We start from the raw sequence: 121,896 nt of genomic DNA on the forward strand, positions 1-121,896 counted from the left end.
ACTTGGAGTCATGAGCTTGTACAAGGGATATGAAGGACCCGGGAGGGAAAGCCAGCACCGAAATCCCTGTAGACAGTTGCTGAAATAGGAGGGAACCTGACCACAAGGAAGGACGTCTGGGTGGAGAAAGAACTTTTCAGCCATTTACTAAATTCTTGCAGTCTTTTAATGTTCCATTCTATTTGAGAGTATTCTATGCATTTAGTATTTGAGCAACTGACTTAATTTTTTGAGTAATAAAATAAAATTTTCCCACATATGTTGTTTGATCTATTATTTATATATCTTACATCATTATTTTTATTTATCTTGAGCTGCACGTCCTCCCTCGACCTTTTTAGTTCATGTACAATGGGGTTTTTTTGTAGCAGACGGGTGGTGAAGAATTGGGATTCAGCTTATGTTGCTCTACCAAGAGTGTTTTCCTTCTCGTCCAACTGCAATGTATTTGAAGACTATTCCAGCAATACAAATAAAAAACATGTTTGTGTGTAATTTCATTTTGACTCCTTTCAGTAACTACCTCAACTGTTAGATAGGAAAAATATTTAAAAGGTGGGAACATGGTAAGTTTAAGGTAATCATAAAAAGGAGAAATTTAATCCACACACGTGAAAAGGCTTTGAATGGGGAGAAGGAGAACAGTACATTCAAAGTGCCATGAAGATTAAATTTCACTGGTCAGAAAATGGCTCTTGGTTTGAAAAGCTTTTGTATGTCCCCTTGTTTGTTTTGAGGGTCATTTCAAAAGCCACAGAGACACCTCTTGTCTTCTGCTCATCAGGATTTTGATTTATTTGCACTGGAACTCCACCACATACAGCAGCCTCATTTGATGAGACTGCTGAAGCCGTCCACGTCAGCCAGGATTTTTGCAAACTGCAGTTTAACAAGGGCTCTGTATGCGGATGCCAGAATACGGAAATAATTAATGATCTCTTGCAAAGGCTGCCTCAGCTTGGTTCTCACCTAAATTAAACATCCTTGTTAACTCTATCCATCTTTGCAACTTCAATACATCACCCGTACCTCTGTAGAGACAAATGGTGATGTACTTAAAATGTTTCATTAGAGATCATGCATGATGCTGGTGCATGGTGCTGGTGTTTTCTGGTGCTTCCAATAACAACAATGTCTTAATGTCTTGCAAGTTGCCAGTGGCTTTTGTTCCACATCTAGGAAAATTAAATTGAATAGGCACAGGGGGTGTCAAGGGAGCCATGGACTCAAAAAGGTTGAAAATCTCTGTCAAGGTTGAAATTCTGTGTCTACAACCGTACACTGTTTGCACGTATCTGGAATTGCATTACTGTCAGTAAAAGCAACTGACTCTTCTTAGAAGTGGCGTTTCTCTGGTCTTTTGCACTCTGCACATGCATCAACAACTATATGGAGATGCCAACAGGGTTGAACCCAGGATCTTCTGCCTGCAAAGCAGGGGCTCTGCCACTGAACTCACAACCCTTCCCCTTCCTAAAGTATACAGCAGATTCTGGGGGGAAACTCTTAACACATGCCGCATTTATTCAGTTCTTCCAACAGATTCATTATCCACTATAAATACCTTTAATAAATCTAATGAAGCCTATAGTGAGGCCGCCAGGCACCAAAGACTCTGCCCCCTGCCCCAGCCCAGCCACCCCCACATTTGGGCACACACTTTTGTCTCTTGAGACAGATGGATGCCAACATCATTTTATTATGGTATTTTTATTTTATTATTTTACTGTAAGTCGCTTCAAGATCTTCATAGTAGGAAGCAATGAACAATTCTGAAAAACCCAAACCTATTTTAGGGAGGAATCATGGCTTAGTGGAGACCATGTGTTTTGCATGCAAAATGTCCCAGGTTCAATCACCAGATAAAGAGAAAAATATAAAAGGATTAGGAAGAAGGACCTCTCCTGAGTTTCACTGGCAGACAAAGTCACCCCCATCGATCTACCCAGACACTGAGGTCCAGCTCCAAGGGCCTTCTGGCAGTTCCCTCACTGAGAGAAGCCAAGTTACAGGGAACCAGCCCAGGGCCTTCTCGGTAGTGGCACCTGCCCTGTGGAACGCCCTCCCAGCAGATGTCAAAGAGAAAAACAGCTACCAGACTTTTAGAAGACATCTGTTTAGGGAAGCTTTTAATGTTTGACACACTATTGTATTTTAATATTTTGTTGGAAGCTGCCCAGAGTGGCTGGGGAAACCCAGCCAGATGGGCGGGGTATAAATAATATTTTTTTATTATTATATAAAGTTGACAACGTTAGACTGTATAGACAAACAGTTTAACCTGATCTAAGGCAGCTTCATATGTACACAGTTTTGTTTAATAGAATGAGTTTTTCAGTACCTTTTCTTCCACAATGAACCTATTGTGGAAAAACTGAATTAGTCAAGTAATTCCCCCACCTGCAGCCTGAAGTGGTGCAGTCCAGGCATTTTGTGTAGATTCAGAGTTTCATCTATGGCAGCTGTTTCACATCTGCATGTCACTGTCATTATGATCTCGCAGTAAACGAGTGATGGGTATGCATGAACAAATTCACTGCTATTTTTAAAAATGTGGCTTTATTTTGACTTGCAGAATTGATACTTGATTTTATAACATTGCCCTCCCTTTCTCCATGTACCCAAGTTTGATCATATTTTAAGCACTACTCTCATTTAAACTGCTTGAGATTTAAGTCTCACCTTGCTTAATTTATGAAACATGAAAGTTCTCCCAATTTTTTTCTGCACCTCCTGAAACTTAATGTACACACTCAGATTTTTTTAACCCATAGTGTAATATTTCTGAAAATCAATACATAAAATAAGGCACTGCAAATAACCCAGGAGCTCACTAAACAATAAAGGAGTCTATAGCACCAAAGAGCCTTACTTCAAAAAATGATTAAATGGCCTATTCTGTAGTGGGGGGTTTTAATATAAAAAAGTATTTTCTTTTTCATGCTGCTCTCATAAAAAGATACCTTAGAGGTGCAATTCCATCTTTTACTAGAGGGATTTAATGTTTGTAATTTCAGACCAGAATAATTGAGATGATAGGAAAGGAACCGGAGACTGTTAAGAAAAGGACTTAGTGGGGCTTTTTAGTACGAACAATTATGGGGATGTATGCTTTCAATTTAAACAGTTATTTCCAGGCATTAACACAAAGAAAAAGAAAAATCCTGCTTTTACCATCAACAGAAATCCACAGTGCCATTTTGAGATTTTGCATACAGCAGCAGATTATCTGGTAAGCGCACCTGGCATCTCTTGGGATCTCATGGCGATTGGGATGGTGTGTTACCATATAAAGTGCTAAAGAAAATAAATCAATTAATCAAAATATCCCTGACCAATGTGGGAGCCTGTGAAAGACACTTTAGTCTTACATGAGTCTGGAGACTGGGAGGTATTTAGGACTGGAGACCCAATACACGCACAGCCATACTTCCAACTGGTTCCACAATGGCCACTACTATGTGCTTTTAAATACAAGGGTTCTTGGGCAGGAAAAATAGCATCTGCAGCAATGTTTGCAGCAGCAGGCGCAACTGTAAATGCCACTCATGCTTTATGCTTAGAACCCTTCTGTGAACCTGGATGGGGGGAAGGTGAGCTACTGTAGTTGCAAATTATTTTTCAAGTCCCTTGTGTTCAGGGAAGCTGCGTGTGAAGGAGCAGCACTGAGCTGGTTGCTCCAGGCTTAGACCGCATGGCTCTAACAAGCCTTTCTTGTGTTCCTATACCAATAATTTAGGAACTTTCAGCACTGCAACTAAATCAAGTTTCATTGCCTGATTTTTGTTTTGTTTTGGTTTTGTTTTTACTGCTATATGGAAAAGCACTCTTTGGAGAGTTTGTAAATAAACTGTTTTTAACTTCCCAAATGCAGTCTTTTTCTATGCTGGGGAAGAGGGAAACATTAGAAGGAACTTAGAAGGGGATATTTTAAAGGTCTATCAGCTTATATTCCCACGCTTTACTTTGCTGCACGTTTTGTGATTTTAAATCTTTGCTGGGTTTCTCTCACCAAAGAATCCTTACCCCAATCCTAGATCTTGGCATGTAGCTCAATAATATGCCAACAAGGTTTGGCCAGATGGGGAGTTCACACCAGCCTATCTCCAGCTGAGCTGGGATAAGGGAATTATGCAGGCCCAGCCTCAAGTAGCCCAAGTAGACCAACCTATTCCTAACTCACTCATTCCAGTGGATCTTGGATTTGGATTGTGCCATAGGATGTAGCACCCCTTCATGGATCACTGCCTTGCTGCGGCGAAGGGGCTTGAATAACTCAGAGAAACTATGAGCTATGCCGTGCAGGGCCACCCAAGATGGACAGGTCATAGTGGAGAGTTTTGACCAAACGTGATCCACCTGGAGCAGGAACCGGCAAGCCACTCCAGTATCCCTGCCAAGAAAACTCCATGGACAAAGACGTGGAAGACAGGAGTGCCTGGCGTGCTCTGGTCTATGTGGTCACGAAGAGTCGGACACAACTAAATGACTAAACAACAACATAGGATGTAGCAACACAACCTTTAGATCACAAGGACAATGCAGCCCATCAGCCAGGTTTCCTAGGTGCTTAGAATTGGGTTTGCAGCCTCCTTCAAAATGCGCTCAGTTTGAAATGGGACTCACATCTTTTCCCCACCTTTGTCTACTCCTCTCTTCTAGTCTCCCACAAGTAGAAAACTACAAGCTCCATGATGCCTGAGAGGCCTTGTGGAGCATCTACACAGGAGCTAATCTGGTCACGTTACCTCCTCCCTTCCCGAGAGTCAAGGTGTATTTGCTGCTGCTGCTAAGAAAGGGTGCCCTTAAAAGTATTTTATAAGCATACCATCCCAGAAAACAGAGTTTTCAACCTATCCAGCAAACCAATATGTTTAAACAATTTAGAGGACCTGTTTCAAACATGGTTATGGTCGTAGCTGTCCCTCAAGAGGCAAATTTAATTAGTTACGGTGTGGCCAGGAAGAGAGGATCCAACATGGCGGCGAAGGTAGTTTCCGGGTAATTTCGCTTACCCTTATCAAAGTTTTAAGTGGTTTTAAGCGGTTTTTATCCTCCCTTGTTTTTATCCGTGAGTTTTAATGATCTGCTGGCTGTGCTGGCTGTCTTTTAGTATCTTTTAGTATCCCGCTACTTGTGTTATCTTTGTTTTCTTTTTATCTGGGTTGCTCCGACGCCCGGACTTGCCGCCACGGCTGCCGCCGCCTCCCTAACTGGGAGAGATAAGTGAAAGGTTCTCCTGGGCATAAATCCTCTACCCTGTCGACCAGCTCTTTCCTTTAGCTTTTAGTTTATTGCATACTACGAAGTGAATTTTGCCCGACTGCTGGAACTGAGCTGTCTCGAAAACCCTAGGAACAAGGAAGAGGGGAAGGAAGAGGCTTGAACTGACTGCCTTACTGTGAGTAATTTTATGGCACCACTCTCCTGGAAGTGGTAGTATTCTTGTGAGGAAGACTAAAGGATTTAAGGAGCTCCCCAGCACAGTGCCCATGACAGTTCTCCTGCAAAATTGATTTATGGGTCATGGAAAACGTCCAAGAGACTCTGACGAGGCATTATCCTCTCCGAGGCCTAAGCAATTAAGAAAGGGTTCACCTAAAGGAGGGAGGGGCCCCGAGGAATGTACCTACTCAATAGCAACTCAAAATCGTTTTGATCCTCTAACTGCACTTCAAACAACATCAGAAGATGAGGCCCCTGAGACGTTACAAATTGGAAATGCTAATGGTAACACAAATGGGGATGGTCCCTATCCGAAGGAGGAGTTGGTAGCTGAATCGGACTGCACAGGATGCGAGCAACTCCATCTAATAATTAGAACTCTAAACTGTATATTTAAGAGAATTGACGGCCTATCCTCTCAGCTGCATAGCCTTCAGCAAAAACTGGATGACCTGCCGGCACAGACAGCCCAAGATGGGGCAGTAGATGTTCCATTGCGCCGGCAGAAAGCTCCACCAAACACTGATCGTATGAAGAACTGCAAATACAATCTCAACCCCGCACTGAATCGCCAATCCCTGATTCTACATCCAAGGAAGATTTCCCTAACCTTCCGGGAAAGGGACCTAAGTTGGACAATGCCACATGGGACTAAAGAGCACCTCAGATGGCTTCTAAAACTCGAGGCATCACAAATAGATCTTTGTGCTGTGCTTCCCTTAGTCCGCCAGAACAGATATCAGAGAATGATGCTGGCTTTCCACTCTGCAAAAATCCCCTCTCTTATTATTAAGCAAAAAGTTTTTTTGAATAATCTTGGTATTTTTCCAACGAGAGTTTTCATGGATTCCAAAATTAGACCCCTCCTATCGGAGGGATTAACCAAGGAGACGGTACAACCCTCCTGCCCTGAACCACAAAAGAGGGCTGAGCTGTACACCCCATGTCTGGGCCAGTCTCATAGTACCCCCACTCCTACAACTAAACACTACGAATGTGCCAGTAACTCTCTGACACCCCAGGAGGAAAGAGAGCTTATCGCCTCCTTTGGAGAGTTACCAGCGATGGAACAACAAGAAATTATAAATAGGCTGGATTTACTTAAACTTCAGCTCCTAAGGATCGCCTGCAATGGAGTTCCTACGAATGATACCCACTCTAATTTAGCAGTGCCATGCCCAATGGAGGTGGAAACAACAATTCCCCAATACCCAGCATATAAGGTGCCTTCTGCAGTGGATGGGAAGGTCCCACTGCTGGAGGCAGACTCTTCTCCTCCCCTTCACGCTGGTAACTCACCCCTGCTTTTAATAGACTTATCTGTTCCCTCTGTGAATAACCGATCCAAGAATGGAACTCAGGATAACACCCCCCTGGATAAATCGTTGTCCCTTCACCCCTCCATGCCGGACTTGGAATCAACCTACATCGAAGACCATCCATGTCCTGAGACGGCAGTGGCCACCTCAGGCCAGGCTTCTCCACCAAAAATCCAACAATCATGTGAGGAAGACACCACAGTGCCGAGAGTCACCACAGAGTGGACTGAAGACCCAGCAGGACATATAAACCAAATGATCACAAGTGGATTGGTTAGATCCCCAAAGAGGACGGATCCAGCGGACTTGGCAGGAGCCTCTTCAGGGCCTAGTTGGGCCCGACAGCTAAAAACGTCAAATATTATCTCTATTCACAATAGCTCAAGAGGCACACCTGCGCCAAAAGGAAAGAAGTCATCTACCATTAGTCAAAGGAAAATTACTGACTTCTTTAAATTTGACAACCCACCAAGATCAGCGTTCCCCCCTTCTCCATTGTGACTACCCAAACCTCAGTCAAATCTTCCCCCGTTCTCCCTTCTAAGCTGGAATATAGCAGGTTGGAAGGGGAAAAAATCTGACCCGGACTTTGTAAAACTAATAAACTCACACCAAGTAATTCTCTTGCAGGAAACATGGGAAGAGGGGAGGGTAGATATTAATGGTTTTGATGTTACATCATTACCGGCATGCCCGTCTACTAAAGGAGGCCGGCCTAGTGGAGGATTAGTTATAGCAATTTCCTTGAAAATACAGGCAAAACTCACGCTTGTAAATGCTTCCACCTTTGCAATTACAGCCCTGGTTACGGGGAAAAACTTTGAACTTGTTATAACAAATGTTTATCTTCCTCCTGGAGGCAACATTGCAGACTTATACAATAAATGGGGAATCTTGGAGGAACATCTTACTCTTTCTCACTCCAAATACCCCAATATACCCAATGTTATAGCAGGGGATTTCAATGCTCGCATTGCAACCAACTGGGAGTCTTTAATCAAAGCCAAATGGTGGATAAGCCCAGAATTCATTAATGACCTCTCCCTCCATAATCAAAGACTTTCCAAAGACAAAAGGGTAAATGAAGCAGGAACCCTTCTTTACCAATTGGTACTACGTCTAAACTTAGTGATTCTAAACGGGAACTGCCCGCCTGACATACCGGGTGAGTTCACACACATAAGCTCCTCTGCAAACAGTGTCCTGGATTATATGTTAGTATCTCATGACATATTCCCCAAATTTTCCCATTTTAAAGTTGAAAATATTCAATTGAGCGACCACCTACCGTTGGTCGCCATAATGACTATAGACTGGACCCCAGATGGAGACAGACACCCAACACATCTGATTACGGACTTAGTATTGCAAATCAAAAGTGTAAAATGGTCCAAACTACAGGCCCAAAAATACTCAGCATATTTCCAACAAGGACTAAAACAAGCATATTCAGGCTTAATCGAGGATTATTATGATTATGACCAAACTCTAAGACTATTCTCGAATTTGTCGGAAGATCTAACGTCTTTTTTCTCTGTCCCGACGCATAAAATAAACCGAACACAAAGGAAGATAGGTGCATTGTGGTTTAACAGTGCTTGTAAACAGGCTAGACAACTTCTTGGTAACATCTACAAAGAGTATAAAGCCTCCGGGGCAACGGTCTTGCCAAAAGAATATTTCCAAGCAAAATTGGCCTACAAGCAAATTCAAAAGGAAGCCAGACAGGAATGGCAAGCGAATCAATGGCGGGCAATCATAGAAGCCTCATCATCACGGAACTCCAGACAATTTTGGCTCCTGGTAAATAAAAGAACTAAAAGATACCCTTTGACTATTATTCCTGCCCCGGTTTGGGAATCTTACTTAAAAAATTACTTTGCCACAACTGACCGTACTGCTAATACAAGAGATGAATTCCAAGATCAGCTTCCCCTCTGGCCCCCCACCGATCCGGAAGACATCCATGATTTGATCGTTAAACTCAAAACAGGGAAAGCACCTGGGCCAGACCTGATCCCGGCAGAAGCTATAAAATACCACACGGACTGGTGGGCCAAAGTCCTGGCGACCATCTTCGATGCCGTTAACAACTCTGGAATGATCCCGAAAGTATGGAAGGACGCTGTTATAGTTCCAATCCACAAAAAAGGCTCACCAGATGACCCGGGGAATTACAGAAATATCAGTCTGCTCTCAATAGTGGGGAAACTGTATGCCCGCTTCCTGCTGAGCAGACTTATCCAGTGGTCCGAAGAGAAAAAATTAATTGGGCCCGAACAAGCTGGATTCCGCCCAAAACAGTCAACAATTAATCATATTCTAATTTTACAGCATCTTGCCTGGAAATATTCCACCCCAAAGGGTGGCCAACTCTGTGTGGCATTCATTGACCTAAGGGCAGCATTTGATAGTATCCCCAGGAGCATCCTCTGGGAAAAACTCACCCGCTGGGGCATCGACAGAAGGCTTCTCTGGCTAATAATCAAACTCCATGAGAACTCAGCGGCTAGAGTGAGATTCACCCCGGAGGGTGATCTCAGCAATTCAATTCCCATTAACAGAGGTGTCCGACAGGGTTGTATATTGGCTCCACTCCTGTTCAATTTGTTCATAAGCGACATGAGGACTCCCCTAATAGAGGCTCAAGAAAGGATTCATGCACCCCGCCTAGCACTTTATCGCTGCCCTTTGTTACTATATGCGGATGACGCAGTCATCCTTTCCTTTTCTAGAGTAGGTCTCAGAAGGGCCTTGAAAATTTTTGGATCATATTGTAACGCAAATTCCCTTACAATTAATTATGGGAAATCTAAGATACTAGAGAAACTCCATAATTGGAAAATTGATGGGAGAGCCATCGAACAAGTCTATAAATTCCAATATTTGGGAGTTTGGTTACAACATAACCTTAGATGGAAGGCCCATGTAGCCTATGTTACAAATAGAGCCAAAGCTATCTCCTTGGCGATCTTGCGATTCTTCTTCACCGATGGGGCCCTTCATATCCCATCGGCGTTGAAAGTCTTCAAGGCCAAGGTGATTCCGACAATTGCTTATGCCATCTCAATTTTGGGGACTTTTGTCAATCTATCTCACCTAGAGGTTATTCAAAATCAGTTTTTAAGAGGGATATTGAAACTGCCCAACTGTGTAAGTAATACAGCGTTACGCATGGAACTTAACACTGTATCCCTGGAAAACGCCCTGTGGAAGCACATACTTTGTCACTGGTTATCTCTATGGCACAATCTCCCAAACTTGTACTTGATACAATGTATGTGGAGAGATGATTTCCAGAGCCCATGAGTAAAAAATTTACAGCTGAAAATTACAGCAATGGGAATCTCCCCATCCAAATTACTAGAGCAGGACATAGTTCCAGCTAAAAGAACAGTAACCTGTAAACTAGAGGAGATGGACTTGCAGCAGAAAATGGTCTTGGGCAACGGTACCTGCTCACCTCTAAACCTTGGTTTATTACCCCTCTTAAGGCTCCCAAACTATTTGAATTCCTTAACTTCTTCGGCTCATAGATATGCCTTTGTAAAGGCAAGATTCAACACCTTCCCATCAAACGTGCTGAGAAATAGATTCTCCAATGGACAGATATCGCTCTTATGTGATTGTAATTGTGGGGCACCGGAATCGTTGCATCACATAATTCTTGATTGTGCTTTTCACTTATCGGCCAGGAGCAAGTTTCTTGCTCAATATCTTAAGGGAATTGCCGATGATACGACTGAAGCCAAACTGAGATATCTATTAAATGATGATGACCCCCTAAGATCACTCATGGTTGCCAGATTCTTGATCAGCGTCCTATCCCTAAAGAAGAGAAACGGACTCTTGTGTGGCTCGGATAATCCCTTTAAACCATGATCTATGTTTTAGGATGTAATTAGGTATTATCACCATTGATGTCTTCTATTAATTTATGAGCAGAGGGCGATGTTTATGTTACAAATTTATTGTAATGTATGATGTTGGTCTTTTGTTTTTGTTTTGCTTTGGTTCTTGTCTGTTTTTTGTAAGTTTTGGAGGTTTTAAATTTGGAGGTTCAAGTACATTATGGTGGTATGGGAAACTGTCGTGTGATGGGCCAATGGCCGTAATAAAGATCAATCCAATCCAATCCAATTAGTTACCTGCTGTGTCACAAGCTGTCAAGGAGATTAGTAGGCAGTTGAAGCATCATCTCAGATCAAGGCAGACTTTGATTTAACAGGATCTCCTCACCTGAGGCTGCTTCATCTAGGTCAGTTGGGACTAATAATATAAAAATCATCTAAGTTCTCAAGTGAGTCAGCAATACAGGGTGGAATGACAGAAAAGTTACCCCTGACAGTCAAAGATATGTCACATCAGGTGCCAATTCAGCCTACTTTCAAAAAAGTTATCTGTCTAACATGTGTATTAAAGAGTTCTGCTCTGTTTATTCTTATTTGGAATTCTGAAGACATGGACAGAATCTTTTCCAATGATCTGTGAACGTCACCCCGTGGTGATTTGGAATTGGCTCGGTTCCATATTTTCCTGCGTACTTCCACCCTTGCAAATTCTTACAGCTCCAAAGCTTTAACTAGTCTTGACACAAGCTGATCGTTGCATGTTTTATCAATGAATAAGTCCTATTCGTATTCAGTTTCATACGGGACTAATTTGGCAACTGATTCATAGAAAGCTTGGCTATGAGCGGTTTCTTCCTTGCCCCACTCCCTTCCCAGGGAAAACCTGTAATTTAGCATTAAATAAGAAGAAATGGAAATCTGCAGAAAACCCGTCTGCCATAATTCACTGCAATTAGGTGCTAAAGAGAGGCTTTCCCTGGTGGTGGGGGGAGAGAGCAGGACAAGAGGAAGCCCTAAGTGAGTACAGAATTGCATCCTAGGCTTTCGTTTAGGGCTGGAAAGCAGGGTTCTTGCCATCCTAACAGCTGTGTTATCATGCAAAATTTCAACAGGTTAACCTTTTCTAATATGGAAATACAATTATGGGAAAACCTTCACCTGCTCACAGTCTTTCTGTCAGATTTTTTGTTCTGTATGAGAACCCCTGTTTTACTTGGGGGTACTCCACTTCTCCTGCAAAGGAAGATGTATATATTTATATGGCACATGCAGCCCTCAGGTAGGTCAGGGGGCCCTGTTATGTACTGAAGTTCTCACCCTGGGCCAGCAGGGGAAACTGTAGATAGTTATGCAAATGAAGGATCGAAAGTGACATTCAGTGATTGGATAGTTTTAGAAAATGGCAACAGTTACATTGTTCTGGAGCTCTATATAAGCAGGCTGGCTGAGCTCCTCAGCCAGTTCTGTTCCAGCTTACAAATAAAGAGCTGCTTTGTAAGAATCGCTGTGTCGTCTGCTATGTCTACCCACAATCTAACAGGCCCAATGCACACAAAGTGAGCTGGGCCCAAAAGATTCTGTGGACGCCTTTGAGCAGCCGTGCCAGCCTGGGCCCCAGACTGTGTTTCATGTATTTCAGCCTACCTTCAAAGAACTTATAGGAATCCTCATTTCACCTTCACACCAGCTCTGTAACTTAGAACGAAGAAGAACTTTCTGCTGGTAAAAACCTTTCAACTGATACCTCAGAAGGTGGTAGGTTTTTAAGCAGAGGTTGGATGGCCATCTTCCACGAATGCTTTAAGTGAGATGAATCAGATGAAAGGTGCTTCTAATTCATAGAAGGTCTGTTCCCTCTCTGCAATTCTATGAATTCTGAGCGCCTTTCCTAGGCCTCAGGTGGGCTTTGGCACTACAGCCTCTTTCACCCGATGCTCAATCCATAGACTTGTGGTGGATTATTTGACTTGCTTAATGCTTCACAGCAAGTGCAAAATATCATCCATGGTACACACCGGCTTTCAGTCTATTTTCTTTACTTTTGTTACATCAAAATATAACTCTGATAAAAATAATCTTGATAAGAATTGCTCTTTTTTAATTCATCCCAATTAGTTACACTTCAGAAGTATGAGACGCACCTAACTTTTATCTTGTGTATTTTATCATCTACTCGGGAAAGTTCTAAACTCTGAAGTTATAACTTTAATAAATTAAACCTAATTATGGATTCCACTCAGAAAAACAAGTCACCTGCCAGGTTGACAAACGCACTGAGAAAAGGGAACAAAAATAACACCTTCCTTACTCTTCCCTTTGAATTCAAGCCATTTTACCTCCATGGCAGAGACAGTATCATTTTGCTGATAAACTCAACAGTACGCACGACACGATTCATGTGATACTTGCAATTATCCACTTGATTACCTAAAATTCTGAAGCTGATAGCATCACTCATCACAAGTTGAGTCATCATGGATGATTACTGCTTGTTGCCATAAGGGAAAAACTTGGGAGCTAAATTGGGAGGTGCCAGTGGGGAATGTCTGGGTGGTAACTCACCCCATGATGGTTAATGCCACTTTGAATGTATTAACGGTAACTCATGTTCAGAGTGAAGGCGCTTAAAACATAGATACAAGGTTATTTTATAACCACCCTGCAAAACTTTATTCAGCTTTGTGGGTCACAAGTTGTTCAGAAATACATTACTGTAATGTCATATAATGAAAATGGATCAGACACTGAACTATATCTATTGTTATACAATTGGTGGCCTCCAAGCCCAGTCCAGCCCAGCAGACACTTGCCGGGGCACTTGGCTGGCAGAGGGAACAGCAGAGCTGTTAGCATTACAGTAGAGAGCCATTGAGGTTGGTCCACAACTCCTTGTCCCAGGTGTGACCAGAGACTGGAGATTTGGAAGATTGCCAGGGTAACTGCTCTGGGCGAGGGCAAGGGGCCTCTGGGAAGAAGAACGAGGAAGAAAGGCCAAGATCCATCTTGGCGAGGGTGAAGGAGGACTGCCTGCAATGCTCTGAGCCACGGTGTAAGATCTGGACCCCCTCCATACAGACTGAGGGTGTAAATAGGTGAATAAACCTGTTATGTATTGAAGTTCTCACCCTGGCCACCAGGAGTATTGTGTATGTAGTTTTCACTCAGGTCCACGTCAGTTATTTTAGGCGGGAAACCCTGGGGTGTTGTTGCTACAATGTTGATAGCTGGCTGCCTATAAAAGCAGGCCGGCTGAGCTGTTTGCTGTTCAGTTTTCTGTTCCAGCTTACAAAATAAAGAGCTGCTTTGGAGAAATCGCTGTGTCATCTGCCATGTCTACCCACTATTTAACAAAACCCTCTTCCTTAAAGCACAGCAGCCTCCCCCATGTTTTCTTTTCTCCAAAGTGACACAGACCCTGTGTGGGCATCTGGGATCCCATGCGCTCTTGCTGCAGCTTGGCAGAGAGTGGGAGAGGCGCTTTTGTAACACTATTCTGGTCTCACAGGGGCCAGCCAGAGGCAGGACCCAAGTGCAGCAGCACTCTCCTCCCCTGTAATGGGCAGCAACTGGTATTCAGAGGAACGCTGCCTCTAGCAGGGGAGGGAAAATATAGCTGGCAGCCACTGTCCTCCATGAATTTGTCTAATCCTCTTTTTAAAGTCATGCAAGTTGAGGGCCATCACTATTGTGCTCCTTTTCCCTTATGGGGTATCCAAGAGCCCGTATAGAGTCCTTAAATAGGTTCCCTATCAGTAGGAGAAAATAACAGGCCAGCCAGAGAATATTGAGAAGCAAAGCAGCTAGTAAGCCTGATCTTTATTAAAGCTGTTGCAACAGGGACCTCACTCAACACGTGCCAGAGGGAGGAGGAACCCAGAACAATGGTGCACAAGCCCTTATATAGACTTCTAAAATTGCCCACCCCATAGCCAGATACCACCCCCAAAACATCATACATACATCACAGAAGGAGGCGGTCTACAGCAGAAATCCTATCTGACAGGATACCTGATAATGGTCATTGATTGCATTACCTAGGCAGCCTGGCCATTCTTTGGTGATGGCTAATCCTTTAATTCCTGGATCCAGGTCACAGGCTCACCCTATTCATACACAAAGACACCCTTAAGACAGGTAAGCAAAAGACAATGGAGAGGCTTTCGCATTTCCTTCCTCCTTGCAGAGAAACATTTGAGGCCAATTTGGGAGAGTCAAAATGGCTTCAGGATTGCTCTCCTGTCCTATTTCAGACACTTATGTATGTGTTTGCCTTGTATATTTATGAACATATGATTTATATATATATATGGAACCTTAGAATTCCTATAACAATATTATAGGAATTCTAAGATCTCATATACATACACACTCTGCAAGGAGGAAGGAAATGGGAAAGCCCCCACCTTGTCTTTTGCTTGCCTTTGTGGGAGCAAATTCTGCAGTTTGACTGTGAAGTACTTTCTTTTTTCTGTCCTGAATCTTCCAACATTTGGCTTCACTGGATGGACTCAACTTGTAGTGTTCTGAGGGATTATGCACCCGCTTCGCCACTCCAGGTGTAGCTTCATACACCTCTAGCCTGCCCCACTTCTACTCACTTTCAAACGCTCAGATGACCTCACCTTCATACAATTGTTTAGAATCATGTTGGGCAAAATAGATCCTTGCAGCATTCCACAGTGCATGCCATGGAATCAGGAAAAAAACCCTGAAATGCTACTTTCTGAAACTCACCTTCAGTTAGGAGAGGAACCATCTTTTCACTGTGGCCCCAACTCCCATTCCAGGGTTGAGCAGAAAGATTTCGTGGCCAATGGGATCAAACACAGCAGAAAAATCAAGGTGAGGAACCTGGCTTGTCCTCCGCCCCCCCCCCCTTCCTGGTCTCTGGGTCCAAAGCTAATCTGCTGCATCCAAAAGAAGCTGGACTTGCTTTTCATGCCTTTTGCTTTCTCTTCCTTCTCCCTTTGCTTGTGCAAACCTCTCTTACTGTCCCTTCACCCACTGCTGTGTCTGTGTGTTTCTTGCTGCTTACTCATTTCCAGTTGTTTTCCTCCTGGTTTTTTCTAGTTGTTTTCAAAGTTTCATCCTCCTCTCTTTAGTTTGCTCTTCTGGAAAAATCTCTGCACCTATTGTTCTGAAAATTGGCGTGAGCATCCCCTCAGAAAGCACAACCATGCAGACAAATTGCCTCCAACTCTGGCAGAAAATAATTAAATTAGAGGCTAACTTTTTTTAAAAAAAAAAAAAAACTTTCTCTGCATATAAAACCCACTGAGTTGATTTGCCTGCAGTTTGGCAGTCTTAGAGTGGCTGGGGAAACCCAGCCAGATGGGCAGGGTATAAATAATAAATTATTATTATATTATTATTATAGTCTGGAGGGGCTCCTGTGCTTGCCAAATTCCATCCAGCTTACCTGAAAAGGGGGGGGGGGAGTTATGATCTGTCAGCTGCGGGGGGCAGAGTTTTGGATTTAACATATCTGATTCATATCTGAATAATGTGGCACTGAGACATAACTTTAACTGTCAGCTTTCAGTTTTTGTCTGCTGTGCTTCTCTCTTGCTAACCTGTGAGCTTACTCCCAACTCGCCCCGTTCTCTTTCCTGGGGAATCTTGCCTTGCACTCCTCACCAGGCAGATTTTCCAGCTTGCCTAAGTATTGTGATAAAAAAACTGACCCTTTGCAATGGGCTCCCAAAATGGGTTTCACACTTTCCTTCTGACGCCATCATTTTTACCATAATTTTGTAGCTGAACAGTTTCTTTATATAGAATTCATTGCCAAGGCTTGATTGCAATGGTGAGTCATTAAACATAATGACAGTAAATGCATCCTATTTATTCCTGCTGCTTAATCCAGCTCTTGGCTTTAGAGAAAAGCTCATCTCTCGCCTTCTCAAAATCAACTAAATACAAAGACTTGTGCACGTGAAAAGAAAATAGCTCTCACATTTTGTACTAATGTTATTTTCTTCACCAACATTTGTGTATTGCCATATCATAATCAAGAAGGATGTAGTTATCGGACTTCTGGGGAGGATTCAGGGCTTGTTATATTCACATCTGCTGTTGACAGGGGGAATTAAGGGGTGATTAACAATAGCTTCCAGTGTGACATAAGGTATGGAAAACACAGACCTTGCCTGCCTGCTTTAATATTAGGATTGGGACTAAGAGAAGGGAAATTAATTTTTAAAATCTGTTTGTATGGGCTAAGGACTTCTATCCATCCTTCCATACAGTTGACCCTTCCGATTCATCCTGTTTTATTAGTATACGTGAGAATATATATTAAAATAAAAGATTGAAAATAGGGAAGAAACACCTCTTTTTTCTTACTCGTCAAAGCAATGGGGCCTTTCTGTCCCTGGGAAATCCAAGGCTAGTAGTGCCGCGGCTTCTGCGTTTGAGGGAAGGGGTCTATCAGGTAGGAGGCTTCTGATCTCCACATCTGTCAGACCAGTCCAGCCATGCAGGAGTCTATAGGGAGAGAAAAAGAAGACAAATCCAGCAGAAACCAAATACTGAAGTGAAAAGGGAAATTAAACAAATGAAGTGGAAGTTAATTAAATAAAACTTCTCAGTAAAATTGCTAGAGTTCAGATCAACGTTGTAAAGGAATGAATGCCAAAATATTCAATGCCACTAATTGAATTGTTCAATGCTATTAATGAGGTGCATAGATTTTTTTAAAAAGAACAGTGACAGAATGAATACGGTGGGGATGTTTGATGTTCATTATAATAAATTTGCTTTAATTCTCCTACTGGAGCACCATTACTTGATATATTAATTACAACTATAATTGGAAAGGTCATCACTTGCCAACAGCTTTCACATCTAAGAAGAAATATTACTGGTTAGAAAGTCATCTTTTGGCAGTCAGACAATTGTAGAGATGAAAAATTCCAGTGTGATCCATTGAAATAATTAGGCAGGACACATTGGCAAAATATTTTAGTATTATGTCCACCTCATGTCTCCAAGCTTGAGGCGTTCCAGGGGTCCAGCACTTAGCCAGGCCCAGTTTCCTCTGGTGGGAAGCCACAGGCGTCTTGTAATGTCTGAGTTCATTCTCCCATCTCGACTGGAGCATCGATGGAGGCCCTGCATAAACACTTCAAGGACTGGCCCAGGCAGAGTTCACTGCTTCCGCCTCTTATCTCTAGAGAGGAACAGCCTCGTGTTTTAAGCTCACAGAGCTTACAGAGTTTGCCATCTTTCATACTGTTGTAAGTTCAGTTCAGTTCAGTTCAATTTATTGTGTCTAGCAAACAGCCACTACACACGTAAAAATAATAATGACAAGAATACAACTATGAATAGTGGTTTAAAAGTTCTACTCCCTGACCTTGAGAGGATAAATTATTTCCCATTCCCCTTTTAAGCCTTATTACACAAATTTGTAAAGCCTTTGCAAGAAAATTGGGATTTCTATACCTCTCTACATCGGACAGCATAAAACAGGTCTTTTCAAAAGACGTCCTCCTCTTCTGCAGTCTTAACAATGGACAGTCGCAGAGGAAGGGGGTGCAGTGGGTCTGCCCTGGGTGTCATCCCGGGGGGGGGGTGACATTCAGTGCGCTGCGAATGGGTACGCTTGGGAGTTGCGGGCGGGCAGCGCGACAAATGTCCGCCATTGGGGGCTCACTCCACCCCTGAGCAGCTATCCCATGCTCCCCCCTCCCCCCTTGGGAGCACGTCTGCCCTGGGCAGTGCAGGCCTATGCTCCGCCGCTGACAATGGATGCATTGTTATAAACCCTATAAATTTATAAATGGTAGGGTTTTGATTATTTGGGATGTGAAGGGAGAAGTACGGCAGAGGAATTTCTGAGCTAGCCTATGTAAAAGAACCTGGCCAAGCCAGGGCCATCAAGAAGTGTCCACCCCAGGTGTGAACAGAGGCTGAGATCTCGAAGGTCACTGGGTATGAGGTGACGGGGGAAGACTGTCTTTAGCTAGGGTGCCATATTTCAAAATGTGATGACAGACAATATGGACTGGATTGACATTTGGAGAGTGAGAAACCCCTTGGGAAGGGAAGGAACATTTTTCTCTGAAGCCCAACTGACTTGGACAAGAATCGACCAGATATGGATAACTAGAGGTCTGGCACCTAAGATCAGAAAGGTGGAAATCTGCCCAAAGACATGCTCCGACCATAACGCACTGAGAATGGACATGACATTGATTCCAACCGGTTCCTTCAGATGGAAGATGAATGATGGCCTGTTTAGAGATCAGGAGATTACTAAGAAGGCCCAAAAAGCCCTAAAGGATTATTTTGAGATCAATATGAACACCACAGTGGAAAAAAGAACTATCTGGGACGCAAGTAAGGCCGTGATGAGGGGGTTCCTGATACAACAGAACACAGTAAAGAAAAGGAAACAAAACGAAAGGAAAGATAAAATTTTGGAAAAAATCAAGGAGTTGGAGAAGAAGTTAAGACTTAATCCGAAGTCCCAGCCGATTCTGAGAGAAATCAAACTTTATCAAGCACAATATTGTAAACTGATAAATCAGGAAATAGAATGGAAAATCAAACTAATGAAACAAAAAACTTTTGAGTCGGCTAATAAATGTGGAAAACTGCTAGCTTGGCAGTTGAAGAGGAGACAAAAGTTAAACACAGTGACAAACTTAGAGATTGAAGGAAGATGTATCCAGAACCCCGGAGAGATTAGAAAGTGTTTCCAGAGATATTTCAAAAAATTATACACTCAAGGGCCACAAGATGAAGCAGCGATTAAACAATTTTTAAAGACAAATGGACTGGCAAAGTTGTCAGAAGAAAATAGATCAATTCTGAATGGCAAAATAACACGACAAGAGATTGAGCAGGCCATCCAAAACATGAAACAGGGCAAATCACCAGGACCAGATGGGCTGACCTCCAAGTACTATAAGACATTGAAAGACTATTTGATACAACCACTGATGGAGGTCAGCAATGAAATTTTAGAGGGGAAGAAGGCGCCAGAATCGTGGAAAGAAGCTTTCATCACATTGATACCAAAATCGGAAACTGAAAAGACACAGCTTAAGAACTACCGTCCCATCTCCCTTTTAAATGTGGATTACAAAATATTTGCAGACGTTTTGGCAAGTAGATTCAAGAGGGTTTTAAACAAAGTAATCCATAAAGACCAGGCAGGCTTTCTCCCAGGTAGACATATGTCTGCCAATACAAGGAACATTATAGATATATTGGAGCTTTTACAAACAGACATAAATACTAAAGCTGTTTTAATTTTTATAGACGCGGAGAAGGCCTTTGATAACATATCCTGGAAGTTTATGAAAGGGAACTTAAAAGAAATGGGAGTGGGCCGGGGGTTTGAGAATGGGATTGATGCAATATATTCAGAACAAAAGGCTAAACTGATAGTTAACAATGTGGTTACAGAAGAGTTTAAAATTGAAAAAGGAACACGACAAGGCTGTCCGATTTCCCCGTTATTATTTATCTCGGTCCTGGAGGTGCTCTTGAACACGATTAGAGGGGACAGGTTGGTGGAAGGGATACAGGTCGGAGCGAAACAATACAAACTTAAAGCGTTTGCAGATGACTTAGTTCTGACATTACAGGAGCCAGAATCTAGTACGAAAAGAGTACTACAACTAATCCAAGATTTTGGTCGGGTGGCGGGATTTAAACTAAATAAGCAAAAAACCAAGGTGTTGGGAAAAAACTTGACAGATATTGAGTCGGAACGGTTTCAGAGAGAGACAGAGTTAACTGTGGTTAAGAAAGTTAAATACCTAGGGGTAAACATAACAGCAAAGAATTTGAGTCTGTTTAAAGATAATTATGAAAAATGTTGGTCTGAAATTAAGAGAGACTTGGATAGCTGGTCAAAATTGAAACTTTCATTGTTAGGTCGAATAGCTGCTATTAAGATGAATGTATTGCCAAAAATGTTATTTTTGTTTCAGACATTGCAGATTGTAGATAAAACGGAGTGCTTCCGGAAGTGGCAGAAAGATATCTCCAAATTTGTCTGGCAGGGCAAAAAGCCCAGAATTAAGTTTAAGATATTAACGGACGCAAAAGAAAGAGGGGGCTTTGCCCTGCCAGACTTAAAGTTGTATTATGAAGCCGCAGCTTTCTGCTGGCTAAAAGACTGGCTACTTCTGGAGGACACGGATGTGCTGGATTTGGAAGGTTTTAACAATGCATTTGGATGGCATGCATATTTATGGTACGACAAGGTTAAGATCAACAAGGTCTTTAAGAACCATATTGTCAGAAAAGCAATATTTAATGTCTGGACAAGATACAAAGACTTATTAGAAAACAAAACACCGAGGTGGCTGTCACCTTTGGAGGCTAAGGCCCGAAAAAGACCCAATATGGAGGCCAATTGGCCAAAATATTGGGAAATACTAGAAAGGGATGGAGACAATTGGAAACTGCAGAGTTTAGAGAAAATGAAAGATAAAGTGCGAGACTGGTTACACTATGCTCAGCTTAAGGAAGTGTTTAAGATTGATAAAAAGTTAGGATTCCAGGTGGAGAAATCGAAACTGGAGACAGAACTGCTAGAACCTAAGACCAAGGTACTTTCAAAAATGTATAACTTGCTGCTGAAATGGAACACACAAGACGAATTGGTTAAATCGGCTATGATAAAGTGGGCCCAGGATATTGGGCACAACATTATGTTTGAGGACTGGGAAAGGTTATGGACCACCGGGCTGAACTTCACAGCATGTAATGCTCTGAAGGAAAATGTAATGAAAATGATATATAGATGGTACATGACCCCAGTGAAACTGGCTAAAATATACCATTCGTCTGATAACAAATGTTGGAAATGTAAGGAAAATGAAGGAACATTCTTTCACCTCTGGTGGACCTGCCCTAAAGTGAAGGCCTTTTGGGAAATGATATACAATGAGTTAAAAAAGGTATTTAAGTATACCTTCACTAAGAAACCAGAGGCCTTCCTTCTGGGCATGGTCGGCCAGAACGTGTTAAAGAAGGACAGAACATTTTTTATGTACGCTACAACGGCGGCAAGGATACTTATTGCTAAGAGCTGGAAAACCCAAGATCTACCAACACTGGAAGAATGGCAGATGCAGCTGATGGACTATATGCAATTGGCTGAGATGACTGGCAGAATCCGCGACCTGGGAGAGGAGAGGGTTGAAGAAGACTGGAAGAAATTTAAGATTTATTTACAAAAGTACTGTAATTTGGTTGAAGCCTAACAAGGAAGCCAGAGCAGAAATAACTGTCTACCATTAAATTATAATTTTTTATTTGAGTTTAACCTAAATATTGTATTTAAGAGCATAAACAAGATGATAATTTGCTTGGAAAAATTCGTTTTTAATGATGAAAGTGGAAGCGGGAGACGTGAGGGAGTCCGCAATAGAATGAAAGGATGTTATGAAACTTATTCTGTTTGTTAAATATGTATCTGTAAAAAATCTTAATAAAAATTTTTATAAAAAAAAAAAAACATATTTCAAAATGTGAACATCCAGACAGAAAAGTTGTGGAGTTGACCATGCTGTGAAAGCTGGACTCCCTCCCTCTAAACTCAGGTGTCAATAAATCCTATTTCTCAAAGTTGTGACAGCCTCTGTCAGGTTTTCAATTCTCCAAAAGCAGCACAGATCCTGGCTGAGGGCTGCTCACAGCTTGGCTGGGACTGGGGTGGCAGGTAACAATCCTGTATCTCAAACCGCAGTCCCAGCTGGACTGCAATATCCTAAAGTGGGAGGGGGGATTCCTCCTCCTGCTCCCTTTCATTAGCGCTCTTTTGTCAAGATCAGTGCAGTTTGGTTTGCGTTACAGAGACCTGGCTGGGTGAAGCCTGGCTTAATCCCTCTCATCTCTGCAGCAGCAGGTGAGACCTAGTGGCGGAGGCAGGTGGGGGGTTGCTGCCTGCAGGGAGGGGGCATTGCAGGGATCTGTCCCTGTCCCACAGTCCACTGGCTTTGAGGGCAGGCTGGGTTTGAGCAGTTGCCCAGGAAAGATTCTGCTGCTGTGCCACCCAGCAGTTCAACTGTCCTCTTTATGTTGGAGAAGTAATAGGAGGAAGTTTGCTTTACAGTAGATCTTCTGCATCTGGAATGATGAAATGGAAACAACATACTCATTAGTTATTTCATTTGGCTATATTAAAGATTTGGTCTTGACATATAATTGAGAAATTGTCCTAAATTAATTAATTGCAGCTCATTTGACCATTTCTCATAAATGGAAAAATCTAAGAAATCCAGTACTCAATGATTGGATAATAAAAGTATGGAAGATAGTAAGTTTGATCAAATTAACATGGTCAGAGTCAGAGAATGAAGAGAGCTATATAATGATTTCATTGACAAATGGAAAATCTTTATAATGTATTAGAGAGAGAAAAATATATTTTTTAAAAAAAAACACTTTGAAGTATGATGAAGTCTGTGCATATGTATTTGTACTCTCTCTAGTTCAGTATACAATTACCGGTATGTGTTTATTCTATCCGTTTTCAAAACTAATAATACTAAGCATCAATAAATAAATAACATCAAAAGAATAATCAGTAGATAAATGTCAGAAAAGGGAGTCAATGGAAATTAACGAAAGTTGAATACCTGCACCAGTAAGGTGTTTTGAGGGGAAATATCTCTCCCTCTCTTCTGAAAAACAGGAAATAGGAGAACATTTGGTAGAGTTTCTAATCCTATTATACAATAAATGCACATCTTCAGCATGTGGCTGCAATCCTGAACACAGTTAGGTTGTTTAAGAAGGTCCATTGATGTCCAAGGGATTTGGGTAGCCTGTGCCTAAGATTGCAGGTAATGTTTAACTGTGCACCTGTTTTACGTTTTCATTTTTAAAGTGACAATTCAACATAAAAACGAGCCTGGCGGTTTCAGCTTCAACAAATAGGTTTTCTTAAATTTCTAACTGGCTTTCCTAATATAACAGAACCTTCTACACTCACACAGAATCCCCAGACGGCAGCTTGGACTGCATAGCAGATTAGAAGAACAGAAACATTTTCACGACTCAGTGAGCCTCCGTGCTGCTTTTGTGGCCTTTAAAGCTGGGCTTCACCTGCGAATACCCACCTCCCCTCCGTTGCTGGACTTGTATAGGCCTACAGTTGTGTAAAGAATCTGACACCCCCAGCTAGCATTTTGAATCAGCAGCATTATTTATTAGATATCATTTTAATTACTTGCCATAGGGACACAGGTGGCGCTGTGGGTTAAAGCCTCAGCGCCTAGGACTTGCTGATCGAAAGGTCGGCGGTTCGAATCCCTGCGGCGGGGTGCGCTCCCGCTGCTCGGTCCCAGCGCCTGCCAACCTAGCAGTTCGAAAGCACCTCTGGGTGCAAGTAGATAAATAGGGACCGCTTACCAGCGGGAAGGTAAACGGCGTTTCCGTGTGCGGCTCTGGCTCGCCAGAGCAGCGATGTCACGCTGGCCACGTGACCCGGAAGTGTCTCCGGACAGCGCTGGCCCCTGGCCTCTTGAGTGAGATGGGCGCACAACCCCAGAGTCTGTCAAGACTGGCCCGTACGGGCAGGGGTACCTTTACCTTTACCTTTAATTACGGTACTTGCCATTCATCTTTCTTTTAAACCAGTGCAATTTAACATAGTGAACTGAAAGAGAATTTGACTTGCTCCTTTGCCCATTAATAAAGGAAGCAGAAGGACCAGATAAAGTTGAGCTAAGCCTTCAAATCTGCTTCACTCTCCAAAGGATCATATGTGGTGTCGTGTAGCCTGGGGTGGGCTGGGGGCTTGGTCATCTGAGGGGCTCCAGGCTTTGAAAAAAGCCCGGTGAAGACTGGAGCACGAGTTGTGCAAGCCTCCCTGTGAAGTGACCAAGCACTGGCTGGAGCGCATAATCTTGCCCCCCATGTGGGCTGCAAAAAGGGCTCATTTTACAGCTTGCATTGCATCCCCTAGTAGCCGGCCAGCGGAGTTATTTCAGACAGTCCAGAGGTTCCTGCCTCCCACTGCAGGGAGTGACCTCTTGAGGCCCCCTGGGACCAACTAGAATAAAGTGGCTCAGCTTCGGAGATTCTGCACCTGCGGCCAGCGCCCACAGGGAGGATGTGCTGTGGGATCAGTTTCATTATGCGATCAGCTGGTGTGGACAAAGTACTGGCACCAATGCCACTTGCCCTCTCTTTTTATATATATATAATTTTTTATTGGTTTTTTCCACAATTTTATACATTTTAACATAACCATGTCAAACATTCAAGTACTGTACAAGGTTCTTTTGAACCTTCAGACCTCCTTCCCTCCCTCCCAGGATTCCATGTTTAAGATTAAATTTACTGCATCTTTTACCATTATCCATCTGTTAAATATCCATAATTAACATTTAAAAATTCCACATTGCAAGTGTCATTGCATCCCTGCCAGTGATTTTAACTGTCTTTTAAATAAATTACAAATTTACTCCAGTCTTTGGAAAATACTTGATCTTCCTGGTTTCGGATCTTCCCCATCGGTTTTGCCATCTCTGCCTACTCCATCAGATTCACCTGCCACTCTTCTTTGGTTGGTCCTTCTCCTTGCTTCCATCTCTGGGCTAGTAGCATTCTTGCTGCTGTTGTTGCATACATAAAAAGTCTTCTATCCTCTCTTGGTAATGCTTCACCTATTATACCTAATAAAAAGGCTTCTGGGTTTTTTTAACAAATGTATTTTTAAACATTTTCTTTAGTTCCTTATATATCATTTCCCAGAAAGCCTTTACCAATGTACATGTCCACCACATATGGTAAAAAGGACCCTCCCTCCCATTACATTTCCAACACAGATTTGAACTTGTTTTGTACATTTTTGAAATTTTTGCACCACCCTGACTCTCTCTCCCATAAGCTGAACTGAAGCTATTTTGGCCATGGATCGGCCGGGGTGTTGTGGGGGGGGGCATTTTGAGGAGACCTTTAGCAAAGATAGCACGCACTCTGTTTCTAATAATGAAATAATGTCCATATGTGTGTGTGGATCTTTTGAAGCTTTTCTCCTAATGAGAGTGGAACATCTTCCCCACATGCTCCCCCCACCCCCCGCCTGCACTGTGCATTAGGCCCCGTGCAGCAACTTGTTCTCTCAGCCTGTGCTGTGAAGCAGTAATCATCTTCAAAGTGAGAATATCATGTTCCTAAGCAGTGGGGTATGGCAGCCTTTGAGGTTTCTGCTTCTGTAACACCAGCCCTGGTTCTGGAGCAGCGTTTCCAATCACCTACCCAAAGAGAATCCACAGGAGAGCAGCAGCTGCCAGGATCTTGTGGAAAATGAAGGCTGGTAGCTGGAAAACAGCAAAGGCTGGATGGAACCAGGTACAAAAGCTGCGAAAATAAAAAATAAAAATAAAGCACAGCATTAATGTTGGCACCCTTATGGATATGCTATCAATTCAGCTGAATGCTGTTTCACTTTGTCATATAACACAGTCATATCCTAGAACAGTAAACACACCTAACTTCTCCAGAGTTCTTTCCTGGCTTCCGCTGGTAGCCCCAGGGCTTCCCCACACTTCCATTTGTTTTGTCCTAGACGGGTCTTGGTGGTTTTCCCCTTGACCCACATTTGTGTGCCGACGCACCTGAGCCACAAAGTTCCCAGGAGAACAATAAAGCACACGGACACAGAGTATTTTGGTTTATGGGTTCAAATAGGCCACAACCTTATTGGTTACAGATGTGAGTGGTTTGGCTTAGGCATTGGGGTGACGCCAGGCTATATATTGACTCCTGCCCGTCTGCAGGGAGTCCACGGAAGGGTAGACCACCCATAGGGGTGCCCTATGCCTTACATCAAATAGGGGCACCCCGAGGGGTCCCCACAGGGGCTGTGACACGGCCCATGCCCAGGCTTCGGACAGGATTCACACCCTGGATCCCTTTAACAGGATACCCTTACTGAGGAGGGGCAGGCGAAGGCTGCAGCCTCCCCTCCATCCAAACAATGGCTTACCCAATGCCTGACCTCACACAAAGTTGTGACATTTGCTATTAGGTAGGCGAAAACCAAATGGCCAGTGACAATTTGCCAAGTGGAAAAATTCCTCCCCATCCCAACAATATGGCGACCGGCAATTGTCCATAGCAAGGTCATATCTGAGCAAAGCATGAAAAGAGGGTGGGGTGGGGGGTCCGGCAATGGGTAGAGAGAGGGGGCCAGCTGGCCGCACAAGTGGCCACACCCACGCGGAGAGCTGATTGGCTGGGGCCACAAGCATGATGCAGGGAAGAGCTGGCAAATCATTGAACTATCCATTCTGACCCTAAGGTCACATTCCTGGTGAAGCCCTGCCAGTTCAGACTGTTATGTACTGAAGTTCTCACCCTGCCCACCAGGGGTATTGTGTATGTAGTTTTCACTCAGGTCCACATCAGTTACTTTAGGCAGGAAACCCTGGGTTGTTGTTGCTACAATGTTGATAGCCGGCTGTCTATAAAAGAGGCCAGCTGAGCTGTTTGCTGTTCTGTTCTGTTCCAGCTTACAAATAAAGTGCTGCTTTGAAGAAATTGCTGCGTCGTCTGCTATGTCTACCCACTATTTAACACACACCCCAATCGTATACATGTGAGATTAAAATTTTGGGTTCCAGTGTGCATCATTTTGCAATTGTTTACAGTGAATTAAACTTGCTATTTTACTGCTTGTTTCCCCAGCTTGAAGAGATGCTTCTGGAGTTCCTTGCAGACTATTTTTGTGTCCATCTAAGCTGGGCTGTGTTGAAAGGCATTTTGTGAGAATCTACTTACAAAAAAGTATCTTGCATGCAGGCAACTAGACTTCTCTCTCACTCACACACACACACACACACACTCTTATATAAACACACACTGATTTACTGAGTGATTCGTTTTGCAACAGAAGAAAAGTATTTTGTAAAACACTGCACAGAGGTGTACAAGATTACAATGACTCATAGAGCAATTTCCTCATACCTTAATTTACCATTCTTCTTCATAAAATTATGGATAAATTATAACATTTACTGTCAGATTAACAGGCCCTAAAAGGTCAAAGTAGAAATGTGTCCATTAATTAGTGAAAGGTTAATGCAATAATTTGATACAACATCAGTCAAAAGGCACTCTCTGACAATAATTTACATTATAATGTGCCCTTTTAAGCTCTAATATACAACTGTTCAGGGCGGGGAAGGAAGCTTTCTCAATAACAGTTTGGCTGTGATTTATTGCTGAATGGATGATTCAAGAGTGTGTGCCAAAGATGTTAGAAATAAAGACAAAGGCTGATTTTCTGGGTTACTCCAAAACATGCCTAAATTATTTATATGATTTTATGTCTGTATTTACAATCGCAAGCTACAACATATTGCTAACTGCACCAATTTCATTTCCCATTAAGAAGATCAAGGACAAGTGACATTTTAAGGCTCAAAAAATGTATCCAGCAAAATGACAGACTAGCAAGAGCGTATTGCAGAAAGGAAGATCCTGGAAATCCTATGAAATGAAGCGTAGTAAGTTAAGTGAAATGCAAGGATGGAGGAGAGACACAGAGAAACAGAACCAAAAGGAAAAGCATTCCACAGTCCTCTTACTAGTTTTGCTTGATAGTATAAATAAATAAAAGCTAATTCCCATCTATGAGTTAAACCTTTCTTCCTTAGCATTGTAGCAAAGAAGCTCCACTTTTTCTTTCATGTGGGTTTTTGGTGAAATATCTGGGGGAAACAGGAATTCATGGCCATCTGCCATTGCCAGCAGTTTCTGCCTCATCACTGACATCAACGTTTCCTTCTCCTAAATTGCAGTAGAATCCACTTTTAATTTATTCTTTGCCCTTTTTGAATTCTGCCTATCTGTGTGCTCCAGTTGTGCTGCTTTTGCCCCTCTCTTGCTTCTAACATTGCACCAAGCAGCTCTTCTGAAAGGGCTGCCAAACCTGGTGCTTCTTTCAGTCCTCTTATATTTATTCCCAAATCCACATCCCAAATTATCTCACATTCTTTTTTTCTAGGTCTGCTTCTTTCCATGTTCCCCTTGCTGCCTCTTCTTGTTTCACTGTCTTACAAAATTTGGGGGTCACTCCAGACTCTCTCTGCCGAGCAGTAGCAAGATCCGGGGGGGGGGTCCAGGCACTCACCCAGAGTCTGGGTTCCTTTGGAGAATGGAGTCTGGAGGAGACTGCTGTAGCTTTAAGAAATGTGGTTTATTCACTTATCTGCACCTTCAGTCTGCATAATATTTTGTACAAAAATCTCTGGCCATGCACGCCTTATACTTACAGTGAATTATAATTAGTTGGAAAGCACGGCAGGAAGGTAAACAGCGTTTCTGTGCGCTGCTCTGGTTCGCCAGAAGCGGCTTAGTCATGCTGGCCACATGACCCGGAAGCTGTACGCCAATAAAGCGAGATCATAGAATCATAGAATCCTAGAGTTGGAAGAGACGCCAAGGGCCATCGAGTCCAACCCCCTGCCAAGCAGGAAACACCATCAGAGCACTCCTGACATATGGTTGTCAAGCCTCTGCTTAAAGACCTCCAAAGAAGGAGACTCCACCACACTCCTTGGCAGCAAATTCCACTGTCGAACAGCTCTTACTGTCAGGAAGTTCTTCCTAATGTTTAGGTGGAATCTTCTTTCTTGTAGTTTGGATCCATTGCTCTGTGTCTGCTTCTCTGGAGCAGCAGAAAACAACCTTTCTCCCTCCTCTATGTGACATCCTTTTATATATTTGAACATGGCTATCATATCACCCCTGAACCTCCTCTTCTCCAGGCTAAACATGCCCAGCTCCCTTAGCCGTTCCTCATAAGGCATCGTTTCCAGGCCTTTGACCATTTTGGTTGCCCTCCTCTGGACACGTTCCAGTTTGTCAGTGTCCTTCTTGAACTGTGGTGCCCAGAACTGGACACAGTACTCCAGGTGAGGTCTGACCAGAGCAGAATACAGTGGCACTATTACTTCCCTTGATCTAGATGCTATGCTCCTATTGATGCAGCCCAGAATTGCATTGGCTTTTTTAGCTGCCGCGTCACACTGTTGGCTCATGTCAAGTTTGTGGTCAACCAAGACTCCTAGATCCTTTTCACGTGTACTGCTCTCAAACCAGGTGTCACCCATCTTGTATTTGTGCCTCTCATTTTTTATTATTTTTTTGCCCAAGTGCAATACTTTACATTTCTCCCTGTTAAAATTCATCTTGTTTGTTTTGGCCCAGTTCTCTAATCTGTCAAGGTCGTTTTGAAGTGTGATCCTGTCCTCTGGGGTGTTAGCCACCCCTCCCAGTTTGGTGTCATCTGCAAATTTGATCAGGATGCCCTTGAGTCCATCATCCAAGTCGTTGATAAAGATGTTGAATAAGACCGGGCCCAAGACAGAACCCTGTGGCACCCCACTAGTCACTCTTGTCCAGGATGAAGAGGAACCATTGATGAGCACCCTTTGGGTTCGGTCAGTCAGCCAGTTACAAATCCACTGAGTGGTAGCACTGAGATGAGCGCCGCAACCCCAGAGTCGGCAACGACTGGACCTAATGGTCAGTCCCTTTACCTTTTTATAGTTAGGGGGGTGGATGCACCCTGGCTCTTGAATTGCAAGGGGAGAGAATTGAAGAGGTTTATCATTTGCAATATATTTGCATTAAAAATGCTTAATTTTGGGCAGATAGTGCTCTAATCATTTATAAGCCAGATGGTTAATCATTTTTTTTAAAAAAATAAAAGGTTATAGTAGCACTATAGGCCTATAGAAGAAGTTTTCCTAGCTATTTTGAACAATAATAGTGTCCTCTTTGGCAAACAAAATGTTAATATTTTGTACAAAAATCTCTAGCCATCCACACCTCATATTTACCATGAAATATAAATAAGGGGATGGATGTTCCCTGGCTTTTGAACTGCAAAGGGATAGAATTGAAGAAGTTTAACATTTGCAGTATATCTGCATTCATAAACTGCCATACACACAAAATGTGAAAAGGAAAAGCAGCAAAATCCCTTTTCAGCTCATTGCTCCAGGATCTTTTCTCCTGAAAGGCATCTATTTCCTTCCTAGCCTGTCACTTTAGATTGTAAGGATCAGCAAGAAGCAAGCCTAACAAACTCTAAAGTGATATAACCATGCTCCAGACAGCTCAGTTATATAAATGAGATCTTCTTCCAGCCCTATTTCAGATAATTGGTGGGAGTCCTTGCCCTGTATGTAAAGCAGAGAATGAAGAAACAGAGTTTGAGCCATGGCAGTGAGCTCCTCGGCCACCATGGAGCAGTTAAGACAGAACTGGGCTGGTGAATCTAAGCCCGCTTTAACTGCGTGTTCAGACCCAGAGACCTCCCCCCTAAATAAATTCACACTTGATTCAAATTTTGGTTTTGGTTTTTGGCAGAATTTAGGCCATAGCTTTATTGATTACAGAAAGTGAATAGTTTCATAGGCTCTGGTTTGACTAGCTCCCTGCCATGTAGGTAGCGCTGACTCAGGGTTCCAGCATAGGTCAGCCAAGGGTGAACACCTGGATAAGCAAAAAGCCGGGAACAGGTTATCTCCACCACCCAAATGTTCCCCTGGACTCAGGCATGGGCACAACTCCCTCTCAAGGGTTGACCAAACTATCAAGGCCCTGGATTCCTTTACCGGAATACCCTTCACTTAGGGATGGCGAGAGCATTCTCCCATCCCTCTCACCTGAACCAGAGCCTATCTGCAACCTTACAAGTTGTGACGATTTGCTACGCGGCAGGCAAAACCCAAATGGCAACAGCCAATCAGCCAAGTGGGGGAAATTCCAGCCGTGCCCGTTTCTCATGGACAGACAACACACGACGGCATAGCAAGGTCAAGCACAAAGCCCTAAAAGTAGGGAGAGGTGGGTGGGTGTTCCGATGCATGCACCAAAAGAGAAAGCTCTGAGTCATGTGCATGGGTATAAATAGGTCCCTCAAACCATTTGGACTGTGTCCCATTGGCCAAATTGCACCCAGTTATGAGGGACCTACCAATCAGGTGTTGTGACTGACCAATCGTACCCACCCACAACACAGGGAGTCGGTTTTCCAGGTCTCACCTCTTTAAGGGAGGACCCGATTTTTTAAAGATTACTGCAGTCTCAGTTTTCATGCTATGTGTCTGAGACAAAAACCTTAAGAATAATTTATTTTATCCACACATCTCTAAGTGTCCCAAAAGGCTTGTCTTGGCATTCAATGTGAAATGGAAAATCTGACTTCAGCCAGTCTGCTGAATTTTTTATTTCTCTTCTGGTTTTGCAGCATCGGGTTTCAAGTTGTTTGTGCACTAAGCTGTTCAAAAACCGAGGTACTACTGTATTCTCTTTAAGCTTGAGTAGTTCTTCGGAGTTGTTTAGGCTGAGATCCAGTGTCTACGGCCAAATTTGCGATGTCTTCCAAATGCACACCTAAGTCAGTGAGCTTGCTTTCTAGTGGCTTTAGAAATGTGCTCCAGCTTTTGGCTAGCTCTGCTTCAAAGCTTTGGAGCTGAGCTGTCCAGTCATCTTTGAGACTGAGTGCTTCTGGCTCCAAAGAAGTCGTCCCTGAAATACTGTATTTTTGTCCTTGCTGTATTTAGCAGGTTGGGCTGTCAGTTTCAGTCAAATCCCCTTCTTTGATCCCCAGTGTTCAGGCAGCATGTCCTAATACTCCACTGATGAACTGTGAGTAAAATACGTTTTTCTGCTATTGAAGGAGGAGTTTGTATACCAAAGGACTGATGAAATTAGGGAATTAAGCAGCTATTCATCAGCTGAGACAGCAATTTCCCACCTTCAGTATTGTTATGAGTGTTTTTTGGTGGAGAGTAAGTTGTGTGCCAAGTCTCTCCTCACCACTGGATCCAGCAAGCCTAGGAGCCAGCTCCACCTAGGTGCTGAGGTCCCTTCACCCCCCATAAAATATTCAGTGGGGCTGGAGTCTGGACCCCCCAAAGTTGATGAGCATTGCTATTCAAATGTTGTGTGTGATCGATTATGCAGGGCACGGCTCACACATATCCCCCTCATATATTTTTTAAGTTAGTTAGCACTCCTGCCAGTAAGTGTTAAATATAAGCCAGGCTAACTTCCTGTTGAGGTGGAATAAGCCATTATGGGGAATAGAGGAAAGTGGCTCTCTGCAAGTCGGCAGGTGGGTGGCCCTCCCACAACTTATGGGTAGTTAGAGATACAAAGCCAGAGTTGAGAGTTTGGAGTGATGTAAGCTAGAAGAAAATGAGCAAGCAGGAGAGAGAGAGAGTCAGAATGACGTTTGATTTCTGTTTGAGGCTGTGGCTATGGGGGAAAGCAAGGCCTTCTTAGGGTGCTGATGCTGTGAACCCCCCATCCTAGGCTCAGGTTGCATATATGTGTATCGCAAAGACACCCCAGTCTTCACTGTGCCTCATTCCCAAAAGGAAACACAAACCCTGGCTAAGCACCTGCAACCCCTGGAATCTCACACTGCTTAGAGATTGGTGTGGCTGCAAACATATAAATTTACAGAGGTGCACATAGGTTTAGCCATTTATGTGTTCACTCTTTATCTTATTGGGGTCGGGGTCAGCAGCCAGCACCCGCTGCTGCCCGTCTGCTGCAGCCAGCAACCCCCAACTTGAAAAGTCAACGATCTGCCAGTGGAGAAGGTCGGTTCCTACTTAGGCCCCCATAGCCCAAGTCAAAGCTCCGAGCGCTGAGGGAGTAGCAGCGGGTGACCACAGGCATGCGGAGCGTGGCCTTGGCAGCCCCACTCTGCAAGAACCAGCTGCCCACTGACTCCCAGTCCCAGGGAGGAGGAGGAGGCTGTGCTGGGCCTCTGCACCATGATGCCGAGACAAATGAAAATCACCTCCAGATTTCTAACCCTTATGGCAAGGTGTGTCAACAACAACAAAAGTTAAAGGACCTCTGTCCAGTTGCAGATGACTCTGGGGTTGTGGCGCTCATCTCGCTTTACAGGCCGAGGGAGCCGGCGTTTGTCCGCAGACAGTTTTTCTGGGTCATGTGGCCAGTATGACTAAGCTGCTTCTGGCGAACCAGAGCAGTGCACGGAAACGCCATTTACCTTCCCTCCGGAGCAGTACCTATTTATCTACTTGCACTTTTGGCATGCTTTCGAACTGCTAGGTTGGCAGGAGCAGGGACCGAGCAATGGAAGCTCACCCCGTCACAGGGATTCAAAATGCTGACCTTCTGATCGGCAAGCCCAAGAGGCTCAGTGGTTTAGACCACAGCGCCACCCACTGTGTTGACATACAGCTGTACAAATCACCACTAGGCATTCAGACAATTCTCATAACAGAGGATACAGGTTTTGTAACTTTAAAAAGTCACTTTTTAAAAGGGACCCACCAAACACATAGTTATTTAAATTTCTGAACCACTGTAATATTTACATTAATAATTTAGCTGATCAAAAATAAAAAATATGACCCAATTGTTAAAAGTTGTCAGGCTTGACGTAAGAATGTAATTACATGTAACAAATGCAATTACATCTACAATTAAATTATACTTTCTAATTCATCCCAATTCTCCCTTCTCATCTTTGAAGTGAATATGATTGATTACTACTTAGCTTTAATTTAAGCAGCTGTTATTGCTTGGTATTATTTGCCATGTCTCCCTTTTTTGTACGGGTTTCAGCATACAGGCAACTCTCCATTTACACAGGGGTTACGAGGCACCACATGTTTAAGCAAAATAGCGAATATTTGAAACGACATTGGAAAAGCCTGCAAACAACCTCTAAACCTCTGGAAGCCCTTGTAATTTCAGAGCCTTTGATTGGTTGACTGACCAAACCCAAGCAATACTCATTCAAGGTTCCTCGTCATCCTGGGGAAAAGTGACCAGTGGGGTTCTGCAGGGTTCTGTCCTGGGCCTCAGCGTCTTTATAAATGACTTGGATGAAGGAATTGAGGGGATGCTCATCAAATCTGCAGGTGACATCAAACTGGGAGGGGGAGCTAATACCGCAAACAGAATCAGAATTCAAAATGACCTTAACAGATTGGAGAACTGGGCGCAAACTAACAAAGTGAATTTCAATAGGGACAAATGCCAGGTTCTGCACTTGGGCAGGAAGAACCAGGTGCACAAATAGAGGGTGGGGAACACCTGTCTTACTAGCAGTACATGGGAAAAGGATGTAGGGGTATTGGTGGACCACAAACTTAACATAACAGTGTCATGCAGCAGCAGCAAAAAAGCTAATGCTACTCTAGGCTGCATCAGCGGAAGTCCAGTGTCCAGATCAAGGGAAGTCACATTCCCACTCTATTCTGCCTTGGTCAGACCAAACCTGGAGTACTGTGTCCAGTTCTGGGCACCACAATTTAAGGAGGATGTTGACAAGCTGGAACATGTGCAGAGGAGAGCAACTAAGGAGATCATGGGTCTGGAAACAAAGGAGCGCTTGAAGGAGCTGGATTTGTTTAGTCTGGAAAAGAAGAGACCGAGAGGAGATACGATAGCCATCTTCAAATATCTTAAGGCTTGTCACATGGAAGAGGGAACATGCTTGTTTTCTCCTGCTCTGGAGAGTAGGACTCAAACCAATGGCTTCAAATTACAAGAAAGGAGATTCCAACTAAACATTTAGAAAAACTTTCTGACCGTAAGAACTGTTTGGCAGTGGAACAGACTCCCATGGGAGGTGGTGGACTCTCCTTCCTTGGAGATTTTTAAACAGAGGCTGGATGTCCATCTGTCATGGATGTTTTAGCTGAGATTCCTACATTGTAGGGGGTTGGGCTAGATGATCCTTGGATCTCTTCCAGTTCTATGATTCTATGAAAAACCCTTTACAAAGCCAGTAGCACTTACCAGATGCCAAACTCCACCACAATCACTTCCTCCAAACCTCCTTGCTGAAACTCCAACTCTTCATAGGCCTCAACAGGATTGCTAGGTGCTGGAATGCTAGGAGCTGTTTTTGCTGATTTTTTGCCCTTTCTGGGCTCTTTTAGGGCTGCTTTTGCCTTTTTTAAAGTCACTTCCAGGTTTGGCATAATGCACACATTTGAGCATCAATTGGACCTGTGTAAATGGGGAGCTGCCTTCCCAACCTGGTGCCCCCTATATTTTGGGGACTACAGTCCTATCATCTCTGACCATGCTGACTGGAGATAATGGGAGTTGTATCCAAAACACCTGGAAGGCACTAAGTTGGGGAAGAGTCAGTTAGTACAAATACAGCACTTCGACACTTATTTTTAGTTCATTAAATTAATTTCATTTATGAAATATTTTTTATAACTTTAATGTAAATCTACGGCTACATTCCTATAGGTTTTTGCTGTTTTCCCTACACTACTATGCCCTTCAGTCCCTCCTCCACCAGAGCATGTCAGACTATGGCACTGTTCACAGGGAAAGTCGCTGGATGATTGCACTGCAAGCCGACAATAGCAGATTGATCAGGTGCTTGTAAGGATGAGTGGGGAAAGACCATAGGTACCACGATACAAAGAAAATACACAAATCACAGGCACAAAAGAACATAGTCCCATTTTCTTGTTTTGTCAAAGTAAAGCTGAATTCCAGACATCTGTGTCAAGATTTCAGCACAGGCTTCAGCTTCTCAAATCCATCCATTTTAATCCAAAACTCAAAAGTAGCCAAATGTCAGGACATTACTAAGAAAGTGACATACAGTCCTCAAACAGGGCAGCAGCCAATGGTCTGAATCATTAGAACTGGCCCAGGAGATTTATTGTAGCCCATCAATTTAACGCCTTTTATGGGGGGGGGCTCTATTTGGGCATCTACAAAATAGGACATTTGCTCCTGGCTGCCAGTAGATTAAATCCCAGCAGCAAGAACACAGAAGGGAAATGGAAAGCATTTTGGAAGAATAAAATGCACATGTGCCCACGGGCTGTTTATGGTCGTCAGTCATATAAATTTACTAGGTGCTGAAAGGTAGGCAAATATTGATTACTATATGTACAGGTGATAGAACTGTTCAAAGAGGCTGGTCCTCTGCTTGCTGAGGTCTAAAACACTTCCAGCCAAGCAGCTGAGAGGACGAGAGAAGAACTGCTGCAATGGAAGAAACTTTACAATTCATATGAAGAGTGTGGATGTACTCATTCACACACACACACACACACAGAGAGAGAGAGAGAGAGAGAGAGAGAGAGAGAGAGAGAGAGAGAGAGATGGAGATGGTGGGATTTCTTGATCACCAACACACATGGCAGCTGGTGAGACAATCCAGGGCTCTGTGTCCTTTTTTGCAATTTACTGGCTTCTATTCCTGTGACCACTGCAGAAGAAATGAGTCAGACTCCATTTCAGCAAACACAAGAAACACAGTTGTGCAAACTACACAACAATTCTCTGTCAATTCCAATTGTGCAACTATTTTGCATGTCTGATTTGTTTTTCCCTTTGAAGTGTCTCCATTTACTCTTTTCATGGCAGTCAGTAACGTTCTTCATTGCCTTTCAACTCCTGTCTGCTGCAGGAAAGCCGGGTGTTTGTGTGTGTTCTGCTAGTCTTGCCTAGGTTGGCATCCTTCTATCTTGGGAGACAATGGAAGAGGTGAGGTCCAACTGTTGGCAGGTTGCAGGACCTGCTGTGGCTGTAGAAACCGATGGGGATAGACGTGTTTTGTTGCGGAGCCCTAGAATAAATAAGCTAGAGTTCAAAGGGGCTCTCTCATTTATGACCCAAGGCCCTCTGACGCTCTTTGAAGTGTGGCTTACTCATCTTCTCGGCCACATGGGTTCAGACCATCCTATACATGCACAGGATCATATAATACATAAGTGAAGGTGCTCTCTTTGCCCCCAGTACATTTGGGACCCAGCAATCAGGGACTGATGGAGAGGACTGGGGGTGCAATTAGGTGGTGATACTGATTTTTCATTAAGATTTTTATATTAATATTTTATTTGGTTTCAAGATTCAAAATTACATTTTAATACTCAATAATTATAATCCTATTCTACCTGTAATTACATATAGTTGCATTTTAAAGTTCCCTCATACTGAGTTTCATCCTCCTTAACAGGTCACTTAATATAATCTACTATTTCCCCCCCTTAAACTTCAAACCCCAATGTGGACTTCATATATAAACTTTCCCATAGAGCTTAGTGGTGCGTCGCGCGAGGGCGCTGGCCTCTCAGGGGTGCCCCAGCAAGTGGGGGGCTGCACGGCTTTGCCAGCAGCCTCCCCTTTCCCGGCATACCCCCCAGCTGCACCCCACCAACCATAAGGCTGGTGGGCGCGCAGCTTCCTTCCCAAGCCTCTGCAGGGATTTCTCTCCCGCAGCGGCATGGGGGAGAGTTACACACACACACACACACACACACACACACACACACACACCGGGTGGCTGGCACAACACTATCCGTGGTAATTTGGGGGCACTGGGCGGATATTTGCACCCCGGCGCTGCATCTGCTAAAGATGGCCCTGTATATAGTTACTTTTTAAATAGACTAAAAAAGTATTTCTAGTCCGCCTTGAAAAAATCTAAACTTGAGTCTCTTATCAAGTGCTGTCAGTTTAGCCATCTCTGCATAAACCATGATTTTTGTCAAAAACTCTTCCTTCTTTTACTCATGAGCATAAAGATTTCATGCCGCTGTGGTTACAGACATAAATACAGTTAAAGAAAAAAATGGAAAAGACCGCCAATTTGTAAAATAATAGTAGTAAAAGGAACTCCCCACCACTACCACAAGGGACCATTAAACCTGAACCAGCAAAAGATGGCAAGAATGCAGAATCCAAGAGGAGAAAATGGTTTGAAGTCAGCTGCATAAATTTTACAAAAAAAAAAAAAGTTTGGGGACAGTTAAAATATAATTTGCAAGCCAAATGAATAAACAAGCCAAATAACGGTGGAGAAAAAACTCTCTTGTTCTTTGCTTTGCTTTGTGGAGCACCAGCGACATCCAGTGGCCACTAAATTTCTGTTATCTCCAACAAACACAGAAACAAACAAACTAGCTAAAGCTATGAGAAGAAACTCAGAACTCCACTGATGCCTGCTGTGTTGTGTAGCCCAGATAGGAAGACTTTGCGGGGAAGGCAATGCCTTTCCAAGCCAGATTAGTGCAGTAGGCAAGAGAGACAGGAATATGGCAGGAGTGGACCATTGGGTGTGCGCGCTCTCTCTCTCTCTCTCTCTCTCTCTCTCTCTCTCTCTCTCTCTCTCTCTCTCTCTCTCTCTCACACACACACACACACACACACACACACACACACACAACAGAAGCCTTCCAAACTGAGAACTTATTTTCCCCAAACTATACAACCAGTTAAAACATTTATTTATTTTAAAGGTGGAATGGGCAAAGTTCCCCTCTTGAACTCCGGGATCAAAATCTGCCAAATCCACTGGCAAAACTCAGGATTGAGAGCCTTGGCGTTGATGAGAGGGAAAGCGAAAGAAGCTCCCTGAGCCAATCTGCTACCCCCACCCCATTTGGATAGCCCCCTCTCCCAGCCCTGTTCCCAACCCCTGAAGCAACCGGCCAGGAAGCCTCTGCTCCCCCAGCCTGCCCATTGGAGGCACTGGCTGAAAAAAGAAGGCTGGGAGTCCACAAGGGATTTGCACCGTGCTCAGAATAAAGCTGGTTACTATCCCAAAGGTCCTCTCTGACAGGATCTCTCTCTTGCTCACAGACCAAGCAACACAAAGGCAAAAGAGAGTTGAAGGCAGAGTCTGTCCCACGACCTGCCCAGGGAGCCTAGGCAGGATCAAAACTGGAGCAGCTCCCCCCCCCCCCCGCCCATCAAGGTAAGAGTTGCTTAATTTGCCCAGTCCTGCCAAGTGGAGTCAGCAGGAAGGACAACGCTCCTCCACTGCAGGAAAATCTGTTATTTGAATGACTAGTAATTCTTTAAGCAAAATAAAACACAAAATATTATTGCCTACTCCTATGGAACCCCCAATGGGATACTGTGGTACTCAGAAGGGACCCCCCTCCCAATTTTCCCACATTTTTAACATGCTTTTTTAAAATTAAAATGAAAAATCACTCATAGAAAAAAACCATCACAAAAAAGAGGCATGAAAAATCAGAGCGAGAGACAATAACAGGGCTAGAGACATCAGCAATACATTCCAGACATTTAATTTAATATAAATTACAACAAGCCTATAAAAAAATTAAACACAATGAATGAATGGATCTTTATTACTAAAAGCTATAAGCCGTCACAATTGGTCACAATGCGTAGAATACAAATAATTGATTTAAAACTGAACAACAGCAACAGCAAAGCAAACTTACAAAAATGTAAAAATCACTCTTGCTTGTATTCCACGTCTCACACTCCCCCTTATGATACTTGTCTTGGTGCCTAGCTCTCAACTTACTTGCAGCCAAGACAAGTTTTGGAACCAGTGCAGTAATACATTATTGCTGGCAAGCAAAATAGATTTGCTCAAGGGGAGGTCAGTTGGAAAGAGAGCAAAGGATGCAATCGAGGAATTTTTGTCTAAGGGATATATATAAAGGGCATCGTAACAAATAGTGTTGAATGTCCTCCACTTCTCCCAACCAACTCTTGACTCATCCTGATCCCATAAAAATCTTTGGTAATTAGTCCTGGAAATTAGACCTTTCATGGTCAACTCTAAACCCAACTATTTAGTTAAACAACTTAACCATCTTAAGGCAGCCCTGTTCAGGGAAGTTTTTAATATGTAATGCTGTACTGTTTTTAACACTGATTGGGAGCCGCCCAGAGTGGCTGGGGAGGCTCAGCCAGATGGGCGGGGTATAAATAATAAATTATTATTATTATTATTATTATTATTTGATGCTCAATGCGTCACTCAGAAGAACATTCTAAAAACACAATAAGCATGGATACTCCTTATTTTGCAAGGGGGGTCAGCTGCATTTCCAGCAAACCGTAGTTGGTGAAGCTCTGGATGTATTCCTGCTATATTGTATTATCCACAGGCTGGAGGTTGGCGAAGACTGGTTATGTTCTGCATTATTAACGCAAACAATAAAATCATACCAAACAGAAAGAAAATTCTCTCTCTCTTTTTTAAACCTCCAGAGGCTCTCAGTTTATACAGGCAACCCCTGATTTGTGTGGGGGTTGCATTCTGGCTCAACACACGTGACCGCGGAGCGTGTATGAGACCATTCTGACCCCTTTTCTGGCCACTTCCAGGTCACAAAGATGCACATGTGTGCAGTTGGGTAAAAACTGAACACACGCTAATTGGTCCTTGCCTGTATATCCATTTTTATAGAAGAGCTTACCCTCATGCACCAGTAAGAAACATCTGCTGGGGTTAGACCTCTGTAAAACCAAGCTATTTTCCCATTTATAATCAATAAATTAATTGCTTAAAATTATTTCCCCTTTACTGTTCTCATTGGCTTCCTTGCTGTGATTCTAAAAGGTTTTTTCTGGCCCTTCCAAGCTTTCTAACATTGCACATTAAAAAAAATAAATCACATGTCCCCTTTTACACATCAACCACGCCTGCGTTGAAATGTGGTCTCCAGGAGCCTGAGCAGGGGTAAATGTGCTCTCAGCCCCCAAAAAGCTTGTCACCCCTGAGTTACAAGGTTATTTATCATGAATTAAAAATGAAGCAATGTTGAGTTTTGTATTTATTTACAGTATAAAGCTAACTAAAAATGGCAATGTCACTTTTTCCCAAGACATTTCTTAATCCAGTGCCCCACCAATATCTGCGGCCTCTTCTGGTATTCATCCAGCACATCGTGGGGGGTGGAGATTTGGTCGCCCTCCAGTCGGTTCAGGAGTGTTACACAGACCACAGCACCTGTGTTTATAAAACAAAACCCAAGACCAATACATAGAGGTTACTTGAAAATAACACTATGAACCATGTGGGGAAAAGGACACTTTACCCAGGATAAGATGAACTGAAACTGATGAATTAACCCAGCAAACCAAGAAACAGTCAAACATAGGGAAAAGTGACAGAAAGGTAGCGGTGTTGGTCTGCCATAGTCAAAACAAAAAAAATTCCTTCCAGTAGCACCTTAAAGACCAACTAAGTTAGTTCTTGGTATAAGCTTTCGTGTGCATGCACACTTCTTCAGATACACTGAAACAGAAGTTTCCAGACCCTTCTATATAGTGTTCACTATATAGTTCACTATATAGAAGGGTCTGGAAACTTCTGTTTCAGCGTATCTGAAGAAGTGTGCATGCACACGAAAGCTCATACCAAGAACTAACTTAGTTGGTCTTTAAGGTGCTACTGGAAGGAATAGGGAAAAGTGACAGATAAAGCCAATTCACAATGGAAACAAAATCTTCAGCAGGAATTGGGCATTTGTTAACTAGCCCATAGGCTGTTTTACCTTCAAAAAGCAGACGAGCAAGGAAGTTCCTCTGTGCACACGGGGTGATTATTTTGTTCTTCAGGGAGCTGCGCTCAGCAGGACATAACTCATCAGATCTTTGCTGCTACCTCACTTTTCACCACAGAACCAGCTCTTGTGATTTGTTCTTATATTTAAAATAAATTAGGATACTTTAAAGCTTTCTTTCTGTGGTTCTGAAGTTTGGATCCAGTTAAAGGTTCTTCATCTTCAAACCTAAAAGCATTCTTAATCATGTCATGGCTAATTAGTGGAAATTCTGCACTGTGGACGTATGTTGAATTTCGACTGAGATCAAATTAGGGGTAACGGGAGACTATCAAGCATCCCACATGAGCTGCTTAGGACCAGAAAAGGGCCAAATCATAAATCAAGCAAGAGAAGGAAGCAGTATAAACTGCAAGTGGCATCAAATCAGTTGGAAACATCAGACAAACATCAAACATGAACTGTGATGCATGTTTTGGTCAAAATAAGAGAAGGTCTAATGGACACAGCAATAGTTATGAAATATGCTGTTATTCTGGATTCGGAATGTAGGGCAAGTGGCTTAGAGCATTGAAAGAAAAACTGAGCCCAAGATTTTAAGACTTAACTTTTCAAACTATTGTCTGTCTCCAGCCTTAGATAAGCTATTATGGATTGCACTTGGAATTACTGATTAAAAATTATACTAAAGCATTAAGATACTCAGCATGTATGATCAATATTAAAACTCCTCTGTGGCTATGAATTGCATGATAAACTATTGACTGTTGAAATTAGTGAATTATGTAAGACTGGACACATGTGCTGCTTACCTTTGATACCAATAATGTTGCACATGGCTGCAAAAACAGAAGATTCCATCTCAATATTCCTGACTCCGGCCTTGTAAGCTGCCGTTAAATATTGTGCCTTCTCTTCCTCAGTGTATGAGCAGATTGCGCCATCAAGACGAGCTTGGCCTACAAATGTATGAAATGCAGATTTTAATACATGCAATGAAGTCTCTACAATAATACCCCATGGAGTTGAATTGCCTGATCAGCTATACCCGGCTCACCTCTTGACCTTTGGCCAATGGATGGAACCAGAGCTACTGTATGGCTGGGGAAGATTTCAGCTCACTCTGCATTTGGGACCAAACCATCCCATTTCCCTCCACCCTACTTGGACCAATGTGCAGATCAGAACATAGTTCTGGAGAATTAGGCCACACCATCAGTTATATGTGTTATTTTTCATGGGGAAGCATTCAACTATGAGAATAATCCCCTCACATGTAGTCTAAAATGTAAGGTGAAGCTGTTCCTTTAACCTATCTGCTTGTGTAAACTGCTTGTGTAAACTAGGTCAGACTTTTGGGGGACTATTGGTTTAATTATCCAAATATTCTGATTTTATTGTTTCACTATTATTCTGTTTTGTTTTTAAATGCACACATTTAGCAAACATTTTTAATGTTTTGCTTCTCTTCTGTTTCCTTTGCTTTGTCGTTCATGAATATGGTTGCACCCTTTCAGCCTTACCTTCATAGAAATCCAGAGTGCACATGGTGTTCCCAATGACTGTTTTGAATTGATCCAGTTCCTTGGCACACTCCATCAAGTCTTGAGCCAGTTCCTTGTCTAAGTTTGTGCTACGATATACAGGCTTCCCCAGAACAAACTGTTCAAACTGAGGTTTGAAGGTGGCATCTACAGATTGCTTGGTGATCACCACAGATCCTGGTGCCAAACCTACATTTCAAATATATGTTTCATAAACCAATAACTGTGATTTCATTTCATTTTTTGCTTTAAAGTAGTAAGGGCATGAGGAATACCTATTCCCCCAGATGTGCCGATACGAATAATGGTTACATTGGAACACTTGGAATGACACAGCAGCTTGAAGAGTTCATGCAGCATTATAGCAATGGAAGGAATCCCCATTCCATGCTGAAATGAAAAAAGTGGGGGTGGGGAAAATTCATAGTGAATAAATCATTCTGTTCTAGGTTATTGTGGGGATGTGGGAAAGGAAGAAAATAACTATTTTGATGGTTACAACCTTCTATTATATTGAAGCATTGAAGCAGGAAGCCAGCAAAGCATTTATCCTGAAAGAAAATATTGCACTAAAGCCATTTTTTATTCGGAGATTTTCAAAATACGGTCTGCAGATAACCATAGTAGCAAATATTAATGATAAAGAGACTTGCGGTTGCAAGAGTGTACAATGTGAAGTCAAGTATATTAACTAAAAGAATCTCTCCAAAAAGTGGAGGAACTATAGTGTGGCTACATTTATTCACATCAGAAAGAAAGCAACATCACGCATCATCAAAGGCAATTTTATTTAAACCCTTCAGAGCTTTTAATCTACCTGTTAATTTCTCAGCCAGGACCATTTGCCAAAGGTTAGTGCACCATCTAAAAATAGGCCATTTCCCCAGTGTTTAGCAATCAGTTGGTAAGCCGTCACTAACATGAAAGTTATCAAAAACCTTGTAAGGTATATCAGCATATTGATTATCAAACAGCAATAGCAACAACTATGGAAGCTTTCAGCTTTGCCAATTTCCTCAAATACCGGTACCTTTCACAAAAATTGATTGACTGTAGAGCAATCCCACCACAAGTGGTAGAAAGTTCCTTTTGTGTTATAGCCTCTCCGGCATTCTTTGTTCTATAATCCGTATATCACTCCATTTAATGGGTGTAACATGCCACCTGTAAATTAATTTGGGAATATTTTCATGCATTCCTGGGTAATTCCATGAAAATGTCAACAAATAGACTCATTTTTCATTTTATTATATTGTTAGCATGTTCTATAAAGTTTTAAAGTTATTTCCCCAAATTTTATCATTTGGCAACAGGTTTTCACAATGGCATTTTACATGTGAATAAAAACAATCAGAAGTATGACATGCAAGGTGACTCAGGATTTCTCTATTTCGCCCCCTGAAGCTCAGTTAAGCACCTCTGCAAGAAAATAAAGAACAGGTTAATGACCCTTTAGTGTACTGATAGCTTTGCCTTCTCATCTGGTGAACTGACAAGACATTTTATGTTAGGAGGAAAATCAGATGAGCTTAGGACAATAAAATGTACATTGGTTTAGTGTGTAATGTTGACCACAAAACATGTGCTTTTTTCCATCTCAACAAATGAAAAGAAAAATTCATATTCTTTAACTTTATTCTTTTCTTTTTACCATTTTTACCATTATGAAAATGTGATGAGATAGTAACTAATATGTGTTTTACATGCAAAATTTCTTGTGATCATTGTAACACAGTTACATTGTTCCTCTTTAAGACTGATTGTGCTTAAAAGGGATGGGAAGAGATTTCTCTCTGTTATTCAGCGCTGAGTTTGGGCGCAACAGCACTCTGCAGGGAGCTGGTTGGCACATCTGAATGCTTTCCTGAGCCCAGGGCTAAGGATCACCCATCTCCTGACAGGGAAGGAGTGTTCCTGCTTAGTGCATGCCAGAAAGCTCCCTTGGATGGTTTTAGTTTCTGCCTGGAAGCCAAAGGAAGGAACCTCTCCACTGTGAGAGGCTGCCCTGTCCTGGAGCCTCCGCACTGGTTCTCCACCTGTGGGTCCCCAGATGTTGTTGGACTACAACTCCCATCATCAGTGAGCTCTGGCCTTGCTAGCCAGGGGTGATGGGAGTTGTAGCTCAACAACATCTGGGGACCCACAGGTTGAGAAAGGCTGCTCCAGAGGAACACAAAGCACAAGCCCAAAGCCCCCAGTAGCCCCCAGTTTTGTGTCCTTTGTCAATTGTACATATGCAGTTTGTATATATACAAATCTAATCTAATAATGCATTAATGATCATTTAGAGATATTTTTAAAAGAGAAAATTCAGTTTTAATTGATAGAGAATGTATTGCATGCCCACAAATATCTGGCCCACTTACACTGATGGATAGCACAGGCCCTGCTTTGTACATCGCGTAACGATCGGTTCCTGCACAGATATTGGGGTAGTCCTGGCCTGGGCTGCCAACTCCCAGCTCTTCAGCTATGTAGGTAATAAAAGCTTTCATTCGCGAAGGGCTTCCTCCAACACACACAAACTAGGCAAGATCAAAGAGAGGAAACTGTAAGAATATTAACGCTAACTATGGAAATATTTAACAATGCATTTTTAAAAACATTTTAAAAATTGAAATATGAAAAGCCTGTTCATGCTACAAAGACACCTTTTAACAATTCACACTAGACAATGCAAGAATGTGCAGCTGCCCCACATGGGGATCAACCCTGCGACCTTGTTGTCACCAGTACCATTTACATCTCCAAACCTTTACATCTCCAAACAAGGCAGGGAAGTCATGGGTGCCAGTCCCCAAAGCAAAATGGTACAGGATGTCATCGCTCATCTTCTCAAGATGTTGATTTGGGACACGAATGGGGGTTTCCCTGTCAAAAGAAGGGAGAAACGTAGTATGACTTTATAGCAGCAGAACAAGCATCTTTAAACAAGGCAACAAGTATAACATCTGGACAATTAGGATTCTTCTGGATCACAGCCTTGAATGTTTAGAATTGTCTCACATATCGTATTACCAAGAGTGGAGTTGGGCCCACCTAACTCAGCTGTGCCTGCCCAGGGACTCGGTGAAGGAGCCAGCCAGACTGGAGAAGGGAAGGAGATGGGGTGGAGTTCGTTCTGTCGCCATCCGGAATAAAGCTGATATGCATTTTTCACCATTGGAGTGACGGCCTTTTTTCTGGCTTGCAGATGTCACTTCCCCACAAAAATTAACACATTTACGAGGCATCACTACGGAGGGATTTACACTGCAGGGATCACTTGTATAGAACTTATGATGCAGGGTAAGTGAGAGAGTAGCCCACAAAGTCGCCCAAATGACTTGCTCACCAGTTGATACTTTGCTTTATACTAATGATTGCTTAGTTATTTACCACTATTGTTATTGTTATTGTTATTGTTATGGTGTCCATGGTTCTCCTCCTCCCCATTTCCTCCTCACAACAACCCTGTGAGGTAGGTTTGGCTAAAAGATGGTGACTGACTCCAAGGTCACCGAGGGAGTTTCATGGCTGAATAGGGATTTGAACCCAGCTTCCTCAGGTCCTAGTCCAACACTCTAACCGTTATGCCACACTGCAATCCTAAAGCCACAATGTCATGACTCAACTGCACTACTCAGCTGCAGGCCATTGGTCCTGGTGTACCTGATGAGCTGTTGCAAGATGGCACCATATGTCACAACCAGAAGCTTGAAATGCAGTGTTGCCAAATGAAATTCTGTACTCAGTGTGGCCTGGGTTGCTTGTGCATGACCATCTTTGTATCTTCTAAACAGGATCCAATCAACAGATCCCACCCACCCCCCTCGTTTTTGTGTTCAGCATCTCAAAATTAGTAAAGATTGCTTATTTTCCTTTCAGAGGCATCTTGTGTGTTGTGTGGTGGTTTAGTTGGGATCCCCTTTCTTGTAGCTACCCTTCAGAATGCAGAGTGATGGGGGAGCAGGATTATACCTGTCACGCCCGCTGACCATGCTCTCTATGCACACACAACGTGATGTATGGGAGATCTGTGTGTACATAGTTAATATGCATGTAGGTGCTTTCAGACATTACACGGATTGCACTAAGGTGTAAGGCTAGCAGGCACAATCCCACAGCTTCTTCCACATCCATTCAAACAAAGGCCTGAATACTTTCTAGCCCTCATGTGCAAAATTCCCTAATTCATTGATCTGCTGTTTACAGAATTACATTTCTATGGGCACAACTGCATGATTGTTATTTAGAAGGCAATCAAGACAAGATTTCTTGAAAACAAAGGTTTTGCAGCAATAAATCATGCTCTTAAAGGTTACTTGAAAGTCAAGTAAGTGTAAGAACAGGCGGAGCAATTGAAGAAAGGGCACAATGGCAAGCAGATGTCCCTTTCCCACACTGCCTTATCCACCCCCACTTGTGTGACAGCAATATAATGGAAGTTTGAAAGTAATGTCCCCCTACTGCCCCCCCCCACAATTTGTGAGGCAATTTATACCTAAACCTATTAAATAGCACTTGATTCACTTCTTACGTGGTAGATGTGTTCATGGTCTTCTCCACAGCATCCCCAGAAGCCATGATATTCAGTCAGGCTCTGAGGAAGGAAATTTAAGAAATGGGACATATACATCACATGGTCAGCACTGTGAAAAATTGTATAAGGAACAAGATGGTTTGCCAGCTACAGAAATAGACAGAAATAGATTGTTATTAATACTGGTTACTATCAGTATTATGATTGCTCTCATTATTTTACTTTCTTACCCATCCTTCACTGTAATGTCCCAAGGCAAGTTACAATTTAAAATGCAGTTTAAAAACTTACAATTAAAAATGCAACTACAAAAAATAAGATGGGGCCTGCAGATATACATCTCAGGTGTCAATGGGTAAGCATTGGTTGGGGATTAATTTTAGTATAATTGTTCTGTTTTTGTTTTTTGTTGTTTTATTGGTTCTGTATAGTTTGTGTTTTGTTTTAAGGGGCGGGATCAGGGCTGCCTGGGAGTGGGGCCCCAGCCAACACGATGGCTGGGACAAGTTCCACAGGGGGGGAAGCACTGGGACATCCGATCTCGGTGATCATGGGCAGGAGGCGGAGTTACGCTAAGACCAGACCGTGTCATTACCAAGGAGGCAGGTTTAGTCGTTGTTTGAGGACTATCCCTGCCTCCGGGTCTGGCCTTGACCGGATGGATACTGGAATCAACAGGGGAAACCCACATGACCTGAAGGTGTTGCTGTGTAATCCCAGGTCAATGATGAATAAAACCACTGCCATCCACGACCTGATTGTGGATGGAGGACTAGACCTGGCATGTGTGACAGAGACCTGGTTGGAGGAAGCAGATGGGCCTGTCCTTGCCGCTGCTTGCCCACCAGGTTTCTCTTACGCACAGCAACCCAGGTCATGTGGGCGGGGAAGGGGGGTTGCATTTTTAGGAAGTCATTAGCTTGCATCAGGCTTCCTACTGGGAAGACCCAGTTTTCTGAGTGCATGTTCTGGAAGCTGGGCAATAGGGGCAGTACAGGATTCCTTTTGGTGTACCGACCTCCCCGCTGCACCAAGGATTCCCTGCCCGAGCTGCTTCAGGTCGTAGCGGATGTTCTCCTGGAGACACCTAGCTTGGTTGTCCTAGGGGATTTTAACATCCATGCCGACACGACCTTATAAGCGGCCACTCGGGACTTTGTGGAAAGCATGCCTCCATGGGGCTGTCCCTGAATAAGTTTGGCCCAACTCATAGTCATGGACATGCCTTAGACCTGGTGTTCACCTCTAGTGACGTGGGTGATCTGACACTAAGTAAAAGTGAAACAAAAGAAGTGCCATGGTCAGATCACTTCCTGGTGCAAATGGACTTTTCCACCACCCTTCCCCTCTGCAGGGAGGTGGGAACAATTCGGATGGTCCGCCCCCGCCACTTAATGGATCCAAATGGTTTCCAGAGAGTGGTAGGGGATGCTTTATCCCATGTTGATGGCCTTTCAGCCGATTCCCTGGTGGCCCACTGGAATGCGGAGTTAACCAGGGCTATTGACTGTTTGGCTCCGAAGCGCCCTCTCCGATTGCATGGAGCCCGAGCAGCCCCGTGGTTTTCCACGGATCTGAGGGCAATGAAATAATTGTTGAGACGGCTAGAGAGCCAGTGGCAGATAACTCATCCCGAATCTGACCGGACACAGGTTAGAGCTCAACGTCGAGCCTACCAAGTGGTGATAGCGATGACGAAGAAGACCTTCTTCACCGCCTCTATTGCAACTGCAGAAAATAGTAGCAGGAGACTCTTTCAGGTGGTTCACAATTTAGCGGAACCACCTGCGACATCGGGGCCCAGTACGGGCCACATGTTCTCCTGCAATGATTTTGCAAAGTTTTTTGCAGATAAAATCGCTCAGATTCGGGAAGAAGTAGACTCCACCGTGGGAGCAGGACCAGGGCGGGAGAGTGCTAGAGTCCTGTCTAGTCAAGTTGTGTGGGATCAATTCCAATCTGTTACCTCCGAGGATGTGGACAGGCTGCTTGGACGCATGAAACCAACCACCTGTCTCCTTGATCCTTGCCCATCCTGGCTAATAAAAGCAAGCCAGGAAGGGCTGAGCGATGGGCTCTGCGGGGTGGTGAATGCTTCCCTCTGTGAGGGAACATTGCCAGATCCGCTGAAAGAGGCGGTCATTAAACCGCTTCTTAAAAAAACATCTTTAGACCCGGCCAGTGTGGCCAACTATCGCCCAGTCTCAAATCTTCCATTCTTGGGCAAGGTGATTGAGCGCGTAGTTGCTGAACAACTCCAGGCATGCCTGGAGGATGCGGACCATTTGGATCCCTTCCAATCGGGATTCAGGCCTCACCATGGGACTGAAACTGCCTTGGTCACACTGGTTGATGATCTCTGGCGGGCTAGGGACAAAGGTGCGGGTTGTTTCCTAGTTCTGCTGGATCTCTCAGCGGCCTTTGATACAATCGACCATAACACCCTTCTGGACCGTCTAGAGGGGTTGGGAGCTGGGGGCACTGTTATACAGTGGTTTTGCTCCTTCCTCCTGGGCCATGTTCAGAAAGTGGTGGGGGGGGATGAGTGTTCAGACCCCTGGGCCCTCACTTGTGGGATGCCTCAGGGTTTCGTCCTCTCCCCCATGCTTTTTAACATCTATATGAAGCCGCTGGGAGAGATGATCAGGGGGTTTGGACTGGGTGTCCATCAATATGCAGATGATACCCAGCTCTACCTCTCTTTCAAATCAGAACCAGTGAAGGCGGTGAAGGTCCTGTGTGAGTGCCTGGAGGCGGTTGGAGGATGGATGGTGGCTAATGGATTGAAGTTGAATCCTGACAAGACAGAAGTACTGTTTTGGGGGGACAGCGGGTGGGCTGGTGTGGAGGACTCCCTGGTCCTGAATAGAGTAACTGTGCCCCTGAAGGACCAGGTGCGCAGCCTGGGAGTCATTTTGGACTCACAGCTGTCCATGGAGGTGCAGGTTAATTCTGTATCTAGGGCAGCTGTCTACCAACTCCACCTGGTACACAGACTGAGACCCTACCTGCCTGCAGACTGTCTCGCCATGCTCTAGTTATCTCCCGCTTGGACTACTGCAATGCGTTCTACGTGGGGCTACCTTTGAAGGTGACCCGGAAACTACAACTAATCCAGAATGCGGCAGCTAGACTGGTGACTGGGGGCGGCCGCCGAAACCACATAACACCGGTCTTGAAAGACCTACATTGGCTCCCAGTATGTTTCCGAGCACAATTCAAAGTGTTGGTGTTGACCTTTAAAGCCCTAAACGGCCTCGGCCCAGTATATCTGAAGGAGCGTCTCCACCCCCATCGTTCTGCCCGGATGCTGAGGTCCAGTGCCGAGGGCCTTCTGGGGGTTCCCTCATTGCGAGAAGCAAAGCTACAGGTAACCAGGCAGAGGGCCTTCTTGGTAGTGGCGCCCGCCCTGTGGAACGCCCTCCCATCAGATGTCAAAGTGATAAACAACTACCTGACATTCAGAAGACATCTTAAAGCAGCCCTGTTCAGGGAAGTTTTTAATGTGTGATATTTTAGTGTATTTTTGGGTTCCATGGAAGCCGCCCAGAGTGGCTGGGGAAACCTGGCCAGATGGGTGGGGTACAAATAAATTATTATTATTATTATTATTATTATTATTATTATTATTATTATTACCTTTGTAGGGAGGGATCTCCCCATCTTGGGGGCTGCCACAGAGGAGGCCCTCTCCCAAGCCACCCTGCTGAGAGTCTGGAGTGCTGGAACTACCAAGAGGGCTCCCACCGCCGGTCTTAGCACCCAAGAGGTTTTGTAGTAGGGAAGGAAGTGGTCTTTCAGATATTTTGGGGCTGCGTGGTTTGAGCACCCTGAATTGGGCTTTGAAACAGAATAGCAACCAAAACAGGAGTTACGGGGGGTCTGCGTGGAACCCCAGCCAGTAATCTGGCTGCTGCATTTTGGACCCATGGAAGTTCCCGAAGTGTCTCCAATGGGAGTTGCTCCAAGTGAGGCAAGGATTTGGAACTGCGCGCTTCCCTTCCCTTCCTCTCCTTTTCCTTTCCTGCTCCAGTCCGTGAGAAGCCCGTTTTAATGGAGGTGCTTTGAGCAACAGTAGCTCTGTCCACAAGCTATTTTAATTCAAATACCGTGAGGATGCTTTCTCAGCAACCATCAGTGGGGAAAGGCAAGCTGCACCTTTTCCCTATGCGCTGCTGAAAGCAAAGTGGAATTGGCGGAGTGGGGCAAGAGCCGCCTCCAGCAAAACACGGAACACGCGACTAGCCCGGTTCCCGTGATGCAACACGGGCCTTTCTATTGTCTTTCCTCCCCTTATGGAGTGGGCGGAGTGGGGCTGAGCTGGGGCGAAGGGCAGGCTGCCGGGCGGAGCTTTGTGCGGATCCCACGCAAAACAAGGCGACCCCTCGAAGCCCTGCCCGCCTTCCCTCCGCCCGCCGGGGAAGGGACACGGCCAGGGCGGGGCGGCAGGGGCGCCCGGCGCTGACAAACTCTCGGGCCGCCGCCTCGTCGCCCGGGTCCCGCCGGCAAGGAGGCGCCTCCTCGCCCTTCGCCCGGGGAGGCCTCTGGCCGGGAAAGGAGACCCGCGAGGCGCCTACCTGAGGAGCAGCGAGGCCAGCAGCCGGGAGCCCAGCAGAGATGCCGCCCCTTCCCTCCCTCCTTCCTTCCTGGCGGCTGCCAGGCGACGGGCGGCGCCCGCCTCGCAGAGACACGGCCAGCCGCGCTGCCAAGCGCTCGGGAAAGGGATCCTCCCGCCGCCGCCGCTGCGGCTTCTTGGCAGGAGCGCGAGGTCCCTGCTTACCGATCGCAGGCTGAGCTTTCCGGAGAGCGCGAGGAAGTTCTCGAGGGGCTGCCCTTCCAAAGACAATGGTCCGCGCTTCCCTATCCAGCACACTCCGGGAGGGCAGGATCCGGCCTGTGGGAACAGCGCCTCTCTCTCTCTCAGACCTGCTCTGAACTTGCCAGCCCAAAGAGGCAGGGAAAGGGGCTCTCAAGGCGAGCAGAAATATCTCTCTCCTTGCTCAGGGCGTGGACTTTCCTGAAGTTGACTTCACAATCTAGCTAGTAGTTTGACACAATATGCCGGAAGGACGCAACGGGGGAAACTCTGAAATAACACCACACAAAGGGACACCAGAGATCACCGCGATTCCTTTGACTCGCAAACAAAAATGTCATCAACAGAAAAAACCATTTAACAGTTATATTACTATCAGCTGTGATCACAAATATTAAGTAACAATCTAGAGATTAGGCAAAATGGAAGATGATCAGCGTAATAAACTTCCTAGTCTATTGTGAAACTACATTCCTATAATTTACTTGTGAAAAGGCTAGCTGGATTATTTTGGGCAGACAATGTCCTGCCCCAGCCTAAGTGGCTGAACATTTTCCAGTTCGGTGGCAAGCAGTTAGAAACATAGCAGGCATTCAGACAACCCCCAGGCACTGAAAGAACACATGGGGGGCAGGTGTGGGTCAGCCAGTGTACCCAGCACACACACACACACACACACCGCCTTGCTGGAAAGGGTCGAGTGTCCTTGTCGCCTTGCGGAGGTCACCTCTCCTCACATCACATTCCTCAGTCTACTTGTGCGAAAGGCCCTTCCAACGCACTCTCTCGAAGCACAGCCACCTCGTCCCCTGGCAGGGAAATGAAGGCCGAGCAGGAATGCAGGACACTTCTACAGGCTGCCTCTGAGCAAGCGTCCAAAAAGAGGCAATCAGATTTTAATTTGGTCGGAGAAGGAGCTGGCATTACCAGTTTAAAACAGAGAGATCAGGTTTCTTCCCCCGCCCCCCGCCGTGTTTCAGTTTGAGCCTGAACATTGTTGGGTCCATCACTGCTTTTTCAGGTTTCCACACTGTCTGCCCACACCTGTGGGTGGGGAGGAAGTGGGGGTCATGTCTTAACCTGATGTGAATTGACTGACTGGTTTCCCTGCCCCAAACTCATCCCAAACTCCATACGGCTCTCATCTTCCTTCCAAGTAAATGTGAATGCTAAGATCACAGCCCACGGTGCAGAAGTAAGTTTCAATGAGTTCAACAGGCTTTCTTCTCAAGTAATGGAGGTAAGCAATCCTATTCCCATTTATCTGGGAGAAAGTCCAACTGAATTTAATAGGCTTTGTGTTTGAGTAGGACATGGTTAGGATCACACTGAAAAACTCACTGTTGCATATGCTACAAAGCAGTCCTAGAATGCTGCTGAAATGGGATGTCTGTTTTTAATGGGAAAGCATTTTACAGAGGGGCACAGAGACACATTGACTCCCTCCCTTTGTGGGTGCAAGCAAGTATCTTGGATTGTCTTTTTACTGGGAGAGAGAGCTGGGTAGAGACAGAAACACCATCATCATTATTACCATCTCCCCCCCCAATTTTGCCATAGGCAATGCGGGGGACATGAAAGACCACCCACCTGTGGGAAATCTGGGCTTCAACTGCCAGTTGAATATAGCTAGTTCTCAAATCAGACTGAAGCTGGTTTAGGATAAAGCATTGTTTGAGAAGAAGCTAAATGAACATCTGCAAACAGGTACCTGCTCAGCCAGCTCCTCTGACTATATTTTTTAAAGGATGCTGCAGAGGTCCTAACATTTGTTTGCCGCTGCCCGCATCACCTGCCACTCTCCACGTGGCCCTGAGGCGGAGTCCCAGCTGCCGCTGCCCCCATCACCTGCCACTCTCCACGTGGCCCTGAGGCGGAGTCCCAGCTGCCGCTGCCCCCATCACCTGCCACTCTCCACGTGGCCCTGAGGCGGAGTCCCAGCTGCCGCTGCCCCCATCACCTGCCACTCTCCACGTGGCCCTGAGGCGGAGTCCCAGCTGTGTCAAGACTAGCTTTGCTTGTTCAGTCTTTGCATGTCTGGTGAGCAGATACTATAAAGACATTTTCTTATCTTAGAAATGTTCATATGCTAGTGGCTGATACACCATCCTGCAGCACAACTCAGTTCTTAAATGGCAAGCTATGTAAAAATGGTCTTGGAGATGAAGGTTTTGGAGAAAGGAACAAGTGCCTCTAGTTTAATATTTCATTATAAATTTTAAATTAAAATGTATAATCAGCTATGATGCATAGCCATCGTATGATAAAGCAATAGCAACAAACCAGTTACTAAGTAAGAAAAAAATTGAGTTATTCCATGTTGCATTCCATTTTCCATTTCAATCATGGGTTTAGTCCAGTTTTGACCTCGTAACTGCCTTGGCTGCTTCATATAATGACTTTTGTCAGGAGTGTGTCACTCAGTGGCTTCCAGTATCCTTGAACATGGTATCCTCCTATTGTAGCTGCCTGAACTGGGGGTGGATGGCAACACTCTGTGGTAGTTCCAATCCTGCTTGGAAGGTCATTTTCAGAGGCTGATGCTCTGAAAGTGCTTTTCAGCCCCGTAGAGCCTTCAGTGTGGGCTTCTGCAGTGTTCCGTTTTATCCCCCATGATGTTCAATATCTACATGAAACCACTGAATGGGGGCCAACCAGAGATTTGAAGCATGCTGCCAGTAATCATCTGGTAACACACAACTCTACTCTTCTTTTACACCTGCAGGTGCAGCAGTGGATATTCTGGACCAATGTCTTGCCTTAGTAATGAATCACATAAGAGCCAATAAACTGAAGCCTGGTCCAAACAAGATTGTTAGTGGGCGGCTCCCTAAACCAGATGAGTGGGATGAGCCCTGCTCTGATTGGGGTTACACTCCCTCTGAAGGAGCAGGTGCATAGCTTGGGGGTACTCCCAGGTCCATTGCTGCAATTTGGGCCTCAAGTGGCCTCAGTGGTACAGTGCACCTTCCATCAGCTGCTACTGGCAGCTCTGCTTCACCCTTCTCTGGACAGGGACAGCCTAACATCTGCTAGCTGTGCTTTAGTAACCTCCAGGCTAGATTATGCATTATACATAGGGCTGCCTCTGAAGATGAAGAACAGTGGTGGACTTGGGTACTATGGCACCCTGTGCGAGGCCAAAAACTGGTGCCCCTGCCCAGCCTTCCCAAAGGCAGGCAAGGAAGCGCCTGGCTTTGGGAAGGAGGCACCTGGCTGGGAAAGCGCTAATGGCTTGGGGAAGGAGGTCTGAGGGCTCATGCCTCCTTCCCAAGTCCCAGTGCCTCGCTTACCTGGCTTTGAGATGGTGCCCCCCTCGGCTCAGCGCCCAGTGGATGCGCACTCACACTCCTAAATCTGACCCAGTTAAGAAACTAAAGCTTGTGCAGAATTTGATAGCCAGGTTGCTGATCATTGCAAAATGGTCTGGACATATAAAACCAGTTGTGTCACTCACTACTGCACCAGCTATTAGAGAAACATCACATTGTAGAATTGGAAGAGAATTTGAGGCATCAAACTGCAACTGAAGCATCCGCCAAAGATGACAGTCCAACCTCTGCATAAAAACCTCCAATGAAAGAGAGTCCACAGTCTTCTGAGGATGTCTGTTTCATTATCAAACAGTTATTCCCATCAGAAAGTTCTTTCCAATGTTTAGTCAGAATCTTTTCTTGTAACCTGAATCCATTGGGTTGGGTCCTACTCTCCAGAGCAACATAAAAAAAGCTTGCTCCATCTTCCATGGGGCAACTTTTTGGCTGTTTAAAGATGACTACCATATCTCCTCTCTTCTCTAGGCTCAACACGCCCAATTCCTCAACTGTTCCTCATAGGGCTTGGTTTCCAGACTCCTGGTTGCCTCCTCTGCACACATTCTAGCTTAAATTGTGGCTCCCAGAACTGGACACAGGACTCAAGGACTCCAGAAGCTATGTGATATTCTCATTTGATATGCTTCTTGTTTTAGGTGAAATGTAACTTTTGAGCAGATTTTGCATCATAATTTTGTCCTTTGCTGATGTAACATAAATTGTCTTTGCTAATGTGCCTAGTTGATAAAAAAACCACTTTAATGTTTTAAGAAATAGTTAAAAGGCAATTGTTATCACTCTCTTATGATGTTTATTCAAACAGAATTCCAAGTATATATGCAAGTTTATATGATGTGAGGTATACATCAGAACAAAATGAGAATGGTGTTGAAAACGATCATTTCAATCCAACCTCCTGAATAATAATCTCAATGCCAATATACATACAAGTTCAAAATATATAAAACATCACAACAATCTGGCTTTTTACTTACCCCATTCAACACTTGGAAGCAGAAAAATAAAGACTCAGCTTTGCAAAGTTTATGTTGCTCAAACTGGTCTCAAGTGTTTTGTTCCACTACAGACTCTCTTCAGTAGTGCAACCCCATAGCAAAGCATCCATTAACCAGGTCCCAGGACTGCAGGGATGCTACTGTTCACCAACTCTCAAGCAGCCCACGAAGCTTTAGAACATGAGGTTACAAGGCAAACCTTGGTAGAAGTGGGTGAAAAGTAGAAGCAGAAAGCAGGTTCAGATACAGACGGAGGCATTAACAGCAGAAGCAAGCATCCAGGCTTTAAACTTACAGGGTAAATTATTGGACCAAAATCATGTCAGTTGCAAACTTACTGAAACAAACAGAAAAACCAACAGGAATGAATGTGGTCCATTGTTTAAATATCCTGGTTAAAAAGACACATAATCTAACACATCAACATATAATTATTGAAGCCTGCTTCCTAAGCTCTATTATAGTCTTCTGCACTCAGTGCTGTTTTGAAATAGTGAGAATTTTGACAATTCTATGAAGTATCTGCTTTTACTCATTGTCTGTTTGTGTTGATTCTGGCTGGGATGTCTCTGAATCTGAAAAACAAGAGGTGACAGAAAAATGAGCATTTTTTCTCACTCAAAGACATTAAATATCAATTTCTTGTACAAAAAAAAAGATTCTCTGAGGTCAATGAAGGATGGCCCTGCTTGTGTAATATTGAAATGAACTAACAGCAATGAAATTGGATTGCTCCTTGTACATTTGGACTGCCCTTCCTCTTTCTAATTTCCTTTTCAGTGTGAACAGTGTTGCTTTAATAGTACATTCTAGGGGTCTTAGGAGGAGGGGACGACAGAGGACGAGATGGTTGGACAGTGTTCTCAAAGCCACTAACATGAGTTTGACCAAACTGCAGGAGGCAGTTGAAGACAGGAGTGCCTGGCGTGCTCTGGTCCAGGGGGTCACGAACAGTCGGACACGACTAAACAACAACAACAAGGGGTCTTAGATGACCATAAGTCTAAAATGTGATGCAGCAACAAAAAAAGCCAATGCTCTTCCAGGCTGCATCAACAGAAGTATAGTGTCCAGATCAAGGGAAGTAATAGTCCGGCTCTATTTTGCCTTGGTCAGACCACACCAGGAATACGGTGTCCAGTTCTGGGTGCTACAATTTAAGAAGGATATTGACAAGCTGGAAGGTGTTCAGAGGAGGGCAACCAATATGATCAAAGGTCTAGAAGCCAAACCTGCTGAGGAATAGTTGAGCAAGTTGGATATGTTTAGCCTGAGAAGGAGGAGACTGAGAGAAGATATAACAGCCAGCTTCAAATATCTAAATGACTGTCAAATGAAATATTGGGTGCTCTTGCATGGAAACCTGGAAGGCCTGAGAGCATCCCAGAGCCTGCATGCTGAGGAGGACTTGTCTGTTAAGCAATCTGGAGAGTTTAAAAGTAATCTGCTTTGCTTGAGGGTAGGGAGGTAGAAGTATAGAATTGTAGAGTTGGAAGGGACCCCAAGGGTCACAAAATAACAACATATGATGCCCATCTGACTGGGTTGCCACTCCAACAAAATCTAAAGAACACAATAAAACATCAACCATTAGAAAGGCCTGCTCGGCTCACCAGCTCTGGAAGGGAAGGCTGGTGGGGCAGCCGGGCCATTTTTGCATATATGCACCACCCCAGAACATACCCCGCCCCCTCACAATATGCTACCATACCGTATATGATTTTTTGGTATGTTTTTCTTGTTGGTGCTTTTAGTGTTAAACCACTTCAAGAGGTTACATAGGAAGCAATTCATAAATGCAACCAAATCAATAAAAGAAATGAAATGCAAGTGCTGTTGGTTGCAGCTTCAGATACTAGAACTGCATTTCTTCCCCTGAAGGTTCAGGTGTGCACCTTGGGTGTGTTTCTGGGCTCTCTGCTAACACAGGGAATTAGATGTGATATCCAGAAGAGCCTTTAACCAGCTTAGGTTGATAAGCCTGTTGTTACCCTTTCTGGATAACCTCCTGTAGTTATTCAAGCGCTGTTTTAGATGTGGCTACCCAGCTATTTGTGGGGGCCAAGCAATCAGTTATGTGACATCAATATTGTGCCAGCTACAGTGGCTGCCAGTTTGTTCCCAGTCCAAATCAAAGTGCTGGTGATTGCCAAGGAAGCTCTAAAATAGTGGTGGCAAACCTGCAGCCTGTATCTGAATGTAATAATGCATGATTTAAAATGCTTTAAAATAGTGCAGAGTTGGCGGGAAACTCTTTTGGAAGGCAGTACTGAGAAGTCCAGTGCTCACCACACCAACTTTTGCCCCTGGAAGGATGACCAATGTGGTCCTTGGCCCGAAAAGGGTTAACCGCCCCTGCTTTAAAAGGCATGGGACCAGGTTACCTTAGGGACCACCTGCAGCAATATGGAGACCCTGTTGAGATGACTACAGTAAAATGTATTAGTTTGGCGGTCATAAGAAACAGGGTCTTCTCTGCCCTGGCCCCTTACCTATGGAATTCAATCCTTGGGGAGATGCCCTCCCCAATTTCACTTAAACTAGCTTCAAAGTCACACCTGTTTAGAAAGGCATTTGGAGTTTAAATTGGAATGCTAGATAATTGGGGCTCTTTGAGCAGGGCTTGTTTTAGTGAGTTTTATGGTTAGATGGAAATAGGGTTTTATTGTTCTGCTTACTGTTCTATTAATGGTTTTGATGAATTGCATGCGAGGTCTGTTCTAAATGGTAGTACTGAAGTTCTTTAAAATAACAAAAATACACTTTTTTATATCCTCAGTATTCTATTACATTGATGACTTCCATATTACCCCACCCCCAAATCTATGGAAATACAGTGGTGCCCCGCAAGACGAATGCCTCGCAAGACGAAAAACCCGCAAGACGAAAGGGTTTTTGCGTCGCTTCGCTAGACGATTTTCCCTATGGGCTTGCTTCGCAAGAAGAAAGCCCATAGGGAAATCTCCGGGGACCTCTTTTAAATGCTGGCGGTGGGGAGCAAAGCCTTTCCCCCCCCCCTCCGGACTTCAGAAGAGGTCCAGGAAGGCCGGCGGGGGCCGAAAGGCTTTGCTCCCCACCGCCAGCATTTTAAAAGTGGTGCGGGATAGCAGGGAAGCGCTTCCCGCTATCCCGGACAGCTTTTGAAGGCAGACGGGGGGGAGCAAAAACTTTTCTGAAGGCCGGCGGGGGGCGAAAGTCTTTGCTCCCCCCCGCCTGCCTTCCCGGGGGCTTTAAAATCACCCCGGGACAGCAGAGAAGTCTCCGCTGTCCCGGGAAGGCAGGCGGGGTGGAAGCAAAGACTTTCGCCCCCTGCCGGCCTTCAGAAGAGGTCGGGGGACAGACTGTCCCCGGACCTGGTCTGAAGGTGGTTTCCATAGGAACGCATTGATTGATTTTCAATGCATTCCTATGGGAAACCGTGCTTCGCAAGACAAAAAACTCGCAAGACGAAAAGACTTGTGGAATGAATTAATTCCGTCTTGCGAGGCTCCACTGTACTGTCCTAGAATAGTAAATTCCATGTTTAACCAGCATACATGAACCAATGGAGATGGTGCCGATGTGGGGTCCATTAGCCTGCCAAGCACACAGCATCCCATGTGTGCAGGTAGATTATGATTACCTTTAAACTAAACTCCTAGGCCGGGTGTACGATTCTAGTCGTGCCAGGTAATGCTGTGCACCTTTACTTGGAAGAAAACCCTGCTGTCAGTGGATCCTACTTCTAGGTAAGTGTACAGGACTAAAGCGTCACAGTGCAATCCCATGCATGCCTGCTCAGAAATATAAAGAAACCTTGACTGAATGGGATTGCAGCATAATTTTTAAAATGATGGATTTTATGTAATAATTGAGGCATATAACAGAGTTGTTATTCTGACACACAAGAGTTCATTGTCCTAATTTGGATTATTGTCCTTTTCTAAAAGTATTCTGTTTTGCTTTAGTAGACCTCAGCTGTATGAACAAGTTTAATAAACTCCATAGAACAACTCTCCCCTTGTCTCAGCCATCCTGGCTAATCAGTTTTCTTGCCTTTTCTTACCTTCTCCACCATAGCACATACATGGCCCCTTTGGAAATCACTGTGGATATCTTAACTATGCTTGATCCATTCTCTACAGACACCACAACCCAAATATAACCTTCCTACCTGTGAGCTTCTGAAATGTGGATTTAAGTTCTAAGAAACAGTTTGGATGTGATAAATTCTATATACATGGAAACACTTGAACTACATACGCCTTCCAGCCCTACTATTGTGTATGTGCATGAACTCTAGATTCTTCTTGAGTTTGCAGCCTTCTGCATAATGGCCTCATCCAGTGAGGCACAAGTGGAAAATAAGCAAGTGCTGTAGGACTGTAATTTTGTTTCTTCAAACAGCAGCATCCCACAATGCATTGCAAGCAGCTACTCAGGGGGTTGGACTAGAATCAGGCATGGCCAAACCTGGCCCTCCAGCTGTTTGGGGACTACAATTCCCATCATCCCTGACCACAGGTCCTGGTAGCTAGGGATGATGGGAGTTGTAGTCCCAAAACAGCTGGAGGGCCAAGTTTGCCATGCCTGGACTAGATGATCCCCTGGGTCGCTTCCAACTCTACAATTCTATGCTTCTAGTGTTTTTAAAATCAGCCAGAGATGCAGTGCAGAAAAAAATGAGTTAAGCATCACTGCATATATGCTGATCTCCCTCTCATGATTGGGGACCTTGTGTAGAATCTATCATTGTATTTTATTATGAATTTCCAAAGCAAAACTTTCAACCAATTTAAAATAAATGCAGTGTTACTGCCCTCTATTTGGATATGCCCAAGAATAAAAATTGAGAAGAAAATATTTTCTTCTAGGTCTGCTAATACCCAATTGCAAAGACTTGAGGTGTTGAGGAGTGACAGGAGAGGCTGCTGCAGAATTTATGAGAGCGCCCACCCCTGGGACACCGAAGGAGATCTCTGCCAGCGGATAACAGTGAATGGGTGGGAAAGAGAAACAAACCACTGCTCTATACAAAGCAAAAGTTTTTTCCCCAATTAATTAATTAAGCTAGAAGTAAAAATTCATATTAAAAACATTTGTAATAAGCTTTATGTTTAAAAAGGTTACTTTCCTTCACTGTTAAATTCTACTGACAATTAAAGAAAAAGACTGTATATGTTTGGAAATGAATAATTCTTAGATCTGTTAAGGCAGAAATGGGCTGGTAGGATAGTGTTTTGGGTGGCATACATTCTGAGGTTGAAGAATGGCTTCTTAGGCTGGGCCCCCATTTCAAGTCCAGATTGAGATCTAGGTTTTCTTTTGTATGACAATGTGTGTTTCCTAGCTTTCTGCCTCTTTTCTATTTTCTTCTGGTACTCACTTGGAGGAAGAAGAGAATCTGTAAGAAACAACAGAAAAGGAATTCTTTATTTAATATGCATTCGTGTCATAAAATAAGCCTCGGTTGCTTTAATAGTCTTACAAGGTATTTGTTAGGGGGCAAATGAGCTAAAAAGGTGTCCAAAAGCTTTTGAATACAATAGGATATTTGCACAGGCTTCATTCTGTAAATGCTGTTATCTTATTAGAAGGCAAGTCTTTTCAAAAGGAGCATTTTAAAATAAATATTATATTTGGGTGCCATTTATCCCATGCTACCTTGCATCTTTAAGTGGAATTATGATTTGGCATAAGCAATGATGTCAGACTAAAGTCCAGTACATCCTTCCCTGGAAGCAATTTCCGTTGGAGTTTACAGAAGTTACATATAAAATTGTGTAAAGGTTTAGTGTATAACATACAGCACTCAAGCAGTTTATTTTCTATATGCTGTACAAATACTGCAGAATGAATGCAGATTAAGTTAGCTCTCCTCTATCTGAACAGAAACAAAATCCCAAAAACTTGTCCCGAATAAACAATATACCAGGTTTGAAGGCAATACAATGAATAAGCTATGAGTTGAAGCCCAATTTCCATATATCTACTGGAATGTTTTATGGGATTAATACACATATTTGCATAGGTCTACGTTACAAAGAAAGACATGTCAGTGAATACTGCTTATTTTTTAAAAGTCTAAAATGTTACCATTAGGCTGCGAGTTCTTTTTCTCCCAGTCATCACGCTGTTGAAGCCACTCATCTCCATAGCCACTGCTGATCAGTTTGCTGAAGTTTACAGGTTCGTTTTTTTTGTGAGCAGGCCTATACGAGAACACCAAACAAGAAGCAAGCCTTTTATCAAAACTGGTACCCATCTTTTCTTTTTCTTTACTATGATAACCATTTTTTAAAATAGGCAAATAAAAGTCTTTGACATTTTTAGAAGAGTGCCGTGAGTCCAAATGGTCAATGGTTATACCTGGCGCCATGGTTTTTCAACAGTTACGTACAGTAATTTACTGTTAGTGTTGACAACAAATATATGTACTGGGGAACCTGATGGTCATCAGAGCATCCCAGTGCAAACATACAGAGAAGCAGAGAGCCAAAGAATTACATTAGGTGGATCCAAACGTTTGAGCAAGTCTGGTGAGGTTTTTTAAACAGCAGATCTCTGTGCTATATTAAAAAGTGGTTTTGAAGCTTCCTTTGGTATTAGAAGCATTCTGGCTTTGTGGCAAAAAGGCCTCTAGTAGAAGTATGCCAGCTGTATAACCAGCTTTGAATGCCAGCTGGTAAAACAGATCCACGTGCAAATCTTCACACAGGGACAACATACATTGATGCACACATTCTCAACATCCAGCAGTGAAGAAAAAGTTGTTTCAAGTAACCCCAGTCAAAACAGGAACTACTGGTAAATATGAATGACTAAGACAAGTAACTTATGTGATCAAAAGACGTCAAGCCTACAGCTATCCCAAATGATATCAGGAGCATAGCATTGGGGGGGGGCATGCATTGCTGAGAGGGTGCAAGATGGCACAACCAGGCACCCCCATGACAGGCTCCTTCCCTCACCAAGCTGTGCCCTGGCTGGGCCTTCAGGGCTGCTGCTGCAGCAGCAGCAGCACCTCCTTCTCCTCATGGCTGGCTGAGAGGGAGGAGGATGGCAGCAGCAGCGCCACCCACCAAGGAGAGGTGAGAGCCTCTGGCAGCCACTGCTGGTCTGCCCTCACTGTGCGCTGGCTTTGAGCCTTTCTCCCTCCCCTTGCCTCACTCGCTGCCGGCTCAGACCACTGTGGCTTGGTGAGCGGTGAGGGCTTGGGCTCTCGCAGCCACACTCTGCCCCCGTCCCAGCACACACATACACACGCGCGCACACACACACACACACACACGCACCCTGGGTGCAGAGAACCTGTGCTACGCTCTTGAATATGTTCCCAAAATAAAGCAAGGTGTACTCTGGTCTCCATTTTCACCTGTTCCAGATGACCAGTCATGTAACATGACATCCAGTGAGGCTTCTCATCTGGTACACTGGCAAATAACTGACACAGTGTACATATGATAATCTAGGGTAGTTTTTAATAAACTACACTTTTTTTAAAAGTGTGCATACTGCCTCCCAAATATATCTTATTGTGATTATATGCTTATTGTTAGGATCAGCATATAGCCATCACTATGATGCAATACACTAATTCATACAGCAAACTGAACTGGAGCAAAGGGTAACAATTTTATGCACAGCTTTACACTGGCAAGTTGAGTACTTGCACACCCATCTGTAAGGTCTGGATTTAAAACACAGCAATTATATTTAGCTAACATTGGAGGGAAGTAGAGTCGGTTTCCTCCATGAAATTCTTTAGTTGCGATAGGTTGTGGTGTTCTGTGTGGGTATCTTGGCGTTATAGCAGGAAGCTTTATCTGTGTAAAAAAGATAATGCTAATTCAGTAATGGACATACATATACCTATGATTAAAACAGGTTGAAATAACAGCTAAAAAGAAAGAATATTCCCTGCAATATATTCTGTAGCAATCTGTACATGGCTCCTGTATTAGGCTCCTGTTTTTGTGATGTTGTCGCTCAAAGTACCGGTAATCTGATCTGTCTAGGCTGAGAAATAAAAAAGTTTGATATGTGATGCCTAGAGCTTTTGAGTTGGGCTGATCAAGACTGGACCTGTTCCCCATATGCTATAAACCCAATTCAAATCAGTTGTAACAGAAGATGTAGATTGACCCTTAGCATTACTTCCAAAGTGTGGTTAAGGTTGCTTGGTTTCTGTTAGGGCTTAATGCAAGTTTAAGTGCACCTTTAACGTGCAGGTTTTAAATATGTACACTGAAGTGAGAAGGTGCTGGAAGTAGCATGTGTGCAAGTTCACATTTCCAATGCTGTGTCTGCACTACCTGTGTTTATTCAAGTTCTGATTACCAGTGCCATGTGCCATTTGAATGCTAAAATTGTAAGCTTTATCTTAAAATATAAGGGCCAAACTGCCCGTGCTGTTATATGCCTCTTTAAATTTTGTGTGCAGATTTGGAAGGAAATCCCCCATTGGTGACAATTTAGGATTTCCTCCTCACTCTACAAAGCAAATACCAGAGGAGGGGTTTTCCTCAGGAGGAAAGCAGAGAGTTAAAATTGCTTTATAAACCTGCTGTGATTCCAGTTACGATTACCATCCTGCATGTTAAATACAAAAACACATTTAAAATCTTGTCAAGTTTAGTCTCAGGTTTTAAGAAAAAGCTCACATTTTCGAGCAGGTGCATACTTCAGAATGACAAAACTTGAGTACACACAGGGTGATGCATACAGAAACTTCGGAATTTATTAACCAAGGTAAGAGATCGTGAGTGGAATATGAGCTTACACGTGCCCATCCCAGCCCCTCCACCACAGAGTGAACTCCTTAGTCAGGCTGATTGGAATACTAAAAGAGCATTGATTGGAACAGTACTAAAAAGGCTTTTCATGCTAACCAGTTTTATTCTTTACCAGAACCTGAAACTTTGAAGCTGGCTAGAAAACTATTAAAAATACAAATGCATCCAGGAATCAACACTGACTTTTAAAAGGAGGGGAGACCACAACAGTAACTTGGAGAAAGATTTTGCAATGATGTGCTGATGGAATCGCCAAATACCTGTTTCTTGGCTTAGTCTTTAAAATGGTCAGTTTGAGATTTCCCCTCTGTCTTTTATCAAATCCAATTCTAGTTTCAGAAAAACTCACCTCTTCTTTTGTGCTGCCTGGAGAGCCCTCAACTTGTACTCCATTTTCCTGTTGGGTTTTTTTTTAAAAAAAAAATAATTTAAGTAATAGATCTTAAAGATAACAAAAAAGAGATTAGGAAAGAGTGTTTAATGTTTTACAAAAATGATCAGCTTGGTCACATAAAGTGTATACTACCTGACTTGCCTCCGTACAAACTTCATTTCAGAAAGACTAGAACCTTTCTGCTGGGGGGGGGCGAGGTAAAATTTAAATCATGAAAATGGAAAATGATGTACACAATATTATGTCTCCTCTCTGAGCCACAGCTCCAGCAAGATTCTGATACTGCTTTTAATTTTTTTAAAAAAGGTAACCCTCAACAGATCCCTTTGTTCCTGATTATCCCATTTCACGTCTAGCTCCATACTCTTTAGAAACAGAGTATGGCAGCTTTAATAATAATATAAAAAGATAACCAGTGTTCCTGAAAACACTCCCAAATAAACATTAATGTTCAGAAAAAAGAAGATATATTCTGGAAGCTGAAAAGAATGGATCTATAATCACTTGAGTAACCTGATCTAGAAAGCACAAGAGGCTTCCATGTTTTTAATGAGACCTGAGAAGAACCCTCTGGGATTAAAATGTTTTTGTACTGTGATATGTCCTTAAGGATTTATTTCTTTAACTGGAACCAACACACTTTTCCCTTATAGAATAAACTAAGGAGGCTGAACTTTAAACAGTACTCCTGGCTAGTATTTCTTATATCCTGACAAAACAATTAAAACCCATAACTCTAAATAAGCAGGTATCTGAAAATAGTTTATGACTGCAATCCAGTAATGTACTTATCTGAGAGTTAGGCCCATTACACTCAATGGGACTTGCTTCTGAGAAGATATATAAAATGAAAGTTTCAGAAAGCTAATGAAATTTAAATCCAAGATTTCAGCAGTTATTTCTCAAGGTTTAGCCATAAGGGTTGGCCATCAGGCAATTAAATTAAGTTTATATGTGATTCCTGTTGAAGGACAAAAGCCACACTATCCATTCAAAGTTAATTTCACCCAATTCAGTGGGAGAGGTTTTAATCAAAACAACTTTGGTACTGAAATCAACTACTATACTTAATTTTGCTGAATTGTGCCCAATATTACTTCAGAGGGATCCTTAAAAGAGCTGGGAGACAAATGCACCAAAGTAAGATACTATGTCCTGGTTTGCATGCGGTGCTATGCCAAACTATGGTTCGATGTTACTAAGCAAGGATGCTGGTGCAGAGAGCAAAAATCTCACCTGCTTCACTTCTTCCCCAGTCCTGCTGTTGCCACGAATGTCCTCAAAGGGCACAAGAAGCTATCCCTGAACAGAGAAATCTCTTTCCCATTTAGTCAAGGTCTTAGTTTCACAAAATTTGTATAAAGCAGGGAAATAAAAAAACCAACAAACCTGATAATAATTTTATTAGTTTGTCAGCTTAATTACAATGATACAAAAAGCATCTTAAGTCATAACCAGGATCACAGAATGAGTTGGAACGCCACCCCCCACCCCCCGGGTCATCGAGTTCAAATCCCTGCAATGCAGGAACCTCAACCAAGTTACATAAGAAATTTACACCCTTCAAAGGAATTGTTTCACACTATATTCTTCACTAGTGGGAAGTGCCTGGCACTTCCCAGGAATCTGAAGAAACCCCAAAATATTGTGATTTTTCAAAGGATAGTGTAATTAGTGAGTTTTAGGGCTGTGCACAACTATCCACTTACCCACCCGGGCTTCACCCTTCCCTGGGGAATGCTTGACCCAGCCCCAAATCAATTTGAGTGTGGCAAAGGGAGCTAATGTTTACTTAGCGTTAATTTGGCCTGTCATCTTGATTCAACATGTCATCTGGCATCTAAACATAGACCACCTCCTCCACCTTGGGAACGATCGTGCTGACGCTATCTCTTCAAAGGCATCTAAGCTTGGCACTGGTTGGCAACGTCACATCACATTTGGCAAAGCCCCACCAAACAGGGTGATAGTATCTTTAGAGGTGTACAATTCTGCGTAATTTGGACCTGTCATGCTATACTGGGCAAAGTCATATATCAATCCGTCACCTTGAGTCAACATGGTGCCCAGTGTCCAACTGTAACATTAGATCACCACCTCTACCTTGGGAACTGTCTTGCTGAGTTTGGTGATGTTATCTCAAGAGGCATCTAAATTGGTTCAGGTTGGAACTGTCATTCCAAATTGGGCAAAGTCCTATAAAATAGGGTGACAATATCTTCAGAGGTATAAAAATCTGTGTACTTTGAGCCCATCCTACCAAATTGAGCAGTTACACCAAAGTCACATTTTGGTCTGCCACCTTGATTCAAAATGGTGCCTGGTGTCCAAAGACAGATGAATATGAGACCACCTCCATATGAGGAGCCCTGATGCAGAGTTTGGTGACAATATCTCAAGAGGCATCCAAACTGGTGCAGGTAGGAACTATCCTGCCAAATGGGACAACAGTATCTTCAGAACCATCCAAATTGGTGTAGTCTGGACCCATTACGTCAAAAACCAGGCAAACTCACACCAAAGTCATGCTTTGATCCGCCATCTTGATTCAAAATGGTGCCTTGGCATCCAAACATTGATGAAAACTGCCATCTCCCCCTCGGGAACCCTTGTACAGAGTTTGGCAACAGTACAGTATTTTGAGAGGTAGCCAGACCCATAGAGAACAGAGACATACAGAAAAACGACTATCCAAAATATATGGTAGATTTTAGCACCCAAATACAGTGGTGCCCCGCAAGACGAATGCCTCGCAAGACGAAAAACCCGCTAGACGAAAGGGTTTTCCGTTTTGGAGGCGCTTCGTAAAACGAATTCCCCTATGGGGTTGCTTCGCAAGACGAAAAAAATCTTGCATCCCCCCGCGGGGTTTTTTCGCTTTTTTCGCCCTTTTCTTAAGCCGCTAAGCCGCTTATCAGCTGTTCCGCTGATAAGCCGCTTAACAGCTGATCGCTGGAAGCCACTTGACAGCTGTAGCGCTAATCCGCTAAGCTGTCAATGGGCTTGCTTCGCAAGACGAAAAAACCGCTATACGAAGAGCCTCACGGAACGGATTAATTTCGTCTTGCGAGGCACCACTGTACCATACTTTTTCCAAAAAAAAGTTGATTTCTATAAACTGTAGGCACACCCCAGCTTTTTCTAAAAGTGACAAAAAGTACAAGTGTCTGCACCCCAGCCCCCAAATCTGCTGCAATTCATGGAAGACATTATATATGAGGATTGTGTTGTTAAGTCCTACAACACATTCTGGGGCTGGAAGGTAAAGGAAGGGTCTGCAACTAGTCTAGTTTTAAGGATTCTGGAGTCTATACAGAGCCAACATCAATATAGCCGCTGATAGTTTCTTTCCAGTTCCAGGACACAGCTTGGTTCTGAATGAAACAGCATCATATTGGCCTTGTCCAGCAGAGCTCTTCTTACGGAGAGGTATATTTTTAGGACCCACCTGATTTTTGTGATTGTAAGTTGCTTTGGGGCCTGAGTCAATCAGAGCTATAAACACTGTGAACACCATGGGCTCAGAAACAAACTGGCAACTAGTGCAGCTGTTTTAAAACAGGGGTTATGTGAGATCGAAACACAACGCCAGCCAGTAATCTGGCCGCTGCACTTTGGACTAATTGAAGCTCCTGCTGTAACTTCAAGGGCAGCCCCACACAGTGCAACAATATGATCTGGAAGTTATCACAGCATGGAGTACAGTGACCAAATTGTTTTGTTTAAAAGGTGTCATAGCTGGTGAACCAGCCACAGTTGAGGAAAAGGGCACTCCTGGTCACCAAGGCCACCTGAGCCTCCAGTGTCAGCACTGAATTCAAAAAACACCCCCAAGCTGTGGACCTGCTCTCACCACAACAAGCCATCTCCTCACCTCCTGGACATCAGAACTTGGGACACATAACACCACTTTCAGGATTCAGCTTCAGTTTAATGGCCCACATCCAAACCACTGCCTCCAAGCTCCTGTCTAACACCTCAACTGCCTCTCCTGATTCAGATGAAACAGAGAGATAGAACTGGCTGTCATCTGCATACTGATGACGTTCCACTCCAAATCTCCTGATCACAGAACCAGAGACCTCATATAGATGTTAAATAGCATGGGAAACAAGATGCGACCCTATGGGACACTACAGGACACCGAATGCTAGCCTCCCATAACTACTTCTTAGAAATGTCCCAGGAAGTAGGAGTGGACCCACTGAAGCACAAGGTCCCCAGCCCCAACCTCCCTGAGACAATATGCTCCTCTAGAAGGATACTGTGGTTAACAGGATTGAAAGCCACCAAGAGATCAAGCAGAACAAGCAAACTCAAGCTCCCATCTCTTTCCCAACAAATGTCATCAACCCAAGTGGCCAATGTGGTTTCAGTGCCACAGGCAGGCCTGAAACCAGAGTGGAATGGATCCAATTGGTCAGTTTCCTCCAAGCATGCCTGCAGCTGGACCAACTTATCAAGCACCTTGCCCCCAAAGGGGTTATGATCATTTTTAAACACTTCCACAAATTCTATGAAATGAGCCAGTCTGGCTGCTCCTGCCTATCAATGTTTTTAGCCAATGAGTGAAGACGGATTTGTGACTGATAATTGAGCTGTTTGGACACCAGATAACAGGAAACGCTGGGTCCTAAAGAGCTGCTCTTCCAGCCTGCCCTTTAGTGCACTTTTCCTGATTCTGTCTTATTTTTTTGTTCCTGGAATCTCTGTAGTTTGTCCTTTTGCTTTCCCTAGCAGCCAGGGTGCATTTTGTTTGTGGTGGCTTCATCTGAGATCAGGTAGTTTCTAGAGGTTATTTTCTGCAAATACTGTTAAACAATGTTTGAGTGGATGATAACTTCAAAAGGAAAATTTGAAACATTTGCAAAGAGGCATGTCACCTGCTGTACAGCAGTTAAAGATCAAGCACTCAGTAAGAATTCACTGTATAGTTAACTTACAGTATAATGTAATCTACTCAGAAGTAAGTTTCTTTTTATTTAATGGAGCTTGCTCCCAGGTAAGTGGATGCAGGATGGCAGCCTAGGCTTTGGTTTAGGGTTGGCACTGGGGGGAAACAGGCATTTCTGCATCGTAGCAGACAGAAAATCAATAAGTGAAACCTTTTTGGTGGGGAAATAAAGTCATGGGGAAAGCTTCACCATGACTGTACTCTCTAATTTTGTGTTATGCCGCACTCTCCATGGCAGCTGTGTTGTGTTATGCCATGTCATTTCCCCATGGCAGCCATTTTTTGATTGGCACCCAAAGCAAAATCCCGATATAGATCTGCCCTGAAATCTATGGCTGCAGGGTGGTATACAAATAATAATAAGAATAAGAATATATTTTCAACTGCAAATTTGACAGAGACCCACATTATGAGGCAGAGAAATACAAAACACCAGGTGTGCTAGTTCATTGGGATTTGCGTGAGGTGCTGCTGTCCTGACCCACTCACCAACCAAGAGCGGTTCACATACCTCTCTTTTCTCTTTGTTCTCTTTGTCTTCAGCATCTCTTTGCCAAACACTTTTCATATCAAAATCAAAAGGCCCTCTTTTAGGCTCATAGCTGGCAGGTTGATCAGCCTTAAACTCCTCGTGGATCATGTAGTCTGGCATAGCTGAAACTCGAGGCCTGCGGAAAACAGTTTTACCATTTACTGTGAAGTATTTTGGTGCTTCCAAATGCTGTGACATTTTCTTCCTTTCAACATTCTTCAACTCTAGTCTTCCTCAGTCACCCAAAAGAGATTAGCATGAAGACAGAATACTTACTTAGACTCATCAGCTGCTGCTGCTGTTGCTGCTGCTGGTTTGCCATGATGTGTATACCACTCAGGTGCACCATAAGACCCCAGAGACACTTTCCGTGGAGTAGGTGTAAAATGCCTCAACAAGTCTTAAGTGAAGCAAACAAAGTTATTTAAGTTTTGTATTTTTAAACAAGTAGATAAGTAGTTTTCTGGACATTCTTAAAACAAGAGGGCAGTATGAAAAATGCTTCATTCTATCCCTCCCCCTGAGATTAAGGGGCAAACTATACTAGGTGACGGAGACCTACAACAGGATCTCTTGGTGCTGGCCCTGCCACTAGTATGCAGCCTGTAATCACATTTCCCTGAGGGAATGTGGTCCTTGGCCCTGAGAAGATCGTCCGCTGCTGCTCTAACCAATGTGCCTTCCCAACAAATGTTTCAAGCATGATTTTTTTTTTAAGTAGACAGGGAAACTTATTTTCTCTCTCACACACACACTCATGCACCATGGCTCACACACAAATCTGCCTGCCTTCCCCAATTCCCTACACTACAAAAAAGAATACTGAAAATATCCAAACAGAGGCAGAAAAGGAGGGAAGGGAAACAGATTAAATGATTTCATTTTTTCCCCATTTTAATTCAAGAGAAACAATCATTTGTCAGAAGATCTCTACTAACAGAGCAAACCAATATACAGAAATAAAAACACAAAAGCAACTGCACTTATGCCTGGATTAACTCGCCTCCATGCTGATTTACAAATAAAATTGTTTCCCGAGGCTGTTACTTATTTGGAAAAAAATGTGCAAGTTTCCTCTGATAGCTGCTTTCAGGTAAGGTGATGCATTTACAGCTTGATTCAATGCACTTTTACTCTGAAGTAAGCCCACTGATTTCAATTGGCCTTACTCAAAGGTAAATGTGCAATTTTTAGTAAAGTATGAATTCAACCAAGATTGCCACAAAAGGTTACAGAATACTGCTAAAATTGTGGGTTCTTTCAAAACAAAAGAACCTGCATTTCTGTAACATCACAGCTTTCAGGGGGGTGTGGAACATCCATATTTTGTGTGTTTTATCCTCCCCAATGTCCCCAAATTTCTTATAGCACTTTCCAGACCATTTATATGTACAAGCCTCCTGAAATCACCATAAGATTCATATGAATTTTAACTACCAGGTCGGCCTCCTTGTTTTGCCAGCTTTACATATTCCGAGTCAGTGTCTTTAATCCACTTCCTTCGCCCCCCAAATGTAATCTCACTGTGAGGATCTCCAAAATCACCGAGACCTGGGATCTGGGATGTTGGCTGCTGTTGAGCTTCAGAATTAACAGACTCCTCTGATCGCTTGAGTGGCACGTGATAGTACCAATCTGCATTAACAAGCAAAAAGATGAATATCACATTTTGAGATTTGTATTATATTAAGTGGTATAAACTTAATTTGATTTTGTTCTGTGAACCACACTGAGACCTCCAGGTATAGATAGGGCAGTGTATATATTCAATAAGTAATAATTATAATTATAAAAAACAATGAAAAACGGGGAAACTATTCCAGTTTTGTTTTTTTAAAGCATTTATAAAGAATAATTTATATAACTTCTACTCCCCATTACTACAAAAACCAATGACCTAATATAACAGGAACCCACACAATTAAAAGCCTGGCTGCCTCTCCTGGTACTGTTCATCAGTTAGCAAGATCAAGGGCATTTCAATGCCAAGTCAGACAGAAATGTCTCTGCATCAGAATAGCCCATCCTGCAGCCCAATGGCCACACATACCCCCCAAGCTCTTTCTGTGAACCCCGCAAGGTGCTTGGCTGCTGCTGTAACCCTCCTGGCTTTCTCCTTTAGCTCTACACTGTTCCTCATTGATCCAAAAGGCATCATTTACTGCCGCTTTCCTGGTCTTCTTTTCCTGCCCTTTACTGCAAAAACACACCAGTCAAATTGTTTCTTCTTGTCTCCAAGCAGCTCCATGACTGCTTCTGTTGGTCCTCTTTTAGTCTTCTCCTCCAAACTAGAATCTTGGTCAATTTTTCCCTCCTGGACACAACAAGAAGTGTGCACAAGAATGTGTATGTGTGCAAGCATAGGAGCCAACTCCTAGGGGTCAAGGTCCCTTTAGCCCACCAATAAAATATTTGAGGGGGCAACTACCCCCCAAAGTTGATGGGCATTGCCATTCAAATGGTGTGTGCACACCACATTTATGTGGAGCGTGGCTTACCTGGGCTCCCCCAGTATTTTATTCAAGTTGACACCCCTGCATGGTGTCAACTTTTCTCCTGGTTGCCTGCCTCCCTTTTTATTTTTAAATTGCCAAGCATGTAAAGCTGAATGCACACGAGTTCAATGTGCATAAGTAGTGAGCTTACTGTACAAAATGAAGATGTCTAAACACTGTAAACACCACAGGATCTAGTTCTGAGAAAGGTATTATATAGTCCCGAACTAAAGTTTAAGAAAAGACATATGCACAAAGATGGAAATATGCAGCCCTACCTACTATGGGGAAATGGTTGGTAAAATTATTCGACTTAGCTGAGATGGCAAAGTTAATGTGATTAATTAAAGAAAAACCACTGGTGTTTATTAAGGATTGGAAACTTCTTATGGACTTAATTGTGTGGAACAGAAAATGAACTTGTAATAGCTGGGTTTTAAGACTGAAAAAGTATTGGCGTATAGAAAACAGAATCGTTGGGTGTTCCTGAGCCTCTAGTTGAGGGCTGGCTGGACGGCAGGGGCTGCCTTGGCAGGTCCTGTGCTCAGGACCACCATTTTCTGCACCTGCCTCTTGCCTTTATTTTGCGCTGAAGAGACTGATCCACAGTCATTATACTTTGCTCTGTGCGTCCTATCAAATTCAAATGTAAGCTATTTCCACTAAAATAAAAAAGAGCGCAGTTCTGAAAGGCTTTACATGAGAAATATCACATTTATAAACTGTGTACTTGCCACATGGTGCGTATCGATTTGGGGGTCCACGGGGCTCTTTATTTGTATTCCTCATACCTGCGGAAGGGGGAGAACAGGGGGTGTTTTCCAAAGGAAGCCTTTGGCCAAATCCCTGCCAAAGAAGCCAGGCAAGCCGGCCGACCCCGACCCCCCATTTCTGAAGCCGAAAGGCTTCGGGCGAACTTTCCCGCCCACCTCGCAGCATCCTGAACCGAGTTCCCCACAGCGTCGCTGCAGCAGCCGGAGCTGCCCGACTCGGGTCCCTTCTGAATCCCCGGGTCCGCCGACCCGATTCCCCGCTGCCCCTCCCGAAGGAGACGCCGCCCACCCCCGACCCAGCCGGGGGAGGCTCCTCCGACGGCCGCTCCGACGGGCCTCGGTTAAGGCTGCCGGGGGAGCCGCTGGAGACCCTCCGCCAGAGGAGGAGGACTCTTTCCTCCCTGGTCGCCCTCTCTCGCCTGGTTCCGGGCGAAGCCGAGGGAGCTCGCCCCGGGAAGACACCCTCCGCCGCCGAGTTCGAAGTGGGACGCGAGGCCGCCGCCGCCGCCGCCGCCGCGAGAGCGACCCAGAGGCGGAGGAGGCCGCAAACAATCCCGTCGCCCGGCAACGGCGGCTTCGCGCGCCCGGGGAGCGGGAGGCCGAGCGGGGGAGGGAGGCCAGGCGGCCGGAGAGAGAGCGAGCGAGCGAGCGAGCGAGCGAGGGGGTCTCGCCGGCGCCCCACTGCGCCCCACGGAGGGCGACCCCAGCGGCAGGGGGCTTCCTCAGCCGGCGAGGTGAGCCGCCCGCCCGCCCGCCCGCCTCAAAGCGGGTTCCAAAAGGGCGAAGCCCTGGAGTCGAGAGAAGTTCAAGCCCCGAGGCAGGTGGAAGTCACCTCAGCTCCCTTAGCCTCTGAGGTGGACTGTCCGAACAGGAACGCGTTACCCTGGATTCACACGTGCACAGCCCGCACTCGTGTGTGTCCCCTTATGCACACTGCTGAGAGGTGATCTTAATCTTGTCCCCCCGAGAAGCTCTCACACCAAGAAAGCTCGGCTTGTTCTATGAAATAGGAGGGACAAAGCGCTGGCACCACACCCAGGGGGCACCCCCAACATTCTTGCTGGGGGGTCCTGGCCTCGGCCACCTCTGGGCAGGCCCCAGCCCAGGGCCCAGAGCGCGTGGGCCGGCCGGCGTGACAGCATGGCGCCGCTGTGGGGCACCCCTGAGGGGCAGAATAGAGTGGTACCTCAGGTTAAGAACTGAATTCGTTCTGGAGGTCCGTACTTAACCTGAAACTGTTCTTAACCTGAAGCACTACTTTAGCTAATGGGGCCTCCCGCTGCTGCCACGCCGCCGGAGCACGATTTATGTTCTCATCCTGAAGCAAGGTTCTTAACTCGAAGTACAGTGGTACCTCAGGTTACATACTCCACTAACACAGAAATAGTACCTCGGGTTAGCTAAAGTGGTACCTCAGGTTAAGAGCAGCTTCAGGTTAAGAATGGACCTCCAGAACGAATTAAGTTCTTAACCCGAGGTACCACTTCTGGGTTAGCAGAGTCTGTAACCTGAAGTGTCTGTAACCCATGGTACCACTTAATTTGTTCTGGAGGTCTGTTCTTAACCTGAAACTGTTCTTACCCTGAAGCACACTTTAGCTAATGGGGCCTGCTGCTGCTGCTGCGCCACCGGAGCACGATTTCTGTTCTTAACAAGAAGCAAAGTTCTTAACCTGAAGCACTATTTCTAGGTTAGCGGAGTCTGTAACCTGAAGCATCTGTTACCTGAAACGTATGTAACCTGAGGTACCACTGTATATAAAAATGCTGCTTTAGATAGCAAAGCTACGGTCTAAGCAGGTAGAAAATTCTACAATACATTAAATAAAGAGAAAACATTTCCCTAACTATTATTTCCAAAGGCCTACAGAAGCATGGGCATGACAATTTTGCCATAAACCCCCACTAGAAGTGGATATAGGAGGGGGAAGGAAAATATACCTGTCCTTAAAGCAAAGCAGAAGTGAGTCGTGGGCAGTGCTGGGTCCAGAGCTCACTAGCCTTTGAATCCAGTGTTTTTCTACATTTTCGCTAAGGCATGCAGTGGAGAGGGGAGCTGGCTGTGAAATGAGTGATTCCTATAATTTATATAATTCATTTCAGAATAGTGGGAAATGGTTGGATCTGACCATCCTGGTTGCTGAACAAAGGAGTGAAAGGTTTTGATAATGAGCAGTTATTTGAGGGGCATCTGTCTGCCATCTGCATTTAAATCACCTTAGCATCTTCTGGAGGAGCTGAGTATCCTGTACTTGACAACTCAGTTTGCATGTGGAAACTCAGATTATTCTTCAGGGGTGAAACTAGGCTTTCTGTCACCCTGTCAAAGACCCTGTTTGGCAACCCTCCACTGCACACGTTTGCATTCACACCCAGCCACACCCTCAACACATTTGTTCATAAAGGACATAAAAAGTAGGCAATATATTATTTGAATACAAAGGAATCCTAGGAAGTATTATGACTGTATGACCAAAGGGAAAATGAACATCCCTTCCAGTAAAAGTATATTGTTTGTCCAAAGTAGAACTTCCATGTGCAGCAATTGTCTATCTGAGGTCAGGTTTTGAACTGGATTTATTTGGTTACAGGATCATTAAAAGGCTGCATTTCCATAAGATCAACCAAGACCAAGTCTGGTTTCCTTAAATATATCTATTGGTCTCTTTGAGGCTTTTTGCGACCCCTCTTCTTGGTTCTGTACAAATCCTTTCAAGGAGTTTTGATATGTAAAACTTCAACAGGATTCCTTTAAATTTACTTTTGTTTGATTACTTGTTTCAGGAAATTATACTTTTGTTGTAATTTTAGGTCCGGCTTATGGTGAAGAAATGCTTTTTGCGAGTCTAATTTCAAGTAGAAAGTGCCCCTCCAATAATAGTAATAATATTGGTTGCCCTAGCCACTTTCTCTCCCTCCCTGAAAGTGAGGGGGTGACCTAGCAGTGCCTTCTACAGCTCTCTGGTCCTTAACCCCTCCATTTACTAACTAACATAGATATGCATGGGTAGATTTGACTCCAAAAACTACCACACAAGATATATGGTTTATTTACACATAAGTGGTACCTTGGTTTAATAACAGCTTAGTTTATGAACAACTTGGATTAAGAACGCCGCAAACCCTGAAGTAGGTGTTTTGGTTTGTGAACTTTGCATTGGAAGCAAAACATGTTTCACTTCCTGTTGAGTGTAAATTGAGTCCCCTGTTGCTATGGGAAAGCACACCTTGGTTTAAGAACGGACTTCTGGAATGGATTAAGTTCCTAAACCAAGGGACCACTGTATATACAACCTGAGCCTACAATGGGTTCACAGCATTAGCACCTCAGAAGGTCTTGCTTCTTGCCATAATCACAGCCTTGGGTTGAAGCCAAAATAAAGCATGGCTCTGACCCCCACCTTCTGCCTGCAAGCCCAGCTCTCTCACACCCCACTCTAACTCTTGTCCTTCTCGTCACCAGCCAAGTGAGGGAGAGGAACCCACCCATTTGCTCTCCGGCACAAAGCCGCTTCCTTTGTTATACTAACGACCATGCTTAGGGCCCAAGAAGCTGGTCTAGCTACCCCAGAAATTGGAAGGGACTCGGGCACCATCATGACCATAGCCGTTTCAAAGATAATGCCTAAATAATGGCATGTTTGACATGTTTTTCATTCACACTGATATAAATAAAAAAACCTCCTTTTCCCTTGGGGTACCCAAGAGCCCATATAGAGTCCTCTTTATAGATTCCCTATTGGTAGGAGAAAATAACAGAGGCTAACCAGAGAATATTGAGAAGCAAGGCAGCTGGTAAGCCTGATCTTTATTAAAGCTGTTGCAACAGGGTGCTCCCCACACACACACAAGGGGGGGGGGAGAGACCTTGAGCACAAGCGTGCAAGCTCTTATAGACTTTTTAAATTGCCCACCTTCAAACTCTAGACCACCCCCAGAAACATCATACATACATCACAGAAGGAGTGGTCTGAAACAGAATCCTGAGTGTGTTGTTTATCTCCTGTCTGGCAAGTTACCTGATTGCATTATCTGGGTTTTGGCCACTCTCTGTTATTAAAGTAAAGGTAAAGGTACCCCTGACCGTCAGGTCCAGTCGCGGACGACTCTGGGGTTGTGGCACTCATCTCACTTTATAGGCCGAGGAAGCCAGCATTTGTCCGCAGACAGCTTCCAGGTCATGTGGCAGCACGACTAAGCTGCTTCTGGCAAACCAGAGCAGCGCCGTTTACCTTCCCGCCTGGAGCAGTACCTATTTATCTACTTGCACTGGTGTGCTTTGGAACTGCTAGGTTGGCAGGAGCAGGGACCGAACAACGGGAGCTCACCCCGTCACGGGGATTCGAACCGCTGACCTTCTGATTGGCAAGCCCTAGAACCTAGGTCACAGGCTCACACCCTGTTCATATCTTGAATGTGCCCTTAAGACAGGATTTGTGAGGACAGGATTTGTAAAGAAAGAGACAATGGAGAGGTTTTCCACTTTGACGTTGAAGAGAAATATTTGAGGTCAATTTATTCAGGACCTTTTCTGTGGTGTTTCAGACGTGGTTTATGAACATTTCACCCACATTTAAAATGGCACATTGTTAGCTATTTTAGGTCAGTATACGCTGCAATTAGGGACATAGGTGGCGCTGTAGTCTAAACCACAGAGCTAGGGCTTGCCGATCAGAAGGTCGGCAGTTCAAATCCCCGTGATGGTGTTTCTGTGTGCTGCTCTGCTTCTCCAGAAGTGGCTTAGTCATGCTGGCCACATGACCCGGAAGCTGTCTGCGGACAAATATCGGCTTCCTCAGCCAGTAAAGCAAAATGAGCGCCACAACCCCAGATTCGTCCACGACTGGACTTAACGGTCAGGGGTACCTTTACCTTTATGCTGCAATTCTTTTTAGCTCTCTTTTATATATTTCCTTATTCATATTATTTTAGCATCAAGGAATAAGCGCATAAAAATATGTACAGAATCCCAAAGAGCTCAGGGAGTATCTATTCAACAGAAGACTCTAATGAAGCAAACAATGGCTGTAACAATGACACCTCAGACTCTGACACCCAACAACTTTTGGAGAGGTATGCATGATTCTGAATATTAACTAATTTATTTCAGTGTTCAAGAAACATACAATATGACAGATGTGGTGAAATGTTCTCTCTTTATTCTTCCCAAATAGCTGTCCAGCTGTAGTAGCTTGGGGCTGGGGATTGTATGGCACAGACATTACTTTGTATGTCATGTTATTTAAGGATATTAAATCTATTACATGTATTTACTTATATATATTTAATTAAATATTTTAAATAACATTAACTATAACACTTTAATTTACAATATGGAAATTTAATTCTGTGGCTTTCATGTTCTTGTGTCTAAGAGGTTGCACCATCCTGCTATAGATAGTGAATAAAAAGCTTGTTTTCCTTTCTAATTATTTATTTATATTTCTTATAATGTCTGTGTTAGCATCCAAGATGCCATGAAACAATGTAGAAATATCAAAAGCAATGCATAGGTAAAGACAGGTAAAATTAGTCCAATAAAACAGAACCGCCTCATAATTTAGAAGCTGGGGTCATTCAATGAAACTCATTCAGGTTCAGGACAGACGAAATTGTGACCTGTAGATTAAATGGATTTTAAAAAGAACAGAATAAGCTTAGCCTTTCAGCTAAATTAATCTGTGTGTATATAAGCAGCAGATGCTGAGAATGAACATCACCTTCATGCCCTGCTTAGGTTCTTCCAGAAGCATCGGAACACAAGACTTTTGGTCAAATCCACCTGGGCATTTCTTGAGCTCTTAACACTTTTTTCATTTTGCAGTTTGTCCCAAGGAAAAAAATCACCTTGCAGCTGCACCAACAGCCACCCTCTCTTCTCTCATAAAGGGAAAAATGTTCAGTGTCCATGCCCACCCAAGAGTAAGTTCAATTGTAGTTATTACTCACTTATAAGGGGGCTTTTGCATTTTTTATGGTTTGTGAACCCAGATGCTGAACCAACATGTTGACAAGATTTCCTTCACTATTTCACATCCTTCAGTCCTGTGTAACAAACAAAAAATACCAAACATAATAAGAAAAAAAAAATGTTTCAAAATGGTCAGGTTGACTAAATTAAAGTAGTTTGTCCCTTGAAACAGTGTTCCTTTTTGCTCTTATCCTTTTATTTTGAAATAATATTTTTGGAAGCTCAAGAGCTCATTTTGTGACTCTGTTCTAAAGTCATATTGGGCCACTACAATTACCTATTTTCTTGTTTTATCCAAATTTACTGCCTATTTTCATAATGCTATGGGTTTGCAGCGTTTCTGTGGGGGAGTTGGTTGACATAAACGTTCATATTTTTTCTGGTGTCTAAAGAGTTTAATCTTGGGTTTTGTTTTGTTTTTCAAATCTTGATTAATGAGGCTAATAAACATTAGTTCAAACAGCTTGTCAATACAATAGCATGATTGAAAATGGAGAACATTTCTTTTGAAATAACTGCATTGAGGTTACATACTGAAGAATGGATCTGTGTTGGATAAGGACAATAAATACAATTAGAATTTCACAGAAATAAAATATTCTTCAGCTGTGGGAAAAATTACATTTCTCATGCTTGGCTCCAGTTATAGGTTAGCTTTGCTATATCTTTTCAATTTATAAAAAAACAAATTGTAAAGTATGTTCCAGTAATTTTCATTAGTATGTCTGTAATATAAGGTGTGATCTCCTGAAAGTTAAGCACATTCAATTCCTATTTATTTCAATATACCCCCTCCCCATTTTCCTGGAAAACTGCCAGCAAGTATGGTCTTAACAAATTAACTGCATCTGCAGAATATGACCAATACAGCAAACATGAAATTGCATAGCATGAGCTTTGTAAAGTCATTCTAACGATGTGTTGCATTGTTTAATTGTCCTCGTGTGTATTTTCCAGAAAGTTTCACTAGACTCATCTGTAATTTGATAGGGCTGAGCCTAATAACTCCATTTTGCTTAGTGAAAAGAGTCTGCAGCACTTTATCAAGGTAAATATGAGGGGCGGGAATGTTTTCTGAAACTGAAAAAAGGCTGCAATCCTAACCCCATTTTCCCAGGAGTAAGCCCCACTGAATTTAATACGACTTATTTCTAATGGTTAGAATTGCACTGTAACACAGTACTTTCCCATGTTTTTAAGCAAGACCCGCAGGTAAACCTACTCATCCTTTCAACTCCACTAGTAAACAACTCCACTTCCTTCACACCTGGGCCAGCACAGATGCTGCCTCTGCTCCCGCCCGCTGCCTGAGATGACTGGAGATGGCCCAGTGAATAATACACATCCCTTATTGTGCAGACCACCCAGGAATATTTAGGGACCCACATTGTGAGGTGTAACATAACATAATAATCGGAGTAACAAATTATGGTACAGCCTACAGTCAAATGTGATGTGATGTTAACCATGTGGTTCCCCCACCCCTTTCATTACTACATTACATTACTGGAGATGCTTATCAGGATCAGGAGGGTTGCAGGAGCAGGAGAGGCTTCAACCCTTTACCACAGTCGTGATCCAGATTAGGGCCCCTACGGCTTCTGTTGCATTGGAAGGAAAAATCACGTTCTTTGTAACAAGTGGAATCCCTTCTGAGGCATGCAAAGTATTTTGCCATGTGTTAGCACCATGCTGCTGTGCCATTTTTGTACTTTGCAAGGTATTAATATTGGTGATACATTGTACTGCACTGATGCACCAGTACAAAGGGGGGCTGACAAAGGAGTAAGCAATACCTGGTTCCTCAGTTTGAGTCCTCCACCTGCACAGAGATATCCACAGGAACGAACAATGATGCATGCTTATTCTTATTTATTGAATTTATATACTACCGTATATAAAGAGGTCTCATGGCAGTTCACAGAAAAGAGCAACATAAAACCACAGTATATATAATCAAAATAAAAACAACAACCCAATAACACCCCCCCACACACACACCAAAAAAGAACCACAATTTTAAAGAGCATCGGATGTCAATCAGATCAACCAAAGGCCTGGTTTAAAAGAAACGTTTTTGCCAGGCACCTCAAGGTGTACAATGAAGGCACCAAGTGAACTTCCCTGGGGAGAGCATTCCACAACTGGGGAGCCACTGCAGATAAGGCCCGTTCTCGTGTCGCCACCCTCCGGACCTCTTGTGGAGGAGGCACATGAATAAGGGCCTCAGAAGATGATCTCAGGGTTCGGGTATGTTCATATGGAAGCAGGCAGTCCTTGAGGTATTGTGGTCCTGAGCCATTTAAGGCTTTATAGGTCAAAACCAGCACTTTGAATTGGCCCAGAAACTAAGTGGTAGCCAGTGCAGTTGGAACAGAATCGGTGTAAGATGCTCAAACCGTCTTTCTCTGGTGAGCAACCTGGCCACCAAATTTATGCACCATCTGAAGTTTCCGAACAGTCTTCAGAGGAAGCCCTACTTATAACACATTTCAGTAATCTAACCTAGAGGTTACCAGAACATAGACAACAGTAGTTAGGCTGTCCCTGTCCAGATAGGGGCGTAGCTGGGCCACCAGCTGAAGCTGATGGAAGGCACTCTGGGCCACAGAGGCCACCTGAGCCTCGAGGATCCAGGAGGACCCCCAAGCTACGAACCTGCTCCTTCAGAGTAAGTGTAACCCCATCAAGAGCAAGTGATCTCCCGCCCATCTGGTCTAGGGAACCACCCACTAACAGTGCCTCCGTCTTATCTGGATTGAGCTTCACTTTGTTGGCTCTCATTCAGTCCAGCACTTCCACTGCAGATGTAAAGGAGAAACAGAGCTGAGTGTCATCAGCATACTGCTGACAATGTACTCCAAACCTCCGGATAACCCCACCCAGCGGTTTCATGTAGAAGTTAAACAACATGGGGGATAGGATTGAGCCCTGCGGAACCCTACATTGAAGGTCCACGGGGCTGAAAAGCATTCCCCAAGTAAAACCGTCTGGGAACAACCACCCAAGTAGGACTGGAACCACCGCAAAGCGATGCCAGCCACCCCTAGTTTGGAGTGTCGCTCCAGATATATGCACTTGTGCAGGCCAATGAATGCTTTTGTGCAGAAACAGGATTCATTCAAAACAGGGGAAAGGTGTTCTGCCAATTTCTCCATGAGCTTTTCTAACACTTAATTGGGGTTGAGAAGGAGGCAGGCTTTAAAAGGTAAAGGGAACTTCTCCAGGTTGCATCCACTAACTCTATTTCACTATCAAGCTAGATGCCTCTAAACTGTCACTATTTTGCAGGAGATTGAAGTGCATACCAGAAAATTTAGATTTGAACAGTTAAAGCACTGTCTCCTGTCTCCACATGTTCACTTTTTAAAAAAGAAGCAGGAAAGTGGTGAGGAAATACATTGACAAGTGTAGAATGAACAAATGATAAATGGAAATGTAAAAACACCCCACCAGAGAATCAGGATGAATGTTCATTGTTGTATAACCTCCCTGCAAACAAATCAAAATGAAAGCTCAATAAATACAGGATGAGTAAGATTTGTTCAAGCAAATCGGAGTGAATGCTTAAAAAATCTGGAGGAGCCATCTTATTGAAATTAGAACCAGATTATTGTACAGTATACCTGAAAGCAGTAAACAGCATCAAGCCCATAATAGAACCAACAGTCTGGGCTTTCTGGGGTGTCTAAGTTGAAGTAGCTAACTTAGCTGTTTGTTCAAAGTTTTATATGACTAGAATGTAATGCTAGAATAATTCTCTTTGTTGTTTTGCAGGGCGAGCTCTGCTCAGAAAGTTGTTTCTTGGGTGACCCTGTTCCTACTGTTTTTTGGTGCGCTTCTTCCTACGGGGCTAAGTATACACTGAGTATGCAATGATGTACATTATGGCTAGCTATGTTTACAAGGACATAAGATTCACATAATTCAGTGGAACTTACTGTACTAGCCTGTGCTGGACGTGGATGGCACTGTGGTCTAAACCACTGAGCCTCTTGGGCTTGCCGATCGGAAGGTTGGTGGTTCCAATCCCCACGATGGAGTGAGCTCCCGTTGCTCTGGCCTAGCTTTTGCCAACCTAGCAATTCGAAAGCATGCCAGTGCAAGTAAATAAATAGGTATCGCAGCAGCGGGAAGGTAAATGGCATTTCCATGTGCTCTGGGTTCCGTCACAGTATTCCATTGTGCCAGAAATGGTTTAGTCCTGCTGCCCACATGACCTGGAAAGCTGTCTGGACAAAAGCCAACTCCTTCAGCCTGAAAGCGAGATGAGCGCCGCAACCCCATAGTCGCCTTTGACTGGACTTAACCATCCTGGGGTCCTTTACCTTTACCTTTCACTAGCCTATGCACATCTCCCAGTGGGACTTACTCACTATGAAGTGTGTTTAGGATTGCAGGTTTGTCAGCATGCTGAGGATAGTAACCTTAAATTGATGGGCACAAAGAGGACTTTGGTTACCGGTCCTTCTATGTGCTAGCTATTACTCATGTGATTTTATTACATGTTTTATAGAGCAGGGAATGGAAAGTTGGAGTTACTGTGAAGTGTCTTTCTGGTCAGCATAGAATGGCACATACATGAATGAATTAACTCATCTTCTAGAGGCAGGCTAATTTTTTAAAAAATAAAAAAATTGCTAAGACCAGCCAGAATGGGAGGTGACCTTCCTGTAACCGCCAGATATGAGCAAAGCTGCTAGTGGCAGGTAGAGGACAGCAGAGTTGTCATGGGGAGCCCTGTCTGACCTTTCCAGAGTACTGTGCAAATGCAGATTGAGGGAAGCTGCCCCCTAATCCTAGGTTTGACAAGGTGGAGCTGACAGGAACAGGATGTAAACCAGTTTTCATCTGCTGCTCCATGTGGGAGGAGAACCTAAGCTACAACCCACTGGAACATCTTCCTGCCGGAAGCTGCTTCTGCAGAAGCACATTTGTCCACTTAAGCGAAGGTGGACAGGTGAGCCCAGGTGATTGCCCTGCATATAGATTCTAGCAGAGTGCAGGTGTGTAAAGCTGTGGTGGTGATTCCACACACTAAGTGATATTGATGCCTGTTGGGGGACTCTGGGCTTTTGCCTGGTATGCAAGCATGATTCAGGCCCTGCCTGACCTGCTGATAGTGTCAAGGTACCTTCCTACTCAGGGACCCGTTTGAAGGAGGCAGACTAGGATTCTGATTTTCTTAAGGGCTCTGTGTAAGTCAAGTACACCTTGAGGCCCCGCCTGATGTCCAGTGTATGCCATTTCCTTTCCTCATAGTGAATTGGGTGGAAAACAATTTGGGTGACATGATGGCCTTACTCTTATGAAAGGAAAAGTCTTCTTTTGTTAAGAAGTTGAGTTATGGTGCAAGGCTACCCTGAGTAGCATGTGCAGATAGCAACTGGCTTAAGAGCCCCCTTTGGCTCCCTGGCTACGCAAAGGGATTTGAACTCTATTCTCCACAGTCCTAACTCTGGTTTCTGCTAGTGCTGATGAGAGAGCCTTAGTTCTTGCCTGGCTTCTGCATTCTTAACCCCTGCACCAGCTCCAAGTGTTTTACTTGGGAACACAATGTGTGAAATAAAAGAAGCAGATAAAGCCAGGTTATGGGTTAGCTAACCTACCCACGTAGCAGCGCTTTTTTCAGGAGGTACTCAGGGTATGCAGTACCAGCATCTCTTTTTGTTGTTGTTAAAAAATGTGGCACTTACTGTAACAACTTCATGGTTAGTGCTGGCACCTATTTTTCTAGAAAAAAATCACCGCCATGTAGGGTGACATACTGAGATTGTTGCCGTGTTTAATCTGCTGAGAAGGAAGAGAATAATCAATCTTGTTAATGCAAAGAGGGTTTTTATTACTATTATTAATAGGTGCTACCTACATGGGACTATTTGATGGAAATAAATTTCAGATTTTTGGAGAAGAATGGAGGGACTTCTCTATTTGTGATCTCATCCAGGTGATTTTTTGTTTTGCTTTGTTACAACAATTTCCCTGGGTAAAATTTGAGAAATTATAGAGCACAAATTATGTTTATGCATTATCTCATTTCAATTTGCAGCCAGAACAAATGCTGTCCTTGAAGGTTTCACAGATAGAATATCTTATGATCTCTTTTGTGTTGAGAGTAGGATTACACCTTTTTCTAATCCTGCATCTGTTCATAGAACCATAAAACTATAGAGTTGGAAGAGACCCCAAAGTTATCGAGTCCAACCCCCTGCTTTGCAGAAATCTCAACTAAAGCATCTAGCATACCTAAGCCAGTGAAGCAGGGCTTTTTTTCCAGCCGGAGCTCACTAGAGCTCAACTCTGGCACCTCTCAGGTGGGTGCCATTGCCGTTCTAAGAAAACAAGGGAAAAGTTCATGGTGAGCTCCAGCAACTCTTTCTTTCAAAAAATAGCACTGCAGTGAAGCTTTTTCTGACTTCATGCCAGGGTCAGCTTACCAGCTTATGTCAGTTTAAATGCATAAGAGCAGGGCCAGTAAAAAAGGTGGTGACCCTAATTTTGGCAAAACCAAAGATTTCCAGCTTGGCTAATATTAGGAAGTCTCATCCTCAGAGCACCTTACCTTTGTGAGCATTCAGTGATGCTTCCATTAGCTTTTTTGTGATCAGGTTTGTACTGGCAAGATCCCTGCACTAAAGGCAGATTATATGTCACCTGCAGAACCTTCTGATTTTGAACTTTCAGGAAATACGTTACCTTAGTAAGGGGGTGAATGCAATGAGAACTATCTCCACGGCAGTGGCATGCGGTCAATGGCCTAGGGGGACTAGCCTAGTCCACTAAATGTTCCTGGTAAATTAGAGTATTAAAGTTTTAAAGCCTTCTGCCTCCTTCCTAAAGCCCGGGAAGCTTCTGCCCAGCTTAGGTAGGGAGTAGGGCTGGGCGATACCTGGTTTTCAACATTACGATATATAACCAGTTAAGCATTGTGATATTTCAGTATATCACAATATCTAAAATAAGGCTGGAGCTATGTAGAGGTGAACGTGGTCCTGGCAACTGCTATTACTTATGGGTCTAACTCTAAAACTGATAAAATTTTACTTAACATATTGTTACAACTGTTATGTTATAATACTACTGTACCAATAATAGTACATTTTCTCTAAAATTAAAGCTTTGGAAGTAATTAGTAGCATAGACACCAAAGGTTCCCTAAAATTTAATTACATTACTAAACAAGAAAAAAGCAAATTCAGTGTCACACTTTTAGATACTCAAATATAATTCACTATCGAGTCTTAGTTGAATGTATACATCGCACAACACCAGTTATTTGATAGTTTGTTAATTTTCTTTTCTAAACGAGGCCAAAATAGAAAGAATGGAATGGATAAAATTTAACAGAACAAAATATAAATAAAATTTATATTCTAATTGTCAGGAAAATTTGCATTTCTTTTATAAACCAGGCCAAACTGGAAAGCATGGATAAAATGCTACAGAACAAAATTATTAAATGAATTTATTTTTTTTTGCAAGTGAAATTTGCATTTTGGTGTTCTGTGGCAGTAGTGATGCCCTTTGTATTTGAAGAACATTGCCAGCCAAGCTGAACAGATTTCAGATTGCACACTTGTTCTTGGGATAGCCAAAAACTTATTTGCAAACTCCTTCAACATGGGGAAGGATGCCTAATGCGCCTTCCACCCCATCCGAGGGCATTCGTCAATGTCCACTCTTGGCGTAGCCATCTTGGAGAAAATGGGCAGCATAAGGGGGGGGGGAGACCCAGAAGAGGCTCAAACGCAAAGCGGGGGGGGGGTTCCTTTTACTCTGAAGCAACTTGCAAGCCAACAAGCATCTCGAGCATATTTGCCTCCTGTTTGCGTCAGGGGAGGGGAGAGCTGAAGACTGGCAGAGTTAACTTGGGGCTGGCAGCGTGGGCTGTTTCTGCCCCAAAGAAAGGCACACACAACAAACACTGGGTGTTTCCCCCCTTTTATTCTGAAGAAACATCCAAAAACACACACACAGAGAGAGAGAGAGAGAGAAGCAGGGAAGGCGAATTGGGGCTCATTCACAGAGCAAGGATGGGAGAGAGAGACTGAGCTCAAGCAACCTGGGGCTCCCACAGCCTCTACGCAGCCCTGGCCTGGCTCCGAAAGAAGCATCGCTGGGGGAGTCAGGGAGACACCATCCCACCCCCAAGCAGGGCAGTTTTAACAAGGGGGTGGCTGCAGCTTACAGAAAACGAAGTGAGAACTGTTGGCTGGGTTAATAAAAAACGCCGTGCTTTTAGCCATCGGGAGGGGGGCAGACACCCGGACACACAGGCAGGTGGAGGGGGTGGCAGAAGAGGGCCAAATGCCAAAGGAAGGGGTAGTAAAAGGGGCTCCCGAAGTCTGAAGCTGCCGGCTTGAAGCCAACTCCCAGCCTGGCGCCTTGAAGCAGGAGCCTGGCGGGAAGAAGTCGCTACTTGCCGGCTGGATGGCCAGGCAGGGAGGCGGAGAGCTAACCGGCTGGGCGATATTTCACTCAGCCGGCTGCAGTCATTCGTAGCAATTTCTTGCTGCTGTGGGAGGCAGGGAAGAGCTGACCGAGGTGGAGTTAGCATCCACAGGAAGAAGCATCGGCTTCCTGGTTTTTCCGGTATTGTGATTTTTTAATACCACAAAAAAACATGATATGCGATAAATTGCAAGCAGATTTTTTAAAAAAACGATTATCACAATTTGATGTAAAACCTGGTATCGGATGATATAGCACAGCCCTCCTGGGGAGGCGTGATGCTCCAACGAGGTCCAAGAGCCCTTCTGCATCCTGTCAGAGGCCTGGCGCCTCCTTCCCAAAGCCCAGGAAGCTTCTGCCCAGCTTAGGGAAGGAGGTGCGAGGCTCAGGCACGAGTGTGATGCTGCCCCCCCCCCATCACCCTTGCAAGCTGGTGCCTCTGTGACCCTACAAAAAATTTCACCGCACACCACTGCTCTAAGCACCAAACCAGATCAGCTAGATTAATTCAGTTAGCATATTGTTTAGTATGGCCCAGCATTTTTTCCTGCACCAAGATTTTCTGGCATGGGCTACTTAGATCTGACCCTACCCAAAAGCCACTGGGTGTTTTGTCTTTGGCATCAGTGGCTGAATTATTTAAAAATGGGGGGGGGGTAATTATAAAATCCAATTTAAACATGTTTACTCAGAATAAGAGTTAGTTTGCTTATATTCCACTTAGAGCTGCTCACCCCTCCAAAGGATTGTTTAACTTCTCTTAACCTCAACAAAGCTACTGCATTAGTTGCTTCAAGACCATTCACTGGGACCCAAATGTGCATAGGATATTGGTGAAATGAGAAGCATGAGACTCTTATTTCCATTATTTTACTTTCTTGCCTTTGTGCAATGATCACTTTGGTGTAAGCTTGTTTCTAATTAAACTTGCTTCTTCCCCCCTTTTTTATATACAGGGTGAAACACAAGATCTGAGATCCCTAATGTAAGAACAAGTTAAAAATAATTAACGTAAATATTTGGCAAGTGCCTGTACCTTCCTTCCTTGTCCATCTGACACACCTTCCCCCTCTCTCCTGGCTCCCACCCAGGGCCTAAACAAACTCACAGCTCACCCACAAAAGTCTCACAAAGATTGTGAGACTGCCCTCAGGCTGCCCACAGCTGTGTCCCATTTAGTCAACTGCACTCCCCCTACCCAGGTCTGAAGGGACTTGGTAAGAGGATATATTAATTATATTTTAATGGGGGGGGGGGCTAACCACGAAAGAATGGCTGGCGCCGGTTTTAAAAACATGGGGCTAGCACATAGAGAGCCCTACTAGCAGAGTATTAAGTCCCATTGTTAGACAGATTAATGAAGCCTAGGAATATTAACTTTTTATTCCATTCAGCTATATGAAGCAGCTGATTCCCCATTTCGGCCCCTTTTCAATGAAACAGACCACAGGCTGCAAAGTAAGTTTAAAATGCTTTAGTTTCTAGGTCCCAGACATGCATCTTTGCTTATGCAAGAGCAACAAAAGAATGCAGGTAACAATATTCTTAGAATTGCAGCAAAGCAGCCTCAGACACATGCACTCCAGAACATATATGCACAACTAAAGGAACAGTGCTTTGTATGGTACTTTCCTCTATTATTTTCCCCCAGCAAGGCAAATAACATCTTGGAAAGAAAAGCACTTGAAATTGCACCTCTGAAGGAGCAGGTGAATAAGTTACAATTGCGGCTTCATGATGTGAGATCTGATATGAAGGACATTGCCCATCATGCTGTCAGTAAAGTACTGGAAGGATATACTAGCAAAGGCATTACAAGATGGGTAAGATGAAGTAATGTGATTTGTAAACAACTGTCAGACTTTTGTATCTATTTTACTCTAATCAGCAATGACCAACCTACTTGACAACTGTACCATAAGTTGGATGCTAACACTATGCCACTCATAGACTCATAGAATCATAGAGTTGGAAGAGACCACAAGGGCCATCGAGTCCAACCCCCTGCCAAGCAGGAAACACCACCAGAGCACTCCTGACATATGGTTGTCAAGCCTGGCTATCATATCACCCGTTAACCTCCTCTTCATTGCACACGGCAGCACATACGCACAACCTTTTGCCTTGTGATTTCTTGGCTTCCATCTCATGAAGCTGAAGAACAAGCAACATTCCAAGGGAGGGAGGCAAGAGTGTCGGCCTCATTCTACCTATGCTATAGTCAGGCACAATAACAGAAATGCCAACGACAACCCTTTATTATCTGCACCTTCTAAGGAGCAGGTTGCCTGCCCCTGCCCCCAATGAATAATTATAGTTTATGATTTCTGAAAAACTGCAGTCACAATTTAATATTATTCTTCAGGTTGCCCATTGTTTCTTTAAAGTTTTCCTATTGTAATGATAAATGAATTATACCTCTTATCCATTGACAGAGTATTGAAAAGATGCTTAAAAAACTAATGGAAAAGCTGGATGAAGATGACGTTCAAATGCCCGACTATGCCCTCAAATCAGCAGGTATTAGAAACAGTTGTTAAACAAACTTGTCCATGGTATTTTGGACATTTTTTGTTATTCAAACACAGGAGTCTGTCAATATCACCATGATCATTACGATGTTAGTTCTGGTAAGCAGTTTCCACCAGTAAGATGCTGCAGTATTCTGCCCTTAAATTGGGAGGGCAAGGCCTGCTGACATTTTCCTGATTATTATTATTATGCATTACTAACAGACCGACTGGGGACATAGCCTTTAAAAATTCCTCCCATGCATAAATGCCCTTTTCTGTAGTCTCCCATCTCCAGAGAGGGTTTTCCTTCTCTAGGCTGTGAGAAAGTGCATTTGTGGACAAACTGCCTCCATTAGCCACTCGCACAGCTAAAAGTAAACACACACATGCACTTTGGCAGAGCCTAGACTCTCTGCGACAAGCAATACTACTGTTGTGTGCCTGAAATATCAGAAGTATTATTCTACAACTGTTTAATTTTAGGTGCCAACATTGTTCAGTCCAGAACTACTAGAAGCTACCGCCATGATGGAGGAAAATACTTCTGGATGTCCTTCGTTATGCTTCCTTTTGTGAGGTCTCCAGATGTAATTCTTGAGGTAGAAATCAACTTTCAAGAAAGTATTCATGTTTTCTTATTTTGGATATTTTCTTTCTACACTACTTATGTAACCATTTTATTCCTTTTCAGTATCTTCTGTCCAAAACCTTTGTCACTGCTTATGCCTGGCAGGCCAATGCTCTTGTAAAATCCTAAGGAGCGTTTCCTAAATTCTCTGGGATTTAGGAATGATTAATTTGAAAATTGCCTCGAGTCACAACTTTTTCTGGGTTCATCTTGCCTTTTAGTGTTCAAAACAGAATACTGTACAGTGTGAGCTATGCAATTTTGTAGACAAGCAGAGAAATGAGTCATGAGTGCGACAGTAGCGAAGAAAAAGGACAATGGGAGCTATAAGATAAATGTCAGAGCATGAAGTCAAATAAAAGTTTAATGGTGGGGTGTTTTCTCTGGATATTTAATTTTTAAAGTCATGCACATATTGAACACATGTAAATGGGGGATTCCGTGTACTGCAGAACATTGAGGTAGTGTACAGCAACATAAAAATCCATTTAGAAGCAATATAGAATGACTCAAGCACCATTTAAAGAACTGTATAGGCCTGCTGGTATAAAAAAAGGATTAAAGAGACATTTGAAAGTCAAATGCAAGGAAGCCCAGTGAATTTCTGCTGCAGGAGTGTTCCACAGCATTGGGGCAGCGATGCTTAATGTCTGACTTTTGACTGTTTGCTGGCTTTTTCAATGGTGTTTCAAATATACATGATTTCACTTAAACACACAGTGCCTTGGAACGTAACCTGAAGTAAATTGCCTGTAATGTCAATTTTAACTACATGGACCAGTTTAAATTCATTTGCTCTGGCTGAATTATAGCACCTATAACCTTAGCCACATAATATATAACCCATTCAGAATTTCTCTGCTCTCTTGCAGCCCAATTACCACCCTGGAAACTGCTGGTCTTTCCCTGGGAATCAAGGTGAAGCTGTTGTCAGGCTAGCCAAGGAAATTATTCCAAAATCTGTTACAATAGAACATATTTCTAAGAAGGTCTCCCCAACAGGAGAGATTTCTAGTGCTCCCAAAGACTTTGCCATTTATGTAAGTGTAATATTCCAGTTTTCAGATTTGAGTTAGGGAATGAGTATTTTTCAAAGCAAATTATGAAATTATTATAACATGCAACTTGGATTTTTTTCTCTTTAACATTTCTCTATAACATTTAAACAGTAGTATTTTTAATTGTATTGATAACTTAAAGAAATTAGCTGAAATAATTTCCCAATGCTTTGAACATCTTATGTGCATGCAGCTACAGTGCAGGGATCCTGAACATTCTTGCTAACCCATTAACAGCAGAAGCATATGTATCAAAAGTAAATCCTAGATCTACTTACCTGGGTGTTGGTAGGCCTTACTTCCGAGTAAACATGCTGTAAATGGTTTGTGCCAGTTATGGGGAACCTTTGGCCCTCCAGATGTTGCTGCTTTACAAATCACATCAGCCCTAGCAAGTGTGGCCAATATGTGGGCTGCTAGCTAGCATAGTTGTCATTGGAAACTGTGCATTTGTTTTCTGATCTAACCTATTTCTTGAGTGCTGATGATATGCTTTTTACTGCCCCCCCTCAAGGGACTGAAAGAGGAAAAGGAGGAGCAGGGAACTTTCCTAGGCCAGTTTCTTTATGACACTGAAGGAGATTTAATCCAAACATTCCAACTGAAGGTATGTTGAATATGATGGGAAATTGCCACAGAATTATATTAATGCAGTTGTTAGCTAGTTGGGTAATTAATACTCTTGGCCCATGTGGTGTGTGTGTCTTTATGATCACCAATCCCCTGTGGGTAAAAGTCAGAAAAACAGAAGTCTGTTTCTGGAAGTCTGGCTATATGATTATCTTATATTTTATGTTACAGATAGGTAGCCGTGTTGGTCTGCCATAGTCCCCCAAAAAAATAAAAATTAAAAAGGTGCTACTGGAAGGAATTTTTTTTGTTCTTATATTTTATGTCAGGGAAAACTTAACTGATGGATAATTTCATTCAGCTGCACCAATTAAGGAAGGGCAAGGATTAAAATGCTCACTTTCTTTACTTTCAGAATGAATCGTCTGAATCTATGAGTTATGTGAAACTGAAAGTGCTGAGCAACTGGGGCCACCCAAACTACACCTGCATTTACCGCTTCAGGGTGCATGGAAACCTGCAGTACATCTAGAGGCTCTGCCAAGGGAGCCGGGGGTGTAGAAGTCAAGCCCAAGCCTCGCAGTGCTGAACTGAAGAGAATTTGCTGTGCTGCTTTTTCAGTTATAAAAGAAATATGCAACAACAGTTAACAGCTTGTGGGAAGTTGCTTTATTTGTCACTTTCTTAAGTGCCTAGAAAATGCATAGCTGAATTTTAAACTATTTAGGGAACAAAAATTGGGAAGGGGGTGGAGATGTCCTCCATAGGGTGGCTTTTCTTTTTAGGTGGTTGCGAGCGACCTGCGGGTCCCTTTCCCCCCGAACCGGGGGGGGGGGCGAGGCGGGGCTGGCGAGGCCTTGGCGACACTTCCGGCCCCGAGGGAGGCGGGGAGAAAGGGCCGCCCGCCCGCCTGCCCGCCATCCGCCATGCGCTTCCGCGCCAAGATCTCGGACGCCGGCTGCCTGGCGCACTTCAGCCGTGAGTGGCGGGCGGGGGGGGGCGAGGGGGCGCCGCTTTCCGGCGGGGGGGGGGCGGCGTCTGGGGCTAACGTGGCTCTCCTCCGTCTCTCCTCCCTCCCTCCCTCAGGCGCCGTGGCGACGGTGGCCAAGCTGGCCAAGGCGTGCGCGCTGCGCCTGACGGCCGAGCAGCTGGTCTTCGTGGCGGGCGCCCGCGGGGCCGTGGGGGGCGCCCGCCTGTGGTGCGAGGTCCGCCAGGTAGGCCGGGGCGCGGGGCCGGGGCGGCGGGACGCGGAAGCCGGGCGGGGGGCGGCGGCCCGGGCTCACCCCGCTCCCGCTCTGGCAGGGGAATGTCTTCGACGAGTTCCAGATGGAGGGAGTGGCCGCAGAAAAAAATGAAATTTATCTGGAGGTGGCGCCGGAAAACTTATCCAGAGCCTTAAAAACGGCACACAATGCCAAGGCGGTGAAAATCAAGTTGACGAACAAGCACTGTCCTTGCCTCACTGTAGCCGTAGAACTGGTGAGTAGAAATGGATGCGGGGGGGGGGGCGTCTCTCTCTCTCTCTCTCTCCCTCTCCCTCTCTCTCTCTCTCTCTCTCTCTCTCTCCCCCCCCCGCCTCAGGAAAAAAGGTAGATTCTTGCCCGTGAAGAGGGAGGTCGCTAAAAGCCCCTTCAGGAGTGTAGGAATGAAAAGGCTGCATTCCTCCCCCTGGGCGGCAGGTGGAGCTCCATTTGTGCCCCAGTTCCAGATGGTGGAAGCCGGGTGGGAAGAGGTCCCAGTGCCCCCCCCCCATGGCTGCATATGCTGCATAGCGTTGGGGACCAAATAGTGCCCTGCAGAGCCCCATCGCATTTGCACTAGGGGACTGAAGCGCACTCCGGCAATGCTGTTCTCTAGACTCACCTGTGCAGGTAGACATGACACCACTGTAACTGTGCCTTTGAGCCCCATCTGAGCAGTTGGGCTGAGGGCACCATGATCAATGGGATCAAAAGCTGCTGAGAGTATGAGTATCCAGGTTGATCAGTACCTCCTGTCCCCACACTCATCCTGGGGGTGAGTCAGTCCCAAAACTAGGCCTGAACTGAAGTTGATCCAGATAATCATGCTCACACCTGAAGGAACACCTGAAGTTTCTCTGCCATAGCCCTCCTTTTTTAAAAAAAGAAAGGTGGCATTCTTACATAAGTGTTTATAGGATTACAGCCTTTACTGTCATGAATTTCCGTTATGTAACCCTTTGTTTTCTTCTCTCTAGCCTTCTTTATCCAGCACTAGCCGTGTCGTGACTCATGACATTCCTGTAGGTATTATCCCAAGAAAGCTGTGGAATGACTTCAGGGAACCAAGTGTGCCAGACTTTGATGTGAGCCCCTTTCAGTTTCCACGATATCAAAATTAAATTCTTTAAACAGTATTCCAAATTCTTCCCATCTCAAAGGAATTTCCTTTTAGTTAAGATGATTGGATTTCATTCATTCTAAAAGTGTCGTAGGCTAATAAGCACATTGTGATAATGTAAACTGAGGATGAGTTGTTTTTCATAAGTTTTTCATCATTCATGTTTGAATTACAGCCATTATTCAATTACAGTCGTTATTCTACCAAGGATTGCAATTAGTGCAAAAACTTCTTTTTAGAGAGAATGTGTATTTTACCATTGGAGACCAGTGAAAATTTACAGTGTGCTTTATTTACAGTATCTCCTGAGTCCATTCCACATTCACTCTTTCATGCACTGCTGCCCATTCATATGACTTGCAAACCTAACTAATGTACCATTCACACAGCCATGCACACCCTCTTCACAATACTCAGCTTAACACTTGGCTGCCAACATACCTACCAACTGGTCTTCACTCTTGAGTGCTGACCATTTAAAAACAACACAAACTTGGGGCAGCTGAAATATTTTCAGAGCCAAAACTCTCACAGTCAAAAGCAAATGTGTTTTCAAATAATGCAACCTGAGTTTACTTCATTTTTTTTTCATTGGCTTGGTTTGCACTTAATGTGAAGCAGTTGTTTATTCCCCACAAGCAGTTAACAAATATACATACCACCAATACAATTCATTGCTAAGGGAGGCATCCATATTTCAGCCCAAAACTCATCTCCTCAAAAGTGTTTTAAGGCCCTGATTACAGTTTTGATAACTGCAAGGACTTCAGAAATGTATCTCTCTCCAAATAAGTTACTAAACATAAAACTTTAATTATCTTATTCTAATTAGAAGAAAGGGAGAGTAAACATTCTCTTGTGAAGAATGTTTTTTACAGTTATCTGAGGAAGTTCTTTGAAACAGGACCTTATTCAGAAGCCTGTGCCCAGCTGCTTAGCATTCTTTAATGCAACAATAATAATTTTTGTGCTATATAGTTCATTGTAAGCCTTGCTGGAATGTTCACTTTCTGCTTATGATGATATATTGTTCATTTTATTGCAAGCCTTTCTCATTATCAATCTAGTTTCTCACAGTCTTAGGCCCTTCAACATTCTCGTAGTTGCTATATAGAACTGTGTCCTTGCATGTGACTATATCCCTTTTCAGTTGACACTGGGGGTCGTTGCCCAGTAACAGTGTGGGGCAGGCGTGGCTCATCTGCACTTTCAAGGCAGTTGATTTGATTTTGTAGGTCAGCATTTATTTACCAGCGCTGAAGACCATGAAGAGTGTTGTGGAGAGAATGAAAAACCTCTCCAATTCTATAGTAAGTTCTTATATTCTTAAAGTGGAAGTGGGGAGAGAGAGATGCATCACTTGGGATGAGTTTTTATGCAATCGTTGTAACCGCTGGGTCAAACTGGACAATACACCATTCATACAACTGGAAATTGTGCATTTTTTCTTACTTTTTTCTTTTCTTAGTAAATAGGCTTGTGTGGCTAATCTAGTTTGGGACCTTGGGGGAAGCTGGAGGGCTTTAATTCTTTACCTCCGCTATGGTACTGATCCAGATTGGATACCCTGTTCTTGGTATTTACTTCAGAAAAGACCATCTTGCAGTTGCTAATTGTGTGAATGGTGCCTGGTCTTGGCTCTCACTTGATACTTTGCGCGTAAGACTCCCATCAAGGTTTAGTTATCCAGGATTGCTCTCTGAGTACACAGCTGGTAAGCAATTGGAGCCACTGGAGAGGACTAGCATATCATACCTATATGATCCCTCAACCCAGAGGTTTTCAACCTTTTTGAATCCACTGCTTCCTTGACCAACTTCTTCAGTTCCTTGTGGGATACCTGGTAAAAACTAAAACTTGACCATCATTCAAAGCACCCTAGGGCACTGTGGCACCACTTGAAAATCATTGGCCTGTGCCAGTAAGTAATGTAAGGAAAAAGGATCCACACTGCAACATTCCATCTCTTTTAGACTTTGTAAGTGATAAGTAAGCATACACAGGGCTTTTGTTTTTCTAGAAAAAGTGGTGCCAGAACTTGACCTTTTTTAGGGGAGCACCCACCCAAAGTTATTGCGCTTTTTAAAGGGGGGATCACCCAGCCAAAGTTGTTAAGTTGGAACGTACCTAAGACGTGCCAACTGGAAAAAAAGCCCTGAGCATACACACTTTATATAGACTGCTTTACCTGGTTGCATGTCCTGTATACCTGTACAGCCTTCATTGTGAGATGGTGCCAATAATTTCCAGGCCACTGTCTGGTCCCTAAGACTATACAAATTAGTTATCCCTGCCAAACTGACCTTGTGAATGTACAATATTTTCCTCTTTTTTATTGCATGTTTATGAAATGCATGTTTAACTTGTAGCTATGGAATTTTGGCTATCAAGAATTTTACCTGCTCTTGTGTCTTAACAGCAACTTGATCTGAAATCATTAGTAGATTGTGGTGTTATCTCAGCACTGGAAAGCTTCACTTTCCAAATCTGCAGATCAGTCTTCTGGTTTACCAGCACCAGAGAAGGCTAGGCTTACTTATTTGTCTGAGTCAGTTGACGCTTTTGTTCCATTGTTCACAGTACTAGAGACCATCACATGGATGATATTTTTACACACCTCCCTAATTTATATAACTGACTTTTTGATGCTTGGTGATTTGTTGATGCAGAGCTCTTAAGCAGAGTTGTCTCCGTTTATTTATTGATGTGTCTGGAGGCTTATATTTAGGAATAGAACCTTAATTGTTATAAGTGCATTCCCTTGACAAACAGGTGTTGGTAGAATACATTTAGTAGTTGTGAAAAGCATATGAACTGTTTTGTTTACATTGTAGGTAATAGAAGCAAATCTAAATGGAGAAATGAACTTGAAAATAGAAACTGATCTAGTGTGTGTTACAACCCACTTTAAAGACCTTGGGAATCCTCCCTGGGGTAAGCAATTTTCTTTTCTTGTCAGATAACAGATCCTAACAAAAGTACACAACAAAAGCTACAGTCCTGTGTACACTTATCAGGCAGTAAGGGCTTGCTTCTGAGTAACCATGCATGGGTTTGCAGTGCTCTGAAAGTAATCGCCAACAATTTTTAGCCAATTTTATAGTTGTTGTAAAATAGAGCTAGCTTGAGTCTGTCTTTAATAGTTTTCTTTCCCCACGCTCAGAAGTCAGTAACAAAGTGAAAGGAAGGAAATACTGATTTGCAGGTTAAATAATTGAAATAACATTGTAGCTTCAAACAATGGACTAATATACAAAGTTAATTATCATGAATGGGGAAAATACAGGTGTATTATGACTCGCAGGGGACCACATATACGTGCAGTGCCATGAAATAAATAAATAAATAAATAAATTCAAATCTGGAAATGGCAGGAGAGAGCTGGAGAGCCCTTGTGGCTGGTGAGAAGACCCTCCACAGAGCCTGAAGAGGACGTCGGAGGAAGCCCAGAAGAGAGCAGAGGCATAGCAGGGCTTTGTTTACACTGCTCAGCCTCCCTGAGTAACAGCTGATGTGCATGGTAGCGCAGCAACAGCAGCCACTTTCCCACATGTCTTCCAGCCTCCTACCGGCCCCAGAGCTTCAATTCTAGTAATTTTTTGTATGGATTGAAGAGAGAGCGGCAGAGAGGGTGCTTAGAGAGCATTCCCCACTTTATGAGAATTCACTTATGTACACGGGGGCCCAGAACATAATCCCCACCTCCTCTGCAAATACAGAATTAGAGGATAGGGTGAAATAGCTATTTGTCAGTATTCTTGGGAGTTCACAAATTTTAACTGATCTTAATGATTAACCAAAAAGGTGTGGTTGCCAGGCTCTTGCTGCTCCTGCAAAGTGTTGTTCCTGATTTCATATGCTATCACAGCCAGAGCTGGGCCACCCATAAGGGGACTAAGGCAGCTGCCTTGGGGGGTGGAATCCCAAGGGGCAGCACTCTCGCAGATGCCCCACCCCTGCCGCCACCACCACCAGAGAAGCGAGAAGAAGTGGCAGCTTCCTGCAAGATCTCACAGAACTCTCGTTGAGTTACACTGCAAGATCTCACGGCTGCCTGCTCCTCTTGTCTTCAGCCAAGGACGGGGTGCACTGCCAGAGAAGCATGGAGAAGTGCCGTGATCATAGCACAATATCCTGTTCCTTTTCCCAGCTCCAGACTTGGGAATTCCTTCTAGTCTTCTTCTGCAGCTTGAACTGTATAGAGAGAGGTGGAGACTGTCACTGCAGTTGCACAGTCCTTTAGAAGGGCCTCAGAAGTCGGGTGCAGTTGCCGAAACAGTTTGCACCTCTTCCACAGATCCAATATGGACACAAAGATGGTTGTTTGTAGCGCAGAAGCAAAATATCCTGCTGCTCTCCATTGCGGCAAGGGAGGGTTGGGCTTAGTTTGATTTGCTGGTGCCCTTTTAAGGCACAGTACTAGAGTTCCTTTTCTTGCATCTGTGAAGAAGATTGGGGCTTCTCAGTTTGCTCCTGTGCTTCGGAGATACTCGGAGCACCTTGAAGGTACATAATTGAAGCCAGTTTTCTTCCCATCCTTGCAGCTGGGGCAGGGATTGCTCTCCATAGTTGTGATGAGTTTCTGAAGTTCTGTGCAACTTGCAGAGATAATCTCCTCAGACAGATACCACAGCTCCAAGGTTGGGATGGTGGCTAGGATTTGTTAGGTGTGACAGAAGATGGTTGCGCACACTTCATGGTAAACATGATGACTAAAACTGGGGGCTCCTGGTGGTCCTGCTTATTACCTGATGCACTATGAAAAATCATTTTGGTAACACACACTAGTCTTCTCCTTTTCCTGAATGTATGGCAATGATTACCAGTACACACAGGAGCCTATGAACAGAGACATACCATGGGGTTGGCGAAACTGGTCCCCACTGCCCAGGCCCAGGGGGTGCAAATATCAACCCAGATTACTCCAACCGAGGAAAGAGAGTTGTGTGGGGTGAGACACAAGAGGCAGATTGTATGGATAACAATTGCCTCAGAAGAAGTTGGGATGGGTGATGACTGGGCAGCTGGTGTCTCTGCTGCCGTCTTCGCTTCCACTACCGATGGAGGCTTTTAACTTCTCCCAACCTTCATGTGCACACACAGCCCTCAAAGTCCCCACTTTTCAGGGGCCTGCCTGCCTCCCTGCTTGCTGCTCTTGTGTGGTACTTGCTCAGCTGGTGGTTGTTGTGATGAAGTGATTTTTTTCTGGGATGGGGGTATGCCAATACAGCACCTCTGCCTATGAACAAATCTCTGTGCATGCAGAAGCCTATGGCTGGATGCAGTACAGGGTCTGAATATTACTGTAGTCAGTGTCAGTGAGCCCCATTCCAACACGTTCATCATCAGTGCCTGCCACTGCTAGTTCCTTCCTCTCTTCCTTCAGCCACTTCTGGCAGCTTTGGTAGCTCCTACAGCTAACCAGAGACTTACTTTCATGCAAGCATCTGTGTGAACTGGCTCTGGGTCCACCCCTCCCCAGTGACTGAGATTGGAGCTGTGATCTGGTCTCACGTGGTACTTAATTTATTTTTTATTCATTGAATTTATATGCTCCCCTATACCTGGTCTCAAGGCAGTTCACAGAAAAGATCACAATATATAAAAACAAAATAAGAACAATAACCCAATAACACCCCCCAAAAAAAGAGCCACTGCCCTGCTGACAAGTTAGCTACTAGCCTTGGTTTGTTCTCTCTGAAATGGAAGTATGAGGTGGTTGTCACAATGAGGAATAGAACATAGTACATACTGGCTGCTTGATCATGTTCATATGTACAGTGGTACCTCTAGTTACGAACTTAATTCATTCCCGAGGTCCGTTCTCTTAACTAGAGGCATGCTTTCACTAATGGGGCCTCTTGCTGCCGCTGCGCCGCCAGCACACAATTTCCGTTTTATCCTCGAGGTAACTTCCAGATTAGCGGAGTTTGTAACCTGAAGTGTTTGTAACCTGAGACGCTTGTAACTCGAGGTACCGCTGTACTTGGAAGTAAAATGCACAGATTACAGCCTTAAACTGTTAATGGGAATTATGTACAACCCTTTTAAAAACTATTGTTCTAGTTAATAAAAGTTTCTATTTTTTGTGAATTTCTGTAGGCTCCCAAAAGTCGAGTCAAGAGAGAGAGACCGTGGCCGAGGCCCGCATTGACATTAAGAGACTTCTCCAGTTACTTGCAGGGCAGCAAGTGAATCCCACAAAAGCACTATGTAGTAAGTGACCCTTTTGGCCTGTTGTTTCAACAAGTCATTTGCCACTCTATGAAGAAGATACCACGTGTTTGGAAGGGATTGCCATATCCTTCCTGTAAAAGCAAATTTCAACATCTCCACACACCAGTGTATTTGGACCAGCATTCTTAGGGCCAAACCGGACACCATGGGGGGATTGTTGCTGTTATTGATAGTAATTTTTTCTTATCTTTATTTTAGATGTTATGATTTATATGGAAATTTGGTTGTGTATATTTTGATATTTCTTTATTGTTTATGACTACTTTCGTTATATTTGTAATTAGGTTCTGTTTCCCCCCCCACACACACACACACACCATGTTGTAAGCCAACTTGAGCATGGTTTTAACTGTGGAAAGGTGGCATACGAATAAAATTATATATGTATGTATGAATCATGTTTATGTACCGTATTTTTCGCCCTATAGGACATACTTTTTCCCCTCCAAAAATGAAGGGGAAATGTGTGTGCGTCCTATGGGGCGAATGCAGGCTTTCGCTGAAGCCTGGAGAGCGAGGGGGGTTGGTGCTCTCCAGGCTTCAGGAAGCTCTCCGCAAGCCGTGGGAGAGCTGTGCGACTTCGCACAGCTCTCCCATGGCTAGTGGACAGCTTGCCTGCACCCAGAAGCTTGGGGCGCACTGAGCTCAGCACCTGGGGGAAAAAAATCTTTATTTCCCCCCCAAAAAAACTAGGTGCGCCCTATGGGGCGAAAAATACGGTAACTCACCTGAGCCCTCCCTTGCCCAGCTCCACCAGGGCATATGAATCTGTAGGCAGAGTCAGGTCTGCTGTCAAGTGGCTGTTGTTGAAAGTGCCTTTTGTCTAGGAGGGAGGACCTGACGCAGCTTTTCTTTTTGTTGTCTTTCTCCTGGTTGGGAAAAACAGTTTTTAAAAAGTTTGGGAGGTTGATGGTAGCCATGTACAAAATATTCCAGACCTCCTGCAGCTTGGCCTCTGTATCTGTTTGGCCTTCAAAACTGGAGAATGTTGGCTATTGTTGAACGTGATATTTTGGGCCCTCTGTCATCCTTTGAAGTTTAAAATATGGACTTGTGTTTTGCAGATATTGCAAGCAAAAGGATTGTTCACTTCATCTTGCTCCACGAAGATGTTTCTCTTCAATATTTCATTCCAGCCCTTGTATGAATTGAACAGTTGTTCCAGCTCACCTGTTTTCAATTCTGCAGTGTCTTCTCAAAGGCGCTGAACCAGGCACAGGAAGACGGGGTGGGGGAGACGAGTGCTTGCTATGCTTGTTTTGTAATCAGATTCTGTGCAGAGAACTGTATATTTGATAAATAGAAGAAGTAAAAAAAAAATCTGTTTGACTGGGCTATATATTTTATTAAAGAAACAGTCCATTCGATCTTTAGTTATTCTGGTTCTCCATGCAGCAAAAGAACTGTTGGTTTTTTCTTTAAAAAAATCTTGTTTCTCAGTCACCTGTTAGTTCCATATATTCTACGCCTCCTGTCCATTCCATCATTCATTACTGCATATAGGTCACTTCAGTCATATTAAAATTCTCCAGTACCCTCAGAGCTTCCATTTAGGCAACAGATTGATCCCAGTTAGGATTCTGACTTCCAAGTAGCTATGGACCTCTAGGGTCAGGGCACACACATCAGAAACTTTAACTGGGCAATATATATATATATTTGGCAACAATGTTTATCATTAAGAGGATCATCTTTTCTAAGCAATAAATGAAGTTTACTCATTTATAGGTATGTAAAGTAATTTTAAAAATGTATCATACTGTTAAAGGTTTGTAGGCACTAGAATTTAATTCAGGCTTGGGCATCAAAAGCTTATTAAGGTAGGCTAGTCTCTGATGTGAGGTGAAAGCTAGACCCATTCCTGTATTTGAGCTCTGTGTTAGATTCTTTTAATTCTCTGAAATTAAAGGTGTGAAAGAACTAATTTAGCTAGACCAGGGGTAGGCAACCTAAGACCTGGGGGCCGGATGCGTCCCAATCGCCGCCTCAATCCGGCCCGCAGACAGTCCGGGAATCAGTGTGTTTTTACATGAGTAGAATGTGTCCTTTTATTTAAATGCATCTCTGGGTTATTTGTGGGGCATAGAAATTTGTTCATCCACCCCCCAACAAGGTCTGAGGGATGGTAAACTGGCCCATGGCTAAAAAAGGTTGCTGACCCCTGAGCTAGACAAACCTCCTAAATTGTGTCCTAGACACCTTGCTAATCCATTGGATTTCATTGCTGGCATCCAGCTGTCTTAGGAAACAATGGAGGAGAGTGTTTTGGAGGTGAAATCAAATGGTTGAAAGGTTGCAGCGCCTGCTGTGGCTGTAGAGACCAGTATGGGAGAGACATGCTTTGTTGCAGCTGGGGCAGAGGAAGGCGTCCGGTTGCACTGATTCAGATGCACCAGGGCGTTTATTTTCTCTGCTCCGCTCAATAGTCATTCCTCCTCTGGTTACTGCTATGAATGCATGAGCTGACTGGCTGTCTCTAGGCATGGCACGGTTGGAGCAAGACAGGCACTCGGAGGCAACAAGATTTCTCTCTCTTAGAACACACTGGTTCCCAGGATTCCTGGCTCATCCTGTAGGGAGCTGTTATCCAAGATGTGTGTCTTGTGACAGATTCAGGCTGGCCAGAATAAATTTAGCCTCTTGAAGCATAGATGCCATCAGAAACCCATCAGCCTTTACTGTAAGTTTAAAAGGGAACTCCCACCAATATTGTGTTTTCACCTTTCAAAGTACTTATGTAATAGGTTTGGAATCTATATTTTTAACATTTCTGGGAAGAATACCTGAAAAATTTGGAGTGCTGCATATTGATATTAGACAATTCTAAAATTTCACAAGGCATCGTATGTTGCCTCTTTAGTGCAGTATTTTTTGAAACACGTGATGAAATTCCTAGAGGGCCCACCATTTTATCTGCAGGGCCCTGGCACTCTGTGTTCCATTTCAACAACTTGTGGGGCAAGCATGCACTCGAGATCTGTCACCGGAAATCACCCCCCCACACACATTTGTCACGTGTATTACACAAGCACCACACTCACACGTACACGCATCTCCCCCCCCAGCCCGGGAGATGTCCCTTTAGAGGGTCACCTTCCCAAAAGCCTTCCGTAAATAAGGAAGCGCTAGCCTGACGGCTTTCCACTCTAGCGCTCCGCATCGTCCTATTCTTAACGTGGGTAGACCGGGCGACTGAACTCTGGATCACTCGACAGCCGCTTCAACCAATGAGCATTAGCGAACAGCGCCCCTGGTGGCGACTGCGCTGGTACTGCAGCCGCCATTCGCTGTGTCCCTGTTTGACAGCTCACTGATACAACGTTTCCGAATTCACTCAACCGTGACTAATCCAATCAAGAGCTTGCTACATTGTTTCCTGAACTTGGGGTTGGTTTGAACTTCAAAGTACTCGCCGTTTTATATTCGTTAAAAATCAACCGTACGACGGATTTTTATCGGACCACTTTTATTTTACTACATATCCAAAGGACTACCAAAGGGGGGTGACATGACGCTGGGTAACCATAATCTCCTGACCGAGCAGTCACGTACACAGCGATTCCCCCCGGCTGGCGTGATTACCTTGATAGCCATCGTGATGAGTCCAGACAGGAGACTATCAAGGACACAATAAAGCTGCACCTTTTAGTGTATTCCACCCAGACTTGTACAAAGGACACTGACCGGATTCCCCTCAGGGGGCAGGAAACTTCGCCCTTCTCCTTTTGTTCTTGAAATTGACTCATGTGGGGAGGAGGCAGGAGGCTCCGGCCAGGTGTCAGGTCACTCGGATTACCTGTGTAGCCCCTCCTCGACTCCTCCTAATTTTAATGTAATCATGATGTAGATGTGATGTAATTCTGGGGGTGTAGTTTGGGGATTAGCAACTAATAAAAGTTAGGGTCTTCTTTTGTTCGGGGCTTCCATTTTGCTTCACCTCGTGGGCGGTGGGAGCCCTGTCGCGACAGTCTTTCTTCTAATAAAGACCAAGCCTACTGGCTGCTGTTTTGCTCTGACTTGCTCTGGTTGGTGTCTCTGTTTGTCCAAGGGAGCCCTCGGATTTGTCCGGTGACACTTTTTGGCGACCGCGCTCAGGGACACTTGGTTCTCCTACAGAGGCGAGGGGGGAGATAGAGGGGATCGGGCGCCACCGGGCAACCTTAGCTCGGGGATCCCTTTTTCCTCTCCCTGCCTCCTCTTTGTGGGCGGTAATCAACCGTCACCAGAAGCCCAACCAGAGAGAGCAAAGGCGAGGTAAAGCCGGCTAAAGGAAAGGATCCCGGGATCTACGGGGGACATCTTCGAACGTGAGTATGGTTTGAAGAGAAAAGACACATTGGGAGGTGGGTGGGAAGTAATGTCCTCACGACAGCCAGACTTTCCTTCTATCATTTCCGACGTTCCCCCTCGGGGTCGGCCAGGAACGTTCTTCCTCTATTCTTTTCTCCCCGATTCTCCCCTTTCGGAAAGTGGCCAGGGAGGTTTCGGAACTTTACTGTCTGACGTTCCCCCTCGGGGTCGTCCAGGAATGTCAAAACCTTTCCCTTTCTCTCCCCCCAGTTTCTTACACGGTATGTGACCGGGGAAATTGTGGTACTTTGCTGTTTTCCGACGTTCCCCCTCGGGGTCGTCCAGGAACGTCTTGATCTCTCTATCCCTTTTCTCCCCCGTTTTCCGTCTTGGAATTGAGTCCGGGAAAGCGTGGCTCTTTACTGTCTTTCTCTGACGTCCCTCTCTCGGAGTCGGCTGGAGGCGTCCCTCAAAGCTCTCTCTCTCTCTCTCTCTCCTTCTTTCTGCTAATTATGCAAACGAAGCCGCCCCTCCTGCCCGGCGACCTTTGTTAGGGATGACCCGGGTACGTGAGAACGCAAGGTCGTTTGCTTCCTTTCCGAACTTGACTTTTCTCGGATCCCGATCTGGCATTGCACTGCGCAAGCGTCCAGTAGGAGATTTCGAACTTAGTCCCAAAGGCTAGGCAGGAGGCTGTCGTGAAGGGAGAAGGGGCGGAACCCGGGTTGGGGCCCCACACTAGGACCAGTTGTGTAAACTGTACTGTCAGGATCCGCAGTTGTGTATCGGGTAGAGGGAGAGACCCGTGGGCTAAGGTTTAGTGTTTGAAGTATATAGAGGACTAGTTGAATCCAGTCAAAGGATGATAGGCAGGTTTAAGCTTAAGTAGAGATAAAGAGGTACCTCGTTTACTGAAAGAATATTATTTTTCCCCTTTCCCTTTGTGTGTGTGTGTTGTGGTCCTGTTCTTTTTCCTTCTTCCCCTTGTTTGTGCGTCCCTTCTAACCTTAGTACAAGTCGCTAGCGGAGCACCCTTTTCCCTCGAGTATCAGAGCGATGGGTGCCCACGCATCCCAACACTCTGACTGGGCTCCTCCCGGTGACCAGGCATCCATGAAGCCTTGCCGCCCTGGAGAGGACTCCGATACCCCTCTACAATTTGTTCTCCTTAGTTGGAAGGAATTAAGAGGGAGGAAGGGACTCTCAAAGTCAAAGCTGAAGGATCTCTGCAACATCTCGTGGGTCGCATTCACCCACCAGTTAGAGCCAGCCTCGAGATGGCCCCCTCACGGGTCTTTTAACATCGTGAGGATACAAGCACTCAAAGCTTACTTGGCTGATGAAAAACCCCGCCAACTCTATTATCTAAATGCTTTCGTTGAAGCCCGTGACTTGTTCCAACAAAAGCAGGCTCGAATCGTCCGACAAATGGCTGTTCTTAAAGCAACCGGACCTCCCCCTTACGATGAGATTAGAGCCCAAGAAGAACAATTGGATAGGAGCCTCATCCCCTTCTACTACCCTGAACCACGAGCTCCCCAACCATCAGGATCAGGAACAGGAGCTGGTGGGGGAGGTGTAGGGTCAAGGGAAAACACAACAAATGTCACCACTACCCCGTTCCAAACCCTACCGAGTGCGCAACCACCTGACCCTTCTACGAGCACGCCAAACTTAAGGGGAGATGAAGCGGACTTAACTCTAGGGCCCTTGCTCAATGGCCAGCTATTAAACGGAGACAGAGAGGGTCCCGTCTCTAGCAGAACCCGAAACAGGGACATTCCGTCAAACGGAGAAGCAGAGGGCGCCTACCCCCTGCGAGCATTGCCCATACCGCCAGTCAGAGCTGGGGATCCACCCCGCATGGTCTTCACTCATCAACCTTTCCTTACTTCGGATTTGATGAATTGGTCTGACAAAATGCCCTCTTTAAGGGACGACCCTGATAAATGTCACCGCCAGGTGGCCACCATTTTCTCTACACACAATCCTACATGGGCAGATGTACATATGTTACTTGGGGCCCTCTTTAACGAGGCAGAAAAAAGAGAAATACTAGCGAAGGCGGGGGAGGCTCTAACCCGAGAAGGCTACCAACCAAATCGTCCCGCCTCAATGACCCCACTGACCGCTCAGACGATACTCAATGACCCAGACTGGGACTATAATACAAACGATGGAATATGGGGTTTAAAGATTTTCAAAAAGGCCATCTTAGATGGAATCAAAGCTGCTGGTCAGCGAACTGTAAACTGGACTAAAGTCCAGACCGTCCTTCAAGGGCCAGAAGAACACCCGTCTGACTATTACACCCGACTAGTTTCGGCTATCAAAACTTGGGGCGGGATAGACCCAGAGAACCCCCAACATGAAGTCATAGTTAAAGGCTTCTTCAAGGACCAGGCTACAGCGGACATACGGAAAGCCCTAAATTCCCACCTGGGATACGATGGAAAGACGGTAACCGAAATCCTTTCCATCACCAAATCAGTATTCAACTCTAGGGATGAACGAAGAAGGAAAGATCAGAAACCCGATTCTCCACGAGTATTGGCTTATGCGGGAGGGGTCCCCCCTTACAAGAACAAACAATGGGGACCCGACTCTAGGGACAACCGTATTTGTTACAAATGCGAACAAAAGGGACACATCAGGAAATTTTGCCCCTTCCTGACTAACACGACAGAACCAGAGTATAGCGACACCAAACTATACAAAACGGACTATCGGGACCCAGTCTATCCCAGACCCAGAGGGTCGGATTCCCCATATGGATATAATTCAACGACGACCCAACAACTACATCGCGCCGGTCCTCCCCCTCCCCAACCTAGACCTAGGAACCACGCTCAAGATCCTACAAATCCCTTTAAACCGGCCAACTACACCACTAACCCAGCTCATGAGATGGTGATGGATGAATATCAATCGAATTGACAACTAGGAGCAGGTCCCGCCCCTTTCCCCTTTCTTTGCCCCATCCTGCGACTATCGTCCTCGGACCCAATCTGCACCATGCAAATCGATGGACAAACCTACAATTGCCTTTTAGACACTGGAGCCACCTACTCCACCCTTACGGGCAGCCACCTAACCCCCGGGGAAGAAACCAGAACCGTAATGGGACTGGACGGAATTCCCCGGAACTGCCCCCTTTCCAAACCTGCAAACGTCTCGGTTGGACCCCTATCTGTAAACCATACTTTCCTCTTAACCTCTAGCCCTGTTAACCTCTTGGGGAGGGATCTGCTCTGCAAATTAAACGCCACTATACAATGCGGTCAAGAAGGCATTTACTTACACATGCCGGATGAATCGATTTTTAATTTCCAAGGAGTTTTACAAGAAGCCCTAAATCCAGATATCGACCTCCCACCTGAACTTCTGAAAAATGTTTCTCCTTCTCTATGGGGAACCGAGTCAACCTCCGTAGGACTCTTAAAATCCGCGACCCCAGTTAGAGTGAACTACAGACAAGATTTGCCTTTCCCTTGCACTAAGCAATACCCGCTTCCCCCTGAGGCAGTACAAGGACTAACCCCTATGATCGACGAATTCTTGAAGATGGGAGTTCTGGTCCCATGCGCTTCCCCTTGCAACACCCCTCTTCTCCCTGTCAAAAAGCCCAATACAAACCCGGTCAAATGGCGCTTGGTGCAAGACCTCAGGCTCGTCAACTCCTTTGTCATTCCCCGACATGCCGTGGTCGCCAACCCACATCATCTCCTAAGCACCATACCGGAGGGAACTACAGTTTACTCAGTCATAGACCTATGCTCTGCCTTCTTCAGTATTCCTGTAGACCCCAAAAGCCAATTCCTGTTTGCCTTCACTTGGCAGACAGGGCAACTAACGTGGACCCGGTTACCCCAGGGGTATGTGGAATCCCCTGCAATTTTTTCATCTATCCTACACCAAGATTTGGCAGACGTGACCCTACCGGGAGGCTCTGCCCTGAGGCTTTACGTAGATGACATCTTACTCTGTGGGCGGGACTTAGACTCTTGCAGAAACGACACCATAGCCCTCCTGAACATATTAGCAGACAAAGGACATAAGGTGTCTCCGAAAAAGATACAGTATTGCAAAGAGGAAGTCAAATACCTTGGTCATATCCTGGGGAAAGGCACCCGTGCCCTGACCACAGATCGGATCGAGACAATAACAAAACTACCCCTGCCAAAAACTAAGAGACAGCTCAGAGGTTTTATTGGAATGAGCGGATTCTGCCGAGCTTGGATTCCCCGCTACGGAGAATTCACCCGTCCCCTCACAGCAATGACGCACGAGGATGCCCCAGACCAGCTACAGTGGTCTGCGGAGGTGCTTGAAGCGTTTGAATCCATAAAGAGGGAACTTAGATCAGCACCCGCTCTCGGACTCCCGGACTACAGACTACCCTTTACTTTATACGTGCATGAAAATAGAGGAGTAGCCTCTGGCGTCCTTACACAACCATTCCAAGGGAAAAACAGACCTGTCGCTTATTACAGCCTTCAACTTGACACTACGGTCTTAGGGAATGTGGGATGTCTCAGAGCGGTAGCAGCGGCAGCACTGCTCCTTGAGAAAGCACAAGAGACAGTTTTAGGGCACGATCTAACTGTAAACGTCCCCCACGCTGTCGCTACCCTACTTAGCCTGCAAGGTTGCCAACGATTCACTATTCAACGCCTGAATAAATACGAAGCTATTCTCCTCAGCCCATCCAATGTCACTATAAAACGAGTGAACTCCCTAAACCCTGCGACCCTCCTTCCCCTCCCGGACGACGGCACCCCGCATCATGATTGTTCCCAAATAGTCCGTCACCTAGAGAAACCCAGGGAGGACCTCGATTATCTCCCGCTAACCGACCCTGACCTCGTTCTATACACGGATGGGAGCTCCAAAGTTGTGGGAGGGGAACGGAAAAGTAGATACGCCGTAGTCACTGATAATAGGACCCTAGAGGCACGACCCGTCAACGCAAGATACAGCGCACAGGCTGCTGAACTCATTGCACTAATTAGAGCATGCGAATTGGGAGCAGGACAGAAAATCACAATCTACACGGACTCAAAGTATTGCTTCGGGTTAGTACATGCAACCGGCCAGATCTGGTTGCAGAGGGGTTTCTTGACTGCAGCAGGTACTCAAATTGCACATGCCCCCCTAGTGCAACGTCTCATGGACTCCATACACCTTCCCGAAGCTATTGCAGTAGTCCATTGCAAGGCACATACCAAAGGGAAGGACCCCATCTCAATAGGAAATAGATGTGCTGACCGCGCAGCGCAAGAAGCAGCCCTACAACCCTTTTCCACAGATAATGAGTTCCAGGGGCCCCAAATTCCATCAGATGTGAACTTCGCCGAAATGTACCAGACAGCAACCCCAGAGGAGATCAAGGGATGGGAGGAACAAGGAGCCCATTTAGACCAAGGGGTTTGGTACTTTCCTGATAAAAGACTTATAATGCCCAGACTGTGGGTACCTAAACATTTGAGAATTCTGCACCAACTTACCCACTGGGGAAGAGAAAAACTCATTGACACAATGCAACGCTGTTGGTATGCTCCAGGTTTAGCTCTTGCCGCTAAAACGGTTGTAAAGAATTGTCACACATGCCAGAGCTTTAATCCAAAGCATACCGCCAGATGCCCATCCGGAGCTAGACCATGGGCTTTTGTTCCATTCGAAAGCCTTCAAATAGATTTTATAGACCTACCCCCTTGCCAAGGCTATAAGCATGCTCTGGTAATCATTGATCAATTGACTGGGTGGATAGAATGTTTTCCCACTCGCAGAACAACTGCACACATTGTTGCAAAAACTCTGATTCAAGAAATCATACCCCGCTTTGGAGTGCCTAGACATATAGACAGCGATAGGGGTTCACACTTCACTTCAGACATAATCCGACAAGTCTCCACTGCCCTAGGGATCAAATGGAAATTACATACCCCATACCATCCTCCTTCCTCGGGACAAGTCGAACGAATGAACCAGCAACTTAAATTACAGCTAGGAAAACTTTGCAAAGAATCCGGCATCAAATGGGTAAATGCCCTTTCATTAGTTTTGCATAATTTGAGAGCCTGCCCACGCGGAAAACTAAAACTATCTCCCTACGAATTACTATTCGGCCGACCCTCCCCTGTATATAACACCAGATTTCCGACATCAGAACTAGAAGTAGGCGAGTCAGAATTAACTAAATACGTAATACAACTCCAAAAGCAACTTATAACTCTCCACAGGTACGCAGCCTCAGGCCAAAACATCCCTCTGGATGAAAACATCCACCCGTACCAACCAGGCGATTGGATACTAGCAAAAACTTACCAAAAGGTACCCCTACAGCCCACTTGGGAGGGCCCCTACCAAGTACTTTTAACCACTCCAACTTCCGTTAAGGTAGCAGAAAAGACAGCCTGGTTGCACCACACCCGCTGCAAACCCGCCTCTCCACCCGAGCCCACAGTGGACGACTCGCCCTACGATACACCCGCCCGACCAGCAGACGACGACAACAGCATCGACGAGGACCAACAGACCGGACCAGATCGGGGCACAAATCGGGCCCAACAGACCGGACCAGATCGGGGCACAAATCGGGCCCAACAGACCGGACCAGACCGGGGCACGAACCGAGCCCAACAGACCGGACCTGACACATCGAGCCATTGGACCTCTGAAATAATCACGGCCAACGACCACGACAACCAACCCCCAATTCGACTCAAACTCCGAAAACACACGTCCGCCGTTTGACAGCTCCGCAGTTTGACAGCTCAGTTTGACAGCTCCGCCGTTTGACAGCTCCGCAGTTTGACAGCTCAGTTTGACAGCTCCGCCGTTTGACAGCTCCGCAGTTTGACAGCTCAGTTTGACAGCTCCGCCGTTTGACAGCTCCGCAGTTTGACAGCTCAGTTTGACAGCTCCGCCGTTTGACAGCTCCGCAGTTTGACAGCTCAGTATTGACAGCTCCAGTCTTCAGCTCCGCAGTTTGACAGTTTCGTTTGACGGCCACCATACACAATGGCAATTACCATACCCACCCTGCTCGTCCTTTCTATCACCTCTACCTTAGCACAACACACCATAACCACCCACGGCTCATGCCCAGGATTGCAAATGGAATACAAATATCTAGACTTTGGAATTGTTTATATGGTGAAAAGGGGAACACCGGACCGCCTGGGGGATTTCGATTTCTGCTTACCCGAAACCCGTGTTCTCCTTCGACATACCATATTACCGACACTTGCCACTCACCAAACTTGGGAACTTTTTATACGCTCGCCCTCTTACACGCCACTTGGCAAACTCATCCTCACCAAAGATGACTCTTGGAACCGAGCCCACTGCCTCAATGGTTCCTATGTACTCTTCTCTGATGGTACCCCTCAACAACCCTTGAACTGGTCACTTCTTGACAATGGCGGTGGTGAGTCAGTTTACACTGACAGAAATCACCCCACAGACCATCTGATTCATGGATTTTACTGCCAACGCGTGGACTCCACTCCCCGCCAAACCATCCTACAGGGAGTTTGCCTCCGAAGGTACTGCTGCGTCTGGGACATCGGACTCGCCTCCGATTGGGACGGGAAAGCGTACCTCGAAGGCTGGCACCACTCAGTTACACCCCCAGCAGAATGGGACACTACTGGACCCCAAAGATGTGGAGGTCTCACCACAAACCTCACCTACCTACTCCGCCAAGATCCACTTCACCCCGCGGGTACCGCACCTCGACAAAGGGGGGAACTGTCAGTATCCGAAAACTCCAACAATAATGACTTTTTGTCCACTTGGCATTCCAACACCTATGTGAAATTAATCTCTCAAATTGCAAGACAGACAACAACCAAGGAGTGCTGGATCTGTGCCAACGCTCCCGCACACCTTCACAGTGGCATACAATTTCTAGGAGTACCTCTCACCCTGCAACAACATCTCTCCGCTGACGTGCGATCCTGGAACCTGACCGCTGTGAACTTGACCCACCAGTACAGTGGTGCCTCGCAAGACGAAATTAATTCGTTCCACGAGTTTTTTCTTCTTGCGAGTTTTTCTTCTTGCGAAGCACGGTTTCCCATAGGAATGCATTGAAAATCAATTAATGCGTTCCTAGGGAAACCGCCTTCAGACCAGGTCCGGGGACAGTCTGTCCCCCGACCTCTTCTGAAGGCTGGGTGGGGGGGACAAGGGCTTTTCTTCCCACCGCCAGCCTTCAGTAGGCTGTTCTGAAGGCTGGGGGTAGGAAGAAAAGCCCTTCTCCCCCCACCGGACTTCAAAAGAGCTGCGGGAAGTCCGGCGGGGGTCCAAGGGATTCCCTCACTGCCGCCTGCGTTTAAAAGGACTCTGGACCCCCGCCGGACTTCCCGAAGCTCTTTTGAAGTCCGGCGAGGGTCCAAGGGATTCCCCCCCCCCAACCGCCCGCGTTTAAAAGCACTCTGGGGAAAGCAACAAAGCGCGCCGCGCTTTGCTGCTTTCCCCGAGCGCTTCTAAAGGTGGGCGGCGGTGAGGGAATCCCTTGGACCCCCGCCGGACTTCCCGAAGCTCTTTTGAAGTCCGGCGAGGGTCCAAGGGATTCCCCCCCCCCAGCCGCCCGCGTTTAAAAGCACTCCGGGGAAAGCAACAAAGCGCGCCGCGCTTTGCTGCTTTCCCCGAGCGCTTCTAAAGGTGGGCGGTGGGGAGGGAATCCCTTGGACCCCCCGGACTTCCCGCAGCTCTTTTGAAGTCCGGCGAGGGTCCTAGGGATTCCCCCCCCCCAGCCGCCCGCGTTTAAAAGCACTCCGGGGAAAGCAACAAAGCGCGCCGCGCTTTGCTGCTTTCCCCGAGCGCTTCTAAAGGTGGGCGGTGGGGAGGGAATCCCTTGGACCCCCCGGACTTCCCGCAGCTCTTTTGAAGTCCGGCGAGGGTCCTAGGGATTCCCCCCCCCCAGCCGCCCGCGTTTAAAAGCACTCCGGGGAAAGCAACAAAGCGCGCCGCGCTTTGCTGCTTTCCCCGAGCGCTTCTAAAGGTGGGCGGTGGGGAGGGAATCCCTTGGACCCCCCGGACTTCCCGCAGCTCTTTTGAAGTCCGGCGAGGGTCCTAGGGATTCCCCCCCCCAGCCGCCCACGTTTAAAAGCACTCCGGGGAAAGCAACAAAGCGTGCCGCGCTTTGCTGCTTTCCCCGGAGTGCTTTTAAAGGCGGGGGCTGGGAGGGAATCCCAAGGACCCCCGCCGGACTTCCCGATGCTCGGGGAAAGCAGCGCGCTTCGCTGCTTTCCCCAGAGTGCTTTTAAACGCCGGCGGCGGAGACCATGCCCCGCCTCGTCCCCGCCGCCCGGCATCGGGGCATGGTCCCGATGGCGGGGGCGGGGGGAGGCGTTCCCGTCCGCCCCCCGGCATCGGGGCATGGTCCCGATGGCGGGCGGCGGGGGGAGGCGTTCCCGCCCGCCCCCGGCATCGGGGCATGGTCCCGATGGCGGGCGGCGGGGGGAGGCGTTCCCGCCCGCCGCCCGGCATTGGGGCATCGTTCCGAAGCCCGGCGGCGGCGGGAGGAGCTGTCCCCGCCCCGCCGCCAGCCTTCGGAGGAGGTCCGAGGACAGCGGGGAAGACGCGCTGCGCTTCCCCGCTGTCCCGGAGATTTCCCTATGGGCTGTCGTCTTGCGAAGCAAGCCCATAGGGAAATTCGTTTTGCGAAGCGCCTCCAAAACGGAAAACCCTTTCGTCTAGCGGGTTTTCCGTCTTGCGAGGCGTTCGTCTTGCGAGGTACCACTGTACATCTACCTAACCGGACCTACAGCAGGTGACCTTTGCCGGAAGTTCAGTGGGAACGACAAAATTATCGGCGAGAGCACCTGTAAGTACACCATTGACATTACCTTAAATGGCAAAATTACCCTATGGCACCAAGGCAACCCCTCTATCCACCCCACCTTAACGTCTGCATGGAAACGCGTTATGACCTTGCCCGACTCCTGGAGCCCCTCCCCGGTTTCCCAGTGCTTCTTCCGCACCTTCCTCACCGGCCGCATAGACTCATGCTTACAAGGATTGTTCTGGGTTTGTGGCCACCGCGGCTACGTATGGGCCAGTCCCCACTCCCGCGGCACTTGTTACCTTGGCCTAATCTTACCTGGAGTCCGCGTCACTCAAGACCTACCCCCCGGGAGGAGGCGGAACAAAAGGGCAAAGGACTTGTCACAACTCTCTGACGTAGCCGCCAACAGCGAGACTTATGGCCGGGCTCTTTTCCCTGCGTACGGAGCCGGCTCCAACCACGTTGATATCCTTAAATTAACGGACATCTTACTAAATTTCATGGAAGAATCCAATGCGGCCACTCAGTCTATCCTGACGGAATTAACGGAAGTCAGGCAGACCGCGATACAGAACCGCCTTGCTTTGGACTACGTTCTTGCCTCGACAGGAGGCGTTTGTGCCCTTGTCGGAACCGAGTGCTGCACCCACGTGTCCGACCAAACCCTTAATATTACCGGACACCTCAACAACATCCATAGATTAACAGACGAGCTTAAAGACATCCAACACGAAGGGCTGTCAGACACCCAGTTGTGGAGCTGGCTGCCTGGCACAGGCTGGATAAAACAACTTCTAGGGAACGGACTCCTCATCCTCATTACTGTAACCATTTGCGTTGCTGTCTTCTGCTGCACTATCCACTGTTTCCCGATGTGCTGCCAAACTTGCGGCTCTTGCCTTCCAACCCATCGCCCGCGACTAGCAACCACCTATGGACCATCGGCACCCGGAACCCGGTCGAACCTCACCGAAATGGGACCCCTGAAGGACTTCCGCAGCCCAGACCCTAGGTATGACATATCAGACTTTTATTGATTGTGCGGAGAGAAGGATTGCGCGGTTTACCTACCTTCGCAATCTTATCTCCGAAGGGGGGAACTGTCACCGGAAATCACCCCCCCACACACATTTGTCACGTGTATTACACAAGCACCACACTCACACGTACACGCATCTCCCCCCCCCCAGCCCGGGAGATGTCCCTTTAGAGGGTCACCTTCCCAAAAGCCTTCCGTAAATAAGGAAGCGCTAGCCTGACGGCTTTCCACTCTAGCGCTCCGCATCGTCCTATTCTTAACGTGGGTAGACCGGGCGACTGAACTCTGGATCACTCGACAGCCGCTTCAACCAATGAGCATTAGCGAACAGCGCCCCTGGTGGCGACTGCGCTGGTACTGCAGCCGCCATTCGCTGTGTCCCTGTTTGACAGCTCACTGATACAACGTTTCCGAATTCACTCAACCGTGACTAATCCAATCAAGAGCTTGCTACATTGTTTCCTGAACTTGGGGTTGGTTTGAACTTCAAAGTACTCGCCGTTTTATATTCGTTAAAAATCAACCGTACGACGGATTTTTATCGGACCACTTTTATTTTACTACATATCCAAAGGACTACCAAAGGGGGGTGACATGACGCTGGGTAACCATAATCTCCTGACCGAGCAGTCACGTACACAGCGATTCCCCCCGGCTGGCGTGATTACCTTGATAGCCATCGTGATGAGTCCAGACAGGAGACTATCAAGGACACAATAAAGCTGCACCTTTTAGTGTATTCCACCCAGACTTGTACAAAGGACACTGACCGGATTCCCCTCAGGGGGCAGGAAACTTCACCCTTCTCCTTTTGTTCTTGAAATTGACTCATGTGGGGAGGAGGCAGGAGGCTCCGGCCAGGTGTCAGGTCACTCGGATTACCTGTGTAGCCCCTCCTCGACTCCTCCTAATTTTAATGTAATCATGATGTAGATGTGATGTAATTCTGGGGGTGTAGTTTGGGGATTAGCAACTAATAAAAGTTAGGGTCTTCTTTTGTTCGGGGCTTCCATTTTGCTTCACCTCGTGGGCGGTGGGAGCCCTGTCGCGACAGTCTTTCTTCTAATAAAGACCAAGCCTACTGGCTGCTGTTTTGCTCTGACTTGCTCTGGTTGGTGTCTCTGTTTGTCCAAGGGAGCCCTCGGATTTGTCCGGTGACAGATCTATGTCTTTAAAACCACAAGGAAGCTGCAGAATTCAAACACTCCCACCCTCTTCCTGTTCTCATATCTACAGCAGTAAAAGAAGGACCAGGCCTGTTTGTATTTGTAATCCTCTTTCCTTTCAGGCATAGGAACCTTAACTTTAGGAACTCTTCTCATTTATACTTACACTTGCTAAGATTCTGTGGCCACCAATCAGCCATGGAAATAACATTTTTTTAAAAAAATGAAAAATTGGCACTGACAGGAGTCCAATGTCTCTCCCAAGGCATGAATGAATCATGCAGCCACCCTCCTTCCCTTGGAGTAGAGAATGGCGTCAGAAGGCAGAACATACATTTCACTAAACCACTACACAGCCTCAACTTTATGTGATGTGGCAGGCACAGCGGGGGGCGTCCCTAAGCTGAATGAATTACAAGGCAATCCAAGTGTGCTTTGTCTGTGCTTGGAGAAACAATATTTTGGTTAGCACTCCGTGAATAGCTGGACCATGTTTTCTCCTGTACTTAAAAGCTTTGGGAGTTGATGCAAACTGTTATGTTGCCATAGGTGGGCCCTGGAATAACATCCTTCTCTTTTTCTGGCAGAATGTGTGTCTGTCTGTCTGTGTGGGTCCATGCTGTTTGTTCTGTGTCTCCAGAAGGCTTTGCAAACTGCAGTGTCAAGTGGAAGTGGAAAAGCAGGATGTTTTCTTTGCAGGAAGGTCCCCTGTGCAGTTCGTCTGCCATCAGCATTTGACTTTCAAAACAGGAGTTGCCTGGTGCGAAGCAGGCAGGGGAAAGTCCAGATGCCACCACCGAAATCATCTTCCCCTGTGTCAGTTCTCAACTGACAAAGCAGAATGAAAAGAACACAAGGATTTTCCCACCCATCAAGGCCTTTTAAACCTTTCCTCTGCTGAAACTCTGGTAGTGGTGTTAGAAAGAAAGTTCTTGACTTGGTCAGTAGGTGTTGGGTAATTTGTTCGGACATTTTGAAATGAATGTCAAAATTAGGGATTTGTCCTTGTCTGAATGGGCCTCCCACTAAATTAAACAGCAAAAAAGGGGTGGGGGTGGGGAGAAAGTTCCAAGCTGCAGTTTGGGATGGGGATCCACCCCTTGTACATGTACGCAAATCACTTTCTTGCTCAGCAAGTGGATTACAAATGCCGCTGTTGTTTTCTCCAGATAAAGTTATTTCCTGTTTTGAAGTAAAGCTGCAATCATAGGCACTTATTTGAAAGCAAGTTCCACTAAATTTAGTTCTAAATTTGCTTTCAACTAAGTGTGCCTTGAACGACAGTCTTACTTCCAAATCAGAAATCATGTTACCCAGAGGAAACCATGGCTGCAATTATCATTAATTTTTTTTTATACCGCCCTTCATCTGATGATCACAGGGTAGTTTACAGAATAAAGAAAAGCATCCAGTTGCCTTAGATGAGATGAGGCAACGCATCGCGGGGGGGGGGGCACCTCTCGGGGATGCTTGCGCGGGGGCGGGGATGGCTGCCTCGCCGGGGGCCGGATCCCCCTCCCGGGCAGGGCGCTTCCTCCAGGGGCCGCCGGCGCGGCACAAGCCCCGCCCGGCTTGGGCTGCAGGCGCGGCTGGGAGGAAAGCAGCAACGGAAAGACGACCGGAGCCGCGGGGCGCGCTTTCTCCCGGCCGGCGGGCGGGCGGGCGCTGCTCCGGGGGCGCCTGGCGAGGGCGAGGCGAGCAGGTAAGCCGGCGCTCGGGGCGCCGCAGGACGCGCGCTGCCTTCCTTCCTTCCTTCCTTCCTTCCTGCAAGGAAATCTCAGCCCACCTCGCTTTGCTCTCCCACATTAAGTTTGTTGTCGGCTTGCTTCTCGCAGTTGCTTCCCAGTGTGGGGCGAATTCAAGAAATGCGCGGCGGGATTCTGGAAAGGGAAAGGCTTTTGTGGGGCACGTGTGCTCTTTGCTCGTGCAAATGAACAACGTGCACGTACACTTCGATTATGCTCCCTTCTAATCTCTTTCGTGAGATGCAGATGGCTGAAATAGGTTTTTGAAAATAAAGCCAGCAGTATATGCTGCCTTACCAAGCGTGGGCTTCCTTGACTGGGGCCTGTTTGCCTGCCGAACGTTCTGGGGGAGCAGGTTTGGGGGTGACGCGTGCAGACGCCCCCCGGCCCAGCCGCCTGCCCGCTCCATCCTGCTGGTCCCATCGGGAACTGTTGAGCTAGAACTGGGAGCTGCCAGCGAGGGGCCACGGAGGGTGCAGGTGGAAATCTTTGCAGAGCTCTGAGCTCCATTCCGTGTGGCACACACTCCAGCAGCCCCTGGGTGTCCCTTAAGGAGGAAGAGGGGCAAAAACCTCTGGGCCAGCCTTTGCCTTTGCTCGTCTGCTCGGTTCCTTGCCCTGGGGAGCCGGCTCCCACTTTCTCGCTCTCTGGGGTGCCTGCATGGGGAGCCCCACTCTTTGACCACTGCCAGGCTTTGGAGACTGCCCGCCAGCTAAAGGCAGCGAGTGGTGGATGCCACTGGGCTGTTTCCATAGACTGTACTGGTTCCAAGGCAGACATCATTCCCGTGTGCGGTTTGGGACACTGATGATGGCCCTGAGCACCCTAAGCCCAAACCCTATTTGGCCGTGAGATCGAGGCTCCATGTCTCAAAAGGAAGTGGAGGATTTAATCCTTGAGGAAGGCGATGGATGGCTGTGGATGACTTTGCCTCTGGAGAGAAGGCTCCTCAGAGAAGCTGCTTGTGACTGTCAGATGTCTCTGGAAGACCTTTCTATACCTACAGGCCTTTACAGCTGATTGGC

At 45.0% G+C, this 121,896-nt stretch overlaps 4 protein-coding genes and 1 long non-coding RNA gene across 12 annotated transcripts; 3 read left to right on the plus strand and 2 right to left on the minus strand.

Annotated features, from left to right (window-relative positions):
• Positions 1–41,161: 41,161 nt before the first annotated feature.
• On the minus strand, positions 41,162–52,581 carry UPP1 (uridine phosphorylase 1). 4 transcript variants are annotated; one of them, XM_081885883.1, is made up of 8 exons: positions 52,554–52,581; positions 47,974–48,036; positions 46,208–46,325; positions 45,821–45,979; positions 43,730–43,844; positions 43,434–43,643; positions 42,723–42,869; positions 41,162–41,354 (listed from the first exon to the last, which is right to left on the minus strand). In XM_081885883.1, the coding sequence occupies exons 2-8, from the start codon at positions 48,018–48,020 to the stop codon at positions 41,215–41,217; spliced, it is 936 nt and encodes a 311-aa protein (XP_081742009.1). In that variant the 5' UTR covers positions 48,021–48,036; positions 52,554–52,581; the 3' UTR covers positions 41,162–41,214. The 4 variants fall into 4 exon arrangements, with proteins under 4 accessions (XP_081742009.1, XP_081742010.1, XP_081742011.1 ...); XM_081885884.1 differs by lacking the exon at positions 52,554–52,581 and adding an exon at positions 51,852–52,136; XM_081885885.1 differs by lacking the exon at positions 52,554–52,581 and adding an exon at positions 51,616–51,771.
• Positions 52,582–53,124: 543 nt separating this feature from the next.
• Positions 53,125–56,810, plus strand: LOC309355237. Its single transcript, XR_014162467.1, has 3 exons — positions 53,125–54,032; positions 55,518–55,606; positions 56,593–56,810. It is a non-coding gene; the product is annotated as an uncharacterized lncRNA (long non-coding RNA).
• Positions 56,811–56,894: 84 nt separating this feature from the next.
• LOC309355227 (uncharacterized protein C7orf57) lies at positions 56,895–75,548 on the minus strand. 3 transcript variants are annotated; one of them, XM_081885880.1, is made up of 10 exons: positions 75,464–75,548; positions 75,006–75,062; positions 73,214–73,411; positions 72,053–72,176; positions 71,756–71,912; positions 66,246–66,293; positions 64,827–64,927; positions 63,198–63,313; positions 62,355–62,505; positions 56,895–57,697 (listed from the first exon to the last, which is right to left on the minus strand). In XM_081885880.1, exons 2-10 carry the CDS (start codon positions 75,058–75,060, stop codon positions 57,655–57,657), a joined length of 993 nt encoding a protein of 330 aa, XP_081742006.1. In that variant the 5' UTR covers positions 75,061–75,062; positions 75,464–75,548; the 3' UTR covers positions 56,895–57,654. The 3 variants fall into 3 exon arrangements, with proteins under 3 accessions (XP_081742006.1, XP_081742005.1, XP_081742007.1); XM_081885879.1 differs by lacking the exon at positions 75,464–75,548 and adding an exon at positions 75,201–75,254; XM_081885881.1 differs by lacking the exon at positions 75,464–75,548 and adding an exon at positions 75,201–75,250 and having other exon boundaries at positions 62,488–62,505.
• A 103-nt stretch (positions 75,549–75,651) lies between these two features.
• SUN3 (Sad1 and UNC84 domain containing 3) lies at positions 75,652–94,884 on the plus strand. Of its 2 annotated transcripts, none has more exons than XM_081885874.1 (13): positions 75,652–75,778; positions 79,976–80,116; positions 80,868–80,965; positions 81,972–82,062; positions 84,792–84,847; positions 86,873–86,961; positions 90,422–90,450; positions 91,117–91,288; positions 91,901–91,985; positions 92,462–92,577; positions 93,479–93,646; positions 94,179–94,271; positions 94,650–94,884. In XM_081885874.1, the coding sequence occupies exons 2-13, from the start codon at positions 80,001–80,003 to the stop codon at positions 94,764–94,766; spliced, it is 1,230 nt and encodes a 409-aa protein (XP_081742000.1). In that variant the 5' UTR covers positions 75,652–75,778; positions 79,976–80,000; the 3' UTR covers positions 94,767–94,884. The 2 variants fall into 2 exon arrangements, with proteins under 2 accessions (XP_081742000.1, XP_081742001.1); XM_081885875.1 differs by lacking the exon at positions 75,652–75,778 and adding an exon at positions 75,888–75,987.
• A 252-nt stretch (positions 94,885–95,136) lies between these two features.
• HUS1 (HUS1 checkpoint clamp component) lies at positions 95,137–104,271 on the plus strand. 2 transcript variants are annotated; one of them, XM_081885780.1, is made up of 8 exons: positions 95,142–95,212; positions 95,321–95,448; positions 95,537–95,713; positions 96,453–96,560; positions 97,831–97,905; positions 99,430–99,529; positions 102,698–102,811; positions 103,897–104,271. In XM_081885780.1, exons 1-8 carry the CDS (start codon positions 95,161–95,163, stop codon positions 103,977–103,979), a joined length of 837 nt encoding a protein of 278 aa, XP_081741906.1. In that variant the 5' UTR covers positions 95,142–95,160; the 3' UTR covers positions 103,980–104,271. The 2 variants fall into 2 exon arrangements, with proteins under 2 accessions (XP_081741907.1, XP_081741906.1); XM_081885781.1 differs by lacking the exon at positions 97,831–97,905 and having other exon boundaries at positions 95,137–95,212.
• Positions 104,272–121,896: the final 17,625 nt, after the last annotated feature.

This window comes from Podarcis melisellensis (genome assembly GCF_964234715.1).
Source record: "Podarcis melisellensis genome assembly, chromosome: 13".
Lineage (NCBI taxonomy): Eukaryota > Metazoa > Chordata > Lepidosauria > Squamata > Lacertidae > Podarcis > Podarcis melisellensis.

What these genes read in the sequence shown, in the direction of transcription:
- UPP1 (XM_081885883.1), bottom strand. Translation starts at nt 48,020, where the DNA reads ATGGCTTCTGGGGATGCTGTGGAGAAGACCATGAACACATCTACCAC. An exon ending in GGCCTGTGCTATCCATCAGT is followed by an intron (nt 43,845 to 45,820) that starts GTAAGTGGGCCA and finishes TTTTCATTTCAG; the next exon opens with CATGGAATGGGGATTCCTTC. An exon ending in CACTCTGGATTTCTATGAAG is followed by an intron (nt 42,870 to 43,433) that starts GTAAGGCTGAAA and finishes ATACATTTGTAG; the next exon opens with GCCAAGCTCGTCTTGATGGC.
- LOC309355227 (XM_081885879.1), bottom strand. An exon ending in AAATCGATACGCACCATGTG is followed by an intron (nt 73,412 to 75,005) that starts GCAAGTACACAG and finishes TTGTTAATGCAG; the next exon opens with ATTGGTACTATCACGTGCCA. An exon ending in CCATTCTTCAACCTCAGAAT is followed by an intron (nt 57,698 to 62,354) that starts GTATGCCACCCA and finishes CTTGTTTTTCAG; the next exon opens with ATTCAGAGACATCCCAGCCA.
- SUN3 (XM_081885874.1), top strand. Translation starts at nt 80,001, where the DNA reads ATGTACAGAATCCCAAAGAGCTCAGGGAGTATCTATTCAACAGAAGAC. An exon ending in GTGTCCATGCCCACCCAAGA is followed by an intron (nt 80,966 to 81,971) that starts GTAAGTTCAATT and finishes TGTATTTTCCAG; the next exon opens with AAAGTTTCACTAGACTCATC. An exon ending in CAAGATCTGAGATCCCTAAT is followed by an intron (nt 90,451 to 91,116) that starts GTAAGAACAAGT and finishes ATTTTCCCCCAG; the next exon opens with CAAGGCAAATAACATCTTGG.
- HUS1 (XM_081885780.1), top strand. Translation starts at nt 95,161, where the DNA reads ATGCGCTTCCGCGCCAAGATCTCGGACGCCGGCTGCCTGGCGCACTTC. An exon ending in TCACTGTAGCCGTAGAACTG is followed by an intron (nt 95,714 to 96,452) that starts GTGAGTAGAAAT and finishes TCTTCTCTCTAG; the next exon opens with CCTTCTTTATCCAGCACTAG. An exon ending in CCTTGGGAATCCTCCCTGGG is followed by an intron (nt 99,530 to 102,697) that starts GTAAGCAATTTT and finishes GAATTTCTGTAG; the next exon opens with GCTCCCAAAAGTCGAGTCAA.